Source organism: Simochromis diagramma, unplaced genomic scaffold, assembly GCF_900408965.1.
Source record: "Simochromis diagramma unplaced genomic scaffold, fSimDia1.1 OVJJ01000361.1, whole genome shotgun sequence".
Lineage (NCBI taxonomy): Eukaryota > Metazoa > Chordata > Actinopteri > Cichliformes > Cichlidae > Simochromis > Simochromis diagramma.
Genome location: NW_024386860.1, coordinates 10,965,941 through 11,087,836, shown reverse-complemented (window position 1 = coordinate 11,087,836; position 121,896 = coordinate 10,965,941). Strand labels below are relative to the sequence as shown.

Here is a 121,896-nt window from a genome sequence, read left to right as displayed (position 1 = left end):
TCAGTGGCACCAGAGGAGTGTGTTCACTGTGAACTGTGTTGAGCTGTGGAAGAATGGGAACTTGCTACCATGCCATCCAAATGAAAAATTGTAATAAATTTTTTATGCTTCTTTCTTTGTAAGAACTATTAAAACCTGAAAACAAGGAAACTCTGTCTTGGGTACTGGATTTGTATATATGTGTGTCTGCGTGCTAAAGGCTATTTTTAACAATGTGTGCATGTAAAGTTAGGTAATTGGCTTTGTTACTATGTCCATGTGGGAAGTTTGGATGTGGATGTGTGTGCGAATTACCCAGGGGAAAATTTTCAAAATGCATGAACCCAAGCATAAAGGTATTTATCTGTCACACCAAGACCTATGATTCTCCCCCTCGTTACCCATCAGCCCTATCACACAGCCGACCCGGCAATGGTTACACAGCTGACTGAGTGAGTGGAGCGGCCTTGTTGAACGCTGCTTTTGAAGATGATGCAACACGACGGACAAGCAAGCTTTTGCTTTAAAAGAAATGAATCTGCTGTTTTATTAAAGAGCTCACTGCTTGTCATGCAGCGTGAAAAAATCCAGCCGGGGGATGGAAGTCTTGAGAAACACGATAAAAGACGGGATAAAATCACCTGAACACGACTTCAATATAGTGGCGGTACAGCAACTGATCCTGGGGTTTTACAAAGGAAAGAGACTGTGAAGTGTAAATGAGCACGCATCACACCTTTCCTGAATGCTGATGTTTAGTACTGTAGACATTTAAACATGTAAACAACTTCAGGCTGACGAATCAAATCAATGTAAATGTATCAATTATTTTAAATTGCAACATCACATTTATGGAACTTGTATAATTCAAGCATTTAAAGGCGTGACATAATTGAAATAACCATGTGATAATAGGCAGAGGCTAAAATTTCACCTCAGTCCAGCTACATTAAAAGGCTATTCTATTTTATTCTATTCTATTATGGCTTAATTTACCTCTAACAAGTTTCTCCTGTATTTCTAAACCATTTCTAGCATTGCACCATTTTATTCTTTGTGGGGAAAGTGTCCTAGCTTGAAAGAGCTTCGGACAAGAAGCAGACAAGAATGATTAGCTTTCTTAGCTACACCTAGTTTAGCTGTTGCTGCTGTTTTACTTCAGCTCTCTTGGCTGAAAAGACACAAAACATAACAAAACAAAGAGTTTTTCTTTCCCGCTGTCTCCAACTGCGTGCTCATAGAGGGATTATTGGGGCTTTAAGTTGACTATTGTTGTGATTTGGCATTAAATAAATAAAACTGAACTAAATTGAATGGGCCACTTTATTAGGTACACCTTGCTAGTACCTGTATTGGATCCCCTTTTACCTTCAGAACCGCCTTAATTTTTCATGCCATAGATTCAACAATGTGCTGGAAACCTTTTGTAGAGATTTTGATCTATATTGACATGATAGCATATAACAGTGGAAATTTGTTGCGTGTCCCATTCTATCACATCTCAAAGATGCTCTATTTGATTGAGATCTGGTTTCTGCAGAGGCCATTAGACTCACTGTTGTGTTAAAAAAAAGCACTGTGAGGGGATTTGTGATCTATCCTCATGGACAAAATACAGACAATATTGTGTTGACAGTGCGTAATGTAAATGGTCAAATTTAAATACAAAGTGCCATAAACTACCAAAAGCCCGTTTCTGGTAACCCAAAATAATTTTAGAAGAATATTCTGAAGAGGCGAGGCTGCCGGACACTGGCGCCACCGGGCCCTCTGACCACCACCAGCAGGTGAAGTGTCTTGCCCAAGGACACAACGACCGAGACTGTCCAAGCCGGGGCTCGAACCGTCAACCTTCCGATTACAAGGCAAACATCGTGTCTCTAGAGTGGATTGTCTTTGCATCACATTTCTACCTGAAAATATTTTATAGGCAGTATTATGTACTTTAAGACATGCAATGATTATTTTAATTGAAAATAGCAAGACACAATCACCTTATAGTCAAAAATCATAAACTGTCTCTCCCTGTCATCGGTTACTACTAAAACAGACAAATGCACTTATCCAAATATCCAAAAGAGGGCATACTATATCCTCATGTGGCTGCCAAAAGCAGTCACTGATACAGAGTGCATGTCCATACTAATCCAGTCTGTGGTGTGCTTGTGAAAAAAATTACATTTGAAGTGAGATAACAGAAAATCTTAAAATTACAATAAATGTGATAATAATACCAAACCTAACTTTGTTTAACTCACCCACATCTTGCACCACATCATTATCTCAAATGGAGCTAAGAGGCAACAATACAAATATGCATTTAATGCCATATTTAAAAACACACGACTTACAGAACCAGGACTTAATACCACTTGTGTAATTCTTCACGAAGCATTGCTAATTCACATGACATTCTACATAAATAAAAGTTGTCAGTTGCTCAGCTTTACAAGGAAACCACACAACCCACTTCCTTGATCCATGTGGCTAAGATGGACTGCAGTGTTAACAGATGTAGAAACGACTGAAACCAAATGGCAGTTGTTGACCTAAGTTTATATTCATGTAGAAACCTCAAATCACTGATCCTTTACAGGTGGTCATCTAAACAGTGCCACGGTTTCAAGGAGGAAGCCAAATGTGAAATGGTCCCACCAGTGACAGTAAATCAGTCTCAACTCAGAGCTTTCCCCTTCAGGCCGTGAAAAAAAATCCACACAGACTGCTAAGAGCACATATAAACAATAAAAGCAACTTTAATGCTGATGTGTAAAACTACATGAGATTGGAAGATGTACTTTATTACTGCAAGAGTAATTACAAAAAAAAATAAAACGGGTTCTTCTTGTTCTTGTAAACGGGGTGTGGACTAACACATCACCTTTGTTCACTTTGAAGTGTAAAGAGCAGTGTAGCAAGAACTTCTGCCACACAATAGCATCAAATCAACCCAGCAACAAATCACTTGTTGGTTCCAGCAACTCAAAGATAAAGATTGCTGGATTTATTTGTCTTACTTTACAGTCATTAAAAAAAAAACGACTATCAGACACAGGAGACTCTGATGCACAGTACAGCTTAAAGATTAGATCACTAGTTAAAAAAACAGCAGACATATTAAGCAGACAATGCACCACATACCCATTCTGTATACCACACCCACATTCCCTGCCCTTAATTTCTCACAGTCATTTATTTAACCAAAACTATCAAAACACATTTCATATGTAATCACCATTGCACATTTTAGCCAACAGAAAATATATATAACTATCAGTTTTTCAACTGGAGATAATCTCATTACAAGTCCCACTCACAGAGCTTACAGTGAGCATAATGCATACCAAAATCCACAACATCTAGGTTTGCACTTGAAATTGATATTTTTAAAAATAAATTTGGAACTAAGCATACGCTAATGGAAAGTTTTAATTTGGAAATAACTCAAAACTAATCAATTCCTTAAAAAAAATTTATATCCTGTTACATTCCATGCAATGTCTACTGCACCTAAACTCAGTCTACTCTTTAAGCTGAGTGAACATACAACTATTTTGTAACTCTCCCAGATACTCTCATTTGCTGTTAAACTTGACATCATCATACTTGACTATCTTTCCATCACGAGTCACCACCTCGGTCTGCTCCCATGAACCCATTTCCCCGTTTTTCTCCTCAAAACGCCGCACCACCACCCTCCCTGTCGTTGGCAGGTTGCAGGGAAGATCCTTGGCAGCTTCGTGTAACAACTTCATTTTCCTGAGGTCCTGTGCGAGTTCTAATCCACCTTTCGGCGCCAGATCGTGATTTTTGTTCTTGTCCTCTTGCCTCTGTGGGGAAGGAGGAAGGTGCACTCCAGTCCGAGGCAAAGGTTTTATCTCTGGTCTAGGAGAACGTTCAAATATCCGCCCTGTAGGCTTATTCATAGGTGACTGATGTATGTCAAACTTGTTTAACGGTGATGGATCCCTGTTAAATGGAGAAACACCTCGGTTTATCGGTGATAAGTCCCTGATTAGCGGAGATGCAGCTTGATTGATTGGTGATGGGTCCCTGATTGGCAGATGTGCATCTCTGTTCGGAGGTGATGGGGACTGGTTTCTGGCATTAAAGTGAGGTGTAGGTGGTTTAAGATGATCTTTTTGAATGGGTGTGTTGGTGACAATGCTCATTCCTGCAGCTCTTCGAATATCACTAATGACCCCGCCCATAGAGGCCCTCAGAGATGGATTCTGCTCCACCATCCTACACACAGCAGGGCAGTATGGTTGGTCCTTTAAAACATCCTTGATTTTGTCAGGACAGACGCTGGGTGTGTACAGACGAATCCGGGCACAGAGCTCAGCTATGATTTTTCCCATGGCCCAGACGTCTGAACGCTGATCTCTCTGGCTAACCCTCTGCAGCACCTCAGGAGCCGAGTAAGCCTCGTTCCCCATGTCCATTGCAGAGTTTAGACCACGTCTGAAGAACTTGGCCAGTCCCAGATCAATAATTACTGCTCTGTTCGTGTTATGCTCCACCTAAAGAACAAACATTGTTCAGCAAACATTAAATATTGACTAAAAAAAATACACCTCATACAGCTTTATACGGTGGATAATGTGCAACCAGCTTCTGCTCAGAGATAGTTTCTCTGAAGAGTCTGCACAGAATTACCAGCTTTTCTATTTATTGATTTTTTTTATTATTTTTATCTGGTTCTGTTGATCTTTAGCTGACTGTCTTTTCAGATGCTTGTTTTGTTGTTAAAGCATTTTGTAATCTTGTGATGTTGAAAAGCGACAAAGAATATGGGATGGTGTTTTTTTGCCATGATCAGTTTTATGATACCAGCCACACGTATGTCTTTAAAGTTTTGAGACAAGTATATGCGTAACGAACCATTCGTAGTTTCACTGTGACAGACGCATGTGCTTTGCCCTACATTACTTAATCTCTGAGACAACCAAAGCTTGCGTAAGTTGACTTTGACATTGCAAATGAAAAAGAAAAAAACAAACAAATGACAAAAACTTCTTTACCTACCAGAGGGATAAGACTTATTCAGAGTCGACATATGCTCAAATCTGCATGTTAAAAAGAAACATTGTGATAAAAAAATCTAAATTTCCACTCACCATAATGTTTTCAGGCTTGAGATCTTGATGGACAATGTCTCTGGAGTGTAGATGAAGCAGCCCTTCACACATGCCGACAATGATTGTGCCTTTATTAGCTGGAGTCATCTGTGTGGTAAAAATAAATATGAGACCAATTTTAGGACGACCAGGGTCACATTGACTTTCATGCTTACCTGAGTTGGAAATCTTTAAACTACTTATTAAAGTGTGAAATAAATTAGGCAATTGCATGCTAAAATACATAAAATGTTACACAACAGAAGATAATAGGTAATATTACAACAGCAATTGTTCTTGGTTTATACCCTACACAAAACACACAGCAAAGCAAAGGAGTCAGTCAAAGGGCAGTGGTGACCTGCAAACCATGCAAACAATTTTTCTTAATTTCAACTTTCATTTCTTTTGTCTTTTTTCTAGTAACCTCACCGATATTTTAGACTTTGACGCCTTGAAGATGGTGGTCTCCAAGTCCTCTCCGAAGACAAACTCTAGTGGAATGATCCATTTTCCATCTTTAAGAGTTATTTTGCCCAGAAGCCTCACTATGTTGGGATGTTTTGACTTGCTGCAGATCAGTGGTAACAAGTCATGGAGAAAAGAAGATTTTGACAAAATCAAAACAAAATAAACTGGGCGTTTTCTTTTTCTAAAACATTCAAAACCACCTGGATCATCTAGCATCAGGTGAGGGAATTCTGTGCAAACATTCAGGTTTTGATTCAGAGGCCACTAGATGAGTCAGGCCTTCAGGCCACTCTCATGAAGTCGGTTTCTGGTTGTATTGATCAGATTGATTAATCAGAGACATTCACATCAGTGGCCTGCTGGAGATCATTTTGTAGGACTCTGGCAGTGCTCATGCTACCAGTAGTGACACTGACCCTAGCTAAATGCAAAACTTGTGAAAGAAAAATTGGTCAAAAATGCTAAAGAGGAAAAAGATGTCAGTGTCCTCCACCTGTAAAACCACTCCTGATTTGGGTGTTATCTCATTGTTGCTCCTCTAGTAAAGCTGTTGTTAATGTCATTAATACTACAGCAGCTAAAACTGATTAACAACAACCTCTGCTACTTAACTGGCCATATCAATACCCCAGACGTTTAATTGACTTTATGCTGTACTCTTATTAAATAGTATTACTTTAATTTTTTAGCAGTTAATTAACACATAGTCAAGACCACCTGATGAAGATAAAACAGAGCATCAGAATAGAGAAGAAAGTTGATTAAAGTACATTTGAAAATGGGGTGGTTGGTTGATGGCAGTGTTTCAGAAACTGCTGATCTACCCCTTCTTTAAATGCCTTGTTGATATCAGAGGCCTAAGGAAAATGGTTCAAGCTGGCAGGTAGGCAACAGAAATTCAAATCATGAGCTTGCTTTGAATAAGTATCTGGCAAGAGTGGGAAGGGAAAACTCGCTTTTACAGTAACAAGAACAAACCTCATAATACTAGATAGATAGATAGATAGATAGATAGATAGATAGATAGATAGATAGATAGATAGATACCTTTATGATGATCTAAAGAGTGACCAGAACTCAGTTTTTTTTCTCAAAGCACCTCGAGGTTGTGGTGCAAAAGGAGATTTTGATCATGCAAGTAAAGATCTGCAGCACATGTGTGAAGCTATGATGCCAATATCAACAAAAATCTCTGAGCAATGTTTCAAGCACTTTGTGGAGAGAGTTTAAGGCAGTTCTGAGTGTAGAGGCCGACAAGTCTTGGCCAGTAGGTGTTTGTGCAATTCACATTTTTTAATATTATGGTTTACACCATGATGCTCTTTGGTTATAGCCCAGAAATGACAATGCTAATATGTAGTAAATAGAAGGTATGAAATAAATACTTACTGGGGAACTATGTAACCAGCTTTAAATCAATTATCAGTGATGTGACTGTTAATGCATAAAGAACATGCTTTTTGCCTATAAAAAACATGCAGAATGATAGTTTTCTCTGTTTAGCAATAAAAAGCATATGAGCATAAACAGTTACATTTAGTTAAAAGCAAGCAAAAAAGTATTAAATGTCTGTCAGCAATTACACCGTCTGCCATATATTTTATACAACTATGTTTTGTAATAATGTCATATTGCTGTTTTTGTCTTTGAAAATATTAACCATGCTTAATATGCTTACTTGTACACTTCACTCTCTCTCTCCAGATCCTTCCAGCTGATGAGATGTTGAGGAACTTTCTTAATAGCAGCCCAGGTATCATTGTACTTCTCCTTGTACACTTTCCCAAAACAGCCCTCTGCAAGGGTACTGGTGGAGTACGCCATCTAGGAGACGCTGTGAGAGCCTTAGAGTGAGAGGAGGGTCATTTTACTCACAAAACAAAGAATGATAGAATTGATAACAAGGACATAATAGAAATAGAGTTTCTGTAGTATATTCAGGTTTGGTGACAACTACAATGTTTAGTTATATGATATAAGCGTGAGTAATTGTAATACAAGCCAGTAAATATTTATGTTTGGTGGAGAATGATTGTGAGTAATACCCTGTACTTTCAGTGCTTTTGATGATCTTGAAATCACTCTGTTCTGTTTCTGGTACTAGCTGCTGTGACTTTTGGTACTTTCCACTTTAGACATTGATAAAACAACAATTCAGTAAAGCAATTCAGGACAGCAAGGTTATTTTAAGGACTATAAAATATGACTTATTATTATTAAATATGACTAATATGGTTCTTAAACCACATTGTGAGTATCCTTAATGATCAAGATTAAATATCAAATATTAGTAGCTAACATAGCAGTAACTATCTAGAGATATTGCTTGATAAATAAAAGTAAAAGTAAAAAGCAAATAAACTCAGGTCATTTAAACAGCACTGACTATATTTATGTTTAGCGTATTGCCATTTTAACTTACAGCAAATAAAATGTGTTTACCTTTTTCAGATCTCACTGAGATTTCGAACGTAATCACAAACAAACTGAGACTGAAAAACTGCTCTCACTCACCTTTCAACCTAACATTCATTGGTGTCAGCAGACTGTCAGACATAAACTTCAGTTAAAAAAAATATTCCCTGGAAGGGCGTTACCACTCTTGAGTAATACCGTAGATTCCTTACCGGAAAATTCTTAAGAAGAATGAAAATGTTCCACAGACTGATAATCTCACTGAACTACCATTTTGTTTCCATCCATCCATTCGCTTCCGCTTATCCTTTTCAGGGTCGCGGGGGGCGCTGGAGCCTATCCCAGCTGTCATAGGGCGAAAGGCGGGGTACACCCTGGACAGGTCGCCAGTCTGTCGCAGGGCTAACACACAGGGACAGACAACCATTCACACTCACATTCACACCTAGTGACAATTTGGATTAATCAATTAACCTATCCCCACAAGCTGCATGTCTTTGGACGGTGGGAGGAAGCCGGAGTACCCGGAGAGAACCCACGCAAACACGGGGAGAACATGCAAACTCCACACAGAAAGACCCCGGCCTGATGGTGGAATTGAACTCAGGACCTTCTTGCTGTGCGGCAACAGTGCTAACCACCGTGCCACCGTGCTGCCCGTTTTGTTTCCCTCAAATAATAATTAATTTCTTTAATTAGAAATACAGTTTGGGCAGTGAGCACCTGAATAGTAAAGTTCAGGCAGGCTGTTCTCAGTAACTCAGCTGTAACAGAAGCTGTTGTATAAATAAAGACACCAGGACCCTGATCTACAACCACGCTTATCATTTCAAATATTCTGACAGCAGAGTGACTTGATGTCAGGATTATAGAACAGGTTTTCAAAGAGACAGAGAGCTGTGTAGTCAAAACAGGAAGGAAATGTTGACAGACTGGTCAGTTCACAAGAGAAGAGATTGAAGAAGGCAGTTTTTAACTTTCAAAATAGTCCTTATTATCAAGAACATTTGCAGTCACAGTATCTGAATGACTAAAGTTGATCACAGTATAGCAAATCATTTTCACTTAAGACAAACTCAAGGTTTTACAAACATACATGAGAAGCTCCTCAGGAAACACACTTTTCAATTACTTAATTGTACTTAAATTTAAAACCACTCAAAGGTAAAATATATATAATCTTTGATCCTTTTTGTTCTTGAATCTCTAAACCACAAAAGATTCTCTTCCTACCTTTATGCTGTTGAGGGAACGCAGCTCTGTCAGGTCTGAACACGAGTTGACATCGTTATCGCTCTTTAAACCTGTTCCACACCTTCCTGAATCTGATTCATGGCCCCAAGCAAAGCCAGTCCTATCCTGTAGCACACTAATTACAAGTGAAGAAAGAAGCACAGCGTAAATACAAATGCAGGTATGAGATAATGTTTGGTAAACAGGACACGTGCTGTCACAGTGGGAGAGAAGACAGAGCCAGAGACCAGAGTTTTAACATTTGGATGACCGTGTGGAAAACAAAATAGCAGCAACATCCATAATAAATATAACAGCAGTGCTAGTGGTTATATGTATACATATACATGTGTACATCTAAAAATGCTAAAATGAAAAAGAAGGGATGATGAAATATGCAGATATGTCCTTATGCAAATTATTAACTGGTACAATTACCTACCAAAATACTTAAATTACCATCAGCCTTAGCTGTCTTGTGCTTTAGACTGAAACTGCTGAATACAAGCTGAGCCAATGTGAGCACAAAAGCACGCTAGTGTTAGCAGGTTTTGAACTATTATTAGGTTTTTAACAAAACTATGAATGAACACATATGGAATAATCTAGTAAACAAAAAAGTGTGAAATTACTCAAAACATGTTTTATTCTTCAAAATAGCCACCCTTTGCTTTGATTACTGCTTTGCACACTCTTGGCATTCTCCCAATAAGCTTCATGAGGTATCTAATAAAACAGAAAATGGTTTTCCAACAGTCTTGAAGCAGTTCCCAGAGATGCTGAGCACTTGTAGGCGCCTTTGCCTTCACTCTGCTGCGCATGTCACTCCAAACCATTTCAATTTGGTTTAGATCAAGTGAATGTGGAGGCCAGGCCATCTGGCACAGCATTCCATCACTCTCCTTCTTGGTCAAATAGGCCTTACACAGGCTGGAGGTGTGTTTGGGGTCATTGTCCTGGTAGCCATGCTGGTTCAGTGTGACTTCAAATGGTTGTCTGTCTCTGTACCCTAACCTGTCCAGGGTGTACCTACGTGCTTCCAAACCGGCATTTCATCTCCGAGATAGCTATCCCTGAGAAGTAAAGCAAGTGTGTAAGTTCATCTCTGAATGTTTGTAAAGCATTCCTGCGTTAAGCTTAACAACCGATATATGGAGCGACTGCCTCTCTCTCTCCTGCTGCTACTTCAGTCATGAAAATGATCAATGATCGGCTTTTCTGTCACAAGTCCGTCTCTCTTGTTTGTTTATCGCCCACTTTGCACCACAAAGAGGAAACAAGCAGCAAAACGACTGCAGCAGATGCCACGAGAGAAAGCGGGCGAGCGAAAGAAAGAAAGAAAGAAAGAAAGAAAGAAAGAAAGAGTGAAAGCGAGTTTTTGTGAGACATTAGTGACATTTAGCGAGGCTATAGTTAGTGTGTGGTGTAGTCATTGTTTTGTTTTGTGTGTCAGTTACACTGATGGATGTCACATTTGCTCCAAAAAAAGCCACTAAAGGCAAATTCCAGTGTAAATGCTGTCTCCACATGTAAAACTGGACTGATACAGCTCCTGTTGACAGACCTGCAGGGTTTAGGCCAGTGGTGTTCTCCTCTGTCTTATAGTGGACAGAAACATTTTTTTTGGAGTGGCACAAGTAATTTTTGTGCCTTCTTATTTGATGCAGAACACCTGATTGTTCTGTAAATAGATTTAAATGGTTATATAAAAAACGCCTGAGGCCTTGGCTGCATTTTTAGGTAAATAGTTCCATATAACTTTGTTGTTTGTAAAACGTGTGCATAATTTTTTAGAAATGTACAATTTCTATTTGCATTGTAAGTTATGAAAATGCTCCATTAAACATGTTTGTGGTTTTTACTGTAAAAAATATAACTTGTTTTCTACTTGGATTTTAATTTTTTTGTCTAAATTTACATTTTAATTGCGTAAATATAGTATGTCAAAACGAAAAAATAACTCACATTTCAGATCTTAGAGGTTGTGCTGAAAATAATGATACCAAATAAGGCAATATAAACAGTTTTTAAAGGTGAAACATAGAGGTAAAATCAAAAGTCGTCAAAAGCGGCCAATTATGCCCTGGACGCCAGAGGTAAGCTGGTATTTAACTTATTTTTTCCTTTGGGAAAAAGGTTTATTAGATTGATCAGTATTGCTGAACTATGAAATATTTTGTGTGCAGTGTATTTTTAGCATACAGGTATACCAGAATAGCAGTAGTGTTTTGTTTTTTAAAATTTGAGTATGAACTTGTCAGGGTTGTGGTTCATTTTGACCCAGCATTTTCAGTTTCTTATGTTTTGGTATTCTTCTGTATTATGATTTATGTTCTGATTCTTTTGTTATCCTGTTTTGAATATTATTTTCTATGTTTCAGTTTATTCTGTTTAACGGTTTAGTTCAGCGTCAAGTCAGCGTCCTTGTTTCTGTTTCTTGTTTCCTGTTTTACTGTGAAGGTCTGTGTGTCATGTGAGTGTATTCAGTTTTGCTTCCCCTGTCTCGTCTTGTCAGTTACTTCCTTCTGTGTTCCCCACCTGTGTGTAATCTCCCTGTGTTCTCCTGTGTGTATTTAAGTTGTTTCTACTTGTGTACTAGTCGCTGGTCTATCTGTGATTTAACTGTGTATTCTCCGTGTGTTTTCCCTGCCATCCACCTTCATATGCCTCTGCTCACCCTCCTTCATGTTCGTGTTCATGTTTGCTGTTTAGTAGTTTAGTTTTTCCCAGCTTAGATTATCTTTAGTTCCATTTTGCCATTTTTCACCTTGTGCTTTATTTTACAATAAACCACCTTCACATCTCAGCAAGTGCCTGCCTCATTTATTTTCTCCTCACGGCTCATCCCATTTGCCATGACAGAACTTTTACAAAATGCAGCAAGATATTAAAAAAGACAGTTTTATTGATTATAAAATACACTATATCTGATTCATATCGGTATTGGCAGACATCCAAATGTATGATATTGGTATCGGTATCGGACATAAAAAAAGTGGTATTGTTATCATGCCATCTCTAGTAGAAAGTAGTAAAAATTAAGAAAAACATTAAATAAGAAGGTGTGTCCAAACTTTTGTGTCTGGAGATGGCGCAATACTGGAAGAGCATATGGGAGAAGGCTGCAACACATAACAGTGGCTAGTGAATCTAAGAGCAGATCAGACAGACCTCCCTGAACAGGGTCCAGCAACCATCACAGTGGCAAAAAAGGTTCTCCGTTATGGACAAGTTGGACACCACAAGTCCTCGACATAATTACCGTTTACTGGCTGAGGAAACTGACTGCACTCCATGAGCATCTGGTAGCACAAATGAGCAGGCTGCTAATGGATGAAACACACCCAGAATGGCTAACTGCTCAGTCCTGATCCCCAAGAACCCCCAGAAGGGACTGGTTCCATCCAACTACCGGCCTATAACCTGCCCCAGTACCACATGGAAGCCCCTATCAGGCATCACAGCGCTAAGATGAATAGGTACATGACTCAATACACGAGTGGGGCACAGAAAGGAGTTGGCAGGAATACCAGAGGAGCAAAACACCAGTTCCTGGTAGACAGAACAGTCACCCAAGACTGCAAGACCAGACTGACCAACCTGTGCACTGCCCAGATTGAGAAGGCCTATAACTCAACGACGCACATTTGAGTCGTGGAATGCCGAGAACAATACAAGATCAACAGGACCCTGAGAGCCTTCATCAAGAATTTGATGGGGATGTGGCAAACAACACTGGAGGCCAACTTCAAGCCTATAGCACAAGGCACCATCAAGTGCGGGATCTACCAAGGAGATGAGCTTTCCCCGCTGCTGTTCTGCATAGGCCTGAACCCAGGTGAATAGGAACCATGAAGAGGCCACCAAGAAAGCTGCAACCCCCAAGTACCTGCAGAGGGTCAGGCAAGTCCTAAGGAGTCAGCTGAATATTAGGAACAAGATCTGGGCTATCAACAGCTACGGCCTGCCAGTGATCAGGTACCCTGCTGGGATAATAAGCTGCCTAAAGAAGGAGATGGAAGCCAGTGACATGAAGACAAAGACGCTCCTGACTAAGCACGGAAGGTATCACCCCAGTCCAGCACCCTGAGACTGAGTACGCTAAGTGTAAGGAATGATGCCTGGTACTGGTGAGTGTCAGAACTACTGTCCAGGATGAGACAATGAAGAGTTTTCTCATCCATGTACTCAGTGAATACCTCAGGCAACAGAAACCCAGTAAAGTAGAGTAGCAACTGGAGGAGCCATCATGGAAGGACAGGCCCCTGCACGGTAAGTACCACTGGCGGATAGAGGAAATGGCTGACATCCAGAAATCCTACCAGTGGCTGGACAAAGCTGGACTGAAAAACAGCACAGAGACACTAATCATGGCAGCACAGAAACAAGCTCTAAATACAAATTCCAGAAAAAACATAACAACACTCGTGTTGTGTTCACACTTACTCTGAATTTTAAAGGCTCTGTTCTTGATCTTGTATCTAGTTGGCCTGTGTAACAGTAATAATAAAGCCATTTAATTTGTTCTCCATATATTCAATTCTATTACAACCAATTTCTCATTCATTTGAAACATTTCTTTGTAAAAATGATTCTATAATTGAATGCTATGGTTACCATATGCATGTATACATGTATACATATGGACATGTATATACTGTATATATGACTGTATGTAGAAGCAGTCTATTGTAAAGATTTCAACGTTTCTGGCTTCAAACTTCATCCTACTGTTCTCTTGATGTCATATTTCAATAAGGTGCAGCTTAGAGAGTTTTGTAAAAATGTTGTAGGAGATTCAAAACATGGTTACTCGAGCATTTTACTTTCTATCTGCAGTTCACTTATTATTTTTCTTCATTTCACATTCATGGAGTCAGCTTGAGACTTATTTAGCTTATTTCTTTCAAATGTAAAACTATGAAAATGTTGTGGTTTTCTAACTAATGTGGTGACCTACCAGGTATACAACTCCTATTGAGTCAAATCATAAATATGTGGTAGCAGAAATCCCTCTAGTATATATTCATACATCACACCGATACAAAATTGTGTACAAGCAAATTATGTACAAACTCTCTACTGTAGTGTGTGCTGTCATTATAAAAGTAAAACACACTGATTATACTGGAATGACTGTATATAATGCACTGAGGATTTCCCCCAAAACAATTTGATTAAAAAGAAAAATCCTTTGTTGTTTATAAAGCACCATTTCTATACTACAGTCGATTCATACTTAATTGTTTTCAGGCTAACAAAAAATGTGTAAGAACTAGTTGGACTTTCCCCAGCAGATTTTAATTCATTGCCTTTGTGAAGGAGAAAAACAATATTAACTGAATAAAAGATTGTTATATAATTTGAAACTTACTCGGGTTAACCACTTGTCCAATTCAGGGTAATTGGAAGAGAAGAGACACACGTCCAGGACAGATCCATATGCATTACCCTCAATCTATCATTGGGCTAACACAGAGACAGGCAACTAGTCACACTCACAACAATTGGCATTTTAGCATTACCAGCTAATCTGTTATGAATTTCTTTGAACTGTAGGAGGAAGCTACAGTACCCTGAGAGAGCCACAGCAAACCACACCCAAAGGCCTCAGTTGGCTTGCAAATTCAAACCAGGAATGTCTTGCTGTTAGACAATAGTGTTAGCCACTGCAGCAGTGCAACATTTTCACTGAATAATTATTTAAGTGTATATGGATTTCTATTTCACCTCTATACGTTTAAAATCCTGGTTGTAGCATTGGCTGTAGTTTTAGGTACCACACTAGAAGGTTTACAGCATTTCTTGTCAGTATTTCCTTTGTTCTGTTTCAAAGTGATCTCAAATAAATCTCAAGGGAACACTTTTTGCAGGATGTTTCCTTGCACTTTACCTTTTGGTTGAATTTATAATTTGTGATACAGAGGAAAAAGTGAGCAAAAAGGAAGGCGACAAACAAGAAATGAAACTTTTTAGTTCATTGGTTTTTGTTTGGGTAAATTGTACAGCTTTAAACTAGTGGCCCCATAGTGTAATGATTAACACAAGTACCTAACATTTAAAAAATCCCCTGCTTCATACCAGGGGAAAAGGGAGACGGCTGCATCAGGAAGGACACCTTGTACATGCAGACTGAGCTCCTGTAGCGACTCCTTATGAATAAGAAAAAAAAAAAAAAAAACAGCATTGTTTTTGGTTGCATTATCAAATTATAAACTGGTCTCTCGTGCTGTTATTTACTCATCTATTTTAATGTAAGTCTATACCAGCACTAGCACATTGTGTCTTGGCACTGTTGTTATGTACCAACACTAATATAGATATTTTCAATTTATCTCCCACCACTTTTGCTTTTGGTTTACGATACCTAGCAGGAATTCCTTCACAGAAACAAGAAGAAAAATTAAAACTAACCAAAACTGAAAGCAATGACTAAAATTAGATCAGGGTGGGGTGGGAAGAAAAAGAGAAGAAGAAGAAGAAAATAATTTTGAGAATTAAGTACAAAGGGCTTTACAGAATACAATAAAATAGCTAACAATGAGGAAATCCATTAAAACGTGTGAGATATAGAATACTAAACTAAACCAAATGTCTGCTTGCTCAGGCTTCACAATTAGAAACAGGTATATGACCGAATCAAATGCTGTTGCTTAGGATTTCTTTAAGCCATCATCTAAATACAAACTGACTGGCAGAGAAATCTGGCAACCCCCCCCCCCCCCCAAAAAAAAAAAAGACAAACAAAACTAAAAGCCATTGCGAAACAAGGAGACGGGCTATCTACTCATATACAGCAGTTCTCTAGCAATGAGCCCATAGTCCACATGCTGACGGCTGCTGTGTAAAGAATTCCAAGGATGGCCGCTTGGTTGCATTAAAAAAGCGAAGACCAGACGTCCTTTAAGGTTTTGTTTAATTAGTTGTAACATTGTGAGTGAATAACAGCAATGGCATGTTGTGGCTTTGGGACATGCTGTGCCATTGCTGTTACTTACACTAATTGTTTTTGTTAAAAGAGAAAGTTTGAGGTGTTAATATCCCAGTTTAATTCATTAGGTGCATAATGCCATATTTAAATTTAGAAACAGAATAAAATTTGAATAGATAGATATTTCAATTGGTATTGGACATTTACACCTTTCTGGTCACTATGTCCTATCCATTTTAATGGACTTCAGAGAATTACAGACTTATTAAAACTATAATATATATATTTCTTTACAGTTATATTTTCTTTTGTGTTCTGTAAAGCACTTTTTAACTACGTTTTTCAAAGCGGTAAATAATATCATTATTATTATTACATGGTTCAGTAAAGGTTCACTATGCAATCAACCTCAGTAGAATACCACCATCTAGTGGCAAAAAATATATTTATTATGACGTACACTAGCTGTCATATGCTCTTTCATTTCCTCCTGCTCTCACTTTGAGGACAAAACCAGTACGGGGTTATCTGTGGAACTATTGCTCATCGTGAGAAAATGGTCTATCCGTCGGATTATTTGCCCCACTTTCAACCACGAGGTTAGTTTGTTTATTGACACGGCATTATTCAATATTTTTAAAATGGCGGCAAGGCAGTTGTTTTTCCTCTTAGTGTGCTCATTTTTGAGGCTCTTCATTCATTCTAGACCAGCAAAATGGCTGTAGTAGCATTTCATTCCAGGCCCTCGCTTGGAATGAAATGGAATCACAACTTTTACTCAGATCACAACTTTTATTCATTTTTACGGCACCGAAATTTGTTTTGTTAACTTTTTGCAGCTGAAGTTATTTTGTAAGAAATTACAAAGTACGAACAACATGTGCTGCTAATGTTACTGCAATGGCAACCCAGGAAAACAATGTGCAGTGTTCCTATTTTACCATATTACCTAAGTGCTGCACATTATGCTGACTCATTAAAAGAATTTCCTTAAAAAGGAAAAACAAAAATATGCTTGTATTTTGGTAGTTAAACATCTAAGGACTGTAAAATGAACTGTTTTGCAAATGAAAACGATTTTCAGTAGACTAACTGTGTTATGTTTTCACTTAAAGATGGTGATAATCTACACACTCAGGAGAGCGGGTATGCTTTTGTCATGGTTTTTACAGTTCTTTAATAAAATATGTTTTTTACACTTATTGTAAAAATGGGAGAAAAAAACAATATTTTTTCCCCTCTATATTACAGTGATGCAGGTCTTTCTTCTGACATGGTGCACAAGTTCTGTTACAAGTATGAAGAAAGTGCCCTGCCTGTAACTGTCACAGGGAGTTGTGTGAGGCCCATTCTTCACATGAAGCAGTTCCCCATGATGGAAAAAAGCAAGCCACACCCATACTCCCCTGAGTCAAGACCTATGACAGAGGGATTCTTACTCAAGTCCAGTTTGGCTGGGATGCAAAGTGGGCCGCAAAATAACTTCAATTGCCAGACATACACAGATCGTGACGATAATAGCAAGGGAGAGGAAGTATTCAAGCCTTTACCTGGAACATCAGCCATTACAGAGGCACTCATGGAAGATGTAGGAAATAAGGGTAACATCATGGATGCCAACACAGACGCCAAAGAAAACCCAGGAAGTGCTGCACCAGTGGAAGAAGTGACGGCCCAAAACCGCTACAAGAAAAGAGCTGTTGGGAAAAAATGGAAAGGTAATTAAATTTCCAATATGCATCTGTTAAAAACTGCCATGCATACATTTATTGCAAATATTACATTTTAAATCATAAAGATTGATATATTAAATGCCAAAAAATCTAGCATGTTTAACACTGAGGACATAGTTAAAGTTGTTGTTGTATTTTATTGCAGTTCTGCTGAGGCATGTTTCTTTAATGTTACATTTACATGCATGATTAGACAAAATACTGGAAAGTCTTATATGATGCAATCAGTGTAACAGCTGTACCTAAATAAGAGTATAATTTTATTTAAATTCCCACGTGGAGTAATTCATAGTGACTTTTTCCATGAGTAAGTCTGCCCCGTACTTTTTCTTTCCAGTTTACAATCTCTGTGTGGTGGCAGTTCTAATCATAAACTTCCCTGCCTGTAATGGATCTAATGGTATGTTGTACTTCATATGTATTTAAAGATTTATTTATATCTAGTTTATATACATGTGCAGTTTTTTTTAACTATTACTTATATTTTTATATTTTTGATCAGACAGTTTATTTATATACTTAGTCTGCAGCACATCTACTGTGTTAAAAACATGAGTAAGCTAAGCTGTAGTAAGTTTTTATTCAAAAATTGGTAACACTTTGTAATACAACACCCCAACTGAGGACGTAATTGCCCTGTAATTAAATCTGACTTTAAATGAGCCCCTTTATTTGCAATTTTATTGTACCAGAAAGTGAATATACATTATATTTTCAAGTTACTGTGAAAGTAATTTAATTACACTATAATTTATTTTTAGGTACACTGTAATTGTATGGTAATTACCAGAAAAACAAATATTTTTCCATTTTACATCGTGGGTATGCCTTACTTTTTAGGGTGTGTATTGCGGGGTGACTTACAACAATGTTATAAAATGCAATACTAAGAATTATTCCAGGTCCCATCAGAATATGTAATTTTAACTTGCATGCATTTACACCTGAAATCATGTTTATATTTATATTTTCCATTTCTCTAAATGCAGATGGGCTAAACTGTTGGGTCTGCAAGGATCAGGACAAGTGCTCCAGCCTCATCATAATATATGGCAAAGATGATGACTATAACCTGTACCGGAGAGGCTATGGAGAGAAAGCTTTCCCAGAATGCTCTCAAATACCACCGCCTGTGCCTAAGACTCCTAAAACCTGCACAGTATGCCAGTCCGATTTTGTCTTCATTACCTGCTCAAACGACACTAATGGAATCCAACCAGAAACAAAGGAATCACTCATTCAAGACATCCATAAAACATGTATGTAGGCCATTAAGGTGCCATTCTGCGCTGGCTTTGTTGAAATGCTGGTTAAAATATACCTGGGCGTCAAGATAAAATTTAAATAGAATGTGCATGTTTAAAAATATTTAAATAACATACATCTAATACATTATAAAAACATTATAAATTCACTGTGAACTGTTAAGACAACTGTGCAGATAAGGTTAAAAAAAAATCAGAATGGGAGACGACGATCAACACAATAGCGCTATTCACTGTTGTCACTGTCGTTAGGGTGCTGCATGTTCCGCTGGTTTAAACTCAGCAAGCAGTATTAAATAAGGGTTGGGCGAAAAAGCCTCAAAAGGATACCACAATATTTCAAGAAAAAACTATGATAACAGTATTTCTGACGATATAGAAAAATATATATTATGCATCTAGCTTGAAGACAGCAGCATTTATAAATGTAAGAAAATGAATGTTCGAACCTTCTTTTAAAATGAGGAGTCTGGGTGTTGTTTCCCTGGAATTTTTAAGTATAAAATAACACTAAATTCAGAATAAACTAAATAACCATGTGACTCTGCAGGAGCCTGAACCAATACAGGCACATAATAAAGCTCAAAAATATTTTCTACCTGGGGTGTTGCATCTTAGATATAACATTTTAATTGGTTGTTTAAATCCACCATTTGCCTCTATTATCAGAAGTACCGCAACTGGTGAATACTCCAGGCTCTTTGTTTAGTTGGGTCGCACATCACCAGCTGCAAGTTCCTCCTCCTGTTTTCTTGCATACTTTGCTGGGAACTGTGCTCTGCTGTCTACTGTCCCTTTTCTGTGTAACTCATCTTCGAAGTCGGACGCCCAGCTCTAACTCATCTCTCAGACATGCCCGGACTTGTCTCTTTGTGGGAGGACAATATTGGGGGGAGGGCATTATGGTCAATATGATATGGCACAGACTTACGTTAAATGCACCTGTTTAAATCGGTACAGTCTAAAGCAGTCTGGATAAACTCTGTACATGCGAAATATTATTTTGGAGGCTGTAGATTTTATTGCTATTGAATTTCTACTGTGCTGTGTATCAAACCGGTTAAAAGGCATATATGTGCCATCTGTGCCATCATGAATTCACAGTAACGAGTCGTTCTATTTCTAATCACAATATATGAATTATTTAAATGTAATTAGTTATTCATACAGAATTATGCTACTTAAATGTATTTCTTCCTCTTTAGGCATGCAGTATAAGACTTCTGACCCGATACCCAGCAGAGGGACTTCCCATTACAGTATGTACTTTATTTTCACATAGAGAAAAAAAAAGTTTTAGATAACCCTTTATGAGCTGGAGCTGGATAGCACAACAAGGACTACTGACAACATCACAATATTGTGATGGAACTGAAACTAGTGGCGGTATCCACTACAGGTTGGGACGTTAGAGTAGGAGTTAAAGTAGATAACGGCATGTTAAATCAGTATTAGCGGATGTGGGCTCATTCCTAGTGGTAAAGCCTTATAATTTCGTATGATTTAGCACATTATATTGCGTATTAATATCATTTCACATAATGTATTTATTCCCAGTGGGTCTGCCAAAGCCGATGGATCCTCATATTTGATTATTGAACTGCAGATTTAACATTCTTGGTGACGCAACCCTCCGATTTTTCCGTGCTGTCGTCGTTCACTGAGACTGGGTTTGTCTCCTCCTGGTCTCAAATCGTAGATTTGCGAGTCAACAACATCCGACAAATTCACAACTGCGCAGTTTTGCAGCGGGTACTTAAAGGTCAGTTTTGCTTCTGAAAAATGTAACGCCGTTTTTTGGCGATCCGCCTTTTTGTGATTAATATTTTTGTTATACAAATATATTTAAAAGTGAGAGAGGGGGCGAGAGACGAATTAAGCCCACGTTAGGTACCCCGAGATCGCCCCAATCCCATAATCGCAAACTTCAAAAAGAAAAGGCGCGCACTCACTCGCATTTCAGGAAGTGGCCACCCGGTGCGCGCGTTTACAAGCCTGTCAGCGCGATTAACAGATTTTTTATTAGGTTGCCATTATCCCACCGCTTGGCTCCTCGAACTTTGAGCCAACCACATAAACCCACCGTCTGACATCCCCGCTGTTCCTCCCTGAGAGCCCGGGCCCCACGTCCCATCAAGTCGGAGAGCAGCAGCGCTACCGATCCAGACAGTGAATGTAAGAGGGCAGCACTGCACATAAATAATAGTGAGGCTGTAAAACTTGTAATCTGTCCTGCCACCATTTGTTAATCGCTACATAAGCCATACATACATGCATACAACTATTTAAATACCGGCAATCATTTGAGCAAATATCAGAAATCCCTTTTTGGCACAGCGAGTGCACAGCGAGTGCGCTCGTTGCAGTATTTCTTTAATATAATGATAGATGTCGCTAGACAAAACCTCCACATCAATACGATTGGTAGAAGAAGACATAACCGGAAGTAAAGGAACAGCGAAGTTTTGTTTTGAAAGGGGGCGTTCGAGTAGTCCAAAAAGCACGTACTTATAGGACTTTCCCTTTCAAGGGGGAAATATTTACGCTGCCGTGATTTCCAAAGTTTGGAGTAGTTTGTAGTTGTGTTAGATGCTTCTAGGAGTGACTTTTTATTCAGAAACAGAGGGCAGATGATCAGAAAGGAACGCGTCACTGACGAACTGGAAAGCTTACGTCTGTGAGCGCAGTCGCGGTTAACCCATGTTATAGCCGAGCCCCACTTATTTCTAGCAAAACTGGTATTTTGAATAAACAGCAGAACTTGTCCGAACGGAGTTTCCCCCGGAAATGTGCACACATTGAGCACAAACGAGCAACCTCTATCTGTTGAATCTGTAATAAAAGCCGAAGTTAAATGTTTGTCAAAATACAACTAATAATTAAACTGCTTTAGTGGGTGAGATTATGAATGTAACAATATATTACAGCTGGGGAAGAAAAAAAAATACACCAATGCGCGCTTTTATACACTTGGCAAACTAAGAGTATCTTAATTATGACAGAGGCTTAGTTATATGATGATATGTTTCATGTTTATATGGTGAAACAGTTTGTAGCAATCCTGCGCTCTGGGTATAAAGGGCTCGATATACCCTCACATACAGTGACACACTCTCAAAGTGAAGTTATATCTGCTGACCCGAGTCACGCTTTGGTGTCCTTTCTGCTGGTCCTTCACCTCTCAGTTTTCTAACCTTGCTGCAACTTGGCAGATAACATGAATCTATTATTGTGTCATTTTTCAATTTCAATTATATATCAATACAGAAACTTAATTCCAAGATTATACAGAATTAGATGCTGCAACAGCTTGAATAGATCAGCCTTTCTGGAGACAGCATAAGCCAAGAAAAAGGTGCCAGTATACTCTCTGCATTGGTCACTTAACACACAGAGCTGATATATAAAGAGTCAAAACCATAGGCAAAGACATTGCAGGGTATTTTTCAACCCACAGAGTCTCACGTTTTCAAACTGTCGTAAGCTCTCCCTCTGTATAATTTGTGAATCTCTAAACTTCTGTACTGATAGACTATATCACCAAAAGTTTTCACTCATCTGCCTTCACTTCCACTTTGTTATAATAACACCACTAGATGACTGCGTAATATTTAGTAGCAAGGAAATTTCATGGCTGGACTTGTTGCACAGGTGGGATCCTGTCATTCAGTCTGCATGACTAGGTGGCTTTTTTACACTGGTGCCCACAGAAGTGATTGGAACACCTGAATTCAATGATTTGGATCGGTGAGTGGATACTTTGGGGAGTATGGTGTATATCATTAAAGTGGTGTTAAAAGCAAACACGATAGTAGCTCATGTCAGGTTACAAAAATCAAGAGGTGCATGCCAGCAGATGTGACGACATATTTGTTGCACAGTGAGGTGCACTGGGTAAAAAAGCTACTTTACACTCCAATGCGGACATGAACAGCTGGGGACCCGATGGCCAAATAGTCATTCCTGTTATACTTCTTTGACATAATGGATAACAACAATAATTATATTTTAGCATTAAATATATTTATGTAATTTATTTAATAATAATCAATACTGTTAATTTACTGCAGCTGCAGCATAAACCTTGCACTGGGTGATGATCCAATAAATTACTTGAGTACTGTACATATGTGTAATAGTAAATTTCTGTATTGATGTAAATGTATTAATACATTAAAGATGAAGGTACATTTAAAAAAAAAGAAAAGAAAAGAAGATAAGACACTTAAATTCTTGATTCAATCTTAATTTGTCTTTTCAGATCCTGGCCGTGGACCTACTGGATTGATTTTAATGGCTGGTTTGTATAAATTATGATACTAACCTATGACATATACAATAGTCACTTAACAATGAAGTTAAATTGCCAAGAGCCAGGTTTTGCTGACCTTGACTGAACAACAGCAGTCTGTAGGGTTTTTTCTTCTTCTTTTATTTCATAGTTCTCTTTCTGATTGCGATTGGACCACTGTGATCTTCTGAGTAAGTGTGATTTTATTTTAACAAAACTTTCATCTTAGAAACACAACTTCCTTATATCAGGTCCCTTGAATAAGTTCATGAATGACTAAAGCTATAGACCAACCCCCAAAAAAATATTTCACACCATTTAATCCATTATACATTTTAATACAGTCCCCCAATCTTAAAATAGATGATTTTATTCTTTCCTTTTAGTGCTGTAAGAAAAGCTTTGTGATATATTTGAAAAAAAAAATACTAATTCTCAGTCCCAGTAAATCTTGAATTGGAGAATATTTTTAGTTCAAATATTGAAAAAATGGAAAGGGGCTACAAGCAGACTGTTTTGTGGTTCTTTTTTTTTTTTTTTTTTTTTTTGGCTAAATGCATTTTCACTTAACACACTTCTCTCTTTTTTCAAACAGGACTTTGGATCTTCAACATTTATCCCTCAGCATGAAACATCACGCTGAAACATCTTTTTTTTTTTTACTCATAGATACTTACTTTCTGTCTTAAAATGCTTTTAACTGTATTGGCACAGCAAAATGGCTAAATAGGATGTGTTTTATTGCATATGCTTAAGCCCAAAGAAGTCACCTTCTTTTAGAAAAACAATTTCCATAATAACTGGTTATTTTTCTGTAAATCACCTTCATGCTTATTTGGCTTATCAGACTTCAGCTTTACTTGACAGCAAATAATTATGTTTGAAACGCATCTACACATCTGGCCTTAATTATAAACACATCTGCATATCAAGCTGCATATGGTTCATGTTCTTTTTCATAACAGACACTGGAACAGAATATAATGTGCTCAGTTAATAATCAGAAGAGTGTACATCATGGGAAATCCCTCAGCTGCTAGGGCTTGCAGGATCAGTGCTGCCATTTCACTGTGGCAGATGTAGTGTATTTTGTTCCCATACCTATATTTTTGCTTAAAAATCTTTTAATGGACAGTTATATGAAATGTTATTTTTTGTCAGAACGCCATAAAGACAAACATCTTCAATTTATGGTCTCTTTCAGTTAAACCTGGTAAATCAAAATTTAAGATTCCCACGGTCTGATAAGACTTTAGTCTTATTATATGTATAGAAGCTCTCTGATCCACAAGCAAAACCTGGACTGTGAAAGCAAAGTGTTGAAAAACAGGGAACAATGAAGTCAAGATAAGAGTTGAGCCTTCAAAATGAAGTCACTAGTAAGCAGTCACTTCTGACATTTATAGGTCTATTCCCAAGCAGTAAAGTTAAAGTTCTGTACAATGGTAGTGTAGAAACTAGACTTTTGTTTGTTTTTCTTTTCATACTATTAAGCTTATTTTAATGTTCTAAATCACATAAAAAGCGCCCGCCCCCACGAAATAGGTCACGCTCTCTCTCTCCCACAACCTGGGTTTAAAATTAACAAACAGCGCTTTCTTGTCGTTTATCAGTTTCTAGACTGTACCATCTAGACGGTGGGTAAAACACGTAGCGTACTTCCTGGTTAAAATGTCATTTTAGCGAACACAAAATGGGCAAAGACGTAAAGAAAACGCCTTTTTAAAATAATAAAAACTTGGCCATTTCGCACGACTAGGGTTCTGTAGCGAAATTAATGCGCCGTCAACCGAAAAATTCAGCAACCACCTGTAAAACAACGACTTACACACGTCCCCGTTTTTCGCAACCTGTCTCTCGGCATACACCTGCGGGGCGTTCGGGTCCTCCCAAGTCTACAACACACAAAGACGCAAAATGGAGGTGTTACTATCTGTCTGAGGAAAATTACATGTACCTGAATACGTTTTTGTTTGTATATTTACGAATTAAAAATACTTAAGTCTACCGAGACCGCGAGGAAGCAAGATTAAACATGTTCTGGACGATAATCTTCGCCGCTCTAATGGCGACAGGTAAGTTGGCCTGTATTTGTCAAACAGGGTGGGGGCCGGGGAAACTTTGATATACAAACCGCCTTTCTAAATACTCTAGCTTTTCCAAAATTATAACTTTTTGTGGGCATTTTCCTTGTACTGATGGCTTGAGGTCTTTTAACGTTTGTGTTTTGGGGGAAAACGTTTTTTTAAAAATTGACAACAAGGATTTTGAGACAACCTGTTGGGACATAAAATTAAAATGGCTCTTTCTTCTCGGTAGTTTTTAATATAATGCACTCGCAGACAAACAAAAATAAAATAAAAAAATAGATTGATATGAATAAAACAATTTATGAATCCTATTTTCAAAGTAATTCTTTTGTTATTATTATTACTGATATTGTTATTATTCGACATATTTACAAAAAACAAACTTTTAGTTGAAAAAAATGCGGGTAGAAAAGGTTTTTTTTGTTGTTTTTTTTTGTTAAATACACCTTTTTGAAGCCTTGTGGGTTGGTGTTGGTTTTATTTGTAAACTTTAAATATTGGGGAACTGAATTTGATTGAGAGGAAGCCGAATTGGTATCCAAGGCATAGCCTTTGGATAAAATAATATAACTCATAATTAAGTGCAGTAGAAATGCAGACGAAAGCGGAGGGAGCTGAGTAGTTTTTGTATGATGTTGCATTCTTATAAACAAAAACTTCCACTATAACTCATGTGTGGTGATTTAAGGCTTGTTGAGGGCTGCATCCGGGCCTTACTTAGGGCTGTATATAGTAAACCTGCTGATTGTGTGTTGAATTATAATGTCATTATCACTAACTAGTCAACATCTTCAAGTATCACATACTTGGATAAAAAAGTTTTTTTTAACTAACTGTAAAGACATGACATAGACTTCAAAACTTCCTTTAATTGTAGTTCTGTGTTATCAGAACGTAGCCATCATAATCTAAAGCTATAGTGGTTGGAGCTCATGCAGCCAGACTCATTACAGATGAGGTGACTCATTACATGTACTCTCCGTGATACTAGAAGTGAAGAAATGGTGTTTGGCTCGTGCCACGCCTTTGGGGAATACTAGAGGATGTAGGATGCCTTTTTTTTTAAATGTCAGAAACATGATCATGATAATCACAGTAATAATACATAATTTGTGTCAATCTTCATTGTTAACTTATATTTTTGTTTTTCTTCTAGAATCCACTATGGGTGTATCAGTTCAATGTCCTACCAAGAGGTATGTCGTCATTCTCTTCCAGCCTGTCACCCTTACCTGTCAGTATCAGACAACGGCCACTCAGCTCCCTATTGTAACGTGGAAGTATAAGTCTTACTGTCGGGACCCGGTTCAGGCTGCACTCAATCCCAGCAGTGCAGACAACATTCTGTCTCAAAACAACCCCAACTATAACCCCACCATTGAGTGTGCAGACAACCAGAGGACAGTGCGAATAGTGGCCTCCAAGCAAGGCACTGCAGTTACCCTTGGCCCTGAGTACCAGGAGCGCAAGATCAGCATAACCGGCAGTAAGTTGGTTAATTAATACACTGAAATCCTTTTAAGATATGTAACAGCCTTGGCACGACATGTTAGTCTGTAAGCAGTACCAAAATGTTGATGCTGTTCATCTGGACATAGCATTTTGAAAACTTGGATGAGCGATGAAATATTTCTTCCACTTAAAACGCTACATGCAGATGAACAGCTCAACATTTTGGGATTTCCTTACCCGGATGCTTGAGCATGAATCAAGATGTCTGTCAGTAATTCCTTCTTCTGTTGTAATTAATCTGGAAAATGCGTAAACACTGCGAGGGTGTACATTTAATTTTCCTAAGGGGCCACAAGAGAAATTGGGTCTGTTGTGGAAGGCCATACCAATAACATTTAAAAAGATTGAATTAATATTGAGCAGAATTGAGTTCAGTTTAATGGTGGGGACCCTTCACAACAGTACCAGGTTCTCATTTAGCCACCTGAGAAAATAAATTGCCTGTCTCTGCAGTAGGTTCACATAGGGCTGTGCGATATGACCAAAATCTCATATCCCAATATAAGACATCTATCGTCCCGATAACGATACAAAGCACAAAAAAATTAACATTTTCTGTAAATTCTGTGAATCGCGGGCAGCTCGACTTGTGAAGTGTTTCCAGCTGGGCGTCGTGTACCTGGAGTCGAGTGTTTGAACCGATGCATGAAACGATATATTTTTAGACATAAGTTGTAACGGCCGCCGTTTTCTTTGTGAGTATTTATTACACGGCGTGCTGCGGGGAAAAGCCTGTTCTAACGTTTGAGTCTAAGGTTTATTTTTTTAGCACCTGGCGGCTCTTTTTTCCTTCTCATCCGTAAATACTCTGCATACTCTTTCACGTGATTCAGTTTATTTTGAAAAGTCTCAACAGGATCTTGAGCTTTATTGTGAAAGGTTTATGTGGAAAATAAACAAGCGGACACGCAATGGTTTTACCATCGTTGTTGCTAATGACAAAGCATAAAAACAGGCGCTTGTCCATCCGTAGTGTGTTTAAATTAAATATAAGAGAAAGAGAGAACTTTAAGAAATCAATATAGCCACTACAATGACCATCACAACGATGAAACATAAACGTTTATTTTGCAACACCATGAAACAAATGATAGCGTAAAATGAAACATAGATGTTTTTATATCGTCATCCGATATACTGTATATCGTTATATCGAACAGCCCTAGTTTCACATTACATGAGAGCTATATATCACTTTTTTCTATTATATGTTCTGTTCAGATGTACTGAATTTGTATGAGAAAAGAAAGAATACTAATGTAAAGAATCTTACTGTTCTGTAGTCTTAAGTCTTACTATTCAAAGATCTATCTGTCATCATCCATCCATCCATTTTCTTCCGCTTATCCGGGGCCGGGTCGCGGGGGCAGCAGCCCAAGCAGAGAAGCCCAGACCTCCCTCTCCCCAGCCACCTCCTCCATTTTTTTCCAGGGCAACACCCAGGCAATCCGAGGCCAGCAGAGAGATATAATCTTTCCAACGTGTCCTGGGTCTCCTCCCTGTGGGACATGCCTGGAACACCTCACCCAGGAGGCATCCTTGTCAGATCCCCGAACCACCTCAACTGGCTCCTTTCAATGGAGGAGGAGCGTCTCTACCCTGAGCCTCTCCCGGATGGCTGAACATCTCACCCTATCTCTAAGGGAGAGGCCAGTCACCCTTTGGAGGAAGCCCATTTCTGCCGCGATTTTGTTCTTTCGGTCACTACCCACAGCTCGTGACCATAAGGTGAGGGTAGGGACAAAGATCGACCGGTAAATTGAGAGCTTCACTTTTACACTCAGCTCTCTCTTCACCACAACAGACTGGTACAGTGTCCGCATCACTGCAGCTGCCGCACCAATCTGTTTGTCGAGCTCCCACTCCCTTCTTTCGTTACTTGTGAACAAGACCCCGAGATACTTAAACTCATCCACTTGGGGCAGGAACTCGTCCCTGACCCGGAGTGGGTACTCCACCAATTTTCTGGCTGAGGACTATGGCCTCAGATTTGGAGATGCTGACGCTGTGAACCATTCCAAGGCGAGCTGGAGGCCAACAAACCCACATCATCCGCAAAAAGCAGAGATGAGATCCTGAGACCACCCAACTGAAAGCCTTGCACCACTTGGCTTTGCCTAGAAATTCTGTCCATAAAAATTATGAACAGAATCTGTGACTTTGTCAAAGATCTATTTCACTCTTATTTTCAATACAAAAGGGATGGCATATTTCAGTCCAATTGTTTGTTTGTTTGTTTGTTTGTTTGTTTGTTTGTTTGTTTTCAAACTGATTTGAAACATGGGTATTTTTGATGGGCTCACTCATTTTCTTATAAGTTGAACAGTGCTGCTAGGTTGCTGCTCTTTTTTTGATAAATCTCAGGGTAATGAATTGCTAATAACAATAGTCTGTAGCTGTACTGTTTATTTGCTGTACGTTAGAGTGTGCTGAAGTATGATGGGCACTGAGTAGATATAATTCTAGAAAAAAATCACAGTAAGGTGATGGATATGAATTCATTTCAGTACAGGTTTATTTATATTGCAATAAATCACAAGGCAACTCAAGGTACTGTTAACTCCAAGATAAAGACCCCACACTATCCAGAAGAAAACCCTAAGAAACAGACAATCCTCTTTGGGCAACTACCTGATAACAAGTGAAAAACTTCCTTTTAAAAGAAAGAACCCACGAGCAGAACCAACCCAGCTGCCCTGCACGTGTCCTGTTCAACGACCAGTTGAGTGCTTAGTCATAGCTGGATACCTGACTTGCTGGGGCCTTCAAAATGAGCAATGGAGTCTTAAAAAATATTCAGTGGTTTGAAAAAAGTCAAAAAAAAAATTCTAATGTTTTAATTGATTTGACTGAGTCAATTAAACCACATACCTCTTGAGGGTCAGCTTGAATTTGGTAGTGTATAGTTCATGTATTTGAGGGTCATCTGGTAGACCCACAGTTTTTGAATAACAACGAAAAACAATGACAAAAAAATGTACTAATATTAATTGTTACCCATAGATGCAGACCTGAATATCGCACAGACTGCATGGGGAGACAGTGGTGTCTACTTCTGTTCTGTCATCTCTTCTCAAGATGTTACAGGAAATAGTGAAGACTACACAGAGCTCCTTGTACTGGGTAAGTTAATTCCATTTATAGCCACTGCATTCAGGTACAGGTATACTCTATGCAGATACTTCTTTGTTTTGCTTTCAATTTCTTTCCCCCCACCCACAATCTTGTGCTTACACATTAGAATATTTGAGAACAAATGCACAAAACCATTGGCGTGACAGATTTTTCAAGTGGCTGAAAGGATAGGAGGGTATTTATCACAGGTTGAGTTCTTAAAGGGTTTTTAGAGTCACAGGTTGCAGGTAACAAAAGCAGACCACATAAAAATAATTGTGGCTTTATCTTTCTTTCACAGAGAGAAAGTCAAATTCTACTGACCTCCTGCCTGGCATTGACTTACTGGTTATGGAAGGTAGTACAAGCCTCTTGATATAGCTCAGTCAAGTTTCAGTCCCACAGTAGAGGCGTATGACTTATCAGGTTTAACCTTAAAGAACAGGAGGGTAACAATGAGGTTGGGGTAATGAGTAATTCCTTGCAAGAGTACAATTGGCTTGTGTGCTTTTTTAAAAACATAACCACTCTTGACTCATTTTGCTAGAAAAAATTATCTGACACATGATAAATTCCTTTTAAGGTCACACTCCAGAAGTGCCTTTACATATAGGAAGAAACTGTGACTCAATTTGAAACCAGGCTGCTATATTTAAGGGTCAGGCATCATATTCTGGGTAGAAATATAGGTTTATGCACTGCTCTGCTTTACTTGCTGTTTACTGGCATCCTTAATATCCCATTATGCTGTTATCTGCCTTTCTTTCTTTCTTTCTTTCTTTAGTGTGACTCAATTCCCATGTTTGCATATCTAACTTTCAGTGTGAGTACAGGCAGCCTGTTACCAAAGTACATTCAGCCCTCATTCCCTTTTCTGTGTACACAGCCCTATGTTTTTCACACTGCTAACACAGTTTGCATTTTAGTTGATTCATTTCAATATACAGTGTCTTCTTTCTCTGTTTTTTTTTTTTTTTTTATGAGCTGCATGCATAGACTTGTGAACCGGCTTTACCGGTTTAAACCTTTTAAAAGTCACCATGGTTGCCAACATGTGTTGTTTATGTAAATGACAAAAATGGCATGTAAGTCTTATCTTGTGGAACTGTCTCATCTGTTATGACTGTTATTGTTAAGATGCATTTACATATACAGTATAGGTGTTTTCTGTTGTTGATGTAATACACAAATAAAGGAAATGTGGACCACTGTAGCTGTAGTTCAGGTTCACATGAATTTCATGTGTTTTTTTTTCTCCTGGACTATGTCAGCAATTGAAGAAGAAATGTCAAATCTTAAATCTTTAAACAAATGCATTTAATTGTTGGTCTTTTGCAGACTGGCTCCTGGTTGTTTTGGTGGTCCTTGGCTTCTTTCTGCTGGTCCTCTTGATTGGGATTTGCTGGTGCCAGTGTTGTCCACACACCTGCTGCTGTTATGTCAGTTGCCCCTGTTGCCCGGATCGCTGCTGCTGTCCACGAGCATGTAAGTATCAAACGGAAAAGCCAATAAAATTGTGCATAACTTTCTTTAACCACATTTATTATTACTGTTTAATCCCGTTTTAGACTAAAATGCGTCTGTTCCATTGAGTATCAGTGCATTTTGAGATCATAATTTTAATAGTACAGCGTACAATTCACTATAGGGAGAGTTCTTGTACGCCAGCTTGCACAAATTTGTGTGTGGGTCTTTTTTTTTTTTGAGGGGGGGGGGGGTTGAATTTTTTTCATTGATGTTTTGGTCACATTGTTTTAGTAACAGTGATTTTATGTCACTTTGTTTCACTATGTCTGTTTCACACACATTACACACAGTTAGATGGTGGGAAGTGGATGAGCATTCAGCTTTAAATTTATTGCAGGAAGCCTGACCCCCAGAGGCTTTATTAATTAAATTTCCATAACTATGTTTAAAATGTAAATATGATCCTAAACCAGGAAACGGTTCACTTTAGTTTGGTTTCCTATCGAGACAACCCTGAACAAACTGGAGGGGAAAGGTTTTGGGGGGTGCCTCCAAGTCAATTTTGCCTGTTAGCAAAAGAAAAAAATATTTAAAAAAGAGAGAAAAGAAACTGACTGTGAGCTTATTTTGTGGTGGGAGCCTATACTAATAAATCAAACAGAGGAAACATTTTGACAACTTCTCTTTTAGTAGAGTGCGTGTAATGCTCAGCCAACAGTATCATCTTGTTAACATATTTTAAAAGCTGGACTTCAGGTACTGAAATACTCAACTGGAAAAGTCATTTTCTTTTAGATTTTTTTTTTAAAACAAGTTTAAGGTAATGCATTACTGTTTCAGCCCTCATTTGCATGTTTGTAAGCCAGACTGTTTTCCCCTCCAGTGGTTATGGTTTTTAAAGTACACTGACTCAATGGGAAGTTGGGGTATTTCCTAAAAGGGTTAACAGAATACCTCTATTTATTTAATGGAAAGACAGTAAACTATTATCTGTTCTGTTTTAACTCTCAACAGAAAAATCACAAATTTTAAACTGCTAATAATTTTACAGTCTCCAGCAGTTGATGTCATCTTTCACCAACATGCTTAAAACCAACTCTGTTCCATTGTCTTGCAGTGTATGAGGCAGGAAAAGCAGTAAAGAAAGGTATGGGGGATCAATATGCTTCCACCCTCTATGCTCAGAGTATGTATGGTCAGCCACCATACATGCAGCCTGGTATGCCTCTACTTCCTGTACCTAATGGGGTTGGAGCCCAGCTGCCTCAGAGTGGTTACGGTCATGAATATGATGGTGCTAGCTCAGGTAGGTGATACAAATTACAAACCTGAAAGTTCACAATGATTACTGTCTGTTGCAGTTTTCATAATGTGTTGTACTTCTGCAGCCATGAGTAGGAAAATTCAGTTAACTGTTGAATATGAGTTTCATAATAACAACGCAGAGGTTTTTACTTTGTGCAGAGATTAGCTTTGTGGAGTGCTTGTTCAAATTTGCTTTGTTTTTGTTCTCTATGTAGTGGGACACGGCTCCCAGGTACCTTTGCTACGTGAGCAAGACCGAGGGGACAACAGTGAGTAGAGTGAGTGTGTGTGTGTGTGTGTGTGTGTGTGTGTGTGTGTTGGGGGGAGGAATTAACCCACCCACACCCAAACAGGTGTACAATACACTGCGGTGTGAATGTTTTTTTTTTTTGTTTATGTGGGTGGGGTATTTTTTTTTTATCAGTATTATCTCTCAGATTTGAGGAATTCCCTCACTTGATGTGGTAAATTATGAATATAAACCAAATTTAAAGTGAGAAGATATATTTAAAACCTCACCTCACCTCACCTAAAACTGATTCTTTGCATTCTTACTCTCATCTTACTTTGATGTGGTTATGTTCACATAACTAGTGGGATTCCGCCCACAATGTATGTGTGCATTTAAAAAAAAAACTGTATTTGTGTGACACAGCTGCTTAGTCTGTTCACATTTTTTTATATACGTGGATATTTGTGTTTGAAGTTCTCTTTTAAATGTAAAATTGATAATTTGATTTTGTTGTATACATTTATTAAACATTTTATTATATTTTAGGATTTTATGCATCTACTTTTGGAAGAGCTCAAATATCTTAACACCACTTTAAATCTGTAGAACACCTTTTGATGCATATTAGCTTAGCATGTTGCTAGGCCAGTATGCTTCATCTACTTCGTTCAGGTCTCACTGTTGCATGACTGTCTTTATACACAAAGTTATATGTAAAATATAGATTAGCAGTGAATTGTATCTAATGCAAATAATTTTGTTTTCCATGCACTGAGAGCAGAATTGTGCTGTCAAAGCTTATATTTACTCTAATGTTGCAATACTGACAAAATTATAAAGATTTTATAGTTCTCTTAGTTCCTCTAATAGCATCATGCTGACTCTGGTGTTTCTTCACCGAAAAAAAATATCACTTTTGGTAAAAAAGTTTTGTAAACAAAACATCTTTGTTGATTATACTCTTAATCAAATGTCAATAATTTACAGCTTCTCATAAACAAAGCAGCGCATATGAAAGAAAAAAAAAAACAATGTATGACAAACCTGTGCAATAAAGGGATTTCAACTTGTCACAAATATGAAAGCATTTTTTGATGGTTTTGATAAGAGTATGCAAATATTGAAAGAAGCTGAAATCATTCACTATATTTGAACTTATTCTCCTCACTTCAGCTCGCAGTGGTTTTCGAATCCAGGTGGACCCTGACGGGAACGCAACGCGTGCCATTTACTATATGGAGAGGGAGCTTGCCAATATGGATCCATCCAGGCCTGGCAACTATCAGCGCTGTGAGTAACTGATTGCTTCCTATTATTCCTGTGTGGCAGACTATATTAGATTCTGTGGCTGGAAGTCCTATATACATTGATTGGTTGAATTTTGGTTTAAGTGCAGTAATCTTTATTAAACAGGGATAATATATATGAATACATGAATCATAAAAATAAAAATAACTGCAGATAAAAATCTTAACTTCAGTTTTCGTCCTCACAATTTGGTTAAATAATACAGTAGATTATGATCGTTGAAGCCAGCAATCGATAACAAGATTCAACTGAAAGTCAGATAAATGTAAATGCTAAATTAACTCCAAGATTTTCTGTCTGACATGAGTCTGACACAATTAAGCCAAATGGTAAATATTCTTTGTTTTTTAATTAATTAAAATACTAATAGTTCTGCTCTAAACTGACATAACTGCCTATCTAATAGTTTTTGTGGACTGATAATATATAATGATCATATAATTTAAGAAGACCATTTTCTCTCTTCCTGTTAAGACAAAGAGAGAGATAGGAAAATATATATACCGTAATTGTCAGGCTATAAGCCGCTACTTTTTGCACAAGCTTCGAACCCTGCGGCTTTTAGTCAGGTGCGGCTTTTCTATGGATTGTCCATGATTTTTGTGATATCGTAAGAGGATTTGTTTTGTTTGTTCCGCTGTTATACGGCACTACGTTGCCTGGCGGAAGGATCGGGGTTCAAGAGTGGTATGTTGGTCACATGTCCGTCCGCCAGGCAACGTAGTGCCGTACGAAGTAGCGCGAAAAACAAACTTCAAAGTAGCGCTACGCGTTCAGCGGGAGGCGTGGATGATGAGCGGCGATAAACTTGCGAAAAGCAAGTTATGCCCAACTCCACCAGTGGATTCTGACAGCGTGGAAAAGTGTGAAAACATCCACGATCACCAACGGATTTCGAAGGGCTGGACTGCTGCATGATGGAGAGGAGGACACCGCCACGGCCCTTCTGAGGGTGTTCGACTCTGACACTGACAACGAGGATTTCTTTAGTTTTGAAAGTGACAACGAAGGAGAGAAGCGGAGAGTGGATGACGAAGCCATCCTGAGCCTGTTCGTTTCCGACACTGGAGGAGAGGACTTTGGTGGTTTTAGTGCGCAGGAAGAAGAGAAAGATGGTGAATGACTGACTTTTCTTCTTGTTAAAGCCGTGTCACTGCACCTGAGCCTAAAAGGTAGTCCGAATCTATTTTTCTGGTGTGCTGTAGGTTACTGTTATGTACTACATGTGCAAATATGTACCCATAACTTGTTTTTCAAAATATTAATAAAAGTGATGTGTCTCCAAACAGCCATCTCTTTCCTGACAATTCCCTTTGTGCATATTCTCTTACATATGATAAGTCAACATTGAAACACCTGCGGCTTTTAGTCAGGTGCGGCTAATGTATGTACAAAACAGGATTTTCCCCTGATTTTAGCTTGTGCGGCTAATATTCAGGTGTGCTTTGTAGTCCGGGAAATACGGTGTATATATATATATATATATATATAGTATGTAAAATCTGTCATCAACACTCATCAAGTTTTTTTCTTTGTTAGAACAGACAGAGAGAGACTGCTTGTCTTACTCTGGAATTGTGGTTGTGATGGGGAAAAACCAGTATGTGATGTCATGTGTTTCACGTTTCATTTGTCATTACCACTTTCCGCACTTGTGGTTTGTAGCTGTTAAATGTTACCCAGAAAACAATATGTCACAGGAACAGATTTTAACATTCTGCAGTCATGTACGTGAAAACTGACTGCATTTAGTAATACAAAATAAAATTACATAAATTACAACAATTGTTACTGATTGTGGCCCATTGATAGCTGCAGAGCTTTCATGTTGTTACTTTTCTGATCCTTCTACTAAACTCAATTTTATTTCCTCTGACCTGCATTTCTTTTTCAATTTTCCTGTCTCAGTGGACAACATGACTGAAGTCAGTTCCTTGCACGACAGTAGTGGATCTGAGCCTCGAAGCCGTGGAGGTCGTTCCCAGCCCCCGCATCTCCCCACAGTGTATGACCATGATGAAGCTATGAGCACCATCAGCAGCGTTTCCCAGCAAGGCCGCCGCCGTGATGATTACCCGCAGCAAAGAGGAGGTTACATGGAGAACCGCGTACGTTCCCGCTCGATGGACAATCTTGACGATATTGGACGGCGATACCCCAGAGACGACTACCCACCACAACGCCGCCCAGACTCCAGAGGAGGAAGAGGGTGAGTGTTAGTTTCTCGAGTAACCTCCTTGTTGCCATCATCACATCATTTAGCAGAGTTTTTTTTTTTCAGCATAATCTGTACCATGTGCAGCATCATTGAAGTTTCACAGTAATTGTCTTAGTATAAAGATGAACCATGTACATACATCTCTCATTACAGGATCATTTATTTACCGTTTCAAAGTAAAGAGAGACATGTGCAAATTGTTTAACTGAAATGTTCAGTCACCCACACATAGTGTCAGTTCAACCGCAACCTTTCAGTATCACAATGTTATCACTTTATTCTAATTCTAGCATGTCTTGTGTCATTTTTGCTCAAACAATCAACTATGTCTGCCTAGTTAAGCCTTGGCTCAAGGTAATTTCCAAATGTGTTTCATCAGAGTGAAGGGAATTGTAAACTAATTTAGCCCGATGACAAAGTGCAGCTGACAAATTTGCCCTAGTTTTTTTTTTTTTTTGTTTGTTTTTTGTTTTTTTTTTGTGGTTTACATCTTCGGTGATGCATGTACTTTCCACGCAAGCTCACTAAAGAAAGGATCCATATTAGCATATCACACCATTTACCTTTCGCCATCGGCTTGATGTTTGAAGATATGTGCAGCAAGTCATTTAGTAAAGTTTCACAGAGATTTCAGACATCACTGTTAGTCATAAGCTCAAAATTTATTTCTTTGTCGTGTTCTCAACACTCAACACCTTCAGCACACTAATTGTTGTTGGGCCTTGGTACCCAATCTCAAACTTGATGTCCTTCCCCCCCACCCCCGTCCATAGCATTTGTGTTGTACCTCATTGATCTCTAGTTGTGATATCAGTTGCCTCTTCCAGATGTTGCGCTGAACTACTAGTTGTTTCACAGTTAGTCTAGATGTCGGGTATAGAAGATTCCATAATTCCCACATCTTCTTCGTGTAACCTCTTCTGCTGGGATTGTGTAGTAGCATTCCGACAGCTCTGTGGTCTGCACCCTTGTGCCTTCATGCTCCTTTGTTCTTTGAGATGTAATGTATATATTTCATATGGAAGCTGATATTTAAATAAACACCTAAATTCTTTTCATATATGAGAGATGTGGAGGGGTCTGGAGAAGGCATGGAGGACATTATGCTGTCTGTAACATGATTTGGCATGATGGTGGTGGCTCAATGGTGGTCAGGGGAGGCCCTGGTCCAGATCTGGGACGATATCCCCCAGGACACCACCAGTCTCATTAGAAGCATGCCCTGAAATTCTCATACATACAAGCACATGGGGACCATACAAACTACTGAGTACCATTTTGTCTTGCTGCAATGAAATTTCAACAAAATGGACAAACACAACTTTTTTGGGGTGTGTTTGAATTCAACCCTCTGTAGGTTGATAATCGTCATTTCCATCAAGCGATGTGGTTGGTATCGTTTCACTCCTAGCACATGATCCAGTCTAGTATGTATACCCAGTTCTGTATACAGATCTAAAGTTTTCCTTTAGTTTTTTTTTTTTTTTTTTTTTTGAGCAAAGAAGATATTTATATGTAATGTTGATAAGACATACGGACATTTGGGAACCATAGCCTCCATCCCATGTGGAGTCACAGTATCATGAGTAGTTAACCTGTTACCAATTACAGATGCAATGTTTGGTTGTAAACATCACCTGAACTTTAAAGTGAGACTCGGAACACGACAGTAGCTGAAAACAGTTCAGCAAATTCAATGTGCTGTTTTGTGTTTCTTTAGCTCTGATGATGGGTGGAGCAGCAGCGCCCGGAATGGCTATGATCGTGACTATGATGACCGCAGACGTCGTGACTACTCCCCCGATCGCCGGAGAGGAGAGGGTGGAGCCTACGGGGATCTCCCAGGACGGCGCAGCCACAGTCGTGACGATCTAATGGATCTGGAGAGGGATCGCCGGTATGGTGGTGGTGCAAGGGGCGGGCGCGAGGATTACGATGACAGTTTTCTACGAGAAGCCATGGAGAGGAAGAGGATGGGTGAGCAGCAGAGGGCGCGGAGCCAGGAGCGATTGGACAGCGAGAGCGACCGCTCAGATCGGGGGAGGGGGGCACGTGGGCCACCTCCACTACCTGTGAACCCACCCTCTGGAAACCCTGGCCGGCACAATGACTACCCACCACCACCACCACCGCCTTACAGTGAAGATGAAAAGAAAAGCAACCTCCGCAAGGTGAGTCACAGAAGTTGAGATTGCTGTAAGTGTATTGGTTTGATGATAATCTATGTTCTTACTTCTTATGAAAAGGCAAAAGTCATTACTGAAATTACTCTATTAATACATCTTCAGGGCCAATGACACATTGCTTGTTTTTGATCAAGAGAGTCTGTTTTAGTTTATTGGGTGAGCTAATGAGTTTTCTTGTTTTGCAGAATGGAGCTGTGAGTCGGGAGAGCCTGGTTGTGTGAAATAAAAACCTAAAGAGAACAAAGTACAACAAGGATGCAGCATTGATCTTTAAAAAAACAAGAGAGCGACTGTAAATATTTATTGCACTGCTAATTTGTTATGTTGATTTAAAAATGTCATAATTAGTCCTAAATGTGATTGTATGCTTTTCTAACATGGACGAGGTTTGCCTTTTCATGTACACAATATTTTGGCTGCCACAAGTGCCTTACAGTGTACATAATTTTATTTTTAGATAGTTAAAAATATCTCATCTCAACAATTAAACATATTCAGAAGTTTTATATAGTTTCATTTAGCTGATGCAGGTATTAATGCAGTTTTATGGATGTCTGTTGTTTTTGCATTTGTGAAAAGTAAAGTGACTTTTTTATATGAATCTGTGTGCATTTAAAGGAATTTGTCTAGCTTTTTTGTTATTTGTCGTATTATTGTGTTCACTCGTTTTAGATTCCTCGTGGAACAAAATACTCCAGAGACTTTCTAACGCTAAATTGCAATTTTAACCTTCAGTATGTTGTACATAGGCATCCGGAAAAACGTCTTAAAACTGCAAATATTCATTTTGATGTGTTGAAATCTAATTTTAAAATAAAGATCTTCTTGCCAGGCCACATTGTTTGAGCTAAAAGTGTTTCACCACTAGATGCCACCATCTTGTTAGTATGCTGAAGCAGTGATGCTGTTTTAATGCAGCATTTTCTCTGTCCAGCAATTATTAATTCCTATTAGATTTAGAAATGTTAAGACTTTGATCAACCTTGCTTGTTGTTCAGGAAGAGATGATCAAATCGAGATTATTATTTATTTGTACCATTGTGAATTTAGTACTGGATAAGTATTTTGGTTTCTCCCTCTTAAAAGAAGAAATGTTAAAAACTATCTTCTTTGTCATTGTATTTGTTACGATATATTGCTACAAACAGAAGCAAAGGTACAGTGTAAACGAAACCATTTTCTTTTTTAAGGAAAAAAGGTATAGAAACATGATTTAAGATCATACCAGTGTGTGTGTGTGAGGGACCTATTCAAACATCACAAATCACAGTGTTGAATAAAAATCCAGACTTTAGTCACTGCCTCCTTGGCTGTCTCAACATAATTGAAATGTAGACTTAATAAAGATAGGATTTATTTCAGAGGTGTTGCGTCATCTTTCAGATATGGTATTATTTCTGTTGCCAGTGGCTCCTCTGACGGTTGCTAAATATAAGTAAGAATGTCTGACTTGTAGGGGCATACTATAGGTTTAACATAAGACAAGTGTCAAGTTTCAGTGGTCCGCTCTTAAAGTGACGCAAGCTGGGGGGGGGTGTTTTTTTGGGTTTTTTTTTTTTAAAGCCAGTCCGCAGTCTTTGCCTCCTTCACCTAAAAAAAGATTTCACTACGAGTAAAAGGTAAGAAGACCAAACCAACTTTTATGTCAGATCACCTGAATAGATTCTATAAAATAATCTCCCTGTTCCACAGGTTTCTGGATTTCTGCCACTTTGTGTTTGTCCCTACTTCATGGGTGATGTATCCTCCTCACACTACATCCTCCTAGCTGTTCAGCAACACACTGAGGTTCCTTAAGGGTGTTTACGGTGGCCAAGGTTTGTGCAAATGATCCTCCTTTGATCACACAGTGTCAGATGTCAGAGTGGTTACGTGCTTGCGGCAAGAAGTCATGTTGAAATCTTTGTTGCCATATTTGGTCTCTTATCACTTAATGAGAAAATCTAATTCTGACAAGTAAACAATCTGTCACTCTGAATGAGAAGTGGTGTTTTGATGCAAGTTTTGCCAGGCCTTCCAACTTGGTGCTCAAGTTAGACAAGATCCAAAGCCTCTATGTGTAGGGTTTGTGGTGCTTTTGCTTTTTGCTTGTCTTTTTTTCCCCCCAATTATTAGCTCTCTGTGACTGCATTATCAGTGACTCAGCTGCTGCATTTTCTACAGATTTGGTAATTTAAAAGTATTTTAAAACAGTGAGAATACCTAACATGTGAGTGAGAGGGAGGCAGGGGGAATGGTGAAGATGCTAGTTAGTAAAGCCAACGCACAGTGAATAGAGGTGAAGAAGTGAGTGCAGGTAAGATTGAGGGGGTTGAGGGCAATGTCAGAGTTAAGGATGCAAAGATTTTCAGTGGACGTGACCTCAATAGGCAGGGTGAGAAATGAGTATATCAGAGGGACAGCTCAGGTGGAGTGTTTTTGAGAGATAGTTAAGAAAGCAGGTGGTAGGGATAGAATAATATGGATAATCTGCTGTGGGGACCCCCACACAGCTGGAAGAGGAAGTGCACATTCTAATGTGAAGGTGGTTTTTTTTGTTGTTGTTGTTTTTAACTCGGCGAGGGAATCTTAAATCCAGAGAAAATCATGAATTACAGTTTTAAGGTAAGATCAGTAAATTCTTCTGACGCAATTGAGACTGCTTGCCTCAAGCAGCTAATTGAGCAATACGAAGTAATTTACAGATATATATATATATATGTAAAATTGTAAAGTTTTTCATTCAATATAATAAACATCCTCACTTTTCAGACTTTTAATTATCTACATAAACCATATTCAAACATCTGCCACCATTGCTTTAATTGGGATACACAAAACAGAACTACTTAAACTGCAAACCATATTACAGTTGTGATGCTACTCATGGTTTCTTTTCAATACTGAGATCCAGCTCTGAGAAAACCAGTTACATGCACAGTAATCTCAAGAGAAGCAGTTCAAGTTCATCAGATAGAGCCGCTGCATATTAGTAAAAGCACGCAATATAAATGTGTTATAACTTGTTTATTTAAGTACTGTGACAAAGATAGGTACAATGGAGGTAAGAAAAGAACAAAACATACATTTGCTAATCAGGAAAACAAAACGTGTATTACAACCCACAAGAAACAACATGTGGGCTAATTTATTGGTCAAAATGTAATTCCTATGCAGAAAATGCACAACTTACTTTGACTTTTCCGCTTTCTTTTTAGGTCTTAGTGCATTTTAACATGTGTAACTTTACATGTTTTAAATTATCTTGATTTTCTTTCTCATATCTATGAAAAAGTGAGTGTTTTGTAGCCTGTTTTAAGTGTTTTTCATGCTCTGCCTGTGTTCTGTATATCCAGAGGTCTTCCAGAGGCAGTTGGCTGGCATTTTTGTCTAAATCCAATAAGCAGAATATTCATATTACACCCACATCAGGCACACTTGACATGGCAGTAACAAATGATGCTAATGTGCATTGTTTGTTATATGTACAAAATGCTCCAGTGGAGAAAACTCTGAATTTTAATTTCCATTTATACCACTTCACTACCAATTTAGTAATATTTGTTACACTGGACACTTCGGACACATCATTCAGTAAATATCTGGTCTTTATGAGTCCTGATAGATGATCAAAGGCAAAGACAGTAGCAATCATCCGTGCTACACATCTGACACAACTCCTCTAATTAAAATAAGGCTCAGCTGGCTGGTTTGTGAATATTTGTGAAGACAGTTGCAGTACAATTACAATCATTTAAGTCATTTAAGTTGCTTTGTAAGTTTTTGTTTTTTTGTTCTTCCTGTGGTAATAACTACATTTTACTTTACTTGCCACAGTCTTTTGCAGCATCATAACTGGAAGGGAAGCAGGGGTCCCACTGTTGATAGGACAACATAGTTTGTAGAGCAACTTTTTGTTCACTTACTGTTTCGACTATGCTTTCTTGTGCTGTGAGGGATTATCACTGACGCTTTGGATGTCAAGGACACTCCTATTACAGTGGCTTAGTCAACTTGACTCAGTGGTTGGCCTGTTCGCGACCTGTCTGATAGTTTGACCTATCCTGTTTTATGCTCTGATGACCGTAATGTTGGAGATTTTGCCATATTACCATATCTTAACCCTCTACGGCATAGCGTAGACATTTTCATGCCTTACACTGGCCCTTCAAAAAAAAACCACTTTGTTTTTTTTGTTTTTTAAAATAATGCTACCAGACACATCTCTATCCAATAAAATGATGAGTTGAAGATGGTGTGACTTTCATTCTTTGGGGGGAGGACCCCTTTCTGCAAGCTGCACTACATGAGAGACATCTCCATTAGGAGGCAAGATAAAGATCACTATTTTACACGTTTATAGTGAAATAAATGTATATTAAAAAATACTTGTATGTGCATGAATATGTTAAGAAGCATATTTGATTGTTTGTTCTACTTTTTAAAATTTATTTATACAGTAAAACTGTTAATTTTCATTTGTGGCCTCAAGGCAACACTGTGCAGTTAGCCCATTTTTTTCCAGGCAATATAATGCATTTGCATATGTGTGTAGAGATGTGTTTGTGTGCATTTATATGATCATAGTCAATGTTTTTTTACTTTACAATCTAATCATAATTACAGGACATGGATGTAATACCTTTTATGGAAGGAAACCAAGGGAATGTGCACTTCCTGTCCTCAGAAAGTGAGGACAGTGAGCTTTCATGGAGTGACATTGAAGTAGAGGAGTGGATCCCTGAATGAGGCTTGCGGGACACTTAGGAGCTCAGGGGTCAGTTGGTAAAGTAACTGTGTCTGTGTGTGTGTTAGTGCCCAAATAGCAAGCAGGTCTGGCCAGGATCTGGTATCAAGTCGGCACTGCTGGCTGACTTCTGGCATTGATAAGACGTATGTCATCCAGATATGGGCCAGGCCTGGCATAGATGGCATGCCATATCTGGCTTGATTGTGGCTTGTTTTATGTGGCCCAGGCCTACAAAAAACAGGTCTGGCCCAGATCTGGCATCAAGCTGGCACTTCTGACTGACTGGTGTTTTGGCAGAGTGTATGTCAACCAGATGTGTGCCAGGTCTGGCAATGACGCCACTATTTATGCGATGGCATGTCATATCTCAGGTGGTAGAGCAGGTTACAAACTGATCGGAAGGTTAGTGGTTCGATCCCTGGCTCCTCCAGTCTGCATGTCAAGAGTGTGAATGTGTATGAATGTAGTTAGGAAGCACTCAGTTAAGCAAAAGTGGCATGTTGTATAGAGCAGTTTGAGTAATCTGGGAGAGTAGAAAAGCGCTATATAAAAATCAGTCCATTCACTGTCTGAACAGAGTTTCGGCATGTTACTTTTGCACTGTTTTGCATGTTCTGGCACATGTTGTTATTACATGGCTTGATTAAGGTACACATTAGGATGAAACCGTTCTGGGCCAGCACAGGGCCAGCAGTGTGTCTACAACTGGCCCGTGGCTGCACACCACCTACACATGGCCCACATACCGCAAAGAATGACGGCCCTTTGGTGGCCCAGACCTGGTTTGCCAGAGGTAATCCACACATGGGCCAGGACAGGACCACCAGTGTGTCTGAAACTGGCCTTGTGCTGGCCCATGTGTGGGCCACCTCTGGCAAACCAGGTCTGGGCCACCAAAGGGCCGTCATTCTTTGCGGTATGTGGGCCATGTGTAAGCACATTGTGTGGGCCTGATCCAGGCCATACCGATTTTGCTGTGTGGGTGTGTGTGTGTGTGCGGCCGTGTATTACTTATTGTTGTAGGGACACAAATTTGTTTACACAATCACATTGTGAGGTCTCGCCTACTTTATGAGGACACATCGCAAGGTAAATCATTCAATTTTAGGGTGAAGGCTTGAGTCTGGGTTAGGCTAAGGTTCAGGCAGGGACTTGTGATGGATAGAGTCAGGATAAGTCTCCAGGAAATGAATGTAAGTTAATGTAATGTCCCCAAAAGTGATGGAAACACAATGTTTGTGTGAGTGGGTGGGTGTCTGTGTGTGTGTGTGTGTGTGTGTGTGTGGGGGGGGGGGGTTAGGGTCAAATGTTGGATATTTTGGTGTTTTATTGTTCTGTGAAATGTTTACATTGTTTATTTGTTGTGTATTTATTTGTTCATCCTTGTTGTACTGATACAACTTATTATAGAATAACTTGGCATTTTACTACCCTTGTCACACAGTGTTGCCTTGAAGCATCAAACCAATATCTGACCCTAAAGCTCCCCCAAAATAGAGAAAAATATTTTTTTCCCCCAAAATTAAGAAGTCATGCAGTAGAGGGTTAAGAAATCTATTTCACTGGCTACAGTGTTGTCATAACGATAGAAATGGCAGCCAAATTGTAAAAAATTAAAACTGAAAAAACAGAAACAATCTTAAATTAAATAAAATAATCCTCAGCTGGCCTCCCAATCACAGTTTTTCTGTGCCAAAGATCCAATCTGCTGACAGAGAGAGCGAAAGAGAGGAGGGAGGAGAGAGAGCAGTGGAGAAAGCAAATGTTGGAGAGAGACGAGTCTCCTCAGTGGCGTCTGATCAGCTGATAAGGTAAGAGCTCTGCTGTTCTCTGATCTACAATTGTAAGCAGTCAGATTAGGTTTTTCAACTATGTGATTACTCTTTTTGTCTTATATCATATGGATTTGAAATTCTCACTTAAAAGACTTGGCTTTGCAACAGAATACCAGACAGTGAACTACTGTGGCAACTCTGAAAGGATACGTGTACATTACAGCAGTGCTGTGTATTTGATTGCATGTTATAATTATTGCATTATAATTAAAGGTGACCCTGTCACATTTTAGCAGGTTATCTATTTACATCTAAGTATGATACACAGGGAAAATTGGTGATATGTTCTGTTTGATATCCTTGCATTGTGTATTTCAAACATTTTGACCAAAAGATAAAAGAAAAAAAATAAACCGCTGAGCTTCCCTATGTTCTTAACAAATTATCAGCTAATTATCATTTAATGTTCAATGGGGGGGGGTTTTTTCACGTTGGAGCCATGCTGTCCCTTTGCCTTTCAGTCATTTTAAACACAGTTTTAACTATCTGTAGCGTCAAGTCGATAGACAAATCCTGTTTAGGCGATTTCAACAGAACACAGACCCAAAAACAAACTTCAAACAAACGGTGACAGGTCACAGGTTACTGTTTCTCTTTTTTAAATCAAAGTAGCTGTCAATAATATGTCCAGTTTGAAAAAGTTAAAATTTTAAATAGGCGGATTTCCTAACGAGGGCCTGCATAGACACAAACCGAACATCAAGCACATTACAAATCCAAAGCCCCTCCATGACAGTTGGAGCACAAAATGGGAATTTAGGACAAATTTGAGATTAGGTGGACCTTTGGGAATAAAAATCCCTTGCAACACAAAATGTGACATGTTGCAGCTCTGTATCCAACCTCCTAAATAGGGTCAACATCCCTTTAAGAATTGCTCATTTTCATTCTCACTGATATTGGCAAAATTGGCATTAATACCAAACCATTTACTTCTACTGGGAAATAAATGACAAGTTAAATTTGTGAGTTTCACCATCCTTCTGAGCAAGACTTTTTTTCTCTTGGGACATTAACTTTGAGATTAAAATTCTTTCTGTTTATACAAATGAGAGGAAACTCAGTGCTTAAATACCTGAGCAGCTGGTACACTTTGTTTAAGCAATGCCGGTTTTAAAGTTAAATGCATTAATACCAGATATAAAACAACTTAAGTGAACATCTGCCAAGTGTAATAACAGAAACATGAAGTCATCGTGTTTCACCAACTCTTCATCTATTTGCAAATGGTAGCTATCTGCTTCTGTCCAGTGAAGCGAAGAGAGACACAATGGGTCCATTCTCAGAGGCTTATTCGGTTACTAGTCTCTGTCCAGTACAATCCCAGCCCACACCCCCCCTCTATATCGCTCTCTTACCATGACACCCTCAATAGTTACACTAGAATGCTGTAAAAGTATGTCTTTGTGTGTTTGCATTATGTAGATTCTGGTGTTTTTTACTCTTAACATTGCTAAAGAGTTAGAGCATGTGTGGATTAGAAGTTTTGGCAGTAACACTGTCCACAAAAAGTGACTCAATTTTTGGTTGCACACCTACTTTTAATCCCAAACTAAACAAATCAGCCCAATCTTGAGCTGCTTCTCTATGAAATCTCTAGCTAAGAATAACATTTTAAAACCTTTAACATGCAGGTGTTTAGTTTCTATGGCTCAAGCTGAAGGTGGCAGAGCCTTTCGCTTCTAATAAGAATAATAAATGTTTGATATGTCCAGACTCAAGAAGTGTAACAGTAGAGTGAGTGAAGTGCATCTGTGCACACTTACAAAGCCCAGATAAGAAGTCCAATTAACCAAACCAATCATAATCGCCCGTGTGGTTTAAACATGGGTGTACAGGGCTTTTTTATTAGTTCATTAAACAAGATGGGAAATCAAAGAGAACAAACCAGTTGTTGGAGGGAGATTATAACCATTATCAACCATTTACAAGTTAACTTGTTAAAGGAAAAAAGAATTCTTCACCATTTTTTGGTGGCTTTTGTGAAACAGGCTCCAGGATTACAAAAGTCAGAGTTTGCTTGAAATAAACTAGTTCCCATGACACGTAGTCTCGCCATGTCTGAAATGTAAAAGTGCTCATAGCTGAGCAGTCACAGCTGAATGGAAGGTGAAATGGCAGACGTCCTTGAGACAAGAGACGGTAATCTTTCAAATGGAGATGAGCTTTCATACTTTCAGACAGCCTTTCTGCAAAGCCACTCTTGGTTTGCATTTTCTCTTGCAAAAAGTAATCAGAATCATTTCATAAAAAGGTTTCAGGAAAGTTCAATTTCTGCCTCCACACATGGCCAAGTGCTGCATGCACCATGTGTGGATGTCTGACCTCATTTGAAGTGCTCACACCTCGACAACAAGCTTTTGTTCCTGAGATGGGGACAATCATTATTTTCAATGCCTCGAAATAATACTTGTCCAGAAAACCTAAATTTCATCATTTTTATTTTTTTCATCATTTTGGAAAAAAACTGTTAAGGAATGAATAAAATTATATTAAGATTAGAACGCAGCTTTTGACACTTTGAATTTGAAACCATCAGTTTTTGTCCATTTTCAGCCCGGCTTGTGGCCAGTCAAACTCGCTGAAAGGCACAAGAATTACAACCAAGAGAGAACAGTCGAACAAGAGACAGAGACAAATGAGCAAGGGCAGAGAAAAGGGGATTGTTGTGATTAAAAGACAATTATCTGTGCACATCGACTTCCCAGTGTTGTGCGGTGTCAGGCTCGAGCTGAGCTTGTTCTGTCCCAGAAGGCTTTGGGAGACAATGGCTACTGTGTTAGGGGGAGGGAGGAGGTTTGATTGCAAGTCTTGGGGCTTCATGACACGGTTACAGCACCATGCAACTGTCTAAACACTCGTAATTCCACATAGGCTTAATAATGCATTTTCTTTAATAGTAACAGCAGGGAAGGAGCAGTTGGCAGTTTTATAGGTCAGCTAGCATCACCATGCAGGTGTGCTTTCTAACTTGAAGCAACTTAAAGAAGTTAACAGAAATGTGGTGAACTGACTTTGGACAAAACTTAAGCAGCGATAAAATGCTAATGTCAAAATTTAGTTACCCAGACTGTCTTTATATTGCTGTTGCTTGTTATGTGTGAGGGTGGCTGAAAAGTTGCAAAGCAGAACTATTACACAGACTGCACAGGTAGAAAGGAAAATGAATGCGTTCAAAAACCACTGCACAGTGACCTCAGATCACTGTGTGGCCTTTCTAAAGGATATAGAGGAGGAGTCTGCTGTGTCCTTACTCACCAAGACAGAGGAGATGGTTCTCACACACAAATCATCAGCATCAGCTCTATGGTAAGATGTAGGGGGGAAAAGCCAAGCCCAATAATTCTAGGGAAAATCAACCATACTTTAAACAACGTAGACAAGGTATGATGTCATAATTACTGTTTAATTGGCCCTAGTGCTAATTTCATGCCATATCAGGAGCATTGTAATTCCCAGTTTCCAATTTGTTAAGTCTCTTTTTTTATTAATAATAATTGTGTATATTTTATTGATCCCCATGGGGAAATTGAACCCATTCACTCAGTGAAGCAGTGGGGAACCACTAATCTAGTGCCCAGGGAGCAGTGTGTAGGGACAGTACCTTGCTCAGGGGTACTTCAGGGTAGCCGTTCAGTGGATTCGAACCCCTGACCTTCTGATCATGGGGCCACCACTGAGCTATCCCCACTCTTTTGTTAAGCTATTGTTTAACAAAGCAGTAGCAGACCCTTTAACATCTAAATTGTCCTTATCTTAGACTCCATATATTCATTTTTGGACTTCATAGTTCAAAATAATCCTTGTGTTTCTTATACCCCCCTAAGCACAGCCCCCGTAGGTCACAGCCCTTAGTTAATTTCTAGCTCATTTTTTTCTGACTGGCCGCCAACCAGCCACTCAAGCAAAAGGTTTGAACATCGAGTGGGTGGGGCTTCTGTACTTATAGCCAGCTGTGTGTGAAGACCATATTAGGGTATCGGTGCTTGCTGACATCATACGAATGCAATAGTAGGAAAAAACACTGTCTAAAACAGAGCCTGAATTCATAGCTTTTACTTCGTAGGGATTTCTTGTACATCCACTGATATTAGTGTTTGAAGCTTTGGCTCTGTTAAAAAGGAACATACACGATTCTAAGTGTATAGTTATTTATTCACGGGGCAAAGCATTCTTTATTTTTTCTAGCCTCTGACTGCTAGCGTTATTTGAGGTTTTTAGTCTCCATCAATGACAGGCTTTGAATGAGCCTCATAGGATTCCTTTCTCTTTTCACTCATACCCCTCTTATTCAGCCTCCCTCCCAAACTCATTTCCTGCCTTGTGCTACACTGACACCCAGAAAGAAGTGGATCGCCTCTCCATCAATCCAAAATGATCAAATATGCTCAGTTCCATCCAACCTAAACCAAGTCATCATGTTGGACAGAAAGGCCTTGGAGCTCAAAGTCTCACCCGTATTTGTCGGGGTGAGGTGGAACAGAGTGGCCCTTTGTGGCCCCATGTGTATTTATGAATGGCTGAGCCTTGGGGCAAAGCTTGGGAACAATGCTGCTACACTGAAGGACTCATTTTGAGATGGGCGGGGGGTGGGGGGTGTTGTTGGTGATGATGGTTGTGATGGTGGTGGTGGGCAGAGCACTTTATTCCCCACTGTTGGGGCTTGGTACAGAGGGTGGCGAGAGGTCTTGGTGGTGCGATGCTTTGCATGTGAGTGTGGCTGCTGAAGCTGCTCATACAGGAGCTATTGAACGTTTGGAGGTCGACTGTGGTCACCTACACAGGTGAGGAGCAGTTTTTATTTGTGATTTTTATCCTCTTTTGAGGTTTTTATCTTTTCCTGAGAGAAGAAGCAACAGGATACAGATTTCTTCACATGGGGATTGAATTTTATTTAATCAGTCCATTAATCTGATTTTAACAATTTTGTTTTTTAAGGTCAAACACTTACGGACACGGTGAATGAGCGCTTGCTTGCGTGAGCGTTCATAAATGATGTGATGAGTGACCGAGGGTGTGAAAAAAGTGAGATGTGCTGTATGAATCACAAGTTAGACCAAGTTAGGTAATGAGTGTGTGTCTATGCATGTGTACACCTCTATGAGCGCTTGCGTGATTGAACGTGTTTGTGATGATGTGTAAGCGTGCATGGATGAGTGAGTGTGTGTGTTTTGAACATTAGCGGGGGATGCTAAAAGCCCAGCCAATTATTACTGGACAGATTTTACTGCCTGTGCCATTAGCACTGAGCTGTTCCTGCAAATGCCACAACATATTACAGTGTCTAATCAGACATGTGATGCCAGGTAGAAGATTCTTCGATTACACACCAAGCAAAACATTTTTACAAGTCATTTAACAGTAGTTTGGATGTATATGGTTTCTGTAATGAGACTGCGAGGAGCTGGAGTGATTCCTTGAATCTCAAAGAGGATGTTTTGTTTTTTTTAAGAGAAAAGTGGAAACAATCATGTTTAACCAAATGTGTTTCTAATATAATTCAGAGTGCTGCTTCAGGAGTTGAGGAGAGCATAATGTTGGTTAATTATATACCAATTAGTGATTTTTAAAGAAGATCGCAGAGCCACAAAGAGATATTAATTTATGCTAAATCACACCGGCTGTCAAGAAACATTTGAATTTCTCACCTTAAACTTTGTGACACTTCTAGGTGTAATGGATATGTGAAGAAAATTTTGTCCTTCCAATTAAACTGTCGCGATTTAGAAATTTTCTGATTAATCTAAACTAGCCTGATTTTTACTAAATCCACACCTGGCATTTTATACACACTGTTTCAGGACATCAAGTCAAATGGAAGGTTTTAGGAAGCATTAAGATGGATTCACATATGCATTGTCTGTGTGGCTGAACAGGTGATGGCACTGTTTGTCGCCCCCTTTTGTTCAGAGCGGAAGGGAGAACGCTGTAAAGAGAGAAGGCCTGTGGCTTACCATCTGCACACAGGGATGGGGATTGCCAGTAGTTGGTTTTGCCAGGTAGCAGAGAAATATAAGCTATTGGTGCTCCTGGTCTCTTAGTATGTTGCTGGTCTGCCAAATAAAGCTTGCTTTAATATCCTGTGCGTGTGTTTTGCTCTTGGTAAAAGCCTCCATTTATAATTGTAATCTATCTCTGTGTGTTGTTTGAGATGAAAGTGATGGTACACACCCACAAACTCATGCAAATACCGGGAAAAACACAGGCCATCTTTCTGTGGTTTCTCACTTTTGGGTATATGATACTGCCAGCAGAAGTTTCCTGCAAAAGACTTCAGATAAGAGTAAAGCATAGCTAAAATGTACCTAAACACTAAAATAAGTACATACATGATGAGCCTTATGTATGAGCCATACATAAGTCCAGTCTTTTACTTATGCCAACACTCTGCAGTACCTTGGACAGAATGTGTGACTGGATGTTGGCATATCTCAGTGTTTATGTTTGTATCTTGTGCACATGAGTGTGTGTGTGTGTGTGGTGCGCTGGGCTCATCGCAGCTCAGCGCGCCATGTGTGGGAGGGGGAGCAGCCATGTTTTAAGACCATCTGCTCTTCTGAGTATTTTAGTGGGAGCCTTAGCTTGTGGTGGATCAACGCGCGTCACAGGCAAGCAGCAAAGCACAAGCTGTGAGCGGGCCTGTTCCGGAAAAATTCCTTCAGTTTCTCACTTGGACAATGAGCAGTGTTCTGCATACAAGGTTCCCATTCTTTTTCTCTCTGTCCAAGAGCTCTGGTGATGCTCGTATAGATGTGATGCAGATGATATTCACAATGAAAATGTTCTTTTTGGCAAAGCGGGGTGTTCGTGTAAACCTTTTGGTTTGTGTGAGCAATTTCAGTAATATAAAATGACTCATCAAAGGTGGCGTGGCCTGATTTAGCAGAACTGATTGTTTAGATAGCATCTGTATCCCCGAAGTGTGATGGGGAATAAATGATTACGTTGAAGTTTGATTGCCTCAGATATTAGAAAAGGACCTTTTGCACAAGGCATCACACAGATTAGATGAAGCTAAACATGTTTGATTACTGAGAGTTATCTTTTACATTTAAACTATTTTTAATTGCTTCTCTGTAAAGTTCCCTCTGCTTTTTTTTTTTTTTTTAGATAAATGACCAGAGAAGAAATGTGATACATTTTAATAAGTTATCCTTTGAGTCTTTAATGTGCATGCACTGTATAGGCAATGATTAGAGTCCCAGCAGGACAATGGAGCATGCTCAGCTTACAACCAGCACCAAGGGAAGCAGAGGAAGGTCGCATAGCTCTGCACCCCACACTGTGGAGTGTGCTGGCATGCCTTATGCTGCATGTGTGTGTAGGGGTTATGGCATGCTGTGCATTCATTTGTACATAGCTCTATAGCATCAATGCAACACTGTCTTCTTCAGACTCTCTCCAGTCTGTTTCTAGAGGGATTCCCTTGAGGTTATCCACAACTCCTTCAATGCCATGACTTGGCCTGTGGCCTAATGGCTCTTGAACAGTGACTCACTCTACATATAACAATAAGGGTGAGAAAAAAAACTTCCATACTGGAGAGACAACTTGCCTTTGTTATATTTATACGTCAGCTAAGTAGACCTCTGAGTGGATCCATGCTTGTACTACTGCCTACTAACATTCCTCAGTAGGGAAAATATTACTGCAGATTTGCATAAGGCTGGAAAGATCAATGATCATGCCCTGAGGACTCTTAATTTCAGAAATTTAAATTCATTTAGACATGGTTTTCACAAATCTAATTGTGCGCTTTAGACTATTACTCTATGCTTTCCCACACACATCTGGAAAACGGTTGCATTGATTATGCAGTCATGGTGAACACAAATGAACCCTAACATCACAGCGAAACTAACATCAAGTTTCATGTTTCATGTTCTCCCTAAAGTTTAAATGTTGTTTTACTAAAACCAATAATGAGTCATCTTTCCTCCGCCAAGCAGCTTTGGCCCTTGTGTCTCAGTCACAACAACAAGTCTGTGTGAACAAAGTTCAAGAAATGTCAAGAAGTCTCAGAGGTTGAAGCATAATGTAGGCTCAAAGTTCAGGGCATCAAGGCACATAGGACAGTGCATGGAAGTGGTGGAAAGTAAAGGAATGCTGAGTGGGCCTGCAGTACACATATTCAGATCTGCCCACAACACATGTAAACCAGAGCTCACACAGACTCCTCTCTTCCCCTTCCCCTTGTCTGCTTCAACATATCTTTTTATCTCCATTTTCTATCCTTTCCCACAGACAGTGGCATCTGGGAAGCAGGGCAAGAAAACCAACTCGGGGAGAGCAAACACAAAGGAAAGACGAAGAAAAAGTCAAGGCTGGGAGGCAGCAGGAGCCTGGTGCTGAGGCTGTTATGAGGCAAGTGTTTTCTGTGTGCATTGCGTGAGTCGTGTATATAAAAGTGTGCACACGTATGCTGTGCTCTGTGCCAGCCATTTGTCTATCCCATCAATAAAGCCTTTGTTGGTAAGGTTGGTGGTGGTGTCAGTGGCCCTGCCCAGCTGCTGTGCTCTATTCTCTCCTATGTTGCTGATGCATGGCCTCTCACCCTGGACACACTTACTTAGCTCTTGGCTTTTTGTTGCAGTGCAGATGTCTGAGGTTGACGCAACTTTGGAGAAAAGTTTGAATTGTCCCAGCCAACAGTGTGACATTATTGGCCAAGAATTCAAAGTCTGACCCTTTCTACAATATAGATATTTGGGTATTTTGGTAGCTGAAATATATAAAAAAGGTCCTCTCACTTACTCAGAGTTTATAATTAGCTTGTGCAGTTCTGAGACTGTTTAGGCTGACTTTCATCACTCTCAATAGCACAGTTTTCAGTTGCAGCAGGCAGCTGTTGTTTTTTTGTTTTGGTTTTTTTGCTAAAAAAAAAGTTTAAAAATCCCTCAGCTTTACACCACACACAATTTGCATCAAGTTGGTTAGCATAGTGGACAGCAGAGTGTTTAGAAACTGAAGAGTAATTTCCCTCAGGACTAGAATCAAAAACATAGCTAAACAAGAGACACCATTGGGATTACATTTACCAGGTGGCCAGAAAATAAAATTCAAATGATTATGCTAGTTTACCAGAAATGAAAATGATTAAATATTTGGTAACAACTTCATGATAATACTGTGTTCCCAACCTGGGTCCACTGCTTCCAGGTGCCCAAAATAACCAGATACAGTAGGTTTAAAGATCACAGGCAAATTTAAATATAAAGTGTAAAAATAAAATTACATCCTCATGCTCCTAGGAATTTGTGACTGTGACTGACTAATTATTGGACTGCATGATAAGTGGCACATCCAGTGCTTTTTTTCAGTGTAAAATCAACTGAATTTTCCCTTCTCTCTAACAACAAGGCTAATATTGGTCAAGGATTCTCTGGGGGATGTTGGGATGTGTTAATCACGAAGCTCTAAAACACAATCCACTCTCAGACCCGCCATCTGCACACACCGGCTGCTGCATCATGAGGCTGAAATCCGCTGCTTCTCCTTCTACAGGCATTTATTCTACGTCCAAACTAACAGTCATCATACTGGTGTACATCTCATTTGTATGCCACATTTAGACAAATAGATTTCTTTAGGAATAAGAAAACAACTGTGAACTCAAAGTAAATAATACAAATATAATGGCATCATATTGCACTTTGGATTGTAAATGAGTGAATTATGATAATTTCAGAGTACATTGCAAGCATATGAAAACTCCAGGCTTATGAGAAACTGGCTATTTATCATCTCAGAGAGGAGCAATATGCAGACATTATGGTGCATAATTTAATGTAAAAGCCTCAATATGGGGGTCAGAGCACATGGCACTTTTACTGCATGGCATCTTCCTTCCCTCTCTACTGTGCATCTCAACAGCGTACTGGAAAATAAAGGCAAATATATCTAAAAATAACAGAGAAATAGTCCAACAAGCCTTTATTAACATGTGTTATTACATGTCAACATCACTATTTCAGTTGAATTAGAAAGGGTAAGATTCAGTAATATGAGCTTTTTCTTGCAGTCTGTTTCCTTTTTTTTGAGTTTGATTGCTGTTTGGTGGTGAATTTAAGGACAAAGTATTTTTTATTGCCTTCTGAGCACCACAGTAATGGGATGTATATTTGAATTCTGACCCCAGTACTCGAAATGGCCATGATTTTATTAGGATATCAAACCTCAGCTATTTTTGCATTTGCAGTGCAGGTATTGCCAATAAAATAAAAATGACAGATTGAATTTATATAGAAATATAATAATAATAATAATAATAATAATAATAATAATAATGATGATGATGATGTATACTTTATTGATCCCCATGGGGAAATTACTCTCTCTGCATTTGACCCATTCACTCAGTGAAGCAGTGGGAGCAGTGTGTAGGGACAGTATCTTGCTCAGGGGTACTTCAGGGTAGCTGTTCAGTGGTACTTTAATATTATTCATTAGAGCTCATAATAGATGTGATGAAAATTTATATGGACTGATTTATTTCAACCTGAGGGTTGATATTCCAGACTATGTAGTGAGCAAAGGAAGTAAACAACACAAACAGCTTGATTCTTCTGTGGTAATGTGCTTTTGTTTCTCACTTTTTCATTATCTCACTTGTTTTCATACGCTTTGATAAGTGAATATTGTCTACTCGGATTGATTTGTAGTACAGCACAGAAAGTACCAGTAATCCACTAATGACATGATGTGTGGTGACTGGAGTTTGGCTTTGTGTCAAGGCTCAGGAAACAGTGAGAGCCATTCACTGAATCGGCTTACGTATGGCAACCATAATGAGAGTGACTCTACTGAGGGGGAGCAAACAGGTGCTGACTGATGCTGTGTTTGTGTGACTTACTATTGGTCTGTGCAAGCGAGGGGGCTGCGAGTGCTGTAATCGCCTGGCAATGCTGATGTCACTGGTATTTTTTTTCTTTCTCTCTTTCTTTCTTTCCACAGAGAAGGAGGCTGTCAAGCTGTCTGGGTGTGAGTGAACACCCTCTAGTGGAACTGCTGAAGATTTGTTCTCAGAGGTTCCATTCATTTTAACCATCCGTATTTCAAGGTAAAACCACAGTAGTTCAAAACAGTAAGACCTATTTTTACTTCTTGTATACGAGGTGCTTTTTCTTTCTAAGAATGTTCACACCACAACCCAATCTGATAAAAAGCCAAAACTCTCCATATGAGCAGTTTTCAACTTGTGACTGAGCCTTTGCAAGCAGCACTAACTGCACTTAATATACATATTCATAGACATAGCTCAAGTTGGTGTTAGCTCTGCATCTTTTAAATGTAGGACATGACAGAAAGGACGTTGACATTATTATATTTTTCTATAGTATTCACAGTATAGTAAGAAGGAATGTATTATCTTTTTGGATGTTAATGACACTTTTCAGTCCGTATACTGTAACATGTGGTCCATGTTGCACACTAAGTATTGCAGAAATGTCATGTCATGTTTTGTGCCGGACAAAAAAGTAAAACCTGTGGGACTTTGATAAAACTGATACTCTGATCTTTGTTTTTCTTTGTTTTACTGAAAAGTTCCACATTGGGGTTTTTTAATAGAGGATTGCTATGATATACTATAAAACCAAGAAACTGTGAAACATTAAGAACATCTTGAATTTATTTTTTAGAGGCCTGTGCGGCGTGTGAGTCATGCAGCAGCATCAGTGGTGGAAACGTGATATTTGTGTGTATGTGTATGTTTTTCTGTTGATGACTGACAGCATGGCGTCTGTTTCAGAGGTCTATGGTCCAGTATTGAGCAGAGACCATGTGGTGTTTAGAGCTGCTCCTACCACTGCTGTTGTTCATCAGTGGTAATAAATTCCTTTACTTCTATATTTTTATGATGATAGACAGGTAGTATTCCTATGTGTATCCTGTATGTTGAAGAGTCCACTGAGCTTCTGTCTCTTCCCCCAGATGCCAGTTGCCAGTGGAATGTTTGGTTACCTCGGGATATCTCAGCCATGACAAACTCCTGTGTGGTCATCCCCTGCACCTTTATGTATCCGTCTGGAATAAGGCCGAGCCGTGGCATTCATGGTATCTGGTATTTTGGGCAGCCCTACCCACAACTCTTCCCTCCTGTAGTCTTTAAATCACGTACAGACGTTGTGCATGAGAGCTACAAGGGCCGAACCAAGCTGCTGGGAGATCTGCACCAGAGGAATTGCACTCTGCTCATCAACAACATTGGCACCGAGCACTCGGGGAGATACTACTTTCGTGCAGATCTCGGTGGAGCCAACATCTATACATACCCCGATTTCACTGAGCTCAAGGTTCTGGGTAAGTGACTGATGACAGGACGATCGGAAGTCGTTTTATAGCTGAAAATTTATAGCTATTAAAAAAGCCATAACAATCATATTTTCCTTTTATATTTCTGTCTCCAGATCAGCCCAACATCGATGTACCAGAGGAGATTGTTAGTGACGAGAGCTTGGAGCTTACATGCTATGCTCCTGATAATTGCCCAGACATGACTCCAGAAATCCAGTGGATGTACACAGACTACCTGCCCGACCCAGAATTCAGCACTGACCTCGTGGAAGAAAGCAACACAGCAGTCCTCTCCAACACCCTCACCTTCACACCCAGGCCCATGCACAATGGGCAGCTTCTAGGTTGCAGGGTCTATTACCCCAACACCACACTAGCCTATGAGAGGCTCATTTCTCTAGACGTCAAGTGTAAGTAAAAAAATAAAAACATCAAACTGAAAGACTGAAAAGCATTCCACTATGTTAGTATGGCTTCAAACGGGATGTTGAGCCTGACAGTTTGCAGTGAAGTGAGTTGAAGTGGATCTTTTTCTCAGAGATCACAAAACTCAAGCATGTCTTTATGTCAGAAAGTTGATTCTGGATTCAGTTTTCTGGGATTCCCTTACCTGGATGATTGAACATGCATTAAGATATATCTGTATGGTTTAGAAAAAGATAACCGAAGAGCCTAAAATGAACTGTTAGTTAACACGGAGACATAGTACAGCTGATTTCAAAGGTGCTATGACAGTATTTAAGTAGTCACTGAGGATGACAAGAAATCAATAGCCTACGACTTTTTTTTTTCATCTAAATCTCATGTATGGAATGACCTCAGATCAAGACAGCATCTTTGCAGTTTCTGTTCTGTTCCTATCGTGATAGATGAATAAACCTTCTTATTATATTATGAAACAGTACAAAATATTCCAGTTCAAATTACCAAAGTGTGAACTCTTATTATAAACCATTGTTCACTTCACTTTCGTTTCGCAAAAACCGATCTAAAAGTTGCTGAACCATTTCAGCTAACTGCTGACTAAAATTGTCACTAGCATGGTTGAAAACAATATCTGGTGCTTGTACAGGATTTAGTACAAAACATCAATCTGCATGTTTCACTTTTATTTAGATATAATTTGCTTTGAAGTCCCCTCAAGTTAAAGAGCTACCTTTCAACCTTGATTTGAGGGTGTAAATTTGTCGATTTGTCGATTTCTTTTATTGAAAAGATTAAATCATTTTTTAGGAGACAGTTATTCTGTGAATTGCAGACATCATTCGAGTTCTTGGAAAATAAATTCCCTGTTATATTTTTCCTGGCAGATGCTCCACGCTCTGTGTGGGTGAATGCCTCTTCAGAGGTGATGGAAGGCAGCTCTGTGACACTGCACTGTGAGGTAGACAGTAACCCTCCTGCCAGGATCGCCTGGATGTTTGGAGACCAAGAGCTGCTGTGGGACACAGCATCCAATGTTTCGCTCATGCTAGATGATGTGATACCTGCAAATGAGGGAATTTACACCTGTGTTGGGGACAATGGCTATGGCATCATGAACACCTCACTCTACCTGGCTGTAAAGTGTAAGTTTTTGAGATAGCAAATGACTCCCAACCCCAGCATTTGTAAGCATAAGTGAAAATCTTTTGAATGTCAACCCCCCGTGTGGATTCATAATACAGTTGATCTAAACAGGGACTCACAACAAGAAGTTAGAGATGCTCAATGATTTCCAAACCATTGCCACTTTACTGATAAGATTTCATTTAATAACCACCATTAAAACCACAATAAAATGTCCTGGGAAATCAATGTATCTGGTCCATAGAGCTTAAATGTTCTTTTTGTTTTGGTACAAACATTGAGTGAGACAAGGCAAAAAATTTTGATATCACAATGTTTCAGCCAGTTCAACTTGCACTGCAATACTGCAGTAAATGTCGTCAGTAAAAATCGTGGGGTGGCTGTAGCTCAGGAGGTAGAGCAGGTCACCTACTGATCGGAAGGTTGGAGGTTGGAGGTTCGATCCCAGCCTCCTCCAGTCTGCATGCCAAGTATCCTTGGGCAAGATACTAACCCCAAGTTGCTCTCCGATGCAACTATCGGAGTATGAATGTGTGTGAGTGTAGTTAGAAAGCACTCAGTATAGAGGTAGTGTGATATTGTGAGAATGGATGTGACTGGGTGAATGTGGCGTGTTGTATAGAGCTCTTTGAGTTCTTCGGGAGAGTAGAAAAGCACTATATAAGAATCAGTCCATTTACCAAATGAATGTACTACAAAAACCTGCTCTGTATTGCATATTTTTAGATATATCAAAGTCACTGTTTATTTATTTAGGTCACTGTGTGTCCAAAAGAAAAAAAAACGATATTGTGGGTTTTATTTAATTCTGTGCCTTTGAAATGAAGAAGGATCTTATGTAAGAATTATAAGATAGAGGTTTTCTTATATGAATAGTAAACATAACAAATTCATTTTCTCTTCTTTGTTGCAGATCCTCCCCATGAGCCTGTGGTAAATGACTCCATTACAGTAGTAGAGGGTACCACTCTGGCCCTGCACTGCAGCACACAGGGGAGCCCAGCACCCACCCTCACCTGGCTGAAGGATGGGCAACTGGTGGGCACCATCACTGCGGATGAGCTGTCAGTGCTGACGATTGCGGAAATCACACCGCAGGGAGATGGACAGTACCGCTGCCTGGCAGAGAATGAGCATGGGAGAGCCAGCAGCTCCCTCAACATCACTGTCGAGTGTGAGTGCGTCACTTTTCTGTATTATATTTTTAAAGGGAGTCTAAAACTAGGTCAAAGAATACAGGGAGTGCAGAATTATTAGGCAAATGAGTATTTTGTCCACATCATCCTCTTCATGCATGTTGTCTTACTCCAAGCTGTATAGGCTTGAAAGCCTACTACCAATTAAGCATATTAGGTGATGTGCATGTCTGTAATGAGAAGGGGTGTGGTCTAATGACATCAACACCCTATATCAGGTGTGCATAATCATTAGGCAACTTCCTTTCCTTTGGCAAAATGGGTCAAAAGAAGGACTTGACAGGCTCAGAAAAGTCAAAAATAGTGAGATATCTTGCAGAGGGATGCAGCAGTCTCAAAATTGCAAAGCTTCTGAAGCGTGATCATCGAACAATCAAGCGTTTCATTCAAAATAGTCAACAGGGTCGCAAGAAGCGTGTGGAAAAACCAAGGCGCAAAATAACTGCCCATGAACTGAGAAAAGTCAAGCGTGTAGCTGCCAAGATGCCACTTGCCACCAGTTTGGCCATATTTCAGAGCTGCAACATCACTGGAGTGCCCAAAAGCACAAGGTGTGCAATACTCAGAGACATGGCCAAGGTAAGAAAGGCTGAAAGACGACCACCACTGAACAAGACACACAAGCTGAAACGTCAAGACTGGGCCAAGAAATATCTCAAGACTGGTTTTTCTAAGGTTTTATGGACTGATGAAATGAGAGTGAGTCTTGATGGGCCAGATGGATGGGCCCGTGGCTGGATTGGTAAAGGGCAGAGAGCTCCAGTCCGACTCAGACACCAGCAAGGTGGAGGTGGAGTACTGGTTTGGGCTGGTATCATCAAAGATGAGCTTGTGGGGCCTTTTCGGGTTGAGGATGGAGTCAAGCTCAACTCCCAGTCCTACTGCCAGTTTCTGGAAGACATCTTCTTCAAGCAGTGGTACAGGAAGAAGTCTGCATCCTTCAAGAAAAACATGATTTTCATGCAGGACAATGCTCCATCACACGCGTCCAAGTACTCCACAGCGTGGCTGGCAAGGAAGGGTATAAAAGAAGAAAAACTAATGACATGGCCTCCTTGTTCACCTGATCTGAACCCCATTGAGAACCTGTGGTCCATCATCAAATGTGAGATTTACAAGGAGGGAAAACAGTACACCTCTCTGAACAGTGTCTGGGAGGCTGTGGTTGCTGCTGCACGCAATGTTGATGGTGAACAGATCAAAACACTGACAGAATCCATGGATGGCAGGCTTTTGAGTGTCCTTGCAAAGAAAGGTGGCTATATTGGTCGCTGATTTGTTTTTGTTTTGTTTTTGAATGTCAGAAATGTATATTTGTGAATGTGGAGATGTTATATTGGTTTCACTGGTAAAAATAAATAATTGAAATGGGTATATATTTGTTTTTTGTAAAGTTGCCTAATAATTATGCACAGTAATAGTCACCTGCACACACAGATATCCCCCTAAAATAGCTAAAACTAAAAACTACTTCCAAAAACATTCAGCTTTGATATTAATGAGTTTTTTGGGTTCATTGAGAACATGGTTGTTGTTCAATAATAAAATTATTCCTCAAAAATACAACTTGCCTAATAATTCTGCACTCCCTGTAAAGCATGATAGCAGCAAGACATACGTTTGTGTAACCCTCCAATGTACGGCAATGTGCTATCTGTATGGTGAATTGCACTTGGTAGGATTCCACAAAACTTCTTGTTTCCTTTGAGTAAAAACGTACTTTAACCTCCTAGGACCTGGCGTCCACATATGTGGACATCACATTTTGGGTTATTTAGACCAAAATACTCAATTTTGCTCTACAAGGCCTGATATCCACTTACGAGGACACTATACTGCTACTGTTCTATCAAAAATTTAAACGAATATCCTCATATGTGGCTCTTATTTTTCTTAAAAACAAAAATAAGGTAAAAAAAATCTGGTAATTCTTTGTTTTTACATTTATTGGGTCCCAATGTGACCAGATATCAAAGAGAAATTAAAAATGCATGCCGCGGAAGAGTTCGGGTCTTAGGAGGTTAAAGGAAATCTTGACCAAAGGAGTATAATTTGTTACTAGTCAACAGCTATCTGATGTAATCATCTCTTGCCCTCCCTCATTAGATGCCCCTGTGCTTCTGGAGGAGTCAAAGTGCACAGTGGTGAGGGAAGGTGTCCAGTGTGTCTGCATGGCCACAGGCAACCCTGAACCCACTATCGAGTTCTACCTGCCTGACCTGAACATCACCATCAACGAAACAGACGGCCGGTACAACTTCTACACGCACACAGACGGGCACACGTCCACAGGAATGATCAAGCTACGGGAGAAAGGTGAACGGGTCGACAACGGCAGCCCTGCTGTCAACGTCCACTGCAGCATCTCCAATGCATATGGAAGAGAGAGCATACTACTGGAGCTGCAGCAAGAGAGTGAGTAGACAACTTTACTTAGTATTTAGTTTGACACTAAGTATTGTGGGATTGTGTCACTATTATCACATCCTATTTAAATTGATATGACACTATAATAAAGACTTTAATACATGTCAGATGTTATTTTCTGACATCTGTATCTTTAAAGTATCTGTACTTTAAGCGTAAGCAATGCCTGGTTATGACTATTTCCTGTTATGTGTCATGAAGCTTAAGGCAATGGAAATTTTTGTGCTTTTCTACTAATTACAATAAATTTAAACACCGTAGTCAATTTTCAATCAATTCCACTTACATTGACCCATTTCCATAAATTAAATGTTTATTGATTTGCTACAGAAAATGGATCCGAACAAAAAAAGCACAGTTTTCTCCTATTTGATTAGCAGTTAAAAATTCCACAATGGTCAGCAGTTTAAAAAAATAAGTCTCTTTTCTTCTTTTTATATTTTCTTCTATACCTAAATCCTCTAGACTATGCTATAAATACTTACGACATCCACTGCTTACTTTATTAGGTATAAATAATACAAGGTTGGACCACCTTTTGACTTCAGACCAGCATTAATTCCCAGGAGTTGCTGGAAATATTCCTAAGTTTTGCTCCATACTGACACGATAGCATCTCTCATGAAACCTGTTTTAGATGATTTGAGCTTTGTGACATTATCCTGCTAGAAGCAGCCATCAGAAGATGAGTACACTGTTCTCACATAGGAATGAACATGGTCAGCAACAATACTCAGGTAGGCTGTGGCATTTAAACAATGTTCAAGAACTCAGAGTGTGCCAAGAATATATCCCCCACACCATCGCACCACCGCCACAGCCTGAACTGCTGACACAGGGCAGATTCTGATCATAACATCCAAATGCCTTAGCAGAAATTGAGACTCATCAGACCAGACATTTTTTCCAATTTCTTTGTGTATTGTAGCCTCAGTCGTGTTTCTAGCTGATTGTGTGTTCTTGTGCTGCTGTAGTCTATCGTCTTCAAGATAGTATGTTCAAAGGTGCTCTTCTACCTTGGTTGTAATGAGTGTTTTTTTTTAGTTACTGTTGGCTTCCTATCAGCACAAAGCAACCTGACATCACACTCTGACATCTAGCATGAACAACACATTGTTTTTTCAGAGAATTGCTACTCACTGGATAATTTCTTTTCTTTTCTGACCTTTCTCTGTAAACCTTGAACATGGTTGTGTGGGAAAATCCCCATAGGTCAGGACTTTCTGAAATACTCGGAGTCACTGAAATACAAAATCACCTTTCTTCCCCATTCTGATGCTTGGTTTGAACTTGAGCAAGCTGACTCAAACATGTCTACATGGTCTTAAATTCACTGAATTGCTGTCATGTGATTGGCTGTTTGGATATCTGTGTAATGAGCAGTTGAACAGGTGTACCTAAAAGAGCTGCCAGTGAGTGTATATGGCTTGTTAGCTTGGTGGGCAGTTTCTCCATGTGTTACTCAATGAAGTTTACAGTAATTCACGCCCCTTCATTTTTGTTTTTACCACCTCTGTTTTCAGAAAAGTACATGATGGCAGTTATAGTCGGCACCATTGGAGGAGTGGCAGTCATAGCCTTCATCATTGCAGCAGTTAGATATGTTGGTCACAACAACAAGAAGTGAGTATAAATGACAAACTAATGGAGAAGCCGTTGCAAGGCAGGAGTAGTCAACTTCCTTACTAAGCATTTTCTGAAATCCAAGGAAACACTTAAGCCTAGTCATCCATTCTAAAACACATCGTTGCACACTGTATACGAGTGAATGTGGGACTGATGTGGACGTGAGAATTATTTCTCCTGAGCAATTTCAGTTCATTTGCAGTGACAAGTCCTTGTTGAAATCCTTGGAGATCTACACTGGCTGCCTTGTGGAGTTGGTTAGCAAGCTGGACTAACCTTATATTTTGCAGGCACGATTCCCTGCTCTGACACTGCTTCTGTATCCTTGACCTGCTATGCTAAATACAACTCGAGTAGCCCTCTTAACCAAAGTGCTTTATTTTAGCCTCAAGGCATATTTGGACCTCCAAATTTGCAAGCTTTCTCTGGCCCTGAAGTGGGTGTGATCTCAGCGACTAAACCCATAAAATAACCACGTCACTCACAGCCACGGTTGGCCTCCAGCATAACCTTACAGAGCTTGTTGTTTTAAAATGGATGCCCAGGCTTGGCGTGTCGCCCTGCGTTAGTGGCAGTCGAGACCGAGTCTGATTATGTGACTCCGTCCCCCAGAGAGAATGGCAACCCTAGGCAGGACGTGGTCCTGGAGAACCCAGCTTTGTACTACAGCGCAGTCAAGAAGGACAAACAAAATCTGAGGAAGAAAGTGGTGAGACATGTTGATGTCAATGATTATGATTATGATTGAGGATGGGTTGGATTACCATTCTCAGATTGTTTGGGGTTAAAGTTTTGTGTAATGAAAAAGTCGTACAGTCATGATAAGACCCCGTGTTAACCTCTGAAATGAGGTATCAGAAAGAATCTGTCCCACTAGCAGTCTAGTAGCTCCAACCATGACCTTTCCAAACACTGTTTTTCTCTTGCTTTCATCGCTTCTCTGCGTTTTTCTGTGTGTTTTTCTCTCCCCTAACTCTTGCACAGCTTAAGACAGAGCTGTTGGGCTCAAAGTTTAACTCCATTCTAGAGGAGACTACGGTAAGGTTCCCCTACAAATCCCCATTAAAACAAAAAAACAAAAAACACAAGCCTCAGTGACAGATGCATCTCCTCGCATATCAGCTTCTGTGTTCTGTACACTGCCGTTTGTTTCCAATACTGCCTTCTGCATGGCTGCCTCATTGCTAACACAAACTGCCAGTCTAACAGGAAACATCTCAGACTCCCTCTCAGTATGTCGACCAGTAATCACTAACATCTTTTCTTTAGTGTCTGTCGCGCTCTTCTGCAATCTGAGGTGTCACTGGCACCTTGCCGCTGATTTTTGCCGCTAAACGGTGTTTCTGTCTGCAGGGAGAAGACGGGGATTATCAATCTGTGGGCACTATGGCGGGACTGGAGAGGCAAGAGCTGAATTACGCTTCCCTGGAGTTTATCGGGGCAAGGTCCAGGGAGGGGGCCTCAGGGAGGAGGGATGACGGCAGCAACTACACAGAAATCAAAGCCAAATGAATCGCGATCCTTCCCTGATCCCTCGGCTATGCGAGATGCAGTGGCAGCCCTATATTACACACATCATCTGCCCCGTAAACTGTGTAACAACCCCACCTCTTCTCCTGGATTTCACTCTGCATATGACTCTTTTGTTCCCCCCTCATTTTTATCAAATTTATCACATGTAATCTTCTGCTCTGTGGCAGTTTCCGCTGCTATGGACTGCCCCTCCTCCATGGGATCCCCCGTCACATACCACCATTAGGAAAAACTGGTATTTCTGGTGGTTTTGAGCAACACCAACTGGACAATGTAAAGCACATGTTAATTTCAAGCCTAGTTCAAGTTGCAGTACATTGTCTCTACACACAGCGTTAAACGGTGGCCATATTTTTATTCTTTTCTCCTTTTGATTGCTGTTGTGTCTGTCTCACCGTTTGCTCTCCATCTATTCTTTTAACTGTCACTGTGTCTGCTGCCAGTCGAAGCATCAGGGCAAGGAGTAACTGCTTTTTGTTGTCTTATCTTTATGTGTGTCTGTGTACTGAGAGCGAACCCTCTCCTATCTTGTTGTGTCCTAAGAAGATAACTGTCAGAAATGAGAAAAGGAGATGCCTTTAGATTCTGCATAATTGTATTTAATGTGTGCTGTGACACAGTAGCCTCTCATTTTACCTGGAAAAAGTCACCATCACTTCTGATAGTAAGTCTGTAAATTTAAGCGACACACTTTCCAGTTCTGAAAAAGGTCAAACCTTGATTCTGGCATTTTTCGTGTAGGTGTAAGAATGAGATCTGAGGGGATTTCTTCCACTGTGGCCAACGCAAAGTGTCTCATTTTCTACTTCTTTTCCACAATGCACGTGTGTCTTCAAAATTATTCAACTCAACTAGAAAATACAGACCTGAAGCACAACATACTTGCTTGTGAGTGGCCAAAGTGTTATCTCCTATAGACAATGTGTGTATGTATGAATGGGTGTGTGTATTCAAATTGTGCTGAAAGATCACTGGACACTGATTTCTGGGGTCTTTGGGAAGTTTCAGCATCGCCTCACTAGAGGTCTGTGCTTTGTTCTCACAGGATTGCGTCAAATGTTTGAATGGCAAAAGGTGATGCTGACAAGCCATCTGGTTGTGCTACTCAGTGACATTTGATGAACCTGTGGTGTATTATTAAAGCTCACTAATAGTCTAACTTGATAATGATGGTGTCAATAATATATTAATTTGATGTATATTGATGGTGAAAGGGATTCTAGTTTGTACAGTAAACATCCTGCATGATTCTTTTGCCAGCAGGCACACATTCAAGTATTGAACAGCAGTGAAAAGCCAGACTGACAAATGAAAAGCAGTTTTGTCACACGTCACTCAGCCACTCTGACTGAACACTGTCTTAATAGAAGGTTAGAAAACAGTTCCCAACCTCTGACTACATGAATCTACATGAAGTTAAATCAAAGGCTGTGTTTTCTGTATTGTTTCCATTAATCGTTAAGGGAGTACTTAGTATTTTAGCATTGCTTATCCATTGAATGTATTAACTCACAAGAGACAGGGTATTTTCTTCTTTTTTTTAATAAATGGCCAAATTGACAGGAACCACGATGTCCAGAGTTTGGTCCCTGGTACTGGTTTAGTTCCAATTACAGAGTCATAAGTTACCCTTAATGCGAGCAATAGCTTAATGGAAGCAATCTTTACCTTTGAAGCACCATGCCTTCAGATTTTCTGAAGCTAGTTGAGAACATTGTATTGTGTAGCTTTTTACTTAGTACAGACCAAACCTCATACCTGATCTAAACAAACCAAGAAGCCTCCTACCTGTCAGTTTACACCATGTCTTATAGAGTCATCTCTCAGACTTGCACACACACTGTAGCCATAACTCCATATACCCTATCATTTTGCATAAGAAACTATAGATATTGATTGTAATTTTGATTTAAATTGGTATTTATTGCACTTCAGATTGATTTTAACAATGTAACACAGAATAGCAAATATGCAATTTTTAATGTACATTGTTAAATGTATGTAAAGATGTTTATGGAAAAGTCAAGTGGAAAACAAAAGAAAGAAATGGAGAAATAATCTCTTTGTGAAGATTAAAATTTCTTTGGATATAAATATAATGACTAAAGGTTTATAAAATCCTATTATGAAATTTGGTTTGTTTTGTTTGGCTGTCTCATTTAAAATGATGGAGTAAGTTTACTGAAGCAGCAGAGTGTTTATGTGAGTTGTGTTTAAATGGTTTCATAATCAGCAGAGCAAAATCCACTATAGGCCTCAAACTACAGTAATTTTGTACAGGTACAGACATCTCTAGAGGGGAAAAGGCATTGTGAAACAAAGAATGATACATTATAAGGAGCACTTCAGTTTTAACTGTTAAACTGAACTGAACCCAAATGAATCTCAAAATGAATAAACCATGATGATGAAACTTCAGATTACGTTTGGTTTTAACTACAAGTGAAGACCTGACGTTTTTCTAACTGGATGCTCTTCCGTTCTGGTAATAATATGCAGGTATAATTTTTACCTGTAGCTTTATGATGAGAAATGAGACATTTTTTTTTTATTAAATTTCACTGATTAAGACTTTTAATCAATGCTGGCCTTTTATTAAGACACTGTTCTCTTAAATTATAGATGAAGGGTTCCAAATATGCAAGCTAGCATTCCTAAATTGCCTGCCTGCACAGAGTCATTAACCATTCACTGTCTCTGATCTCCTCATATTCTTATTTATTTATTTTTAAAGCAGAAATATCACATATGTCTTATCTAATCTTTGCCACAGTGTGCTGTAAAGAAAATGTGTATGTCCAGTACTTTGTGGTGATCATAATAATTATTATGGAGTTTTTGTTTCTTCATTTATGATTATATAATTTAGATCGGGGTTTGCAGTCTCTGCAAATAAGCACTGTTGTAATGACTGTAGGTTTGTCACCAATGATGTAGTTTGCTTGCTCTTTTATTTTAAAAAGTCCTTGATGCCTCCAGCAAATTCATTTGTCTTCAGTTTCCTGCAAATACAAATAAAACAAAGACAACACCATATGGAAACAGCTGTTTATTGATAGAAAACAACTAGTTTCTGTCTGTTTATTATTCTGTTTTGGTGTTCTGAAATGCAAAAATGTATGCCACATATTGGTTTTATTTCTTGGATTAAGTTCTTTTAATGGCTAAAGAACGTTTGAAAATGAAAGAAACAAAAACATGATCAAACCCTACAAGTCAAGATTGTGTGTCACAAAAAAATCTAAACACAGAGTCGAATACATTAAGCCTCCAGTGCTCATCCAGCCTGCAAGCGTGCTGTTTTGTTAATGTTTTAATCTGGAAACACACGATTCATTACTGCTTCTGTTCAGCCATTTAGTGGCCTGTTAACATTAGAAGCAGATGCATCGGGGGTGGGACTTGGCACACAGATAATCTCAAGTATGTGTTATAATTGCATACTTTCCCAACTTCTACCAAGCATTTGTGCCCAAAGAAGATTGTATTTTCAGTCTCAATGTCAAAAGGTGTCTATGTCTATACTGTACCACCACCAGGTTAAGAGGAATTGTGAACCATCTTCCAGTAGTGTGGAGATCTTGCTGCTTGGGCACAAAATACTACTAATCCTGAAATACCCTAAGTTTGCATTTTTGGTTGGTTTGCTGTACTTTTCCACCTCTCTATAGCAATGTATATATACATATATATATAATAAAAAAATATTTTTTATTTTATATATATATATATATATATATATATATATATATATATATATATATATATATATATATATATATATTTATTTATTTATTTATTTATTTATTTTTTTTCTTTTCATGAATTTATGTTGAAATTACAGAGACCCACCGGTTCCAGTAAAAGGCTTCTCAAACATGCATGTCTAGAAAGAATAGCAAGGGGAGGAAGACCAGACCTTCCATTTTAAATCCATCCAGCTAATTCCCACCTACGGGTCTGGCATTAAAAGAAGCAAACCTGTCTCAGAGACTATCTGTGTGTGGCAGGATAGGCATAAGCAAATGATGAATGGGCATGTTTTTCAGCTATATAATAATACTGACAATTACTGCAGAAGGGATCACAGGGTAATTAATTTTAGTGACAATACTACGGTTCGAAAAAGAAACCAGTATGATATAACCAAACATCAAAGTCTAGATCACATTTAAAATTAAAGATTGCATCAGATGAAAAGAACAGGACTCCTGGAGCAATAATGCAATTAATGGAAGCTGTTCAAAGAGAACTGAAAAAGGAAACTAAAGGAAGCAAGAGGGCAAGCCAGTCAACATGTTTGAACTCCACCTTGAAACAATAACAACTATGGGATACATTCATACAAATACACTGAATTATTTTTGCAAACATGGTGATTCTGCTGAGTGTAATTGTATCACTGATTGTAAAAATCTCTCTTCTATAGTATCACTTGACACAAACGTAACTGATTCAAGTACGGCAGCCGAGGGTTTTTGAACAATTTTTATTTTAATATTAACAAAAAGCACAAACCTCAAAACTGCAAACTACAAACCTCTGCCAAGGCAGCTCACTTGCTGGAGAGTATTCACTTTTAAGGGAATAGTGGTGTAATTTGTATATAAACATATGTATGAATATGTAATGCACAATATGAATTGATTTACAAGTAACTGGACATGAAATACTGCAGTATGTTTCTAACTCAACAGGCAGCTCATTTTCGTCCTCTTTGTAAAACATTCTTTAAATGTAGAGTACAACTGGGGCCAACTTTAAATAACAACAAATGTGAAATGTAAAAGTGAGATCAGAGGGGAAAATTGATAGGATATTTAGATGCAAACTACAGTCATATTTAGAATTCCCATATAACAGTGTATCATTTCCTAAATGGTCCCAATGCAAACAAAGGCAGTAGACTTTTTAGCATAGTTTTAAAGATAAAATGTGTTTTATGAAAGTCTGACATAATGAAACTTTCACCTTAATGAAGAAAGGGTCCAAACTAACACGATATTTAGAATTTCCATTTATCAATCTTTATATATGCCTATGTGTTGTCAATACAAATAATTGCAGCAAAAATCTGGACATATATACCATTATTATCGCTTTAACCCAGACCTTCCCAAAGTGTGGGGCCCGGGGCGCAGAGCCATAGGGCTTTGGAGCGTGATGTCACGGGGGTGGGCGTGGAAAGGATTTTGGCCCGATCCGCCATTTTGGAGGTCTAAGTAAGGAGCGAAAGCATAGCCATGGTTCGTACTTGCTGTGTGCTCGGCTGCAATGTTCGATCTTACGACCGGCACGGGAATAAGTTTGGATTGTCTTTTTATGCTTTCCCAACCTGGAAGCAACATGAAGGAGCTCATGTATCGGATATTACCAAACGAAGGCGTCTAGCCTGGATAGTAGCCGTGAGACGAGCTGATATCAAGTTCTGTTACGTCTCCAGATATCAGCTGGTGTGCTCAAGACATTTTCATTCCGGTAAGTTCTAAATATGTTCACATCACACTTTATAGCTGAATAATATTATCGTTGGTGGTCTCGGAAGTTATAGAAATTGCGATCAAACATCGAATGGAGTGACTTTGCAGACATATGTGCTATGTAAAGATTCGCAGGAGGAGACAGGGAGGACACAAATTGGCGTTAATAATTTGCCCGATTATCAATGTGTTAATTTGCATCTACTTTACAATTATGGGCACATAATATGATAACGATATTTTAGCAGTTTAATGATAAATGTATAACATTAATTATGTTGGGGGTGGAAAATGGCTATTTCACTCGATGCACTCCAGCTGACTTACCTTGGTATGAATGATGACGTACTCAGAGTTTGGCGGCTTGAAAATAGCCAAATCTTGCACCCAGCCATTTGTAAATTGGATATGCGCCTCCAGTGACTTGTAATTACGAAACTGGTTCGCAGTGTAAGCGCTTACTCCACAAACAAGATAGGTGAAGATATCGGGGTAGGACAGTGGCGGTAAGTCGTCTGGGTCTTTACTCCACTGCCGTATTTCATATGGGTCCAGATTTGCGATGCACTCTATTTTTTTCAAATACCGCTGCTTCGCCTCTGGACGCAATCGGTCTCTATACCGTCCGTTTTCTTTTGAGCTGCTTTTAAGCATGTTTCTTGTCGTCGTTGCTGTTCCAACAGTGAGTTTGTTTGGATCGTAGACCCCGAAAATGGCGCAGCGCTCCCACAATGCATTGCGGCGTGACGTCAACTCCAAAGCCCTATTGCAGGGGGGGCGTGGCATGAAAAGGGAAAAAACAAAAAAACAACGCTTGGACACTGCTAGCATGGGGGCCTACACAAACGCAAAGCAGGAGATGAAGCATAGCTGAATATGTTTCCAAACCAACTTCATTCTAAGCCAAAGACTAGAAAATGTGGTGAAGCATAACTTCCCTTTGGTTTCACCTGCACAAGTGCCGAGGTAGGTCTCCCCTGCAAAATTGGTTTTCCCTTCGTGGGGAGCACCGCTGGGCTCTCAACATCACGGACAAAAAGCATCCCACATTCTTGATTTTTAGTTCACAAACACTTCTTGTAATGACTAACTACTCCTGACATTTTGGAGATGTTAGCTCTTTATACAGTAAAGTTACAGCGGGATACAAATAACATCAGGCTGATACTGCCACGATTTGTTCCCCCTGTCTAAATCCCCGACAAACAGTATTCTACAGCTGTTTATCTTTTTGAACCCATTTTGCACAGAGAGGCATTTTTTTTAAATGTATTGACAGCAATGTTGAATATTATTACACAGGAAAAAACAACTACATGTAAAATAATCACGTGTTTATACGTGTTTATATGTAAGCATGTAAAACCTGAAGATAGAGACAAAATACTGTTAATCTGACTACCGGTATGTGCCATTCTGCAATTCCTTTCATGTAAACAATAACGTGGCGCACAGCTGACGTGAAAAAAGGCACATACCTTTGACGTTGCATGACGAACTCTGTATTCCTCGTCCACACGTAAACGCAAAAAATGAGTTTTAAAAATCTTCGTTTTCGGTGATTCCAAACGCCGTTTACGTGTGGACGACACAGCTGCGTTTTCAAAAATATCCGTGTAGGTGCGGATGTAGCGTAAAAGAGTTAATAGTTTATTTTCTTACTACCTGTAATTTATTGCAGATTACTTGTATTTGCTTAATTGTTTACTAAATGTTTGAGGTGTGAAATAAACCGCAATTGAGCAAAATATGGGTGTGTGTGGTTGGAGGACGTGTTAGTGCGTGCGTGTGTGCGCGCGCGAGGGGGGGGGGGCGCGAATATTTTTCTGTAAAACAAAGGGGGTCCAGCGAAAAACGTTTGGGAACCACTGCTTTAACCTTTAGATCAATCTACAGAGCTTGAAGGAGAGGTCAGAGGTCAAACATAGCATGATGTTTTCAATTTTATACGGTCATTTCTATATGTTGACAATACACACCACACCTGTAAGAATAATAGTCTCTAACCTATGAGCCTTTTGGTCCATGTTCAACCATTTTCAATAAAATTGACCTTCAAGAACTTGGTGGATGTACATTTTAATGGATTATTAGCATGACTTCACTCTACACCCCTACAAAGTTTTATCAGAAAGCATTCAAAACTTTTCCAGCTTTTATATTTACAGACAGCATGACATGTAGACACTACAAAAAGCCCAACCTCCTTGCTGAAAGAAAATATATGCTGAAGTAAAAACTGCTTTTAATCTAATTTTGGGCTTTCTGCCTTTGTTGACAGCCTAGCAGTAAAGAGTAAACAGGGGAGGACACAAAGCAAGGACAAACAGGACTGCTTGAACCCGGGACATTGCATTCCAGCCATAACACATATGAGTGTCTGCTAAACCAGTGAGCTAAACCACAAAGACCTGAACTGCTCCAGGTCTGTGTTCTGGATCTGTTTCTGAAATAGCCCGTATCCTACAAAAAATAGGAAGCATTACTGTTTTGAAGTCAGAGAATCAGACTGCTGTAACACAGACACACAGCTCACCTTTGACCTTTAACCTTTCAACTGAAAATCCACATCACCAACATTAGTTGTAAAATTCACAGATTCATGTGTGAAACAACTGTAGAGGAATCTTTGATTCTGAATTTTGAACATTTTACTATTTTATATTTTTTTTCTGTCTCAGTAAAAAGAAAAAAAACCAACGATAAATTAGGGAAGCTCTGCAAGCGCGATTGTTGAGTTTATGGGGTTTTTCCTAGATGTGAAGGACATAATCGTGTATCACTCGTCATAATTAATGTTACACCACACAGGATCTGCCCCATGTTTTTGGTGTGGATGGTTGAGTATTTGTATAAAAATGTGCAATGAACACAATAAATCATATTCCAAGTTATACACACAGACCTGGCTTGAGGTAAAATTACAGAGACCTGCTGGTGCCAGTACAAGACCTCTTACATGTTTGCATGATTGCATGAGAATAATAAGGGAAATTCATCCAGCTAATTCCCACCTACAGGTCCGACAATAAAAGAAGCATATCTGTCTCAAAGACATGAACATGGATGCCTGGGACACCTTTTCTTTCCATTAATGTGCATTTTCACTGAAATTATTACATTTTTCATGGACGTCTTTCAGAAAGTTGTGTTATTCCAGTTGACATCTGATATTGTGTTGACTGACTACATTAGAGCACATTTGAGTGCACAACTGAACTGTATAAAAAAAAAAATCTAACAACATCTGCAATCCATATTTAACCTCAAACTGTAGCTAGAAATTTGGACTGGTAGCAACTGTTTTATGCATTTAAAGAACCAGGGAGTTCTACTTTTATCAAGAATTCTGTTAATACTTCTGTTTTTTGTTAATTAGGTTGCAGCTAGCTGCTGTGCTTGCCACATTGTTCTTATGGCACATGTGTTCAGTTACACTGCTAATTGTACAAGTGCAAAAAGCTAAAAACTTCTGTCTACATATTGCATTAACAAAAGAAATTGCTGTTGTAGAAAACAGACAAATAATAAACTTTAACCATGTTTTGTGACATTTCTTTGTTATTAGGGCAATTTATGCTGAAACAGGAGTTAGAGTGGCTTATGTGTCATCTGTTGAATCCAGCAGAGGGCAGTGTCTGACTTTCTAATGATAAAACTATGACGGTTCAGCTAGTATCTCTTCTCAGGTTAGACTGTATTATTTAGTATCATCTACAGTTTTTGGCTTATAATTACAATTGTGGTGTTTATGATAATATTAATGCTGAGATATGTCGAGATATGCATTCTCTGGACCTACAGAGATATTTGAATATTCTACTTACACCTGTATGTATACAGCATATATGACGAATGTGCAGGAGGGAAAGTGTTCAGGACAACACTGACATGAATCTTTGTGTGTAATTAGACAGCATCACAGTGTAACAACATTCAAACCACTCCAGGAATAGTGGGGAGCAGCATAATCCACCATAACACTCAGTTTGAAAATATATGTGTTTCTGAAATAAAAGCCACCTTACCTATGAGTATCCAGGATGGTCAGAGGCCCAAAATAGCTTAACTGTGTGGTGGAGCTCTACACTGAGGCCCTCTGTTCCTGTTCAATTTACACTAATCTTTATTATAAATTCTGTCTGCTACAGTATACATCACTATGCTGCTTTAATTGATTTTAGGTAATAAGTCAAAACATTTTCATCATAAAACATCTTGACCAAACACAGTGGCTGTAATGGAGAAAACCACTCAGTTACAACTACAGCACATTTTTGCTTTCTGTCATGTTAACAGTTTCAGCAGTGAACATGTGAGCTAATTTTAACTGACCGAGAGAGAATGTCAGCAGTGTGAGGAAACTCTGCAGTCTTTCAGAGTCGTATTTTAGTACATTTAAGTGAGAATGGGAAGTTGTCAGATGCTGTGTGTACAGTGATGCCACATATGTATATATGTGTATAAATATTTATAGACATCATCACAAAAGACAAACGTCCCTGTACTGGAATAGAGACATATGTTTCTTAATTTGCAACAATTTATGCACTTCTGTAACAGAAGTTGTATCTTTTCGTACATGGATGCATGAATATAAGATTACATGTAAAATGTATGTACTCAACTGTCAATACAGACTTTGTAATAATAAAATTAATACTTAAGTATACTTTACATGCAACATCTGTATTGCATCTAACATGAAATGTCATTGTTCATACTTTACCAAGCTGATATATGTTTAATAATGCAGTCAGTGCAGTATGAGCAGTCTTTATTTTTCATAAACTGCTGAGTTAATGAGAATCGCTACGTGACATCGATAATGGAATCAGAGTCTGACTGCTACAGCAGCATCATCAATGATCTCACCAAGTCAGACATTTGGCAGAATTTCCTGATACTTTTCCAACAAAGGACTAAAAATGACTAAAAATATCTGATTATCGATTAATGATGAAAATGCTTTCCAGATGGTCTCAGTGTAGACACTGTTCAGCACAGCTTGTGCGTCATATCCACAGGTTATCACACTTATCACCAACTTCTGAGCACTAGTTTTCTTACTTGATATTTTAACGATTTCTGGCTATGAACTGTATGTTTAATATTTCACAGACTGCAAGATTAAGACCTCCCATATCCAACAATTCAGTTTTCTTATTCCCAGTGTATTAGACTGTTCTGTCTATCAAACTTTATGAAAACTATTATAAAAAGAAGCTTGGACCTATTTAGTCACCCCGTATTTGCTTAATTGCTTGATGATTTAAACATATATTATTTGATATTATTCTTTGAAACTAAGGCTACACGTTAACCCAAAACAGGCCCAGTATCTTTTTAAACTTGCCTCTATAATGAAAGCTGTAAGACATGATGGGATTTTACATGCAAAGCTGGATTACAGATGATGTTTTTTCTGCCATTTCTGTTCTTTCTGGGACGTAAACAGTTGGATCTCGACTCTTTAAATGATATCACTTGTTTCTATCAAGTATGACTCAGCAGGTTAAGGCCAATAATACTGCCTCAGCTATCAGTACTTGAGCTCCATTAGGCTCTTTCATCTTGTCTGTACTCAAGTTTTCACAGAATTATATATTTAGATGCTCAGACCACTCATGCTCAGAAATAAAAAAACTGAAGTTGTGCCTATTTGAACACCTTGCCTGGCTGCAGCACTAAAGGACTCCGTGAGAGACGTCTGTCTCGCCCTAGCAGCACCTGTCCCTGTTCTTCTCTTCAGTTCGCCTCAACATACACTCCTCATATTCTGTGATATGATTTACTCTGAGGTGTTTGACAAGGTTAGTGATGTTGCCATATGTTACCATACATGCCAACCTTCCCGATTTTTCCGGGAGAATACCGAATTTCAGTGCCCTTCCCGAAAATCTCCCGGAGCCACCATTCTCCTGAATTTCTCCCGATTTTCCACCCGGACAACAAAATTGAAAAACCATATCGCAGAATTCATAGCGGGCCCAGCCAATTCCAGTTTCCAACAATGGCGGCAGCTACTTAGTTTTAATATCACTCTTATTTCTCTTTCTGGGTCGCAAAAAACTTTTAACATATTTTCAGGTGAGAATGTGGCTGTGTAACCTTCAAATATCTGAGCCAACTGACACATTGTTTTCAAACCCCCGCGGTCTTTCGCTACTCGGGTTAAACATGATATACAAGTCACTTTGATAACTTAAAAATGTTATTGTTTGGCTTTTTCAGTGTTTTATTTGTTCGTGAGTAAATCGGTTTGGCTGAGATTAAAGTTATTAGATTAGATTAAATTAAACTTTATTAATCCCTCAGGAGGGTTCCTCCGGGGTTTTCACACAGCTGAATAAACGTCAAACAGAAAATGATTAAGCAGAAGTGTGAGACGGTCGAGAGTTTACGTCAGCGCCCGGTTGTATTCACCCTCCACCGAGGGAGCTCGTGACGTACAACCCGGCTTTCTTTAGACCGCGAAGGTCGGGTCCTCAGGTGGAAGCAGCCTCTGAATTTGGACACCCCCGCTGTTTCCGGGCCGGCCAATAATAACGGTGACATTTAATGTATTTTATCCGATAAATAAACCCTGTAAAATGTATTCATCACGCCCCCCAACAGACCTTTTGAATATCTCCCTAGTAGGCTACAGCAACACCTCACTCTTGGAGCACTTTTTTACCACATGTATCGCAAACCACGTCTCAGCTGTTTGTGGAGGTAAAATAAGTCCGCACAATTACGCTCAGCCATTGTTGTTTTTATACAGCCTTATTTCGCACATGACTATGAAAGGCGGAAGAGGAAGTAGTTCCTTTGAATGTAGACAATCCGAATGTTATAGTTTCTTTCCACTGTGTTCCTGTTAATGATAAACTACAAATTTACTCTAAATTACTAAAATATCGATATTTTAATGTGAGAATCGATTCTAGAACATAAATGATTGGTATTGAGGAATCGATATTTCAGGATCGATCCGCACGTCACTACCACTGACTGACATTTTGTGATAAAAATATAAAACATACATTGTGTGATATAGGATAATAATTGTATCTGCTGTAGTGCTTATGGGGGTGGTGACAAACTTTCTGAAATGTTGTTGCAGAAAAACGGAAGAAACAGAAAAGAGAGGAAGAGAAACTTCAGCTCCAAAAAGGCAGCAGATATTAGTGTGGAGAGAAGACTGACGAAGAACAAGACGAAACACGTAAACTGTTTAATATATTTCAAAATATCTTTTTAAAAATTTAAATCTGAATGTAAAGGTTTTTATATTTATAGCAGTGCTGTTGGCAAAATTAAAAGATCTTCTGCATTCATTAAATACGGTTGACAATATACATATATTTATGATATGAGGGGTATTTTTACCCTGTAAAGATCATTTTTATTTAGATGAATATAAAGAAGATTTTTATCATAAAGATCTTTAATCGCAAAATACTGCATAACTAAATATGCGACTTCATTTACTGAGTTGTAAGAAGATGACTTTTCCTGTGTTTTAAATTTTGTTTTAATTCCTTTATACTTCTTTAATTTTCTTTATCATCTTGATTAGTTATTCTGTGGAAGGAGAGACTGAACGTGTTGAGCAACGAATATCCAGGATGTTTGTTCTCATCTGGTCAGCTCTGTTTTTCTCTGTAAGAGGCAGCAGTGCTGACAAAGGTTTGCGTCTGCTAGTTTGTAAACCTGTATTTCTGCAAATCTGATTTTTTTTTTATATATCTGTATGTGAAACTATTTTCATGACATGAATCTAGATAAAAAGCATTTATTCACACTCACACATAATTTAACAGTGCCATTGCTATCTGTTGACTTGTATGTCATAAAAAAATCTTTTGTTAACTGCACATATAATAAAATAAGAAATGTGAAACCTTTCATCTTTCCCTTTGCATTAACAGTTACCTCAGTCTGGGGACGACAACACTGTAGAGGCAAAAGATACTGTGTTACTCTGAGTGAGCGAGAACTAACAGCAGAGGCTGGACTCTGTGTTGTGATCCCGTGTTCTTTCACTACTGCTGCTAACTTTGCACCCAAACATATAGTTTGGTACAAATGCGAAGCGTCTAAAAAATGTAGTGATGCTCAGATAATATTTCACAGTACCAAGAACAAAAAAAATGTTCAGTCTGGGTTTGAAGGACGAGTGTCACGTTTGGAGTCCGATGTGAGTCAGAAAAACTGCAGCATCATCATTAATGATCTGAAAGTGTCTGATTCTGGATCATACCAGCTCATGGAATGGAATGGGAAAAAAAATGCATCTTCAATCAATCCAAGGGTAAATGTCTCTGTTAAAGGTATGAAAAGCTATTCCAAGATCAATCATGTAGAAAAACAATATTCAGTCATGTACAACAACATATTTAGTATTTTTATGGTCTTAATGAAGTATTAATTCATTTTTAGGAAATTGTTATTACTGGTAGCTAGTAGGAACTGAAGCAGTTCCTGGTAAAACAAATGTTTTCCATTAACCATTTTTACCAAATGCCTTATTATCTGAGCCCAAAATCCAAGTAGTCAATAAACGTCAGGCAGTTCACTTGATTGCATTAATGCCCAGTATTTCCATTAGGTCTTAAACAAAAGCCCACAGTAATGATTCCCACACTGACAGAGGGACAGCAGGCCACACTGACCTGCACTGCTCCTGGTCTCTGCTCTGGATCTGTTCCTCAAATCACCTGGACATGGAGAGGAGCAGGAGGGACTGAATCTTACATTACAGGAAACAGCACTGATTTCAAGACTGAGAATCTGACTGATGTAACACAGAGACATGTCTCAACTTTGACCTTTAACCCTTCAGCTGAACAGCACAACACCAATGTCACCTGTAAAATCCACTTCACAGGTGAAACGACTACAGAAAAGACTTCAGGTTTGAATGTAAACTGTGAGTACATTTATGATTTCGAGTGGACTTTAACCCCCTAAAATCTATCTAATTTTGCAGGATCATCTTTATGCTTGCAAGAATTTTGGAGTTATGGTAACTACATGATTGTGATTTATGTGTATTTGTTTCATAGATGTGAAGGAGGTTTACATCACTGGTGTTACAACTGTCAGGGACGGTGAGGCTCTGAATCTGACCTGCAATGTTCACAGTTTCCCTCCAGCTCTGATTATTTGGTCTAAACTTGGTTACAATGAAACTCTTCACATTGACACTGGATCAGCCAATCTTGTCATCACCAATGTAACAGCAGGAGATGCTGGACAGTACGTCTGCACAGCTAAATATATGAACAATACCCTGAAGGACAAAGTCAACGTCACAGTAATATGTGAGTACACAGCTTTATGCTTTTGGACAGAATATATTTCTAGCAGAAACACAAGCCTACATCTGGTTTTTGTAAGTATACTAAAATATATCCATTACAAAAATGTGAGCTGAATTAAAAGGTTGATGATTAGTGTTAATATCTACAGATAGGATTAAAATTAGGAATGAAAAATGCAGGTGGAATGTTGGCAAAAAAGCTGTTTGAACATAAAACATTCAGGCATTTTCATAGATGCTGATCTGAAGGTGTTGGCTAATTACGCAACTAATCAACTTGCCTGTTTTAGTTTATTGGAAGTCAGCACAGCTGCCGTCCCCTCACCATCATCGTCACAGCTTTCATTTTTAATGTACTAAAGGAGTTATTAATGACTTTTCATACTCCATCTTCATGCATCTAAAATGTTGGCCAAGAGGAAGCTCATCTAGTACAATGCTAAGCTTGTTTACTTGCTAATGGTAGTGAAAGGTGAGTCAGCGGTAGCTCGCCTCACACACTGGTCTCCCTGTTTATTGTGAAAGACCAGAGTTTTAGACCACAATACTTGTGCGAAAATCACCAGAATAAAGGCCTTTATATGCTGGATGTGTAAAATCTATTTATTTATTTATTTTTCAGCTCAAGTTCAAATTTTCCCGATGTCTTTGAGGGGAATAATTCTGACTAATTGCAGCATTTTCTAATGGTGACACAATCAAACCATACTGTAACATGTTGGAATATTTGATTGTCATAGAGCATTGTCTCGTATAATAAAAAACACAAAAATTTGAAAGTTAATTATAAAAAACAGCTTTGGATGAAAATAGCGGAGGAGCTTGGCTCCAACAATGGGAGGGTTGATTGCAGTGTTCTTAAATTTGTGCTAATGCTAGATTACTAAGCTATCATATCTTTGCTTTATGTTAAGAGTGTTATTTCTATTTTTTGATAATTTTTTAAGTTTAATTAATTTTATTTTGCTCTGACTGCTTGGGGGAAAAAGCTCTTGCAGTGTCTGACCATTACGAGTTTGATGCTGGAAAACCTTCTGCCAGATGGAAGGAGAGAGAACCGTGCATATGAGGGGTGGAAAGTGTCCTTCACTATGCTGTTCGCCCATCGGATGATGTATTTGTCATAGAGTTGGGAGATGGGTGGGAGAGGGCCTCCAATGATCCTCTCAGCTGTCCTCACTATCCGCTGCAGAAACTTCTTTTCAGTGCAGTTCCCGTACCAGATAGTGATGTAGCAGCAGAGGATGCTTTCAGTGGTTCCCTGGTAAAATAATGTGAGGATGGAAGGAGGGAGACTGGCCTTCTTCAGTTTCCTAAAAAGTGAAGACTTTGTTGGGCTTTCCTCATGATGTTGGTGGTGTTCAGGTTCCAGGAGAGGTCATCTGATAAGTGCACACCCAGGAACTTCACACTGTTGACTGCACGATTTTGTATAAAATGAGAATCACGATTTTTTTGCTTAGAATTGAGATCACGATTCTCTCACGATTTTTTTTTCCAATAAAAATATTTATTGCACTTATTAACTGCACATCAACTTCGCAACAGTTGAGACTGAACATGAAAACAATAAATGTCTCACTTGTCTACTCTTACGTAGAAAACCTTAAAATACTTTACTGACTTTAACAATACTTTAACAATAACATTTTGAACAGTATTCTTTGCGTGTGTAAGGTGATGACAGAGGTAGGTAATAGGTATGTTTCTTAAAATGTAAACCACAAATATTAACAAAATATAATGCTTGACATGACAATATGATAGTTGACCATGGCAGGACCATAAGTCTGTCGTTGCCGCAAAATGTTGTACTGCTTGTAATTCCGTCTCCACCGTTGCTCGACACTGCGTGTATAGAGCAGGTAGTGCAACATTTGAAAAATAGTTGCGGGACGGCACTGTGTAGCGTTTGTCTAGGGTGTTGATAATTTTCCTAAATCCCTCGTCTTGCACAGTGTTGATGGGAGCCATATCTTTAGCCAGGCGATAAGTGATAGCCGCCGTAATTTCTTTGTGCCTGCCGGAGTTCGACCGGTATGGGGAAGCGCTGTATAAGGTTCCCGTTATTGATGTTTGGGTGGTTGACGGGGACGGATTTTCTCCTGTCACTTTCTTGGCCTTTACAGCTTCGTCATATTGCACTTTATGGTGACGTTTGAGGTGGTTATACAGATTTGTAGTGTTACCTTGCGGTGCTGCTACTATGGCAAAACACAGCTTGCAAATTATATTTTTTTTTACTCTCATCGTCTTCTTTGAAGCCAAACCTTTTCTTGGAAGTAATTTTACAGTGGGGTTGTAATTCTCACCGCCACCAGCGAGCTTTTCCTCTGCGCTCATTGTGTTTTCTCCCCTCCGGCAGTTTCTCTCACGTGCCATCCGTTGTTTTTTCCCTGCCAGATGGCTTCTGTATCACGTGGTATAAGGCTCCGCCCTTGTCATTTGTTGAGCAGGAAGAGTGAGCGCTTGTTTTCATGCAGATTATGTCCCAGATCAAAATGCGGTACAATCGTCTTTTTTTTTTTTTTTTTTTTTTAAATCGTTGTCCTTTGGAAATGAGATCGCACATAAGTATGAATCGAGATTGCGATTTTCTAGCGATTAATCGTGCAGCCCTACTGTTGACCACCTCAACAGCAGATCTGTTGATGTGCAGTGGGGTATGGGCCATTGAGCTCTTCCTGAAGTTAACAACCATCTCTGTAGTCTTCTGAAAATTTAGAGACAGGTTGTTATTCTGACACCAGTCCCTCAGGTGTTGTACCTCCTCTCTGTATTCAGATTCATCGTTGTTGGTGAGGAGATCCACCACTGTCGTGCCAGCTGCAGACTTGATGATGTGATTTGAGCTGTACTGTGCAGTAGATATGTTAGCAGGGTGAACAGCAGTGGACTAAGCACACAGCCCTGCGGTGATCCTGTACTCAGTCTGGCGACTTTGGAGGTTTGATTTCCTATGCAGACAGACTGGGGCCTGTCAGTTAGGTCCAAGTCCAAGATCCAATTGCAGAGAGTGGTTTTTATTCCTAGTAGGTACAACTTCTTTAGCAGCTTCTGGGAAGTGGCTGTGCTGAATGCTGAGCTGAAGTCAATGAACAGCATTCTGACATAAGTGTCCTTTTTGTTGAGATGGGAGAGAGATAGGTGAAGAGCAGATGAGATGGCATCATCTGTGGAGTGGTTTGGGCGTTAACCAAACTGTAGCTGGTCCAGATTCTGTGGAAGCTGACTTTTCATGTGCCTCAATACCAGCCTCTTAAAGCACTTAGTGATGATGGGCATAAGTGCCACCGGCCGGTAGTATTTGAATAAGGACACAGTGGACTTATAGACACTGGGATGATTTTTGTGGTTTTGAGGCATACAGGTACTACAGCTAAGATGAGTGTATTTAAGATGTCCGTGAAGATGCCTGCAGGCTGGTCAGCACGCTCTCGAAGTACCCGGCCAGGTATGTTGTCAGGTCCTGCATCCTTTCACAGATTTACTCTGTGAAGTGTCATCCTGATGTCTGCTGTGGACAGACAGAGTACTTGGTCGTTGGGGGAGGGGGGATCTTCCTTGCTGGGTCTTTGTTCTCTGCCTCAAAATGTGCAAAGAAGTCATTCAGTTTGTCAGGCAGGGAGGGATCACTGCTGCATGCCGGAGGTGTTGGCTTGTAGCCCGTGATTGTTTGAATGCCCTGCTTAAATGTTCTTCATAGATACAAGGAGCCTACAGATCACTGTGAATACAACTGTGTAGAGGAAACCAGCGGATTTTGCGCTAAACAACAGCAGCATGTTTGAGCTTGATCAGCTGTTGTTAGAATTTATTTCATTTCTAGTATCAGTTGATGTTTGCTGGAGCTGTAAAAGCTGCTGGTCATGATATCGGTTTGGTTATCTGGCGAGAGGGAAACATGAAGATGAAACCAGGAGATGTCCTTACTGAATTATCAGAGCTGAACAGGTGATGGAGAAGCAGGTTTACCTTTTAGGTGACATGAATGAGTTGAAGGGAAGTTATGAACTGTTTCTGAGAGACAAATAACACCAGGATCCTTTTTTTATGTAGCTGACAGCTGGTAACTGTGCAGGGGTGGGTCTAGCAAAGTTTTGCCAGGGGGCCAGGTTGAGCATTAACAGAGAAAAGGGGGGCACAAAGAAATACTTTTCTTTCTTATTCTCATTTAAAATATCTGGCTTTTATTAAATAATTATCTGAATCTTACAACCAAAGTTTTTATCTGATGTACAACGTATAGAAATCATACATATACCAACAAGACAGTGTACATCACTGTCACAACAGCGTTGGATTTTCCCATAATACCTGGTGGGCCGGTCTCTAGTCAAAATGCCCGGGCCCATTTTTTGTCCCAGTCCAGCCCTGCTTCACAGTAACACTGGATCAGCTACGGTTGTCATTTATAATATGACGACAGAACATTCTGGACAGTATGCCTGTACAGCAAAATATTTTAACACGACTCTTACATCATATCTGAATGCGAATGTGTTACAAGTTACTTCTGTGTTTTTTTATTCAAACAAAGTTTGCTTATATTTAATAATTATTTGATAATAATAATTCTTTCTTATCTTAAAAATACTGCTATTTGTTCTACAGATAAAAGGATACCTCAAATCATTGGAAACACAACTATCAAGGAGAGAGATGTCCTGAATCTGACCTGTAGTGCTGAAAGTTTCCCTCCATCTCTTATTATGTGGTCTAAATTAAGTTCCAAGGCAAACCTTCATAATGACACTGGATCTGCTACACTAGTCATCCCAAATGCAACAGCAGAGCATTCTGGACAGTACATCTGTACAGCAAAATACATGGACAGTGTCCTGAAGAAAGACACCAATGTAACCGTGATATGTAAGTAAACAGCTTTGTGCTTTCCAACAGAAAATGTATACTTGGCACATTTTCCCCCATCTGACAACTGAAACTGCAAGCTCAGAGAAGCCCAGGTCTTTTGAATAACTTCTACAGTCTCACTCTTTCAAATATGCGATGCCATCTCAACATTGTGCATTTTGTCAGTCAAATTTGTAGACATTTTTAGATTGTTGGCTTTGAATGCTAGCACTAAAAAACAAACAAAAAATTAAATATTGAATAAAATGCAGACAATGTAAAATATACAATAAAATGAACATTCCTGAAAAACTACTTTAATTAAAAAACAAAAAAACAAACTTAGAATGTGCATAAAAGAACCATTTGAAACCACTGATAACATTCTACAATAAACATTTTAAATGCTGTCGATATTTGTGGCACTTTAGGCATATAAACCGCATTCCAAACTGTTATGCAAATGATATTTTTCTCTGATTTTCCTAAATAGTCGATTCAAGTGACAGTCAGCATAATTTTCGAGTCATCAACCATTAGTTCAAATTTTATTCGCCACATGCAGGTTGCCCTGCAGTGGAATGGACCCATTAGAGTATAATTCGAATGTTACTGAACAACCCTCCTAGTGAAAACAGCATTTTTTTTAAAACTAAAAAAAAATTAAAATGCACTGTTCCATATATTACACACAACAGAGTTCCAAAACATTTTATAGGTTGTAAAAAACTGAAAAGGGTAATTTGTTCAATCGACAGCATTAGGAGATCATATTTACTGAAATCAAAAGCTATTTCAATCAAAAACTTCTTAATAGGTAAAGTTACATATTTATATAGGACCCCTTATTTGATAGCAGTTTCACAGTTTTTGCATCCATGGAACTTGTGAGTTTTTGGAGAGTTTCTGCTTGAATGTTTGCAGGATGTCAGAATAGCCTCCCAGAGCTGCTTTTTGGATGTGAACTGCCTCCCACCCTCATACATCTTTTCCTTGAGAATGCGCTAAAGGTTCTCAATTGGACTGAGGTCAGAGAAGGATGGGGGGTCACACCAGGAGTTTCTCTACTTTTATGCCAATAGCAGCCAATGATGCAGAGGTATTCCTTGCAGCATGAGATTGTGCATTGTCATGCATGAAGATGATTTTGTTACAGAAAGCACACTTCTTCTTTTTGTACAATGGAAGAAAGTGGTCAGTCAGAAACTCCACATACTTTGCAGAGGTCATTTTGACACTTTCAGGGACCCCAAAGGGGCTGACCAGCTCTCTCCCGGTGATTCCAGCCCAAAACATGACTCCACCACCTCCTTGCTCACCTCACAGCCTTGTTGTGACATGGGGGCCGTCCACCAACCATCCACCACTCCATCCATATGGACCATCCAGGGTTGCATGGCACTCATCAGTAAAGAAGACTGTTTCAAAACTAGTCTTCATGTAGTTCTGGGCCCACCGCAGCTGTTTCTGCTTGTGAGCATTGGTTAGGGGTGGCCGAATAGAAGGTTTATGCATAACTGCAAGTCTCTGGAGGATTCTACACCTTGACGTTTGCAGGACTCAAGAGGCATCAGCAGCTTCAAATATCTGTTTGCTGCTTTGTAATGGCCTTTTAGCAGCTGCTCTCTTAATCCAATGTATTTGTCTGGCAGAAACCTTCCTCATTGTGCCTTTATTTACACGAACCCGTATGTGCTGTGACTCAGCCACAAATCTCTTTTTGTGATATATCTAAGGTTTTCATTCCTTGTCCAAGGCATTCAGCTATTTCACACTTTTCAGCAGCAGAGAGAACATTTTTCTTTCCCATATTGCTTGAAAATGGTGGTCTTCTTAATAATGTGGAACATCCTTCTTTAGTAGTTTTTCGTTTAACTGGGCTCACCTGGCAAACTAAATATCATATGATTTCAGCGATCCAAAGAGCCCTGAGACACAATGCCATCCATGAGTTTAATTGAAAAACAACATATTTAATCTTTATGACACTTAAATAATATTTGCATAATAATTTGGAACGTGGTCTACTGTTACAAATAGTGTCAGAGTGTGCTACACTACCGTTCTTGGATGCTCATGTCCACAAAGCTGTGCAGTATATCATCACACATTTCCATGATATAATGGGTGTATGAAAGTGTGTCATTGCCTTTGAACAAACCACTTAAATGTGGTTTTTAGATACAAGGAACCTTCACATCACTGGAAATACAACTGTGAAGGAGGGAGATGTTCTGAATCTGACCTGCAGGGTTGAAAGTTTCCCCCCAGCTCTTCTTGTGTGGACAAAACGTAGCTCCAACACAGACATTCATAGTGGAACCTACAGTGAATTGCACAATGACACTTGCCATTTATAATGTGACAGAAGAACATTCTGGACTATATATCTGTACAGCAAAATATTTGAACACGACTCTTACATCATATCTCAATGTGACTGTGTCTTGTGAGTAGTTTAACCTTGAATCTGAAGTTTATATTTTGGGTTAACTTTCCCTTGTTTTATGATTCTGATCATGCGTTTACAGGGTTTTCAAAGATACAGAAGGGCTCTGGATGTGTGCTTCAGTCAGAGGTTTTGACCTGTGTGTGTATCAGTGAAGGATTTCCTTTACCTACTATGAATTGGCCGCTATTGAAGAACCACACAGAGTACTCTGTCATTACTACTGTGTCAAACCACACAGTCAACAGCACTGTCAGTGTAACTGTAAAAAGCCATGGCAACAGCACTGTCGAATGTGTTAGGAACAATGGAAATGGAGAAGAAAGAGAAATCCTCCTTATCCATCAAAATATGTCTGAAAAACATGGTATGTGCTTTTTCAAACTATCACCACTATCACTTTCAATTTCTATATCAAATGATATCAATATCTTTGTAATTAGACAATGATTAGTTAGTTTTTTCCATTTACTCTATGTAATATAAAGAAAATGTATTAAGTTTTTTTTATGTTGTTTCCTTTGGTTATAGAGCAATCATCTGCTGTCAGGCTGGCATACCTGAAAGTCACCATTGCCTTTTTGACTGGGGTACTTTTTTCAGCAGTCCTTTGCTGTTTGGCCAAACATTGCTACAGGTACATCATTTACTTTTATAACTATTATTAGGTTTTCTCTGTAGATTTATAATATATATATTTGTTTCTATAAAAATACTCTTTTCTCCAGAAACAAACAAAAGACTTCCAGAAGTTTGGAGATGAGGACACATCAAGATGATAAACTGGTATTTATGTTCATTTGGCTTTTTTTTTTTATTTTTTATACCTGCTGTTGAGTTAGTTCATATGTATGCTCTCATTTGACATCTGTCAAGATTTTCTTTTGCAAAGACACTTCCTGTTATGTTGCTGAGAATAAGTGAGAGTTTATTAAAAGTCTCCTTGGTGAATATTCCAGTAAAAGCTGATGCCCCACGTGTATCTATTCCTCCGTCAACATAATAAGTATCTTCAGTATTCATGCAGATTCTGCTGGAAGACCCGTCTCTGCTAATGTAGACACTAAAATTCAACAGGAATAGATGATTACACTGTTTTAACAAAACAAATATTCTTTGTACGCTAAAATATCACCCAGTCCTGCAATGCAACTGTCCCACAACCCAGGACGAATGTTCCTTATGTGTGTTTACAGCCAGGGAGAAATTGCCTTTCACAGTGGGGACCACATCCCAGGTGGTGAGGAGATCCCTCCTATACTCATCTTGTCCCTCCACTGTGCTCGTCACACCACAGCCCAGCTCGCACTCTGCAATTGATTCTATCACTCAATGCTGATAGGTTTGTAGTTTGAACCTATTCGCTGGAACGTTCAAGACAATTTAATTACACAACAAAAACAAGACACAAGTAGGCAAAGTTCTTCGTGTTACTCATGCATGAGGGAGAGAACCACGACAAGCGCCGTTCCTTCGCTTGACCCCAGTCGCTCTCGTCCGCTCCCTCATAACATTGTTCTTTTATTGAGCTCACATGAATATACATAGGTTCATTATCATATGATGTATACATACACACAAAGAGTACCTTGCCTGTGCGTTGTGTAAGTGTGTGTGTGTGTGTGTGTGTGTGTGTGTGTGTGTGTGTGTGTGTGTGTGGTCAGAGTGTGACCCTGTAAAGACTTCCCTAAACCTGCTGGTCTGGAACATAGCTACGTTTATCCTACTATAAAACAATAAGACAAGGCACGACCTCTCCCATGCTCCCAGGATGTAGGTGTGAATGCCAGAACACTCTGGAATGAACACAAAGCCTTTGCAGACTATTAAGGATCAAAGCTCTACCAACATGACATTGATTATACAACTCTAAGCATATATGAGTAACTATTTCTAAGCATAAATGACAATCAACAATACAAATCTAACAAATACCACCGCGGCTTCCCTCGTGGCATCACCCTTCAGACAGACAAATACTGGACAGAACCATCATCCAGGAAGCTGGCCTGGCTGATAGCCATGGCGAACAACAGTGGAGACTCACAAACTACTACTACTACTACTCATAAATGCAGCTTGCTGTTGATCACATGGTGTCTTCTCCTACTGTCGCCTGCTGTCAGAACATGGTCGCCGTGTTACGCCCCTGACAATCGGGCAGCAAAATCTTTCCCCTGACAACGCCTGGCTTCTACGCGTTCCTCCTCTTCATATTTAATAGTCCACCTCAGGACACACCCATGCCTCAGCAGGTGGTCGCTATCAGCCAATTTGTCCCATGCCCAGCCTGTCCACAGTCGATTAAAATAATGTCATATAAAAACATGCAATACAAACATCAGAATGAAATTATGCAAATAAAAACCACACTAAAAATACTAAAATAAGATTTTCGCATCCTGATCCAAGGTTCTAAATGTTACAGTAAAAGAATTGGGTCAGATTCATGCCACAATTATTTGGTTCCATTTATAAGATCAGTCTTCATTTTCTTGTTGAGTTTAATTCAGTTCAGAGAGGGAGGTTTTGGATAATCTCGCTAAAAGACAAAATCTACTGAAAACAGTTGTTTTAGTAGGAGATTAAAAGTATGAACATAAGTCCATGTATCTTACTTGATGTTTGAATTTTTTGTATAGTTTAGTCACTTTTCAATATATACTATACTTTTGGAAAATGTTGCTGGGTGGGTATGATAATATAGTTTTGTTTGTTTACCAATTCCATTAGAAGCTGGGAACTCACAACAATACAAAATGCAAATATAATTAACTGGCACAAAAAGATCTGCTCTTTGGAGGGACTGTTCTGGAGTCTGAGAAGGAATAACTCTGCTAAAGAATCATTCCCTTCTAAACACACCACAGGCTTATATAGACATTGAAGCTCTTTTTAATCAACAATACCAAAAAGACACAAAAAGAAAAAACAAGCAAACAAAAAATGCAAAGTACAATGTGAAAGATTACAACCAGTAACTGTCAGTAACTAAAGGTTCAAATCTTGAACCAAACTGATAAAAAGAAAAAGAAGATTTTTTTTTTTCTGTATGCATAGCAAAATGTAAAAATACCAGACAGTGACTGACTCTTTACTTTGTACCTAACAGGTCTATGATGGTCAAGAATTACAGGACAATCTGACTCTTAACTCAAACAGCGGGCCAAAAGAAGTGGAGTATGCTGACATTAATTTTTCCTTGTTGAAAAGAAATGGTGCCAGAGAGGCAGCAAGGAGGCAAGAGAGCACAAAGACAGTATATGCTGAAGTTAAGAAAGCAGTCGAGGAACGGGAAGATGATGCTGAAGAGGAAGGTGAAATGCTGGAGGCCAAAGAGGACGAGATGGTAGTGGAGATGGAGATGGAATACCGTGAACCAGAAAAGGAGTTAGAAATGGGAAAGGAGAGCGTGTACGCCACTGTGAATGATGTTACTGATGAAATTTGAGGAATGTTTTATTGTGGAGTTGATTGAGATAAAGAATCTCTCATCACACGTTATGAACATCACGCCTTTACATACAACAGCAGCAACTATGCAAACATTAATTTACCGAAGTATGTGTGTGTGTTTAAAATAACCTTTCTGCACCTAAGAACCATATGGTTCTGGTATATAAAGTGCACAAATAAAGTTAGAGTGTTAAGATTGCTATTAACAGTAGAGATACTGCACAACAAAATAGGAACAAAAAAAGCTTAAATATGCAGAAGTGTTCGCAGACAAGCTCTATGCAGATGAAATGACGTCATGCTAAAAGAGGGAACGTTTTTTTTCTTTTCTTCTTTAAGCTCATTAACGCATTTGATCTTTCTAAGGAACTTCCTTCTTTATTTATATTACTTTTTCCTAATATATGCACATATGAACCAGTAGGAAAGCAATGAATTAATGGCAATACAATGAGCCAGTACGCGCTGAATGTTGTTGAAGTGATGTGAAGACAAATGGTGTGTATATGTTATATTTTCTGTCTGATATTGTAGGCTCTTTATTTGACAATGGAAAGACCGTTGAAGTGATTGAAATACAATAAAATTGAAATTAATGTATAAATTGTAATGAATTCATTTTACTGAAATTTCTGTTTCTTAAGATAATAAGAGTTTTCAGGACTAGGTCTGCACTGTAATGTTCCTCAATGGCCTTTTAGATCCTGCTTTCTATTGAGCTTAGCTATTTAGTTTAGGTAGCAGCTCCTTCTGCTGAGGTTGTCTCTCTGAGTTGCCATTCATAAAAGATAACAGTTCTTGGATTAGCTTGATTGCTTTTTCTGCCTCTTCTAGTTTCTCTTCTGCCATTTTAATGAGTGTCCACTTACTCTTATTGGCAACAGCTTCTTCTGCCAGGTACTTACAGACCTCCACCATTCTGTCCTAAGTTTATCTGGCTCAATATAGAGAAATATAGAGGAATCTCCAGATCCACCTCACTTATTTTGTTTTTTCTCTAGAGAAAAAAGTCAGCTCTCCACACAGCAGAGCATCACCAGTGAATCATCCTGTACAGTGCAGTTGACTCTCACTTTATATGGCGCAAAATCCCAATAGTCACCTCAAGGTGTTTTATGTTGTAAAGTAAAAATCTTATAATAGAGAGGAAATCCCAACAATCAGATGACCCCCTGTGAGCATGGACTTAGTGACAAGCACTGTATTCCCACACTAACAGTGGGACAGGGTTAGGGTTAGGTCTGTGTTCGGGATCTGTTTCTGGAGTCACATGGACATAAATCTTATGAGACACATCTCTGTTTTGGCATCAGAGAATCTGACTGGTGTAACTTAGATAAACAACTCAGCTTTGACCTTTAACCTTTAAGCTGGAAACCACATCACCAGCGTTACCTGTACAATCAGCTTCACAGATGAAACATCTGGAGAGATATCTTCAAATTTCAATTTTTGAAAATCTTACTGATCTCATTTTTCTGTCCCTCTCTCTCTCTCTCTCTCTCTCTCTCTCTCTCTCACACACACACACACACACACACACACACACACACACACACAGAGTGATATATATCCTTACCCTTCTTAGGTTAAAATCTTGCACCTCATTTGCAAACACTTGGTTTGCACAACACAGAGAGAACAGCTGTGCTTTACACAAAGTTAAAATAACATTTCTCAACAATTGCTAATAAGAGTACAGATATTGCACAATATAAATAGAAACAAAACAGCTTAAATATGCAGAAGTATTTGTAGAGAGGCTGTATGCTGACGTGGGGAAATTCTGGGGGGAAGAGAAAATTTTGTTTTAATTTTAGAAAGGTGCATTGGTTTAGTGCCCCTCGCTCATGTATATGTTGCGTACTTCATTTCTATTGTGTTCACAGTGAACTGTCATATTATTTGTACTTTATCAACCTATTATATGTCTAACAATGCAAAAAATGCAGTCTGAGTAGTCTTACTTGATCAACAATCTTTTTACAAACTCAACGTCATTTGTCCTTTTTTAGTTCTTTCCTTTTTCTAGTTTTAGGTGTGAAGATGAGTGATCCATTCTGTGCAAAGAACACATACAATATCACTCTAAATAAAAGACATATAACAGCTGAGTCTGGAGTATGTGTTTTTTTTTACCATGTTATTTTACTACAGAAGCTAGTTTAATATCAAAAGTAAAAAATTGACCTTTAACCCACTGCTAGAGTCTGACCTGAAAATGAGGAATGGTATCATCATCCTCAATGACCTCATCAAGTCAGACTGGATCATATCAAATCAGAGTTTCTGTTACCAAGAAGAGGAACTAATAACTAAAGGACTTATGACAGCTGTTAACCTGTTAAAGCCTGGACCATGAAATAAATGGCAGAAAAATAAAAACAGTAAAATACGGGCGGTCTATCCTTCAAGCTCAGGCCTGGAGCTTGAGGGTCCTGTGCAGTATCTTAGCTGTTCCTAGGACTGCGCTCTTCTGGACAGAGATCTCTGATGTTGTTCCTGCACTGCACCGTGCTCCGATTACCCCTGGGACCACTGTTATCTTCACGCTCCACATTTTATTGAGCTCTTCTCTGAGCCCTTGGTATTTCTCGGTAATGGTGGCTGTAGGCATCGTCCGTGGGGCTGCGTTAACATCATCTAGCAGACCTTCTGAGGGTACCTCACGTAGTCTTGGTAACCGGCTATGGGGGAATCCAGGTTTCAAGCTTGGCCATGATCCTATCTTTAAGGTCAGTTTCTAATGCACTCAACGATCCTTCTATCGCACTTGGGGCTTGGTACCCAATCTCGGGTGGGAATGATATATGTATTTAATTTGACTTGACCTTTTCATGTTGGGTTCAGTTTTCCTCTCCTGAAATTGTTGCTTAATATCTGTTGCGCTTCTTCTTCCTATTGACTTCTCACTTACTAAACGTGATGACCTCTCATCACGTTTAGGAAGTGAGATATCCTTCAGCATCGTTCAGTGAGATACATTTCCTGGTCCCTATTCCAGGAAGCATGTTCATCAAACTGAGTGTAAAAATAAACTATGAGTTTATTAACTCTGAGATCAGCAACTCAGAGTTTCAGAGTTTCATTTCAGATCAGAGTTTCGTGTTCAAGAACAGTTCACCATCGTAAGTTCAATAAAGTTCAGTTCAGTTTAAAAAATAAAAATAAAAACAGTTTTTGTTACAGACTGGTTGAGACTGGTTCCTGGCCCGTGCCATGTGTTGAGGTGCACCTCACTGTATCTATGGGTCATATCTTAAACCTCACACTCAAACATCAGCTCTTCACCTTCTCCGCTTCTCCACCAGAGAAGTGATGTTTCATATCCCAGTTGTCAGCCTTGATATTCAGACTTCAGACCACCAAGAACTACGGCATTTGCTGGCGTTGATACACACTGCACCCAACCTCTATAGCATCTCCTTTGGGTGGTGACAGTGAGCGAGAGAGAAAATTTGATTTAGTTTTTTTCACTACTGGCTAAAAATGCTTCATGAGATTTGCAGAATCTAATCTAATCTCAGCTTTCACTGATAGATAATAGCAACCTTACAGCTATACCAGGAATGTTTTGCTGACTGATTGGAAATCTTTACACTGTGTTTCACAAGCCAGCTTTCCAAATCTATAATGACTCTGAAGTTTTATTGGTAACGATAAACATTTTATAGGAAATGCCACAGTGTTTATAGATTTTAAAGATTTGAGTCTATTTTTTGGAGAATGAGTTACTTTGAATAAAGAATACAGGTTGTGCTTGGGAAATAGTAAGGCGTTATGAATGAATCTGGACAGGATGAACTCCAACCTGGACCTGGGCATCTATGGACTAAATCTGTGATCCTGATTTTGGATCACATCCAGTCAAAGAAAGAAAAAGAAGAGTATAATCCCCTGTTTGAGATTTTTTTTTTTAATGGCGGCCAGTATTCTATCATCTCCGTCATTATTTGGTAGAATTTTGTAGAAGAGCACTTGTTTTCTCACTTGAGATTTTTCTGTAATCTGTAGCTGGCTATTAACATGTGAGATGTTTCACAAACTGCAAGATTAAAACCTGTATCTAATGATTCAGTTTTCTTCATCTCAATCTGTCTGAAGGACCGAAAAAAGGTATTTTTAAAAAATTATTATTTGTATGACACAAACAACTTTATTGTAAATGTGCAAACGACTGAGGTTGCTGTTGATGCAAATAATGTTGCTGATCACGTGAAAATTATATTGCTGTATTATGACTCATTATGCATTATGAGTCACTTCCTCTATCTCTGTCTTTCTGTCTCTCTTTCTTTCTTGCAAAAAATTGTTACACAGTAAAAATTAACCAATGGTTAAATTAAGGATAGATTAAAATTATGCACCTCAAGTGAAGAGCTTTGCATGCTACAGAGAGCACACCAGTGCCTTACACAATATCAAAGTAATATTGCAACACTTTCCAATAACAGTACAGATATTGCACAATATAAATAGAAACAAAAAACCCCCCCTAATACTTCCTATTCAGAAGTTTTTGCAGAGAATGGGAATAAAATGGAGAAATGCTAAGAGAGAAAGTTAATTTCTTTAAAATTATTTAAGTTCTTTAATGCACTTAACCTTTTCTCAAGGAACTTTAAAAAAAATATCATTGTTAACTCTTTTAACATATGCAGATATGAGGCAGTAGGAAAGCCCTTGAATGGCATTCCAATTATGCTGTACATGTTTTGGGGGTGTTGGAATGATGTAATGATGCTTAATGACATGCACAGCTCATATTTTCTCTTTAATATTGTACAGTCTTTACAGTGTAAAGACAACAAAATTTAAAAAATGAATGGAATGTCTGGAATGTCAATTTCCCAAGATAATAATAAGATTTTTCAGGGAATAAAAATTAGTCAGTGATTAGCATTTTGTGTTAAAATATACAGCATACACTGTGTGATATGAGATGAGAGATAACTTTATTGGGCAAAGAATAGTATTTGGTCACTTAGATTGACATCAAAACTGGCCTCCCTGTGACTCACTGTGAGGTTGTTGATCCACATGAATTTCTCCAACCTAATCAGCAAAGATCAGATTATATGAAAGGTAAAGTGACATTATTGCGTCTGCCCGGTAATGACCCACAGGATGTCAAAATTCAGTATTCTTCCTGAATTCAAGAAATCTGGCTTTTCACCTCAAGCTACCCCCACACTTGTGGTCATAACATCAAAACTAACAGTGATAAGATGATGAAACCCACAGATTGTGTAGTTTAATAACTGTTTAAAATTTTCTGAAATTATACACTAGTATGAATCTAGAACAACAATTAATACAATGTTGGATGCTGTCACAGCTTTTCATATCACTATTCAATGATCCAGCAAGAAAATAAAACTTTTATAGACATTTTCAAAGTAGAAATACTGAAATATATGATTTAATTATTTTTTTCTTTTGTCCTAGTTGCAGATTTTTATATAACTAAATTGCATATTTGTTTAGATTTTTACTGTCTTTTTCTGGTAAAATGAATTTAGTAATACAATGTTGGTCATTACTTAATGTGATCAAATAACATATATAAAATATAAGGGGGCAAAAAGTTGTTATAATGCTGTTTCTGTTTTCAGTAGATTTAAACTTTTCCTTCAAATTGGGCTACATGCTGACTAATAAGTGTACTAATTTTTTTTTTTTCTGGATCAATCTATTTGGTGTCCTGGTGAAAAACGCCGGTGTGTTTATGAAACGGCACCCAAAACGCAGACACAGGAGAAATGAACTGGTGTTTAAACAAAAAATGAACCTTTACTGCGGGTGATACAAAAGACGGAAAACAAGGGAGAAAGAAAACTGAAACCTAAACTGGGAAAAACTATGACTATCTATGAAACCTAGGACATGGGACAGGAAGACGGAACTGAACAGGAACATGCAAACATAGCGAGAAAAAGTCTAAACATGAACATGAACCTGGTAACAGGTAACAGGCGACTTAAAGAAACAGAAGGGTAATGAGGGAAGTGGAAACACCTGGGGAAACACAGGTGACACAAATGAACATGTTGCCACAGGGGGAAGTAAAACAAAACACAGTGAACATGGAAACACTACAATCTTCAAAATAAAACAGAAAATATGGAGAGACGTAGACATGACACACGAGCTTGACAACGTGGACACAACACAGACATGAAACACATGACAGACTGGACAGGAAACATGACACATAACCAAGGAGACATGGATTAAAAACAAAATCCAGAATAAAGCTCAGCTAAATCCTAACTAATAATAAGACAAGAACTTATTATCACCAACTTAACATGAGAAAATCAAAAATACAAAATAATCTGAAAACACTGGGTCACAGACCCCGCCCCTGACATTTGGTTGCTTAATGGAAGACAGCCCATCAATTATCCTACCACAGGATAGCACAACACACAGTAGATTGTATACACATGCTAAATATGGTGAATTAACTTAAGTGAATTTATTCTGTGAAAAAACTTTAAATGCTTTCTCACATTATCTTACTTACCGTCATTACCAACTTACGGGAGCAAGTACTGTATTTGTGTAGTATTTGTGAAGTGTGTATCAAGAAAAATGTTCATAAAAATGTTCCTTTAAGTTTATGTGTGCTTTTCCCATAGTTTTTATATACTGTACATACTATATGTAAAAATGTATACTTCAGTGACATTGATTGACATCCTAAAAATAAAACATTTTGAAATATCACACAAGTAAAAAAAAAAAGTCCTTTCGCACACTCTAGTTACACTCTAGGGTTGAAATTATGAATGTCTGTGTTTTGCAATGATTGCCCTGTAAAAGGTTGGAAAGCCAGTCGGTCAAGTTCATTGGTGTGACGAGAAACTTCCTGAAATTGTGCTACAAAAAGAGGGAAAAAAACAGAAAAGAGAGAGGCGAGAAACAGAAACTTACATTTAAGTAGTCAGCGGACATCAGTGAGGAGAGAGAACAAGGCAAAACAGGTAAGAAAAAATTTAATGTGTTTTAAAATATCTTTTTAAATACAAAAAAGAAAATCTATTTTTTTTTTTTTTACATCAATAGCAGGTCTGGTAAATAAAAATACCATTATGCATAGATTACATGGATGATGCTGCTCTGTTATATGGCAGGTATTTTACATTTATTGTATAAGTGTCGCTGAAGCACTGTAAGAACATTTTTATTCATCAAGTAATGTTTCAGGATGGATGACACAAAGATTACTTTTTAAGGTAGTGGTGTAATCACAGGTGTGGGTAACATATAGACAAACAGGAGCAAATAACTGATCACGTTTAATCGATATGAATTGTTGAATTTGATTTTTGTTTTGATTTTTGTTTTTATTCCTGCATGTTTACGGCATCATCTATATTAGTTATTCTAAGGAGAGAGAGACTGAATCTGTTGAGCATCGGGCATCAAGGATGTTTGTTCTCATCTGGGCAACTCTGCTTTTCAGCAGTGCTGAAACAGGTTTGTGTCTACTTTGTTATCAACCTGTAATTCAGCCAACATATATATTTCTTTCATAAATTTGCAAGTGAAACTGTTTTTCTAACATACAAATCATTATTTATTCTACCAAGACTTTATCATAAGTTAGTAGTGTTACTGTTATCTGTTGACCTTTATGCCATTTTATATAAATCTTTGTAACAAAACTTACTACAGGCTAAGAAATATGTAAAATTCTGATTGTTGTATATACTACACACAAACAAGCAACATATGTAAAACAGGAAAGCTATTGAAGTATATTTATTAAAAATCATATTTATTGCTATAAACGAAATATTCTCTGTCACTATGTGTATCTCCCTGTTTGTGCCTCAGCCTGGGGACGACAACACTGTGTTGGAAGATACTGTGTGACTCTCAGTGAGCAAGAACTAACAGCAGAGGCTGGACTCTGTGTTGTGATCCCATGTTCTTTCACTACTGCTGATGAGTTTACACCCAAACATACAGTTTGGTACAAATGTGAAGCATCTCAACACAGCTGCAGCGAAGCTGACATAATATTTCACAGCAACAAAAACACAGACAAAAAAGCTCAGGCTGCGTTTGAAGGACGAGTCTCACGTTTGGAGCCTGATGTGACTCAAAAGAACTGCAGCATCATCATTAATGATCTCAAAGAGTCTGATTCAGGATCATATCAGCTCAGAGTTACTGGTGAACTGAATGGAAAACAAGATGGATTCACATTCATTCCAAGAGCAACTGTCTCTGTTAAAGGTATGAAAGCTATTCCAAGAAGAATAATGCTGATTTTAGATACTCAGTCTTGTGAAACCTCATATTTAGTATTTTTAAAATCTTAAATGAAGTATTATTTAATTTCGGGAATTGGTTGATCCTCTGTGGAAATCTAATAGGAGCTGCAGTAGATCCAACTAGTGGCCAGCAAAATATTTCTTTCATCAAGGCTAAATTTGATTCCACTAATGCCCAATACTTCTATTAGGTCTTAATCAGAAGCCCACACTAATGATTCCCACACTGACAGAGGGACAGCAGGCCACACTGACCTGCACTGCTCCTGGTCTCTGCTCTGGATCTGTTCCTGAAATCACCTGGACATGGAGAGGAGCAGGAGGGACTGAATCTTACATTACAGGAAACAGCACTGCGTTTAAGACTGAGAGTCTGACTCCTTTCACACAAAGACATGTGTCAACTTTGACCTTTAACCCTTCATCTGAAAACCACAACACCAATGTGACCTGTAAAGTACACTTCATTGGCAAAATAATGAAAGAAGAGACTTTGGGTTTGAATGTGAACTGTAAGTACTTTTATAGTATTAAATTAGCTTTTTTTTTTTTTCTGAAATCTGTTGAGTTTTGCAGTGTCAGCTGCATTCTTCTAGCAAGAAAGTCAGAAAGTTAGGGAAACTACATGATTGTGTAATTTATATGTTTTGTCTCATAGATATGAAAAAAGTTCAAATTACTGGCATCACAACTGTTAAAGAGGGAGACAATCTGAATCTGACCTGCAGTGTTGAAAGTTTCCCTCCATCTCTGATTTTATGGTCTAAACTTGGTTCTGTCACAAACCTGCACAATGACACTGGATCAGCCAAACTTGCCTTCCAGAATGTGACAACAGAAGATTCTGGACAGTACATCTGTACAGCAACACATCTGGACACAACTATGACTTCTTATGTCAATGTGACTGTGACTTGTAAGTAGGCATTATCGTTTTTTATTAATGTCTTGATGAATGCTCAATCATGCGTTGTTCACTGAAGGAACGATGGGCTGGGAGGTCAGTTCCTTGATCAAAAATGCAAATTCTCATTGATTATCAAGGAACTGACCTCCCAGCCCATCGTTCCTTCAGTGGTGCTGGTTTCAGTCATTATGCAAATGTACTGTTTATAAAATTGGGGTAACCTGAAGTCAGCTGAGACTGAAGAAGTCACTTGGGTGAGTGATGAAACGTTTCTCCCACTGAAAACGCTACATCCAAATGAACAAAATCAACTTTTGGGGAGTCTTTATTAATCTTGTATTTGACAGCCATTCTAAACTTCTTTTGACGTTCTACAGAAACCAATTTGCTGAATTTTGGCACTTTGCTCAGGGAATATATATAATGTTACACATGTAACACATCAACCTACCTTAGAAGCTTTTACTGCAGAACTACATATTGTGTCTCATCACCATGATCTGTGCAGTGTTAATTTCTCCCTCTTTAAAAGATTTAAATACACTCCACAGATAAAAGGAAACCTCAGATCATCGGGAATACAACAATCAGGGAGGGAGATGTTCTGAATTTGACCTGCAGTGTTGAAAGTTTCCCTCCATCTCTGGTCATGTGGTCTAAACCTACTTCTAACCCAAGCCAACACAATGAAACCTACACTGACGCGCACAATGACACTGGATCATCTACAGTTGTCATCCAGAATGTGACAGCAGAACAGTCTGGACAGTACATCTGTACAGCAACACATCTGGACACAACTGTGACTTCTTATGTCAATGTGACTGTGACTTGTAAGTAGACGCTACCAGTCTCATTAATCTCAAGATATATGAATATGATATAAAATGCCTTATTATGAGGCTGGATCACTACAGGCTACCATAACAGCTACATTCCATTTTAATATTGATTCTTAAAATGAATTAAACATCATGGAGATGAAACATCATTCTTCCTTCTCTGGTGATTTGATGATTAGAGTGGTGAGCACTGGTGGGGGAAATAAAAGCAAAACATGCCAGCTAATTAAATACCTGGACAACATTATATAAATATTAGAATCCCTGACTGTTCTGTGTGGACCAGGTTTCCATTTTTTTTTGGGGGGGGGGTCTTTCTTTTTTTGGTTCATTGTTAATATTTTTTTTGAGTTGTTTTCTCTCACCTTATCCTGAATGAAATGCTGGTGTGCTCCACAGACACAAGAAGACCTTGGATCATTGGAAACACGACTGTGAAGGAGGGAGACAATCTGAATCTGACCTGCAGTGTTGAAAGTGTCCCTCCATCCCTGGTTGTGTGGTCTAAACTTGGTTCCAACACAAACCTGCACAGTGACACTGGATCAGCCAAACTTGCCGTCCTGAATGTGACAACAGAAGATTCTGGACAGTACATCTGTACAGCTAAATATATGAACACTACCCTTAAGGATAAATTCAACATAACAGTGATATGTAAGTACAAAACCTTATGTTTTTGGACAGAATATTTATAGTACTGTTCATTTTTTTTCTTCCTATCAGGTAACTGAAATTGTGAATCACAAGGAGAACAAACAATGCAGTCACTATGCAAATGTGCATCTTGTTTCTTTCAGTTTAATGAAGCACAACAATTGTTGCATGTGTATTTGAGAGCCATTCTAAATTTCCTTTGACATTCTACAGTAACTAATTGTATTTCAAGTGCAGCTAAAGTTTGGCACTTTGCTCAGTGAATATACATAATCTTACACATGTCAAACATTAACCTATTTTAGAAGCTTTCACTGCAAAACTGCAGTAGCAGTTTCTCATCACCATGATCTGTTGCAGTGTTAATTCCTCCATATTTAAAAGATTTAAATACACTCCACAGATAAAAGGAAACCTCAGATCATCGGGAATACAACAATCAGGGAGGGAGATGTTCTGAATTTGACCTGCAGTGTTGAAAGTTTCCCTCCATCTCTGGTCATGTGGTCTAAACCTACTTCTAACCCAAGCCAACACAATGAAACCTACACTGACGCGCACAATGACACTGGATCATCTACAGTTGTCATCCAGAATGTGACAGCAGAACAGTCTGGACAGTACATCTGTACAGCAACACATCTGGACACAACTGTGACTTCTTATGTCAATGTGACTGTGACTTGTAAGTAGACGCTACCAGTCTCATTAATCTCAAGATATATGAATATGATATAAAATGCCTTATTATGAGGCTGGATCACTACAGGCTACCATAACAGCTACATTCCATTTTAATATTGATTCTTAAAATGAATTAAACATCATGGAGTTGAAACATCATTCTTCCTTCTCTGGTGATTTGATGATTAGAGTGGTGAGCACTGGTGGGGGAAATAAAAGCAAAACATGCCAGCTAATTAAATACCTGGACAACATTATATAAATATTAGAATCCCTGACTGTTCTGTGTGGACCAGGTTTCCATTTTTTTGGGCGGGGTGGGTGGGGGGGGTGGGGGTCTTTCTTTTTTTGGTTCATTGTTAATATTTTTTTTGAGTTGTTTTCTCTCACCTTATCCTGAATGAAATGCTGGTGTGCTCCACAGACACAAGAAGACCTTGGATCATTGGAAACACGACTGTGAAGGAGGGAGACAATCTGAATCTGACCTGCAGTGTTGAAAGTGTCCCTCCATCCCTGGTTGTGTGGTCTAAACTTGGTTCCAACACAAACCTGCACAGTGACACTGGATCAGCCAAACTTGCCGTCCTGAATGTGACAACAGAAGATTCTGGACAGTACATCTGTACAGCTAAATATATGAACACTACCCTTAAGGATAAATTCAACATAACAGTGATATGTAAGTACAAAACCTTATGTTTTTGGACAGAATATTTATAGTACTGTTCATTTTTTTTCTTCCTATCAGGTAACTGAAATTGTGAATCACAAGGAGAACAAACAATGCAGTCACTATGCAAATGTGCATCTTGTTTCTTTCAGTTTAATGAAGCACAACAATTGTTGCATGTGTATTTGAGAGCCATTCTAAATTTCCTTTGACATTCTACAGTAACTAATTGTATTTCAAGTGCAGCTAAAGTTTGGCACTTTGCTCAGTGAATATACATAATCTTACACATGTCAAACATTAACCTATTTTAGAAGCTTTCACTGCAAAACTGCAGTAGCAGTTTCTCATCACCATGATCTGGTGCAGTGTTAATTCCTCCATATTTAAAAGATTTAAATACACTCCACAGATAAAAGGAAACCTCAGATCATCGGGAATACAACAATCAGGGAGGGAGATGTTCTGAATTTGACCTGCAGTGTTGAAAGTTTCCCTCCATCTCTGGTCATGTGGTCTAAACCTACTTCTAACCCAAGCCGACACAATGGAACCTACACTGACGCGCACAATGACACTGGATCAGCTACACTTGTTATCGCAAATGTAACAACAGAACATTCTGGACAGTACATCTGTACAGCAACACATCTGGACACAACTGTGACTTCTAATGTCAATGTGACTGTGACTTGTAAGTAGACATTGCCAGTTTTATTAATCTCAAGATGTATGTACATGATATAAAAAGCTAATTGTGGGAAAATAAATAAATAAAATGTCTTATTATGAGGCTGGATCACTTCAGCTACAGTCCATTTTAATATTGATTATTAAAAAAAACAATACAAACATGGCAGCCAGTTAAATGCCTGCACAGCATCACAGAATTATTATTATTGTTCTGTGTGATCAAAGAACATAAGAACTTTATTTTCTTATGTTTTTGTTTGTTTGTTTGGTTGGTTCATTCTTAATAATTCTTTTAGTTGTTTTCTCTCTCCTTATCCTGAATAAAATGCTGGTGTGCTCCACAGATACAAGAAGACCTCAGATCATTGGAAACACAACTGTGAAGGAGGGAGATGTCCTGAATCTGACCTGCAGTGTTGAAAGTGTCCCTCCATCCCTGGTTGTGTGGTCTAAACTTGGTTCCAACACAAACCTGCACAGTGACACTGGATCAGCTACATTTATCATCTCAAATGCAACAGCAGAACATTCTGGACAGTACATCTGTACAACTAACTATATGGACTATGCCCTGAAGGACAAAGTCAATGTAAAAGTGATTTGTAAGTACACAACTTTTTGCTATAAGGCAGAACATTTATAATACAGCACAGTTATATTTCCCTCGATCTGGTAACTGAAATTGTGACTGCTAGCATAAAAAATACATAAAGAATAACATGCAGATGATGTGTACATGTGTTCTTTGTAGGTACAGAGTAACAAAAAACAAACAAATGAAAACACAATGCTATGAAATAACATGCAGAACACAAGGTATATTGTGGGGAAAACAACTTTGCAGAAAACCACAGCAAATGTTGCACATGTATTTGAGAGCCAGTTGAAACCGCAAATGACATCTGCAAAAATCAAGATGTATCTTCAATGCTGCTGAAATCTGTTTCACTTTGCACTGTCCATGTATTATTATACACGCAGTGTCAGATCAGTTTGTGAATAATATTATTAGTGCCAGTATCAAAAATCTTATTTCTTTTCTTTTCAAAATCTCATTACAAATTTTCACAGAAGGGTTATCTGCCAGTGTTCCTTTCATGGTGCTTATTTAAGTTACTGAAATGTGCTCTGCAGATAAAAGGAAACCTCAGATCATCGGGAATACAACTGTTAAGGAGGGAGATGTTCTTAATCTGACCTGCAGTGCTGAAAGTTTTCCTCCATCTGTGATTGTGTGGTCTAAACTCGGTTCTAACGCAAAGCTGCACAATGACACTGGATCAGCTACACTTGTCATCCAGAATGTGACTACAGAACATTCTGGACAGTACATCTGTACAGCAACACATCTGGACACAACTATGACTTCTTACGTCAATGTGGCTGTAACTTGTAAGTAAACTTTACCAGTCTCCAGGTGTCTATAATGTGTGTACACAATTGTTTTTACGTCATTGGTAGTTAGATATTTTGGTCTTTACATTTTACTAGCCATAATGACGTGAGGAAATATTTTTTAAGGATGCAGTATAAATGGTTATCAAATTTCATTACATGAAGACAAAAACTGCTGGTTAAAGCAAAGGAAACATTAAAAACCAAAAAGTGTTGTGTTCTCACAGTGGTCCAACACATGATGTGGTAAGAGGCATTGATTCTGCAAGTCTCTTAAAATCTGCTTGAGGGATCAAATATCATTTTTCGTGTTATGATGATTTGGTGACTGTAGTGGGGAGCAGTACAGCAGTAATGGGTAAAACCCTGGAATACTGTTGTCACCCTCCATGTCTTAAATAAATAACTGAGCTGTGCTCTACAGATACAAGAAAACCTCAGATCACTGGGAACACAAGTATCAAGGAGGGAGACGATCTAAATCTGACCTGCAGTGTTGAAAGTTTCCCTCCATCTCTCATTATGTGGTCTAAATTGACTTCTGTCACAAACCTGCACAACGACACTGGATCAGCTACACTTGTCATCCCTAATGGAACAGCAGAAGATTCTGGACAGTACATCTGTACAGCTAAATATATGAGTAACACTCTAAAAGAGGAAGTCCATGTAACAGTGATATGTATGTATACAACTTTTTGCTTTTACTATATGGTTAAATGTGTGATGCCATCTAAACATCTTTGCATATTGACTATTTAGGCAGATTCTCTTGTTGGTGATCATAAAAAAAAAAATCTGATGTCCCACAGATAAAAGAAAACCTCAGATTATCGGGACTACAACTGTTAAGAAGGGAGATATTCTGAATTTGACCTGCAGTGCTGAGAGTTTCCCTCCAGCTCTTATCATGTGGAAAAAACGTAGCTCCAACACAAACCTTCTGAGTGGAAATTACACTGACCTGCACAATGGCACCGGATCATCTACACTTGTCATTCATAATGTGACAGCCGAATATTCTGGACAATATGTCTGCACAGCTAAATATCTGGACACAGCCATTACTATACATGCCAGTGTGACCGTGACTTGTAAGTGGAACACAATGATCTTGAATCTGAAGTTTATGTACACCTTCCTTTGTTTTATGAGTCTAATCATGTGCTTACAGGGTTTTCAGAGACCCAGGATGGCTCTGGATGTGTGCTTCAGTCAGAGGTTTTGACCTGTGTGTGTATCAGTGAAGGGTTTCCTTTACCTACCATCAAATGGCCGCTCCTAAAGAACCACACTGACTATTCTGTCATTACTACGGTCTCTAAACACACAGTCAACAGCACTGTCAGTGTAACTGTAAACAAACATAGCAACAGCACTGTGGAATGTGTGAGTAACAATGGAAATGGAGAGAATAGAGAAAACCTACTGATCCACCAAAACTTGCCTGAAAAACATGGTATGTGTTTTCCATCTAAACACCTTTCACTGCCACTTTCACTTTTTACGTACCACATTTTCTTAATGCAGCCTTGCTAATTAGGCTGTCATTTATAGTTTGTATTTGCTTTATCTAATTCAAAACAACCTGGACCATAATTTTTTATGTTGTTATTTTTTGGAGTGCAGAGCAATCGTCTAATTTAAGGCAGGGATACATGAAAGTCATCATTGGCATTTTGGCTGCAGTACTTCTTTCAGCAATCGTTTGCTGTTTGACCAAAAATTGGTACAGGTAAAGCACTTGCTTTTATAATTATTATTAATATTATTTAGTTAGCTGTTGTTTTTTTCTGTAGATAAATTTGAACATAAATGTACTTCTCTAAAAACACCCCTTTCTATAGAAAAAATGAGAAGACCTCAAAAAATTCAGATGAGACTTTGGAGATGGAGAAACATCAAGATGATAAACTGGTATTTATGTTCATTTGACTTTTTTTTGGTATGATTTTCTACACAAATGCTCAGAATACTCAAGTGTCCATACTCTTACTATACATTCACATATAAAGTGGCCCATCCTGCTCCAAGTTTCTACAAAAGAAAAAGAAATTCGGTCTGAGTCAAAACACAATTAGTTGGATGTTTTTACATACACACCCTTTATTTTTCTACTGAGTTTAATGCAATTCAGAGAAGTAGGTTTTGTAAAATTGTCCTGAAACACAAACTGCACAATGACGTGTTAGAAAAGGAGTACGGTATCATGATGCAATTTTGAAGTAAGTCTGAGAAGCAATGACTCTGTTTAGGCATCAATGCCCTCTAAACACCAAACAGACAGAATACACAGACATTTAGTTGCTGTTTAATCAATGATACTAAAAAGACACAAAACGAAGTATGTTGGAATAAGAGTGACAAAAGTGACACAACACTATACACAATAAACACAATAATATGAATGAACAACATAGGTTATTAGTTTTGCCATAAACAGTTGATGAACAGGTCACTGATGTTTAAGCATGAATGTAGCTTCTAAGTTGGTTAACTCAAAAATACTTGCAACATGCTGACAGTTAATTTTTCCCTGTTGAAAAGCAGCAGTGCCAGGAAAGCAGCAAAGAGGCAAGAGAGGACAAAGACGGAGTATGCTGAAATCAAAAAAGCAGTAAAAAGCAGAAAAGGTAGAAGATGCTCGAGAAGGAAAGTGAAATGTTGGAGGCCAAAGAAGAGAAGGAGATGGAGTTGGAGATGAAACATTGTCAACCAGAAAAAGAGGAAGGAGAAGATGAAGCTGTGTACTCCACTGTGAATGATCCCACTTATTCTACTGTCACTGTGTCTTTTTTCTTTAAATAACCCAAATAAAGTTCTCTGCAGGTAGTTAGACACTTCACCGGTAGTTAGACACCGAAGTGTATATGTAAGATCCCAAGGACCACCTCAATGATCTGTGCCCTAAGATATAATGCGGTTTTCTTTTACATGTTTTATTTGACAAGAATAAATCTATACTTTAAATTTTCCATCTAGTCAGAAAAAATAACTTTGTAGGGCTAATATGATTCCTTTTTAGAAATGTTATTTAAGACTTAGCCCACAGTAAACATCGAGATTTTTTTTTAATATTACAAAATCTTGACATATATGTTGGTGACAATACAGTGTCCAGACAAAGACCATATACTTAAGATTGTGTCTTTATCCAAAAAAAAGAAAAGAAAAAAAGAAAAATCAATTAAACATTCTAGAAAAGTGTGACCTATACTTTTTGTGGTTTGAGTTGATTTTTAATGGTCTCTGCTCATTTTCATTTATTATTCTTTGTTGTTTTGCTAACAAAATAAGACCTTTTTGCTTTCTTTGGCCATTCATTGTGCTCACCAGAAAGTGGCAGAGTAAACCCATTACCCATGTGAAATTATAAGTCAAGTAGATGTGTGGTCTGTTATCACTGGTGCTGCCTGGCTGCAGATTTTGTATTTTGCCTGGTCTTGTATGATGCATTAATAAAAGTGAGTATTTTATACATCTCTAATTCTGCTCAATGCTCTGAATGGTGTATCACAAGCAGGTTTCTATATCATAACATGAAATAGAGCTTTAATTTCAACCTTGAAAATTTCAGTATATTTTCATCATTGTTTAGACACTGGGTTAAAATAAAATTCCCACTCATGGTATCTACAATTGTGAAATATTAACACAACAAAAAAAATTATCACACTGTAAAGCAAATCTTAGCATGATCTGGTCAGATACAGTGTTTCAGATTTGTAATTAAGTTATAGAAATTGAATCATAATCAATAGCAGTACACTCACACACCAAAAATTAGGGCATTAGAGTACCTTACATTTTTGGCGATACTGGCGCTCTACTTACTTGGTCACACAACATGACAATGAGCAGTTGTTAAAATTGAAAAAATGTGATGCAAAAAGGAAGCAGAGAAACAATCACATTCAAAGCAAAAGTTGTGGCTTACAGCAAAAACCAAGATGTAATGAATGGTCACCATTTCACCTTCTTCACAGTTTCAACACCTCTCAGCAAGTAAAAAGTGTTCACCTATAATTTGGTGTCTTCTATACAAGCTATGGCTGTTAGCAACCAAAGTAACCACAGTGAGGTTATCAGAGCAGCAATATCTGTGAACAGTTTCACTTAGTGATGGAAATATCAACCATATCAGACAACATGACCCGGAGTCATGAAACTACAGTAAAGCAGGGTGAAAAGCCCCAAGAAGGAAAAGTGATGTTGTGTTACAGTTTTAAGGCAGAGGAGGGTGGGAATGGTAAAATGCAATAAAAAGCTCACTTCGGACTTCCCACTGCGAGCACTTACATGAAACCTTGTATTGGATGGATTTGCTCCCTTGCAAGAATAAACACTCCAGTTCTTGACTGTTGTTCATTTTTCTTAATTTCTATTCTGACATAGCACAATGTTGATAATTTGTTGAGCTGACCCTTTGAAATAAGATAATAGTGTAACTTATATGTTATTATGAAACTTTGCACTTTCCTTTCCTTTATTCATACTTTTCATTAGACAACACAGCAGTAGCTGAACATACAAAGATACACTGTCAATTTGAATTGGAATCTTATGGCAAATGGAGTGCTTCTCTTGACCACTGCTAATGTATTTATGTGTGTGAATGTCATCTTTATGTATTCCATCAATATTTTGTGTTTTAAAGGTTCTATAGTGGCTCCTTTGAAGACCCAGGCTTTCTTTTTCCTGCTCAAGAAACCCAAGGCCAAAGAGGGAACACAAGCATCTGTTGTAGCTGAAACAGAGTTTTATACCAGTTTGGAAAACTGAAACTGAGTTTAATCAAATTCAAATTTAATCAGATTTATTTTTGGATTTTGATTCATTTGATTTTCGATGACAAGAAAAACACGTTTTTGGCTGTCAGATGTGCTTCAGAGATGAGTACCAGTTCACCCCGAGCACATCTGACAGACATGAAAGGGTCTTGAAAAGCCGTGAAGAAGGTTATATTGTACCTGTAACATTTTTCAGCGTGTCCGGTTTGGCAGTGGTTTCATGCAGTTAGATTATGCAGGAGGATGAAGGAATTGACACTACTGATGTGCCCACCAAGCTCTCCTAACTTAAATCCAACAGAACACCGTCGGGACATTACGTTTTGGTCCATCCAATGCCACCAAATTGCACCTCACACTGTCCAGGAAATCAGAGATGCCCTGCTCCAGATTTGGGAGGACACCCCCCAGCGTCATCTCATTAGGAGCATGCCCTGACATGGTCAGGCAAGCATACAAACATGTGAAGTCCATACAAACTACTAAGTACCATTTGAAGTTGCTCTAATGAAATTTTGTCAGATTAGCCTGTTGCATAATTTTTTCACTTTGAGTTTTAGGTGTGTGTGAATTCAACCCTCTGTAAGTTAAAAAAATTCATTTCCATCAACTGATGCGGCATACTTTCATTCCTAACACATTACCCTAGGATTACTACAGAAGCTCATACAGGACACTACCCTGTAAAAAGAATTTTCTTTCTATGGTCTCGGCAGATTGAGGGAGCCTTGTTGCATTCTGTTAAGACAGTTCTCACTTTCTAGAAGGTGTCATTTCTCCCCCCCCCCTATCAAAGACATCAGATCATTTGTTAATCTGACAGACTGCCCAGTCTTAAAGAATCTGTCTCAACTTACTGAACTGGCCATAACCAGGAATCAGTAAATCCAGGTCTGAAGTTATTTGAACCATGCTTATAACACAGATGTGCTGAAGAATGTTTCCGTGCCCGAATGTTTTGGGTGTTAATGTCGCCTTCAGACATGAACATCTCTGTCTGATCTGTGGTAAATTAGTCAACCTTGTATAAATTTGGTTTTTGATAGTTCCATTCAGTTATTATTGTGTCTGGTTTACTTCCTAGTTAGCGTCCTGCCATTCCTCCCACACTGCCTTAGAAACCCATGATTCCTTCTGGAGTCTAAGTGCTGTAGTAGCACATCAACAGCAGTCAGGTTTTGGGATTCTCTTTGGAAAAAAAAAACTTATGGGAAACTCACCTGCCTGCCTGCTGTTTTTTGATTCATACGGTTTATGAGACATTTGAGTTTGCTAGACCTGAAAAATAAAAGACACTAAAAAAGAGGAAGAAAAAGAGAAAGACTGATGCAGAATATGGAGGTTCATAGAAGACTTGAAAATTTAAGTATTTGTTCACTGAAGTAAGAGTTAAAGCACCACACACCACACAATGTTGCAACTCAAATAGACTGCAAACGAGAGGTTTCCATAGAGACAGAAGGCACAACAGCGCCTTAGTAAGAATAGTAAAGATACCACAGAATATTAATAGATAAAGAAAAAAATCTAAATATGCAGAAGTGTTGCAGAGAGGCTGTACGGAAATGCTGTGCTGTTTAATGTCTTCAATGTGCCTCAAGAATCCTTTCTAATGTGACTTTTTAATTTTAATACATGCAGCCATTAACAAAGCTTGTTTATTCCTGTATGTGTTGTACTATGTTGAAGTGACGTAAAACTGAGCAAAATGTCTCATGAAAAACTGAATTAAGTACTTCTGCTGGTGTGTCAAATTCTTAAGTTAAGATACGGGTTTTTACCAAAAATAAATAATAATAATGAACATATATAAGATATTTAGTGCAACAGAACATGCTATATTTATGAAAGCCAGTTTGTAAAAATCAATAGTGTCCGAGAAGAATTTAGTTGCAAAATGAGGAAGAAATAGAGATGAGGAAGTGAAACCTGAGATCTTGAGTGAAACCTTGAGTCAGCAGAGATCATTGTGCAGAGAAGACTGATAAACAGCAAATACACTGAGGTAAAAAAATGTGTAAAATATATTCAAAATATATTTAAAACTCTTAATGAACACTGTTTCCAAATGTCTTTCACTGTTGATAAAAGTAGGAGCTGACTCAGTGCTGGGAAATGAAAAAAAGGATGGATTATTAAAGATCGTTATGCATTCATTATGCACTGTGAAATAAGTGAGCATGTGACATCCTTTAGAGACATTTCTGGACATTTACTTCATATGCTGCATGTTTGTCTGTGCAGGGAGAAACTGAATGTGCCAAGGATCAAATCAAGATGTTGGTTCTGATCTGGTCAGCTGTGCTTTTCTCTGTGACGGGCAGTGATGCTGACACAGGTTTGTATCCTCTTTACAATTTTATAATTCTGCATATAATAAATAATCTTCCAACATTTGAATGTAACACTGTTTTTTTTGGACATACATCCAGGTTATAAATATTTCTTCTTATCTGTTGACTCGTGGTGTCATTTAAAAAAAAAGTTGTGCACACACAGCAAATGCTAATGCATATACTATTATATATTGTACATATGTTTATTAGTCTCAGATTTAGCCATTCTTATATTTTGCTTGTTTTACGTCATTGTATTTTTGCACAACTCTGCTGCTTGTGAAGGTCGCACACAAGAATTTCACTCGCATGTACTGTACCAGTGTACCTGCACATGTGATGTGACAATAAAAGTGATGTGATGTAATGTAAAAAACAAACAAACTTGCAAACAGATTGCAAACAAAACATAAAGAAACAGCAAAGGCCAATGCAGTCTCAAGAAACAAATTCATCTTTGCTTGCCTAAAACTAAAGTCTGTTTATTTTATCTCCTCCTTTACATTTGCAGGTGATTCAGAAATGAGAAATCCACACTGTGACAGAGAATACTGCATCACTCTTAATGTGAGAAAGCTGACAGCAGAGGCTGGACTCTGTGTTGTGATCCCGTGTTCTTTCAAGACTGCTGAAGCCTTTGAAACCCAACATATAGTGTGGTATAAATGTGAAGCATCAGAAGCAGGATGTGATCGTCCTGTCATGATATTTCACACCAACAAAAGCACTGATGTTCAACCTGAGTTTGAAGGACGAGTGTCACTTATCGAGCATGTCATTCAGAACAACTGCAGCATCATCATCAATAATCTCAAAGAGTCTGATTCTGGATCATATCAGCTCAGAGTTATTGGTGAAGTGAATAGGAAGACAGATGCATTTACATTTATTCCTAAAGTTAATGTCTCTGTTAAAGGTATGAAAAGCTAGATCAAAAACAATCATGTAGGAAATTGAAATGTAGTTCAACATGCTTGTGTTTTATTGTATCTGTGAAACATTTTGCACATTTGTTGACCCTTGTATGCAGCTTATAAGAAGTGCAACAATTCCCGATAAACATCTACTTAAATTTCTGGAGTTTTTTTCCTCTTTTAATTCAAGTTCATTTGATTCCACTAATGTACTGTGTTCCCATCAGGTCTTAAACAAAAACCCACACTAATGATTCCCACACTGACAGAGGGACAGCAGGCCACTCTGACCTGCACTGCTCCTGGTCTCTGCTCTGGATCTGTTCCTCAAATCACCTGGACATGGAGAGGAGCAGAAGGGACTGAATCTTACATTGCAAGGAACAGTACTGATTACAAGACAGAGAATCTGACAGCTTTCACACAGAGTCATGTCTCAACTTTGACCTTTAATGCTTTGGCTAAACACCACAACTCTAATACCACCTGCAAGATCAGCTTTACAGATAAAACAACTACAGAAGGGAGTTCAACTTTGACTGTGAACTGTGAGTATTTCTAAATCTAAATATTTCTATCTAAAATATTCAGAATGCTACTGAATGTTATAGTGCTTTTGAAGAAAAGTCAGGAAGTTATATGGAATGTGTCCTTTGTCACATAGACGTGAAGAAGATTAAAATCACTAAGGATACAAGTGTGAAGGAGGGTGAAGCTCTGAATCTGACCTGCAGTGTAGAAAGTTTTCCCCCATCTCTGATTATCTGGTCTAAACATAGTTCCAACACGAGCCTGCACAATGACACTGGATCAGCAACTCTCTCCATGCTGAATATGACAACGAAAGATTCTGGCCAGTACATCTGTACAGCTAAATATATGAACAATATAGTCAACAATACAGACAACAAAGTCAATGTAACAGTCATATGTAAGTACAAACCTTTTTTTTTAATGTATTTATTATTATTATTATTATTGTTATTATTATTATTATAAATGTTATTATTAATATTAATGGCAACTGAAAGCTGAGTTTAGCATTAGAGCCCCAAGAAGGGTCATTTTTTTTGTTGGGTCTGTGTTTCCACAGGCCCCGCTAGTTTAGAGACTTATTCATCATGAAGAACACAAGACAAAACAGAACATCTTCAACCGGTCTTTAACTTGCTAACAAGGGAAGCCTTGGTCTCATCACCTGTCTCTAGCCCAAATCCTTCAAAGAGCAGCTCTCCTCGCAGCTATTTATTGACATGACAGTTACAATACACATCACAGCACAAGCACCTCCCACCGTAAACCCCCCCCCCAATGGTTCTAAGACAAGGCACTATGTGTGTGTGTGTTTGTGTGCGTGTATGTGTGTGTGTGTGACTTCCTGATCACAACATCCTTGGTCATAAGGAGAGTAATCTCCCCCACACCCAATATATGGTTCAATTCCTGTATTGGTTCACCATGCACAACACAGTAAATTAGTTTAGTAAATAAATTACTAAAATGTGTTTTACAGATAAAAGGAAGCCTCAGATCATTGGAAATACAACCGTTAAACTGGGAGATGTTCTGAATCTGACCTGCAGTTTCGAAAGCTTCCCTCCAGCTCTTATAGTCTGGAGAAGTACCAACACAAACCTTCTGACTAAAACTGATCTGCACAATGACACTGGATCAGCTACACTTGTCATTCAGAATGTGACAGCAGAACATTCTGGACAGTACATCTGTGCAACCAAACATCTGCACACAACTGTGACTTCATATGTCAACGTGACTGTGACATGTAAGTAGACGGCACTGATCTTAAATCCGAATGTCATCCTTACACTAAAATCAATGCTTCACTTGTTTAATGATCCTAAACATGCGTTTACAGGGTTTTCAAAAATAGTGAATGGCTCTGGATGTGTGCTTCAGTCAGAGGTTTTGACCTGTGTGTGTATCAGTGAAGGGTTTCCTTTACCTACTGTCAGATGGCCATTTCTGAAGAACAGCACTGATTACTCTGTCTTTACCACTGTGTCAAACCACACAGTAAACAGCACAGTCAGTTTAACTGTGAAAAACAATGGCAGCACTACTTTAGAATGTGTCAGCAACAATGGAATGGGGGAAGCAGAAGAAAGTCTCACAATCCAAAAAAACTTGCCAGACAATAATAGTAAGTATTTCCAAACAAACATTTTTGAACACCAATTTAACCTCTTAGGACCACACTTGTTAATGCAATCTTTGTAAAAAGACAATCTTCAAACACACATTTGCAGTATGCATTTTAAGCAACATGGAACCAACTTTATTCCTTTTTAAATTCACTTCAATTCACAGTTTTTAGGCTGGAATACCTGAACGTCATCATTGTCTTGTTCACTGGGACAGTTCTTGCAACAATCATTTGCTTTTTAGCTAAAAATTGCTACAGGTAAGGCTACAGGTATCTAATTATTATTAGGTTTTCTCTGTAGAGGAATTTGAACATGAATTTGTCTCTCTGTCTTTTTCTTCAGAAAAAAACAGAACATTCAAAAATTGAGAAATTCAGATGAGATTTTGGAGATGGAGACACATCAAAATAAACTGGTATTAATTCATCAGACATTTTTTTGATTTACTTGTCAAAATAGGAGTTTCTGTACAAATTTTGATGTCTTTGAAGCATCCATAGTTTACTTGTTTACATTTTACTGAAAGTTCCCACATAAAGGTTCTGCAAGAAAGTGGTTCAGATTAAGATTAGCCTTAATAACAAGATTATTTTGATTTTTTTTATTAACTCCTTGTATACAGTGGTGTGAAAAAGTGGTTGCCCCAGTTTCCTATTTTAATTGTATGTTTGTCACAGTTAAATATTTCAAATCATAAAATAACTTTAGATATTAGACAAAGAAAAAAAGTCAACACAAAAGGCAGTCTTCAGTTTGTTTTTCCTAAGCCATTCAGAGGTGGACTTGCTGGTGTGTTTTGGATCACTGGCAAAATAGTTTTTTTCCCCTTTATGCTCATTTACTCAACACTGGTTTTCACCTTGGAACTCTCTCATGGATGCCATTTTTGCCCAGTCTCTTGTTTATGGTTGCATCACTGAACTTAACTGAGGCAAGTGAGGCCTGCAGTTCTTTGGATATTGTTCTGGGGTCTTTAATGACCTCTTGGATGAGTTTTCACAATTTAGTTTTTAGGGCAATTTTGGTCAGCCGGCCACTCCAGATCACCACTATTCCATGTTTTTGCCATTTGTGGATAATGCCTCTCACTGAGGTTTGCATGGATTCCCACAGATTTAGAAATGTCTTTATAACCTTTTCCAGACTGACACATCTCAATTACATTGTTTCTTAACTGTTGCTGAATTTCCCTGTATTGCAATATGAGGCCTACTCAACTTTGTCATGCAGGTCCTATTTACAGTAAGTAATTTCTTGATTGAAAATGGGTGTGGCAGTAATCAGGCCAGAAATTGAACTCAGCTTTCAAAAGATGAGATACACCACCATAACTTTTTCATAAAGGGCCATGTAGCTTTGGATTTTTTCCCTCTTAATAATGTATACTGTCATTTAGAAAATACATTTTGTGTTCAGTTGTGTTATCTTTGTCTAATATTTAAATTTGTTTGATTATCTGAAACATTTAATTGTAACAAACACTTTTTCACACCACTGTGTGCACTTTAAAGTGGATATGAAACACCACATGTATAAAGGTTAATTTAAATCATGGAATCCTGCTCTCAAAAACTGACATAGATGTGACACTGTCTGCGAAGCTGGACTTTTTTAAAAGTTAAAGATAATAGAACTTGTTTTCTAAAATGAAAAAGTTGTTTAAGGGGGTCGTCTTTATACTGTCCCTGGCTGCAACAATGAATTTTATCATAAGAAACCAAGGATCCAATGTCCACTTTCACTGTCTCTCTTTAGCAGTAATTGGAATTGAAGTGTAAATCTATGCAATATTAATTTCATGCATGAAGGGACACCATGAGTTTTAGCTGAGAGCATGTAGTGTTTCAAATCCTTGTCATGTCTTCTTTAACAGTTTTTTTTTAAGTACATTGTAAGCGATTGCAATAAATTAAGCTTCAGTTCTTTCATCAAGCTGATTGTCAGGGCATAAAAAGAAAAATAACCCAGAATGAAAGAATGTAAATGTACAAGACAAGATGAGTCTCTTTTCTTTTGTCTTTAACAGGTATATAATAGTCAAGCATTACAAGACAACCAGACCCTGAGCTCAAACAGTGGGCCAAAGGAAGTGGAGTATGCCAATATTAATTTTTCCCTGCTGAAAAGAAACAGTGGCTGGGAGGCAGCAAAGAAGCAAGAGAGCACAAAGACAGACTATGCTGAAATTAAGAAAGTGGTCGAAGAACAATGGGGAGATGATGCTGGGGAGGAAGGAGACATATTGGAGGGACAAGAGAAGAATGTGATAATGGAGCTGAAACAATGTGAACCAGAAAGGGTAGAAGGGCGAGATGAGGCAGTGAATGAAATGTGAAGGATATAACCAATGGAATTTGGGTAATGTTTTGTTATGGAGTTAATTAAAACCATTATTAAGCTATCAGAGTGTCCATTTAGGAGCCCAAGATGGAACCACCTCAGTGATTAATGCTCTCAGATTGGTTTTTAATGCTTTGATTGAGAAGGATAAATATATTGGCATATCGGTCATCCAAAAATATAGTTCTTAAAGCCAATTATAATCCCATTTTGAGCAAATATTAATCAACTGAATTTTTAAGGAAAAGGACAGGTCAGCCTCTCGCTCTCTCAGCTGTTTATCACATTCTAATAATATTAACTATTTGAATTGAGCAAAAGAGAGACAGTATAGATTAAAAGGCATTTAGAATAATGAGTGGGAAGACAAAGACAATATGTTAAAGCTAATATATATTAAAGCTAAGTTTAAATGTCTTTCTTGAAACAATCAAAACTTACCAGAAAAATATAAGCTACCTATTGCATTTTTAATGATATTTGCTCAACTTCATTGTTTTTACTCTTTGATTTATTATAAATTATTTTTCCCCTCTGGCCATTTTTACACACACTATAAGTAAGTAAGTAAGCCACATGGCCACCAAGTAAACATCAAACATCCTGGGCATAATATTTGTTAGGCCCCAGGTAACTTTTTATCATGGTCTGATTTTTTTTTCTTTCTTTGATAATTAGGTGTATCATACAGAAATATACAAATTATATACATTTATATAGAATTATTGTATCTAGAGAACACTTTACCTTACTGAAACAATGAAAGGTAATATTTACAATACATAGTTTCACTAAGATCTTTAAAGTGTCTGATATGAAATTAGAAAAAATGAAACAAGTGTCTGTTGATAGCACATCTGTTTTTCTTTGATTCATTTGTTAAACTCATTTCTTTCCAGGATATTTTTGTGGTTGTCTTTTGTTTGATTGATATAGGAACATATCTTTTTCAGTTAAATCATTTTGTAATAAAGCTGAAAAAAAAAATTAACAAATCTTCTCTGTTTGGTTTCTTCCTTTCTTCTGGACTTATCCCTCATCTATTAGCCATTTTCAAAACTAAGAACCAGACAGACACTTATTGCCAAATGTTGCAACCATAATAATTAACTCTGCAAATCTCCAGAGATCAATCTGGCTGTTTAGTATCCGCTGGGACTGCTGAGTCAGAGACTAGAATTAAAAACTAAAAATTAGGTGTAGATACATAAAAATCTGAGCTTTCCAATGACTGAACAATGGATCTGGTCAGCCAACTAATAAAGCAGTAACATTTTTGTTAGGGCTTCCTCACCCACCCTGTTGAGCCATGACTTATACAGCAACAGCAAGGGCACATCCAGGTAACCTTATTAATTTCCATTTTCATGTGCGACCTAGCACAGCTAATATGGAGGCACAATTAGCAGCGCTTAGCTGGGACCTGGCAAGATTGGCCCAAGGCTAGCCTGGGTTATGCTTCTCCAGCACTTCTGTGTAGCTCCCAACGACGACCCACATCCATCGGTCCCTAGAGCAATGTCTTCTGGTGACCTCACATTGTTGGATGATGTTATTGCACATTTCATGGATACTGAAGCGTTTTTCAGAGCAATGTGTGTCCAGCAGAGGGCAGTGTTTAACTAATGACATAAATATTTTGCTATTTATTTTCAAGTCAGATTGTATTATGTGCTGGTATCCACATTTTTTGTTTGTTTTTATAATTCTAATTGTAGTATTTTTGTGATTTTCTAAAGTGTGCAGTAACAGAGAGAAATTGTACTCACAGTGTCTCTTACTTCTAGCTGGATAGTATTTTATTCAGGCAGCACCACACCACTTTTAAGACAATCTGGGCAACAGCATAATTCACTAACACTTATATTTGAGGTTTTCCTCACTTATAATACAACATGCACATCAGTCAGATATGCATGTTTCTTGGCTTTTTAAGGTTGTGAAGTGATTTCTCAACCATTCTGCTGTGCTGAAACTGATTCACAGCTTAACAAATTAATTTATTCTACTTTGCCTTAAAGTTTAAGTTTAGTTTAGTTTCAGTGGTGTTGGATTTTCAGTGGTTCTTTCTGTGTCTTTTAAAACACATCCTGCATTTCTGAAATGAAATGAATGTATAACTCTAATAGAGTATAGCACGAGTGTAGAGTGTAGAGTGTAGAAATTTCACTTCACCTGGTAATATTGCAAATGGTGAAAGCCAATGCAAACCTTAACCTGATGTTTGGAGTGAATTGTTTCTTTCAGTTTGAACCCAAATATTGCCTCTAAATCATAAATCAAGGTGAACAGTGTACTGTGTACATTACAGTGTACAGTGTACAACAGTGGGAATTGTTGACATGCAAATATTTAAGTTAGTGACCAGTTACAATATGGTTTGGCTCTCTGTTGCGTCATTAGTAAACATACTGGTTGGCAGTGATAGTCTGACCTTCATGTTAGAAGAGGAAGTACTTAGTGAGTACAGTGATGCCATATAAGGTTATGTTTAAGTGATCACAGTGATAGAGGGAACAAGTATTTAAAGCAGGTTCATATTTATAAAAGGTGACATGTTTTCTCTCTGTGGTATGTTTTCTCCTATTGAATTACCATAAAAACATTTATTTATACATATACAGTGCCAAATCACAATAACGGTTTTCTCAAGGCACTTTATATTGTAAGGTAAAACCCTACACTATTACATAAAAAGCCCCAATGATCGAACGACCCCAAGATGACCCCCTGTGAGGAAGTACTTGGTGACAGTGGGACGGAAAAAAAATCCTGTTTAACACCAAGAAATTCTCAGAATCTCATCATCATCATCATTATCACCTTTATTTATAAAACACTTTAAAACAACCAAACAAGCCAGCATAGAGGTTATATGGTCTCTTTTTCAAGTTCCTGTTAGCAGTTGTGCAGCGGTATTTTGAACCAGCAACTGAATGACCCCCACATAAAGTTACAGTAGTCCAGATGGGAAGAAATAAAAGCATGGATCACTATTTCGAGGTACTGCCCAGAAAGAAAAGATTTCACTCTTGCCAGTCGCCTTAAATGATAAAAACTGGACTTCACCAGCTCTAATTTGGCTGTCCAATTTAAAACAGTAATAACAGGTTTAAATAAATAAAATAAACTTACAAGGGTCCCATATCAATAAAGGAGGACTCACAGGGACCACTGAGTCCAAACACTAACACCTCTGTTTTCTTTTCATTAAAATTGAAAAAGTTTAAAGCCAGCCATGCTTTAATGTCATCTAGGGGTTTTATGGTGATGACATCCTTCTGCTTTAGTGACAAATAAATTTGGCAGTCATTGGCATGACAATGTAATGTGATCCCATGCCTTCTAAGGATGGAAAAATAAATATAATAAAAACAGCAGTGGCCCTAAAATTGAGCCCTGTGGGACAACACATGTCAGAGAAGCAGAAGATGATTCAGAACCAAGAAGGCATCAGATGTTCAGCTAAATTAGAAGCAACTTCCTGGTAGCAGAATAAATAGCAATAAACAATTAAATGTGTGTGTGTGTGTGTGTGTATGTGTGTGTGTGTGTGTGTGTGTGTTGTGTCTATGCATTGTATG

The 121,896-nt window shown here is 38.5% G+C and overlaps 7 protein-coding genes and 3 long non-coding RNA genes across 22 annotated transcripts; 8 read left to right on the top strand and 2 right to left on the bottom strand.

The window, feature by feature from the left end:
* Window positions 1–2,711: 2,711 nt before the first annotated feature.
* On the bottom strand, window positions 2,712–9,354 carry zmp:0000000881 (cyclin-dependent kinase 3). Of its 3 annotated transcripts, none has more exons than XM_040030527.1 (5): window positions 9,219–9,354; window positions 7,249–7,414; window positions 5,532–5,670; window positions 5,100–5,207; window positions 2,712–4,502 (listed from the first exon to the last, which is right to left on the bottom strand). In XM_040030527.1, exons 2-5 carry the CDS (start codon window positions 7,392–7,394, stop codon window positions 3,555–3,557), a joined length of 1,341 nt encoding a protein of 446 aa, XP_039886461.1. In that variant the 5' UTR covers window positions 7,395–7,414; window positions 9,219–9,354; the 3' UTR covers window positions 2,712–3,554. The 3 variants fall into 3 exon arrangements, with proteins under 3 accessions (XP_039886461.1, XP_039886462.1, XP_039886463.1); XM_040030528.1 differs by having other exon boundaries at window positions 7,249–7,404; XM_040030529.1 differs by lacking the exon at window positions 9,219–9,354 and adding an exon at window positions 8,013–8,035.
* LOC120732733 lies at window positions 5,753–7,242 on the bottom strand. Its single transcript, XR_005695664.1, has 2 exons — window positions 6,272–7,242; window positions 5,753–5,929 (listed from the first exon to the last, which is right to left on the bottom strand). It is a non-coding gene; the product is annotated as an uncharacterized LOC120732733 (long non-coding RNA).
* Window positions 9,355–11,422: 2,068 nt separating the features above from the next.
* LOC120732734 lies at window positions 11,423–12,197 on the top strand. Its single transcript, XR_005695665.1, has 2 exons — window positions 11,423–11,474; window positions 12,081–12,197. It is a non-coding gene; the product is annotated as an uncharacterized LOC120732734 (long non-coding RNA).
* Window positions 12,198–15,969: 3,772 nt separating this feature from the next.
* On the top strand, window positions 15,970–25,427 carry LOC120732732. 4 transcript variants are annotated; one of them, XR_005695661.1, is made up of 9 exons: window positions 15,970–16,748; window positions 17,265–17,295; window positions 17,401–17,867; window positions 18,220–18,282; window positions 18,872–19,141; window positions 20,353–20,406; window positions 22,799–22,894; window positions 23,409–23,629; window positions 24,034–25,427. XR_005695661.1 is itself a non-coding variant. In XM_040030530.1 (9 exons), the coding sequence occupies exons 1-8, from the start codon at window positions 16,706–16,708 to the stop codon at window positions 23,619–23,621; spliced, it is 999 nt and encodes a 332-aa protein (XP_039886464.1). In that variant the 5' UTR covers window positions 15,971–16,705; the 3' UTR covers window positions 23,622–23,629; window positions 24,034–25,427. The 4 variants fall into 4 exon arrangements, 1 of the variants encoding a protein (XP_039886464.1); XM_040030530.1 differs by lacking the exon at window positions 22,799–22,894 and having other exon boundaries at window positions 15,971–16,748; window positions 23,409–23,447; window positions 23,590–23,629; XR_005695662.1 differs by lacking the exon at window positions 22,799–22,894 and having other exon boundaries at window positions 15,971–16,748; window positions 20,353–20,909.
* On the top strand, window positions 25,322–39,706 carry lsr (lipolysis stimulated lipoprotein receptor). 2 transcript variants are annotated; one of them, XM_040030524.1, is made up of 11 exons: window positions 25,322–25,513; window positions 26,685–27,014; window positions 30,044–30,163; window positions 30,456–30,512; window positions 31,493–31,639; window positions 32,739–32,927; window positions 33,142–33,195; window positions 34,332–34,448; window positions 36,375–36,675; window positions 38,405–38,855; window positions 39,056–39,706. In XM_040030524.1, the coding sequence occupies exons 1-11, from the start codon at window positions 25,474–25,476 to the stop codon at window positions 39,089–39,091; spliced, it is 1,842 nt and encodes a 613-aa protein (XP_039886458.1). In that variant the 5' UTR covers window positions 25,322–25,473; the 3' UTR covers window positions 39,092–39,706. The 2 variants fall into 2 exon arrangements, with proteins under 2 accessions (XP_039886458.1, XP_039886460.1); XM_040030526.1 differs by lacking the exon at window positions 30,456–30,512 and having other exon boundaries at window positions 25,325–25,513.
* A 5,711-nt stretch (window positions 39,707–45,417) lies between these two features.
* On the top strand, window positions 45,418–53,728 carry LOC120732729. Its single transcript, XR_005695660.1, has 2 exons — window positions 45,418–50,218; window positions 53,679–53,728. It is a non-coding gene; the product is annotated as an uncharacterized LOC120732729 (long non-coding RNA).
* Window positions 53,729–56,387: 2,659 nt separating this feature from the next.
* LOC120732728 (myelin-associated glycoprotein-like) lies at window positions 56,388–69,088 on the top strand. 6 transcript variants are annotated; one of them, XM_040030519.1, is made up of 11 exons: window positions 56,389–56,493; window positions 57,184–57,259; window positions 57,366–57,734; window positions 57,842–58,138; window positions 59,039–59,296; window positions 60,211–60,471; window positions 62,600–62,908; window positions 64,444–64,543; window positions 65,159–65,255; window positions 65,531–65,584; window positions 65,900–69,088. In XM_040030519.1, the coding sequence occupies exons 2-11, from the start codon at window positions 57,214–57,216 to the stop codon at window positions 66,056–66,058; spliced, it is 1,950 nt and encodes a 649-aa protein (XP_039886453.1). In that variant the 5' UTR covers window positions 56,389–56,493; window positions 57,184–57,213; the 3' UTR covers window positions 66,059–69,088. The 6 variants fall into 6 exon arrangements, with proteins under 6 accessions (XP_039886455.1, XP_039886453.1, XP_039886452.1 ...); XM_040030521.1 differs by lacking the exon at window positions 65,531–65,584 and having other exon boundaries at window positions 56,388–57,259; XM_040030518.1 differs by lacking the exons at window positions 56,389–56,493; window positions 57,184–57,259 and having other exon boundaries at window positions 57,266–57,734.
* Window positions 69,089–78,460: 9,372 nt separating this feature from the next.
* On the top strand, window positions 78,461–92,232 carry LOC120732725 (sialic acid-binding Ig-like lectin 5). Of its 2 annotated transcripts, XM_040030512.1 has the most exons (10): window positions 78,461–78,769; window positions 79,124–79,233; window positions 79,476–79,877; window positions 80,156–80,476; window positions 80,613–80,870; window positions 85,484–85,741; window positions 88,255–88,539; window positions 88,704–88,809; window positions 88,901–88,958; window positions 91,285–92,232. In XM_040030512.1, the coding sequence occupies exons 2-10, from the start codon at window positions 79,173–79,175 to the stop codon at window positions 91,621–91,623; spliced, it is 2,088 nt and encodes a 695-aa protein (XP_039886446.1). In that variant the 5' UTR covers window positions 78,461–78,769; window positions 79,124–79,172; the 3' UTR covers window positions 91,624–92,232. The 2 variants fall into 2 exon arrangements, with proteins under 2 accessions (XP_039886446.1, XP_039886447.1); XM_040030513.1 differs by lacking the exon at window positions 85,484–85,741 and having other exon boundaries at window positions 78,463–78,769.
* Window positions 92,233–98,417: 6,185 nt separating this feature from the next.
* Window positions 98,418–109,254, top strand: LOC120732724 (hemicentin-1-like). The gene is made up of 18 exons (XM_040030511.1): window positions 98,418–98,617; window positions 99,016–99,113; window positions 99,474–99,878; window positions 100,108–100,428; window positions 100,575–100,832; window positions 101,375–101,656; window positions 102,065–102,322; window positions 102,726–103,007; window positions 103,431–103,688; window positions 104,092–104,373; window positions 104,717–104,974; window positions 105,507–105,764; window positions 106,192–106,449; window positions 106,580–106,861; window positions 106,942–107,226; window positions 107,397–107,502; window positions 107,615–107,684; window positions 108,318–109,254. The coding sequence occupies exons 2-18, from the start codon at window positions 99,065–99,067 to the stop codon at window positions 108,369–108,371; spliced, it is 3,966 nt and encodes a 1,321-aa protein (XP_039886445.1). The 5' UTR covers window positions 98,418–98,617; window positions 99,016–99,064; the 3' UTR covers window positions 108,372–109,254.
* Window positions 109,255–112,407: 3,153 nt separating this feature from the next.
* Window positions 112,408–119,789, top strand: LOC120732727 (sialic acid-binding Ig-like lectin 10). Its single transcript, XM_040030516.1, has 10 exons — window positions 112,408–112,562; window positions 112,802–112,895; window positions 113,405–113,809; window positions 114,035–114,355; window positions 114,472–114,738; window positions 115,321–115,590; window positions 115,684–115,968; window positions 116,136–116,229; window positions 116,315–116,387; window positions 117,999–119,789. The coding sequence occupies exons 2-10, from the start codon at window positions 112,835–112,837 to the stop codon at window positions 118,305–118,307; spliced, it is 2,085 nt and encodes a 694-aa protein (XP_039886450.1). The 5' UTR covers window positions 112,408–112,562; window positions 112,802–112,834; the 3' UTR covers window positions 118,308–119,789.
* The last annotated feature ends 2,107 nt before the right edge of the window (window positions 119,790–121,896 follow it).

Excerpts from the sequence above, each read along its gene's own strand:
- zmp:0000000881 (XM_040030527.1), bottom strand. The coding sequence starts at position 7,394 with ATGGCGTACTCCACCAGTACCCTTGCAGAGGGCTGTTTTGGGAAAGTG. Across the intron at positions 5,208-5,531 it reads CGTCAAAGTCTAAAATATCG|ATGACTCCAGCTAATAAAGG; the intron begins GTGAGGTTACTA and ends TTTACCACACAG. Across the intron at positions 4,503-5,099 it reads TCAAGCCTGAAAACATTATG|GTGGAGCATAACACGAACAG; the intron begins GTGAGTGGAAAT and ends TTTGTTCTTTAG.
- LOC120732728 (XM_040030518.1), top strand. The coding sequence starts at position 57,314 with ATGTGTATCCTGTATGTTGAAGAGTCCACTGAGCTTCTGTCTCTTCCC. Across the intron at positions 57,735-57,841 it reads CACTGAGCTCAAGGTTCTGG|ATCAGCCCAACATCGATGTA; the intron begins GTAAGTGACTGA and ends TTCTGTCTCCAG. Across the intron at positions 62,909-64,443 it reads ACTGGAGCTGCAGCAAGAGA|AAAAGTACATGATGGCAGTT; the intron begins GTGAGTAGACAA and ends CTCTGTTTTCAG.
- LOC120732724 (XM_040030511.1), top strand. The coding sequence starts at position 99,065 with ATGTTTGTTCTCATCTGGGCAACTCTGCTTTTCAGCAGTGCTGAAACA. Across the intron at positions 102,323-102,725 it reads ATTCAACATAACAGTGATAT|ATAAAAGGAAACCTCAGATC; the intron begins GTAAGTACAAAA and ends TACACTCCACAG. Across the intron at positions 106,450-106,579 it reads AGTCCATGTAACAGTGATAT|ATAAAAGAAAACCTCAGATT; the intron begins GTATGTATACAA and ends GATGTCCCACAG.
- LOC120732727 (XM_040030516.1), top strand. The coding sequence starts at position 112,835 with ATGTTGGTTCTGATCTGGTCAGCTGTGCTTTTCTCTGTGACGGGCAGT. Across the intron at positions 115,591-115,683 it reads TGTCAACGTGACTGTGACAT|GGTTTTCAAAAATAGTGAAT; the intron begins GTAAGTAGACGG and ends ATGCGTTTACAG. Across the intron at positions 115,969-116,135 it reads AAACTTGCCAGACAATAATA|TTTTTAGGCTGGAATACCTG; the intron begins GTAAGTATTTCC and ends TTCAATTCACAG.
- lsr (XM_040030524.1), top strand. The coding sequence starts at position 25,474 with ATGTTCTGGACGATAATCTTCGCCGCTCTAATGGCGACAG. Across the intron at positions 30,164-30,455 it reads CACAGAGCTCCTTGTACTGG|AGAGAAAGTCAAATTCTACT; the intron begins GTAAGTTAATTC and ends TTTCTTTCACAG. Across the intron at positions 32,928-33,141 it reads ATATGATGGTGCTAGCTCAG|TGGGACACGGCTCCCAGGTA; the intron begins GTAGGTGATACA and ends TTCTCTATGTAG.
- LOC120732725 (XM_040030512.1), top strand. The coding sequence starts at position 79,173 with ATGTTTGTTCTCATCTGGTCAGCTCTGTTTTTCTCTGTAAGAGGCAGC. Across the intron at positions 79,234-79,475 it reads AGGCAGCAGTGCTGACAAAG|TTACCTCAGTCTGGGGACGA; the intron begins GTTTGCGTCTGC and ends TTGCATTAACAG. Across the intron at positions 85,742-88,254 it reads CACCAATGTAACCGTGATAT|GGTTTTCAAAGATACAGAAG; the intron begins GTAAGTAAACAG and ends ATGCGTTTACAG.
- LOC120732732 (XM_040030530.1), top strand. The coding sequence starts at position 16,706 with ATGGTCTATCCGTCGGATTATTTGCCCCACTTTCAACCACGAG. Across the intron at positions 17,296-17,400 it reads CTACACACTCAGGAGAGCGG|TGATGCAGGTCTTTCTTCTG; the intron begins GTATGCTTTTGT and ends TCTATATTACAG. Across the intron at positions 19,142-20,352 it reads TCAAGACATCCATAAAACAT|GCATGCAGTATAAGACTTCT; the intron begins GTATGTAGGCCA and ends CTTCCTCTTTAG.